Source organism: Crotalus tigris, unplaced genomic scaffold (assembly GCF_016545835.1).
Source record: "Crotalus tigris isolate CLP2741 ecotype Arizona unplaced genomic scaffold, ASM1654583v1 scf7180000017663.5292952, whole genome shotgun sequence".
NCBI lineage: Eukaryota > Metazoa > Chordata > Lepidosauria > Squamata > Viperidae > Crotalus > Crotalus tigris.
Window position 1 is genome coordinate 2,137,726 of NW_024096550.1, and position 120,540 is coordinate 2,258,265.

Consider the following 120,540-nt stretch of genomic DNA (forward strand, 5'->3'; position numbering starts at 1 on the left):
TTAAGATCAGAATGCTTTCACTGTTAGATGTGTTATAGATGGATATAATTTTTTTGTACTTTGATTCAAATTTTGCAGGCTGAGGTTGAGCAAAGTAAGAAAAGTGTCATCAAAGTGTTTGTAAATGTAGAGAAATATTTTTTGCCCTTCCTAATTTGAAGACAGTCAACATCTAAATGTAAGACTGTCCATTTTTCCGGCCCAGCCAACCCATTTAGCAATAGATATAGCAATAGCACTTAGACTTATGAACCACCCTGTAGTGTTTTGCAGACTCTCTGGGTGGTTTACAGTGTAGACGTCTTATTTGCATATGACCCCCAATCATCTTCGTCTTTGTTTTATCAACCTCAGAAGGATGAAAGGCTGAGTCAACTTTGAACCCCATCAGAATCAAACTCCAGGCAGTGGGCAGAGTTTCTGCAGTACTGCACTGTAGCTACTTCGCCACTAGGGCTCCTTTACATCAGCAATTGCATCAAACGATTAATTTAAGCTGACATGTTCTCTTTTGGACCAGTGGCAGAAGGTCATTGAGCTCTGGGCTCTGAGCTGATCAGCTATGTATTGAAGGTAAACAGAGTTAAAAAAACACATCTAATACACACACACACACACACACACACACGAGAGAGAGAGAGAGAGAGAGAGAGAGAGAGAGAGAGAGAGAGAGAGAGAGAGGGAGAGAGATTCATCACATTTTTGGTGTTTGCACTGAGTTCTGGGAAGTCCTATTTGCTTGCTCAACAACGAATTTAAAAGGGGTAATTTGCAATTTGACTAATTATTCAGGTGTGTTGCTTTTCTTCCCAGACAACTCCTCCTGTATACAAGATAGAAGATGTAAAAATACCCATTGCCCTCTGGGCTGGTGGAAATGACTTATTTACAGATGTAAAAGATATTGAGGCATTAATAAAGCAGCTTAGTAACCTCATTTATCCACCAACATGTTCCTGAATGGCAACATCTAGATTTCATTTGGGGATTTGATGCACCTGAGCTTATGTACATGCATATCATTGAGATAATGAAAAGATATCCATGACTCCTCAGCAGTGATGTAAGAGAAATCATGTTGTATGATGACAATTTAAAAACACACCTTAAGGCTATGACGACAATTTAAAAACACACTTTAAAGCTATGATGACAATTTAAAAACACACCTTGAAGTCTTAATGCAGCCGAGCCGATTAATTAGTTGAAGAAATATTTGCAATCTGACTTAACACTGTTTCTCTAAGTGGTATTTACATTAATAAATCTCTTCTTCAAACTGCTCCCATTTCCTCTGAATTCTTTACCTTATTCCTCTGTAATTGAGAAACAAATTAAATTCTCATAGATAATCAAGAGATTTCCTTTTTTATTTGAATGCCCATTATAGCAGCAATGCTATGTTTGCTAAACATGTTGATATGCCTTCTGCTGGATGCAAACTTGCTGGATAAATTCTGGGGAGAAGCAGCACTTACGAAGCCAGCCTGCAAAATGAAAGGAAAATTCCATATGGAAGGGGAGCAAGTCTACTCTGTCACAGCTAAAGGCATTTGGTGGCTAGTATTATGCACATAACTCTAAAGAAAAGGAAAAGAAATTAAATGGCACATTTGGAGCAAAGGCTTACCAGGTTTTAGATTCAAAGTAAAAAAGTAAACACAACTAGTATTGTTCATTTTAATGAAGAAATAATACTGAAAAGGTAACCCAAGATGAGTTGTGGGATTCGGTTGCTGGTCCAAACCAGCCTAGGTTTACTAGTAGCACCCAGATGTATGATTCAGAAGGGGCTGCTGCCATACTGTAAGAAAAGGAACCAGAATTAAAATCTAAAAGATCCCTAAGATCTAATAAAGGAATCCCACTAGACTTTAATGTGCAATACTGCTATAAGAAGGACGTGCCCAATCCCACAGAAGTACCAAAAGGCCAGAAAGCCGTAGGCTACATCATGGTACTCATGGTTATATGCTACTCCACAAAACTCAGTTAACAAAATGCTAAATACAAAGTCATGAAGAGGATTATGATCATTTTTTGTGTATGCAGTTAAACATGCAAACACCCAATTATTGTAGGATTATTTAGAACACTACAAGTGGAGCATTTAAGATAGACTTTTTTTTTCATGTGATCTGAGAAAATAAATTTATATATACTAGATACCAGGTTTGGAAGAACCAGGGAAAGAAAACCGGTGTATAAATTGCAAAACAGCAGCAATATGTATGGGTTAAAGCAAGCATCCCAAGCTCTGATATATTAAATCAAATGTTATAAAACATGGACTTTGAACGGGGAAATGCTGTTCCATGCTTACCACAATTGTATGTGGGGATGGCCTTGGGAAACGGGTGGAAAAGCCACAAACTAAAGAATGAACTACTTCAAAGGCTGATACTTATATACAAGAGTTAAAAATGGAAGCTACATTTGGTTTGTTTGCAGAGAAAGAAAGAGATAAGTGGGCAATTTAAATAAAGAAATGGATGAAGGCCAATATACCTGTCCCAGGATAATGTTACAGGATCCAATTTTTGGATCTGGTTTTGTCTTCCAAGCTTCTCTAGCAGTTTCTAGAGAGAATTTCCCTGAGGATGAGCTCCAGCACAAGTCCAAAAGCTCAGAAGAGCTTGGTCCCAGTGACTGACTCAGACTGGATCCTGCAGCAATAAAACATCTTGAAGATAGTAGTCACTATCTTGGAAATGAAATAATAAAAAGCAAATATGGTACGTTCTTTTCCACTCAATACCTAAAGATAATAGAGGGGAAAAGTTTCTCAATGAGGCAAAGGAGTAAAGTTGCAAAAGAAAGCAGATCAAGCTGGCAATGAACAGTACCCAACAGGTGTGGGAAAGCTACTATGCATCACAACTGTGAGTGGGCCTGACACAATGAATTGCAATTGAACTCCTAAGTGGAAAGATCAGTGGGCCAACACAAGACAGCTGGACAGAAGTAAAAAGATTGGGCACATACTTATTAGGAATTACATAATTTAATGTACTAATAACTAATATAACTATAACTAATAATCTCAAACTATAGGATTCTATTCTTCTATCCGAGCACAGCTATCATCTTGTGCAGCAAGAAACAAAGCATTGTATTCCTGTCATTTTCTAAGGTAGAATACTGCACTGGCAAACAAGCATGCCAGGAATTTGGTTTTGTGAGATGAACTGATGCAGGCCTCATTAGTTTAGTTATGATGGCACATTTTTTGGTTTTAATATTTTAATATTTGTATTGTAGCTAGATGTGTTTTATCTACCCGTTGTGAGCCACCCAGATAAATGGCTATATAATTTGTTTTAAATAAACACATTGCATGTTTGCATGAACAACTAGCCTTCAAACTAAAAGAACTCATCCAATCAGATGTTCTAAAACCAATATGCAATGAATCCATACTGCAAGCCAAAGCAGCCCAAACTTGATGTAACTTGGTTAGACCAGTTCAAACATATAATACAAATCTTGGACTGTTCAGTTAATTCAAGATGCAGCAGCTAGATTGGTGTCTTGATCTGTTAAGAGAGACCATGTTATGTTTGTTCTTAAGCTGATATGCTTAAGAACATATTAGAGTTGGCTGAAATGCTTCCGTGTGAAATATAAAATACTGAGATGATACTTTTATTTGTGCTACCTCTATGTACACTAAAAGAGTCAGAAGAATTCCCAGGTATCTGTCAACAACTTTGGAACAAGTCTTCTAATTTTGTTGCCCTAAATTCAAGAATGGTTTTCTTGTAGCTTTCATCAATTGACTAATGAGAATTAGAAGCTGTTAGAGAATTTTAATTTCTCTATTGGTGAAAAATAAATCAGAAGCTCTCAAAGTTGACTGCATTTAGCTGATTCAAAATAACTTCTTTATATTCATATAAAAATATTTACAATACCATACATTCTTCTTTACAGCAACATAGCTCAATTGAAGACTTCTTACAGAGAGATACAGAGAAAAGCCTGAGACTGGAAATCCAGCTCCTAACTCAATACTCTTTTTGCACAGACTCAGTAGCATTTTCTTTACATTTGCTGACTGAGTTACCACATGACTCTTCCTGCTCATGAATATTCCAACACTCCTCCCTTCATGACAGGAAGAGACAGCAGACCTATTGACTTAACGCATTCTTTAATTGTGAAAAACCTTGTGCCACGAACCTGGCCTTATACTGTACATCATTATTTGGCAATACCTTTTTTCTTATATACCCACTTACAACCCACAGCTTTGGTTCCCTGTGGCAAAGTCACTAATTTAAATACTTCATGGTCTCCCATGGATTTCATCTCTTTATCCATGGCCTCCTTCCATCTTTCTTGTTCAGCTTTTGGTAATGCCAACACTTCTTTATAACTTCTTGGCTCATACCACACATTGCAAACCTTTACCTTGCTGGCAGAATACCTGTCAGGTGGAATTCCTTTGTTACATTGCTCTGACCTACGTGGTAATAACTGCTCCTGTGTCTCAAGTCTTTCTGGCTTCATGTCTCGTTCAGCCTCTCCTCCCTGAACATTGACATCTTCGATAATCAATTTTTTATCATTAGATGAGTTATTGTCATTAAATACATCACCGTCATTAAGTGAGACATACCCAGAATTTGCATTAATTCTGTCCCAATTTTGTTCTGCAAAATTAGCAGACCTTGAAATTACAATTCTTTTACTTCCATCGCTAAAGCAATATCCTTTTAACCCTGGATCATAGTCCACAAACCTGAGCTTTCTTGCCTTTTGCTGTCCCTTTCTTCTGATTGCTTTTGGAATATGTACCCATGCAGTACTTCCAAAAATTCTCAAATGTGCCAGTGATGGCTTTCTCCCATATAGAATGGCATATGGAGTATTATTAATGGAGGAACTCCACAGCCTGTTACCTATATAATTGGCAGTCAATATGGCTTCTCCCCAATATGACCAGCTCATACCAGAATCCTCTAATAATGAATCTTTCATTGTTTGCAAAACACCATTCCTTCTTTCAGCTACACTGTTCTCTGCTGCTGTGCAAGGATTTGTACGTCTGTGTCTTATCCCCAACTGCCCCAACCATTGTTGGAATTTAGTTGACATAAATTCAGTACCTCTGTCAGTTTGCAACTGACACACTGTTGTCTGTACCTTCTCTCTACAAAACTTACCCACTGTTTGAATTGTTGTAGCACCTCTGTCTTTGCTGTAAGCAAGTAGCAAAAGCTATACCTGCTATAATCATCAACAATTACCAGTACATATTTTGCTCCTCCCAAACTGGCTTACATAGGTCCCACCAGATCTGCATGGACCAGCTCTAGAACTCTTTTTGTTTGTCTTGTGCTACATTTACTAACTGGGAATGCCTTTGTCTTCGATGCTTTGCATACTGCACAGTCCAAATACATTTTGCATCCCTTCAAATTTAGCCCTTCTGCAAAATCTTGCATTTGCTGCAAAACTTTAAAGCTTGCATTGCCAAGTCTTCTATGTAGAAGATGAATGCATGAATCATGCTCTGCAACATTCTTAAATATATGGGAACATTGAACCTTTTGTCCCTGCAATACATATAGATTATCTTCCTTTATGCCTTCTGCACAAATATTCCCATTCCTTTTGATGAGACACTTCCCATTTACAAAAATGATCTCAAAACCTTGTTTGTCTAAATTAGACACACTTAACAAATTATGTTCCATTTCAGGTACACAAAGCACATTGGTAAACTTTGATTCCAAATATAGAATTTTTACATCGCCTTTTCCGATGACTTTTGCTTTCTGGCCATTTACCAAAGCCACAGCTTCTTGTGCTACTGGAACAAACCTGCAAAATAATTCAGGGTCATTAACAATTGTTTGACTTGCCCCACTATCTATTAGCCACTTGTCTCTGTTGTTGCTATAGCAAACCTTTGCAACACCAAAATGTTCCTTTTGCAAATCAGTCCTTTTTGGTTGCACAAATGTCCTTTGCTGCAAATTGTTCCTTTGCAAACAGTTCCTTTTCAGATTGTTGTTTGCTCCACAAATTTAGCAATTCTTTCTTGCTTAGCTCTCTGCCTGCAAAATGTTTCTTCTTCGGAGACTTGCAGTCTGGACCCCCTCCTTAGGAATTTCACTTCCTCGTGGCTGTTTCTAAAATGGCGATTTTCTTGTTCATTAAGCAAGCATGCCTTTAAAGCCTCAAAAATTTAATTCTTGCTCTTCTTTACACTCAAATATGGCAGAAACTGTGTCCCAGGTTTTATCTAAACTGTTCAACACCAATAAAACCTTCTGGGACTCAGGAAATTTAATCCCACGTTGTTCTAAGTCTAAAAATAAACTTTGCATTTTATTTAAATGCTGTTCCACAGATTCACCTGGTTGCAAACAGGCCCTGTAAAGTTTTCTTGACAATTGCACTATATTGCATGCAGAAACATTCATGTGCACAGCTCTCAACTTCAACCAAATCTCCTTTGCAGTCTTTAAATTTGCAACATTTAGAAATTGTTCATCATCTAAATTCAAGATGAGATAAGCCATTGCTTGATCATGACTCTTCTGATCAGCAGCTACAAACACTTGTGGTGGATTTTCTACAATATACCACAGCTCTTTTGCTTTCAGCAAACATTCCATTTTTGCAGCCCACACAATGTAATTCTTCTGGCCCAAACGAGGCACACAGCTTTCCTTAAATTTCATTGCAGCCATTCTGCTAATTCTGCCTTGTTCTTATACTTTCTAAACACAGGCAATTTCTTCCAGCTTTAAATTACAATGCAGTCCTTAGTAAGTTCTGGGCCCATAACCTGTTAGAGAATTTTAATTTCTCTATTGGTGAAAAATAAATCAGAAGCTCTCAAAGTTGACTGCATTTAGCTGATTCAAAATAACTTCTTTATATTCATATAAAAATATTTACAATACCATACATTCTTCTTTACAGCAACATAGCTCAATTGAAGACTTCTTACAGAGAGATACAGAGACAAGCCTGAGACTGGAAATCCAGTTCCTAACTCAATACTCTTTTTGCACAGACTCAGTAGCATTTTCTTCACATTTGCTGACTGAGTTACCACATGACTCTTCCTGCTCATGAATATTCCAACAGAAGCCCCCAGTTCCAATATTACTCTGGGCAAGCTACATTAGAAACAGAAAACACAAGAAAATAAAAGTCTAACTTCTTTAGAGATCTTTGAAAGAATGGAAAAGGCTCATATTTTTAATATTTTTAGTAATTGTATTTATTAGTTTTGAATGGTTTTAATGATAAAACATATAAGGAACAGTTGCTGGAATTGGGTATGTCTAGTTTAATGAAGAGAAGAACAAGGGGGGACATGATAGCAGTGTTCCAATATCTAAAGGGTTGCCACAAAGAAGAGGGAGTCATGCTATTCTCCAAAGCACCTGAAGGTAGGACAAGAAGCAACAGATGGAAACTAACCAAAGAGAGAAGCAACCTAGAACTAAGGGAAAACTTCTTGACAGTTAGAACAATTAACCAGTGGAACAACCTGCCTGCAAAAGTTGTGAATGCTCCATCACTGGAAGTTTTTAAGAAGAGACTGGACAGCCATTTGTCTGAAATGGTATAGGGTTTCCTGCCTGAGCAGGGGGTTGGAGTAGAAGACCTCCAAGGTCCCTTCCAACTTTTATTATTATTATTATTATTATTATTATTATTATTATTATTATTATTATTATTATATAATGTAAGTTTTATTATTATTTTAACTGCTTTCTTTAACACTTAAAGGCTTTCAATTTTTAATGCAAGCCATCCTGTGCAGAAATGAAGATGGAGATGGAAATGGAGACAGAGATAGTGATATATCTGCAAAAAAAATTGAATACTTCTAACATGAATACATCTTGAGATCTCCCCCTGTCTTAATATAATGAGTCAATTTCTTTATTATGGTCTTCAACTAGAAAGTCTTAGAAAAGCAGTCTGTAAAATGGAAAAATCAAAAACTAACAATGAGGAAATGAAATAGGAGATAAACTAGCAATAAAGGAGTAGAACTAAGACAAAACAATAAAATCTCAACTATATTCCTTTGTATGCCTTAGAGTATTCTGCAACATTTAAAGAGATTGTGTTATTCTACTCAAATTATAAATAACAAAGATAAAAAAAAATTGGTGGGGTGTGGATGTGCTGTCTCCATTCCCATATGAAGTTGGCAACTTCCAGGAGATAAAGCACATTATCTCTTGTTCTATCATTATGCTATGCATTGAAAACAAAATAGACACACACTTTTTGACAGATTAAAAGTAAATTTGCAACAGATCTTTATTGCTAAATCCGTTTTGATTACAACACATATAAATTGCACAATTTAATACCAATGAAATAAATACCGTACCAATGGTTTTCAAATTGACAAACTCTGTGTGGACTTCAACTAGCTGGGGAATTCTGGAAATTGAAGTCCACACATCTTATTTGGACAAGTTTGAAAAACATTGACTTTGTACTTTATTAAGAAAACAATCATGAAAATAAAAATAATGTTTTGATGCTCACAAAATTGACCACATCATTTTGATTTTATCACCCATGAAACCTCAGCAACAGGATTTAGTGCAGTCTATTCTTTTGCATAAGCTTATTGGCTGATGTAAGCTTGATGTTACTTGAAATTGTAAATGGAATTGCATTTATCACAATGAATTGGCCCCATGGGTTGGGGCTTTTCTAACAATTTCAGATGTAATGAGCTAGGAATCCTTCTTTAATATGTGTTCTATGTTGAGGAACTTTAATCTTCTTACTATGTCTAATGGAGTCTCTCCATCCTGAAATAAAGAGATAAAATGAACAAAAGTGAAAATAAAGAATGAAGAAAGCATGAACATATGTAAAATCTAACTTAACCAATTTTAGACATTTGAAAGAATACTATGCCCAGAAGCTTTTTTTCTCTCTTTCTTTCCCTTTCTTTCTTTCTTTCTTTCTTTCTTTCTTTCTTTCTTTCTTTCTTTCTTTCTTTCTTTCTTTCTTTCTTTCTTCTCCCATCTAACCACAAAGTAGCTTACAATCATGAATGGTAAATATAAATATAATAAAACATAAATAATTTAAAACAAGCTAAACTATGATCCAATTAAAGATGGGGAAGACTGGGGCACGTGGGGGGAAGTGGCACCTGTTGTTAATCGAATATCCACCTCCATTGTGGTTACATAATTGTGTTAATCATTGGAACTTTCCTCTATTTGCTTCAAAGTTTTGATGAATCTTTCTGGTGTAAATTTCAGAAGGTCATGGAAGGCTTTATTTGAGAAATGTTGGAATAGTCCAGATAGTCTGAAACTAGTGGCAAATAACAATTCATATAGGATTATTACTTGAAGCTAATCTCTTCAATGTTAGGTCAAAATAAAAGAAATTTGATTAAAAGGTGAGTGATGATCTCTACAAAAAATGACTGCGTCTTATCGGTAAGAAATAAAATTCCTTGCCTAATGATTGACTTTCACACAGAGGAAACATCTGAATATTTTATGATATTATTTTATTTTTTCCTGTGCATATATATGCGTTTCTAAAACACCACTTACTTCTGCTAAGCTACCGCTAAACCATGTTATTCTCCTTATGGGAAACTTAAAATGATCTATGACCAGCATTGGTAGCTAGGATTGCTAACTTTAACCTTCATGGCAAATGACTTTGAGTGTTCTAGTCAAAAAGCTTCAGGGAAAATACTAGATTGCCTATGCTTTATTTATAGTAAGTAGATAAATCTAATTTTTAAAATATTTATGGATGTTGTATAGCTAATTTTAATTCCTTTTTACCATTTCTTTCCACCTTTTTGCTTGTTTTTCTTGCTACTCTCCATGTTGACTTTTTTCATGTGTCTTTAAACATCAGCCATTTCTGGACAATATAACTTGGATCAAAATCTCCAAATGTAATTACTTACAATACATCATTACATATATTCACAATGCCCATCTCCAATTCTCAGCATAGGGCTTCTGCATTGTCTAAGAGATGCTTCTGTCATCATGTGGCCCACATGAAAGTATAGAACACAGAAACCTTTCTCATCAAAATGGTACCTATTTATCTATTTGCATTTGCATGCTTTTGAACTGTTAAGTTGGCCTGAGCTGGGGTGAATAAGTCTTGATCCCTGGCTGTCAGCTTTCCAGCTGACAAGCCCAAGCAACCATCTTAACTGTTCTTCCTCTGGTAGAAAAGAAACCCACACATTTTTTTTTCTTTTCTAAAATAAAAATAGATTCCTCTTTCTTAGTAGAGGAATAGTCCAAATCACAGGATGAGCTAGAAATCAAAATTAAAACAAGATTAGTTTTCCATACCTTGTCCTTTATGGAAATGTCAGCACCTGCTTCAATTAATAATGGAATGATGGACTGGTTTTTCATTTCACAAGCGTAGTGTAGGGCAGTCCGTCCTAACTAGAGAAAAATCATAGTACATATTCTTCAGGAATAAATTGCACTCTTACCCTAATATACTTCTCAGTAAATATAAAATTTAAAAAAGGACTGTACAAGTTCTTACATGCAAGCTCTTGAATTATGATATACTTAAACATGTGTCTATTGTTTCATCCACTGTAGATTGGCTATTGATGTATAGCTGGCATCTCTATGCTATTTTACTGCAAAATGGTTCCATAAATAAAATGTTAAATTAAAACATAAATTAAGAACATCAAAACAAAAGAGTCAAAATATATGTTATATAATTTAAACAGTCTACATTGGGTTGCCACAGTGAAAATAGAATTTACCATCTTTTTCAAATTACACATTAAATTGTAAACAAGGATGAATTCACATGACATCCGAACTGTTTTTGAATAAGTTAGTTCACTTTGTATTATTTTCTGCAAGACTTTCCTTAACTGCCTTGAGATTTGTACAAACATCTTATTCCATCACAGCCCTGAAGCAGAGTACAATATTGTACCAGAACAGCACACTAAAAGGTCCAATCCTATATTATTTCCAACATACAGACTGAAATAAAAATAAGGTTTGACCCTGATCTGAACAATTCCTCTTTTCATTATTGTATGGTTTTAATTAGAAAATTGGAGTAGATAAAGCCACAAAGTTTTAGCAGAAGTAAATCATACTTGTTCAGGAGACACGATTGTTTGCTAAAGGGCTGAATTCTTCATGGCCTCTTCTGTATGTTTTGTTTGGGGTTTTAATGATGAACAAGCTATTACAATTTTTTTCAAGAATAGTACCTGCAACCTAATTATATGGCTAGGTAGTAGATTTCTGCAATATTTGGAACACATCCTCATTCTGCCTGATTGAGAAAACATGTTAAAGTATCCTACTGCCTATGAAACTGTTAAAATATAAATCTAATAGCACTTTCCACACAACTACCATCCTCATACCCCAAACCTTCTGCAGTAATTTTGTAATGCTGCACTAGTAACCTGATTGATATGCTTCTCTGACACTGAATCCCTCAGTTGATAAGTGGAATGGCACAACTGGCAGCCAGCCATCTGGATCCCTTGTTGCTTTGTTTTTGTTGGTGAGGAAAAGCAACCAAAAATAACAGCTGAACAATGGGCCTCGGAAATGGCGAAGTTGGAGAGAGTCTGAAAGGCTGGCAAAGTGCAATATTTCAGTCTAATTGACCCTGATTGATCTCATCTAAGTTGGCTGGCTTGGGTCCCAGACAGAAGGAATCAATTGCCACCACTTTTTCTCCTTATAGGGGAAAGAGTGCATTTCTCAATACCATGGGGGGGAGGAACAGTCATGTTCTTCCTCATCCTTAGGAAAATGATTTTTATGCATCACATCCAGCTACCACCCAAACTGTAATCCAGATACAGTTAAAGGATATGAATAGATGCACTTACATCATCTTGAGCATTAACATATGCACCAGCTCTAAGTAGCATCTTGATGAGGTGTTCGTTCTGCTTACTTTTAGAAATCTGTTTAGCAGATTTTATGGGTGAGAAAGGAAAAAATGGAACATTATTGGAAAATGGATAATATTGTCATATTAGGCAGTCAGCTAATAAAGACTTTCTCTTATACATTCATCCAAATCCTTCTAAGAATATATATGTGCTCTTAAATTTCCCAATACCAAACATTCTCAAAAACTAATTAGGAAATCTGATTAGCTGCCTCTCAGGGTCTGGATTATGGATTATGCTAAGTGTGTTTTGATTTTTCATAATGTTTGCAGGATCACAGGGTGAGTGATGGAATAGCTCACTCTGACTATGAATTGGGAAACTGCAGTTGAGTGCATGTTGAGTAACCATATTGAGCATAATCATTGTAGAAAACTTATGTGCCACTTACCCAAGAGATGTACTTTAATACTTAGACAATTGAACAGTGGCCAGGAAGCAGCATTTAAGTCTTGGCTAACTCCATTTTTAGGAACTCAGAAATTATTAGAGGAAGAAAAGGATCATAGGAATGATACAGATGAGTTGCTAAATGACTGTTTCTAGCTTGGTGTCTTCTAGATATTGTAATTTCCCACATAGCTAGAAAGTCACTGTCATAGCACATCTAGAACACATCAAGTTGAAAGATAATGGTAATTAATCATCTCTTTAAATACTAATGCAGGAAAAACTCTTTAAGGCAGTGGTGGTGAACCTATGGCACGGGTGCCAGAGGCGGCACTCAGAGTGCTCTCTGTGGGCACGCACACCATCGCCCCAGTCCTAGGCCTTCAGCTGGGTTTTATAAAACCTTTTCTCTTTAGACCTCCGCTGCCATGTACAAAAAAAAAAAGGTTCAATCAATCAGTCAATTTCAACTTCTCCTGGGGAAAAAAAAGATCTTGCAAAGTTGGAATTGATTGATTGAACTTTTTAGTCCCACCCAGTCTGCCGTTACCACCGCAGCCACACCCAGCCAATTGGCCATGCCCAGCCAATGAGCCACACCCAGCCAATGGGCCACACCCACCCGGCACCCAACAATGCATAAGTAGGTTTGGGGTTGCAGTTTGGGCACTCAGTCTCTAAAAGGTTCACCATTACTGCTTTAAGGGATACATGACCCTTACGGACAAAAATTAAAAGTGTTCCGTACAAATTAGAATTAAAAGTGCTCCTGTAATCAGAAAATATTAGAATGTGTAAACCTTTGATGGGGTTTTTTTGCTTCAAAGAAGATCTGAGCAAAACATCTTCCTGAATCTGCTATGTGGCAATATGACCCGTCACTTGCTTTGCTTTGCCCTTCCAGTTGGAGGACAGTTTCTGTGCACAGAGCATAGAACATAGAATCATAGGATTGGAAGAGTCCTCGGCGGCTTCTAGTCCAGCCTCCTACATGTAGCAGGAAATATACCTTTCTGGACAAATGGCTGTCCTGTCTCCTGTGATGGAGGACAGCTTTCAGAGGCAAGCTGTTTCATTGATTAATTGTTCTCACTCTTAGAAAACCTCTTAGTACTAGGTTGGTCTGCCCTTGATTAATTTTCATCCATTGCTTCTTGTTCTGCCCTCAAGTGCTTTGGTGAATAAGTTGACTCCTTCTTGTTTGTGATAGCCCCTCAAGTATTGGAAAACTGCATCATATCACCCCTAGTCCTTCTCATTAGACTAGAGGCCAGGGGTAGGCAACCTTGGCTCTTTTATAACTCATGGACTTCAACTCACAGAATTCTTGAGCCAGCATGGGAGTTGAAGTCCACAAGTCATAAAAGAGCCAAGGTTGCCTACCCTGTCACTAGACACATCTAGTTCCCTCAATCATTCATTGTATGGCTTATCCTTCAGACCCTTATCATCTTTGTTGGTCTTCTCTGCATGCCCAGGAGCCTCTTCTGCTTTTAGAGAGAGCTGGCTAATGCTAAGAAGATGTTCTGAGGAAGTTCTAAATTTTCTGGCACTTAAAAAGGCCTGTGGAAATATGCAGCTCCTACAAAAGCCTTTTTCAGGTTTTGCTAGAGACGGAAGTAAGAGACAAGAGACCTTAGGGAGGGTTGCATGGCAGATTTTACCAAGCAGAGAAGATTGTAACCAGTAGGGCAAGATCACTAGAATCCAATATCTTACAATAAGAAAAATTAGAAAGTCATTATCAAGAATCCCTGCAACTATTGGGTTTCAAAAGGAAGCTATATAAAGAAAAAAAACCAACCTCCTAGAAAAACCTCTTACTCATTTTCGTCCTACGTATCAGATTATTTAGCCCTGTCTTTTGAGTGGACTGGCTTGTTCTTTGCTTTTTCAATGGTCAGATATGTTGTCATATAATTTTTCAGTACAGGTAGTCCTCAACTTTCATCAGTTTGTTTAGTGACCATTTGAAGTTACAACAGTGCTGAAAAAAAGTAACATGCCCATTTTTCACACTTATGATCTTTGCAACATCTCCATGGTCATGTGAATGAAATTCAGATGCTTTGCAACTGACTCGTATTTATGACAGTTGCAGTGTCCCAGGATCATGTGATCCCCTTGTGCGAACTTCTGACAAGCAAAGTCAATGGGGAAGTCAGATTAATTTAATTAATTTAATAACTGTGTTACTAACTTAAGAACAATAATGTCAAGAAAGGTTGTAAAATGGGGCAAAATTCACTTAACAACTGTCTCACTTAGCAACAGAAATGTTGGGCTCAGTTGTCGTGGTAAGTTGAGGACTACCTGTATTGGGTAAGGACTATTTTTCACATGGAAATGATATGAAGTGTTTCATTGAAACAAATCACAACTACCTCTTTGCATCAGGAAAGAGAATTATAGTTTCCCTAGAGCCCAGAACTCCTTGCTGAGTTAATTCTAAACCTAAAACATGTAACTACAACAACTATGATTAGATGGTTGAAAGAACAGGGGATAAGGATATAATCATAGGCATCATTTGATACTTGCTTGACCTGGAACTTACCATTAGAAGATATCCCAGTAGCATAACAGGCATTAAAAGTATGATGAGCAAGTAATCAAGGAAACCAAATCGTTTTTTGACAGCATAGTGCAAACAGGTTCTTTTTTTCTAGAGAGAGAAAGGGGAGAGTTTTAGGCAGTTTCTCATTCCATCTACCATAACAATTATTTGTGAATTGTTTGATATCAGTTTGGAAAGGTTTTTTATGCTTTCCCATTGCAGAAATTATCTTGGGGATATTCTCAGTTCCAGGAGAGTTACCCACAGTTAAAAGGAAAGAAAGAAGTGCCTCGTTGAGAAAGTAATAATGAATAATGAGTCAAGGAAAGACTAGAACCTACCTAAATTGTTATCAACCTGCAGCCTTCTTTTTTTCCTAATTTACACATGAATAATGTATAAATTATAATTTGTATGTATTTGAGGACCTGGATAGTTTATTCAGAGAAGTGCAATCTATCATGTGTCCTATTGATCCTTACCCAACATGGCTTGTATCTATTTATCAGAAAGCTTTGGGAGTTGGCCTAATAAACTTTATTAATAACTCCCTAAGGGAGGGGAAGTTTCATCTTTTTTAAAACTATCTTCAAGAAGTCCTCACTTAATCTCTTAAATAATGTACGGTAATTAAGGTCTGCTTCTAAAGTTTCATGCTTTTCAAAGCAATCAAAGGTGGTGGCTCCTTAGTTTCAGGCAGTGCTAGATGAAATCAATTGTGTCATGTGTCTGACTAATGAAACACTTCAAAGAACTTTCAGGCATGGTTTAACCTAAAAAAGCCTTTATTAGTGTAGAGGCGTGTCAGCACAGCATGATGGATGCCAAGATCTGAATTTCCCTTCCTTTGAACATAACATTCCAGGCATTTCCCCTCCCCTATTTTGGGGTCATGATTCACATCTTCCAATTAACCTGGAGGGCAAAGATTCACTTCCGTTCCCTTTTGCGGGCTTTTCTCTCCTCCCTCATTCTCATCTGAATTAACTCTAAAAGTACCAGACAGTTCTGCATATTTGTCAAAGCAAGAATATTCAATATTAGTAGCGTTGACAAATTGTATTTCAAATTAGTTTTAGGGAAGGCAGTGGGATTCAGTGTCAACTGTCCAGTTAGTGGATCCAGAAAAAGAAACTCCTGGGACATTATTTTACCAAGAGTATAAATTTTAGTAAATAAACCATATTGGCACAGACGAAGTAAAACCAGCTCTGGGTTTCCCATGCAAAAGCTAGCATAGTTAATTCCACCCTTTCCCTATGGGCTACCTACAGTCAATTACATCCACCAATCACTTCTGTTCATTTTGTCATGGGAACTGCCCAGCCCTGCTAGAACACCTGGTTGATGTGTCCTTAGGTTGGAGCACTGTCTCACAGGAACTGGTGATGCTCAGATGCAATCCCCCCACCCTTTCATTCCATCTCACCTCTTCCCCTTTTCTTTGTCAAGCTGTGAGTGAAGTAGAATATAGGTGAAAGGGCGAGTCAATCCTGACATTCAGGTTGTCTTAATCATCTTGGAGGGAGAGAGAAAGAAAGATTGTGACTATGTTGACCCTCCTAGCAATACCACTGACTATGATATCCACTTGGCACTTTTTGAAACTAGGGGCATTATTCTGCAATGGTTTTACTTCTATCTTTCAGGAAGGATCTACATGGCGTCACTTGGGAAGTTAAGGCTATTGTCAGATCAAACCGCTTCACCCTGCTTTGCTTCACTTTGATGGCAGCCTATAAAATGTGGTGAGGGGGAATAGGAAGGTAGGGAGGAGGGAATGACAGAATCCAGAGATGCCATCCAGAGACAATATTTGAAAGATCCAAGGACACAAGCCTGGGAATGGAATATGAAATTCCCATTCAAAGAGGTGCCAAAATGTGGAACTCTTACCCAGACATCTAACTGGAACTTAAGAGCACAATGGTTAGAATACAGTATTGCAAGCTACTTCTGCCAACTGCCGACAGTTCAATTCTCACCAGCTCAAGGTTGACTCAGCCTTCCATCTTTCCAAAGTAGGTAAAATGGGGACCCAGATTGTTGGGGGCCATTTATGCTGACTCTGTAAAGTGCTTAGACAAGGCTATAAAGCACTGTGAAGTGATATATAAGTCTAAGTGCTATTGCTATTGGATACAAGCAAGGTGACCAAGGGGAGAGGGCCTGGGAGAAGGGAAAATTACCAGGTTTACAAGGGAAATCCTCAGAGCTGGCTTTGCTATGTTGTAACCACTTGGCTTCAGTAAAAAAAAACATCCCTTTCACTACAAATGGAGTCGAGGGTCTTTCTTTACTGAATATCCAAGCTGGGACAAGCCTGACAACTATTTTCTTCCTGATATTTTGAAACATACAGTATATATGAAACTGCTGGAGACAACATCAGAGATTTGAGCCAAGTGCTATGATAACATTCAAAACAACGTCTCTTTCCCAGCACCATCAGGCAGTAATGTGACTCGGAAACTATTACACAAACAGTTTTTATAACAGACTGGATGAGGGGCAATAAAATGGATCTAGAAAGGATGAAGGTTTTATTTATTTATATTTATTTATTTATATTTCATATTTCTTAACCGCCCATCTCCCTCAGACATCTATTTACTTATTTATTTTTATCCCACCTTTATCACTTTTATTAGTCCTAATTCTGTGTTTGCCATATATTTGCCCTTTCTCAATGGGATCACACTCTCTTAAAAGATCATATATACACTTGGGCAGTAATTCTGAATCTAGATCTCTCCTAATCCCCCAGGAGGCAAAAGACTCATTGACTGATAGCTGCATCCATTCCTAGATACAACTGGCTTTAAAAAAAGTAGTGCATTGACAGATAATTCCCAAGCTTTAATTCTCTAAAATGTGCTACATATGGCTGCCCTTACGTGTGCTTGGAACGTCAGCTGATACATAGTGTTTGCATAGATTGGTCTCCATGTTGCAGCAATTTTGATTACTTTATGTAGTAATGCCTTTTAATTTGTTTCCCGGAGCAGGACAAAGAGTTCTTATCTGTAAAGCCTCAAATGATTTGAGCCCAGAACCTCTGAAAAATCCCTTCTCCTTGCAGATTAGATCCCACCCACTTAGATCCCACAAAGCTTATTTCCAACACGTCACCAGAACCACAGTTTTCCCGTGGTTACTCCACATTCATGGAGTATACAAATATTACCTCAACCTTTAAGGGGGCTTTATAAATGCATCTCTTATAAATTTTAAATCATTTCCTATCTTTGTGATCTGTCTTAATGCATAACTTTAAATAATTCTTAGAAGCAAAAGCCCTCTGCCAATTCCTGGAATTTTACTAAAACATTTTGATGGCATAACTAAAGGGAGTTCTGTAGGATAAAAATTTATGTATTTATTTATAAAATGTATTGGCCATCCATCTAACTATAGAATAACTCTGGATGGCTTACAGTCCTAAAAATATGTCTATACATATACATTAAAACATAAGTCAATTAAAATCAAACATTAAAATCTAAGGACACATGGGGAGAGCAGGGAGTAGAGTGGGAAGAGATGGAATCTATTGTTACTTAATCAACCACCTCCATTGCACTGTTCCCTTACTGGAGCTCCAGGCCAACTGGCAGAGCCTGGTCTTTAGGCCCTTATGTAAGGATAAGAGGGCTGGGGCCAACCTCACATGGAGGGCCCAAGATATTCTATTGGGCAGGAGCAACAGCAAAGAAGGCCCTCCTTCTGAGCCCATCAGTCAGAATAATTGGACTGACAGGACCCACAGCATGCCTCCTCTGGCAGAACAAGTGGTTTAGGCCAATTCCAGTGGGGTGAGAAGGTCCCTCAAGTAAACTGGCCCCATGCTGTCAGAGGAAAAACTTGTTCAAATGAGACAAGAGACAACACACAATAGAAGTCTCACTTTAGGATCCAGAGTTTGTTTAAATTTAACATAGAAATTCAGTACTTACATTTCAACAACTCATTGCAATGAGGACCAGCTTTGGACTAGCAGTCACAACAGTGACGGTTAGTGGCCAAGTGGCCTCGAACCCCTGTCAGGCCAATCTTTTATACCTGAACTTTTCTTAAAACCACAAAGAGATGGCTGAAAATCTTGCAATATCAAGGAATCAATTCCTTGTACTTTTCTGCTGGCCACTGCTTTCCATATACCAACTTTCCACATGCATCTGAAACTCGCATCTGCTCGCATCACTTCCCTATTTCCCACAAATTCAGCCTGTATGTTCTAAATATACACATAACACAGGCAATGCTGCAATATTGATTAAAAAAAAGCTATAGCTTAAGCTGCAAATATTTCCCTTGAACTGTGAAATTGGCTACAGCACAAATTTTGGTTCAGTTACTTTTTCATGAGGCCTGATTTGGCTCACCTAGGCCTAACCTTGCATAGAAGGACTATAGCATAAAATTTCTCCTTTCACAATGCCATGAAGGGCTTTAAAGATGATCACCAGCACCTTGAATTGCACCTGGGAGCAGACTGGCAACCAGTGGAGCAATGGTGTTATAAGGGCCCATTCTTGGGGCGCCAAAAATTGCTTCCACTGCCACACTCTGCACCAGCTATAACATCTGAATGTTCTTCATGGTAGCCCCACATAGAGCGCATTACAACAGTCCAACAAATAAGGTACTATGGATTCTATCTAGTGCACAAAACCATTCATATCCAAAAGACAGGTAATGTACGAAATAAAATAAATAAAATGAAAATAAATAGTTTCAGGCGCCACTTCCAGACAAGACATCATGATAACCTGCATGTAAGTACAACATTTAGTAGCACTGGTTGTGACATTTTAGCCCCATTTCCCAGAAACATTCATAAGAAAGGAATAATAAAGGTGACTTCCAGTTTGGCAATGCAGCCGCGGCAGATGCTGAAAAGCAAGCTCCATCTTCCATGTCTATTTTCGCACCACTGGGGAACCCTGGAAAGGGTCAAAAGTCACCCTGTAGGGGTGACGAACAATGAGGGGAGCCCTGCTTGATCGTGGGAGGGCAGTAACCCTTCTGCTCAATCCAGGGCAGCCCTCCAAACCGGTGGACAAAAGACCGGCCATAGAAATATGGCCTGTCACTAGGCTGGAGATAGCCAAAGTCAAACCTACCAACAGGCACCTATAAAGCAGCGCAGATGAGACTGGGTGAGATCTCTTCAATACTAACTATTTTTTCTACCTGTATAAACTGCCCAAAGTATTTTACCTCCTGTGGAGAGAGGGAAGGGAAATTCTATCCACCCTCTAAAAAGAGTGGCGACTGACTATCCAGGGGAGCTTAAAACACTGAAAGAATAACCTGATTCTAGTTGGATTTCTATCTTTCTAAAATTTGAGGACTAAAAGATTTCTCATTTTTATTAAATATTTGGGTTTTTACTTACAAAAAAGAAGTAAAATTGGAAAAAGGATTATAAAAATTTTGGACTTAAAAAAATCTTAAACAGGATGGGCGACATCTTGTGGCTAAATCTGATATTACAACTTGTTATTTTCTAAAAGTGACTTGGCTTGAAGCACAGACTATAAATGAGACTTTTGCAACCTATGCAGATATCAGCAGTGAGAAGCCCAGCTGTGTTCTGTACTCAGTGACAAAATTATTTTCACTCTCTGATTGTCAAGCTTTTAATTTAACACGAAACTATTCTTACAGCTTCTGATGAAATAAGAAGCTACAGAAAAGAACAAGATGTCAGCCCAGATATACAAACCCAACTTTGATTACAACTAAAGAATCAGCTACACAGAATATAATAGAAGAAGTGGAACAATCAAATACTATGATAGAAGATTCAACTGATCAACAAGCACAGTTAATCGAAAACCTAGAAAAGGGACTGATAACACTGAAAATGGAAAAGATTTTCTATATAAACCATAAGAAACCTGAGGATCAAGAAGAACAGACCGAAGGGAAGATAAACATTTCAAGACAACTACGTCGAGATGGAAAAACAGAGAGACGATTTGTTAGCCCTTCCAAAAAAAACGGCGATTGGATGGCCTCTTTTATCCCCAAACAATACATATAATAACAGAGGGAGATCTATTTGATGACTTAAAAGCACACATATGGAAGGCGAGTTGGCAAAGAAAGAAAGCTAGAATAAGGCTGAAGAAAATTGGGGGTTTGATTTATTAGTGAGGATTAAAACAGAATATACTCAAATAGACAAGATGTGTACTTTGAATACTAGATTTTGTTATGAACTGAGATAAAGAAAACTTTGATCATTTAAAACTTGGAAGTTAAATTTGAATATTGATTTGTTTATAAAGGTTGAATGTAAAAGTAATTAAGATATATATAAGCTAAAAATCTATTGATAAATGTAATAAACATGTTTTACTTAGTTGATATAATAAGAACTGTACTAGCTTAAATATGAGATAGTAGACATTAAGAGAAAAAGAGAGGAAGAATTTGATGTTGAAATGAGAATTTTTGGTTACTAAATTTGGAAATTAATAGAAAATAAGAATGGCATACTGTATTATTAATTAGATGATGTAAGATGGTGAGAAATAGAATATATTCAAATAGATAAGAAATGTATCCTGAATATTAGACTTTGTGATGAATTGTGATAAAGGAAACTTTGGTTACTTAAAACTTGGAAATTATAAATATTAAATGTTAAATTTAAATACTAATGGAAAACTAAAAATTGGGAAAAACTAATTAGGACATTGATTGTCTATAAAGACTGAATGTTAAAATAACCAGAATATGTATAAGCTAAAAATTAATGATAAATATAAGAATGTTATTTTTATTTAATTGATATAATAATAATTGTATTAGTTTAAACATGAGACAGTAAATACTAAGGGGGAAAGAGAGGAAATATTTAATGTGGTAGTTTGAGACTTGTACTAAAGATACTTGTATGTCATTGAATTATCTTGTCAACGCTGCAAATATTGTATATTCTTGCTTTTGACAATATGCAGAACTGTCTGGTATTTATGGGGTTAATACAGAGCAGAAGGGGGTGGGGGTAAAGCCTGGGAAAGAAAGAGGAAGAAAACCTTTGACCTTCACACTAATTGGATAATGTGATATATGACGGCTAATTTAGGGAGGGAACATGCTGATAATTTAACTGCTCAGAGGAAGAGAACTTAGATCCTAGCATCCCTCCGTTGTACCTGTGCCGACATTTTGTAACAATAAAAGACTTTTTGGAAAATAAATGCCTGGAAGTTCTTTGAAATGTTTCATTAGCCAGAACCATAACAACATGCTAAGATCTCACATTCTTTTCAAACGACCTGGGGTCCCGAACTCCATCCACTGCTTCTAGGCTTGAGAGGAGCTGGTAAAGATTCAGGGGAGATCTCATTATGGAGAAAGAAAGATTGCCTGAGGCCAGCCCTGTGGCTGCAACAGTTTCCCCGGGGGGGGGGGGAATGACAGCCGGCAAGCCAGAGGAGAGAGGAATTTGGCAGATTTCCCAGCTGAGAGCAAAGACTTCAAAAGCAGAATGGACAGAAAACACAGTTGTGGGTGAGTCACTGGAAAGATTTCAAAACTCAGAAATGAAAATCAGAAATCAATTCCTACAAAGTAAAACCTACAGCCCTTCCATTGCAGATGTCCCTGCCAGGGACTCCACCCCTGAAGAGAGAGAGAATCCCAGTCTGAGACCTCTGCAGCAATGGGGAGATTGGGTTTCCCAGCAGATGGCTGATCCATGTCCTCTGAACTTGCCACAGCTAATAGAGGCCTTGCAATGCCTTCAGGTGGTACAGAAGCCAGGAGATCAGCAGCTGGTGGGAGAACAGCCACAGCAAAGAGATTGCCCACAGCCCCCAAACGTGCAACCCCTGGGCATAAATCTGCAGCCAGGATGGGGCCAACAGCAACTGGAGGCACCACGTCAACTGCAGAGGGTCCAGCAGCCATTGGACCAGCAACCAGGGTGGAGCCAGCCGCAACAGCTCCAGTGGGGGCCACAGCAGCCTGTGTTCGCACCACCCTTCAAAGCAACCTTTGATGGGGACCCAGAGAAGCTGATTTTTTTTTTCCTCAACCAAGTGTGTTCTCATTTGAATCACTGGGCCTATCTCTATCCGGAACCAGGGGCCAGGGTCGATGTCATTGCATCCAACCTGGAGGGAGAATCATCTGAATGGCTGAGCAATCTATATAGTGAGCAAAGACTGAGAGAACTATTTGAGGACCCATCCATTGGCCTCAAAGCAGCAGGACAAATTCACAAAATAAAACAAGCCAGGAGGCCTGACCTGGAGTATGTGCAAGAAGTCCACAAGATAGCAGGTCGAATAGAGGGGTGGCCTGAGCAGTCCCTCATCCATTATTTCATTGAGGGATTAGACGATCACCTCTCTCAGGCCTGCATCTATCAAGAAGTACCTGATCGGCTGCAGGAGTGGTACCAGACAGCCGTGAAGCTAGATGTTAAGCTCTCTCGCTATAAGAAGTCTCCCCCACATGAACCCAAGCAGCAACCAGAGCTACCCTGTCAGCAATCACCCCCAGGAAAGACTTCAACTACTGCAAGGGCTGAGAGACCCAGGCCACCTACATGCCCTTCCTTCAAGTGTTTCTGGTGTGGACAAGGAAGACATCAAGCGGCCACCTGTCCAGTCCCCTACCCCCAACTGCAGAGCAGACCAGAACCAGCAATGTGAAAGAAACCTGCTCAGTGGCTAACGGGAGAAAAATCCAACCGACTCACGCAGGAACCTGTTGCCCGGGTTACACCCCCCACACAGGAGGACGCCGGGACTCTAGGTGGACCCACCCCTGCTCTACCCTTCTTTGACAGCAACGATGAAGAACGACCCGATGGTGAGTCAACAAATTCCACCTTTTTCACTGGCCGCCAAACTTATAATCCCTAAGTCTGGAGCACAAATGGACTTAAAAGTACTAATTGATTCGGGATGCACCCACTGCATTATTAGTTTGGCATTTGCCATGAAAATGGGCATATGGGCCATTTCCAAACTGGTGAGGTTTGAGCAAGCCGATGGCTCCCTGATGGGAGGGACTCTTGTCACACAATTAACCGAGCTTTTATGCCTAGAAATAGGTGCACACTGGGAGTTTATTCGCTTCCTGGTGGCTCCGAAAATGACTGAGGTGGTGATCCTAGGACTAGCCTGGTTAGACAAATGGAAGCCGTTTATCTGGTGGGAGAAAGGAATGAAAACTGTGAGACTACCTATAGGGCCTGATCCCCCCATTGATTCAACAGATGTTGAAGGGCATCTTAGGTCACCCAATGAGCGAGCACACATGGCCGCCTCACTGTCTCCAGGTGAACCAGTCATCCCCAAGGAATACTGTGACCTGGCGGAGGCATTTAGTGAAAAGGAATGTGACGCCCTACCCCCTCACAGACCCAATGACTGCTCCATCGAACTGGTGCCCGGAGCCAAACTCCCACGACCGAGAATGTATGCCATGTCCCCCCTTGAAGTGGAGGAGATGCAGTGATACATGAACAAAAACCTAGCGAGGGGGTTTATCGAACGGGCCAAATCTTCCGTGGGAGCCCCTGTGTTGTTCAAAGAGAAAAAAGATGGGTCTCTTCGTCTCTGCATTGACTATAAGGGTCTCAACACTGTGAGTGTGGAAAATAAATACTCCTCCCCCTCGAAAAGGATTTATTAACCCATCTGGCTAAGGGGAGTGTCTTCACTAAATTAGACCTGAGAGAGGCATATTACCGAGTGAGGATAAAAGAGGGGGACGAGTGGAAAACTGCCTTCAACTGTCCTATGGGGAGCTATCAGTTCAAAGTCATGCCATTTGGACTACAGGGGCCCCCAGTGGTATTTATGCAGTTGATTAATGAGGTCCTACAAGATCACTTGTACAAAGGGGTTTTGGTGTATCTTGTTCATATCCTGATATACAGCACGAATATGACTGATCACATAAAACTGGTGAGAGAAGTGTTAAAGAAACTATTGAACGCCAACTTTATGCCAAATTGTCAAAATGTGAATTTCACCAAACCCAATTAGATTATCTTGGCTACCAAATTTCCAACGAGGGTATTGAAATGGATCCAGCCAAGGTGAAAACTATAATCGAATGGCAGCCCCACAAACAGCTCCAGAGCTTTCTGGGTTTTGCCAACTTTTATTGCCAATTTATCCCCTCTTTTGCCGAGATTGCCCTACCTCTCACAGAACTACTAAAAACAGGCAAAGGAGGAGGGAAGCCATGACTGGGCCAACCACTAGCATGGACAATGGGCTGTCAAACAGCTTTTGAGAATTTAAAGAGACTATTTGCTGCTGAACCGGTCCTAAAGCACCCCTGCCCAGGGGAACCCTTTGTGATTCAAGTCGATGCCAGCGATGTGGCAGTTGGAGCTGTGTTACTGCAAAGGAACAAAAATGGGATCCTGCAACCCTGCGCCTACACCTCTAAGAAATTTACTGAGAGCGAGCGGAGATGGGCAATCTGGGAGAAAGAGGCCTTTGCAATTAGATGGGCGCTATTAAACTGGCGACACTATCTAGAAGGGAGCAAGGTGCCATTTGAGGTATGGACAGATCACAAAAATCTAGAAGCACTGAAAACTCCCCACAAATTGTCCCCAAAGCAAGTACGGTGGGCACAGTACTTTAACCGCTTCAACTTCACTCTAAAGTACATACCAGGAGGAAAGAACTTCCTAGCTGATGTGTTATCCTGGTTACCCCAGTACAAAAGCGAATGAGAGGAGGTTAACAAAGCAATTATTCCCAATCCACAAATGGCCGCTCAATTTACACCTCGCAGGGTCCCCAATCCTGATAACCCTGGGGCAAAGATAATAAAACGAGAGCTCCTCAACGACCAATGGTTCAAAGATAATCAAGCCTCCCTAACATGCAGGGATGGCTTGGCTTACAAAGGGGGAAAGCTATATTTACCAGAAGCGCTCTGTCTTACTGCTCTCGAACACAGCCATGATGTAAAACAGGCTGGACACTTTGGATATTTGAAAACCCTACACCTCACCCGCCAGCAATTTTGGTGGCCGGGGCTAAAAAAGGATGAGGAAAAATATGTAAAAAGTTGTACAGTATGTGCCACAATGAAAAGAATCCTGGGGAAAACCCCTGGGTTACTGCAACCTGTGGCAGATCCTTCTCAACCATGGGAAGAAATAGCTATGGACTTCATAGTAGACCTACTGAAAGTAGTGGAAATACTGTCATCTGGACTGTAATAGAGCTGTTCTCGAAGCAGGCTCATTTCATCACCTGCAAAGGACTCCCATCTGCCCAACAACTGACCAAATTGTTCCTGAAACATATCTACTGGCTGCATGGTACCCCTAAGCAAATAATTTTGGACAGGGGGGTGCAGTTCACAGCGAAGTTTTGGAGAAGTTTTCTTAAATTAATTGGATCATCTCAAGGTTTATCATCTGCTTTTCATCCGGCCACCAATGGGGCCGCAGAAGCCGCTAACAAAATGGTGAAGCAATATCTTAGATGCTACGTTTCTTACCAACAGATGAACTGGACTGGTCTCCTCCCTTTTGCGGAGGTGGCGTACAATAATTCTGTGCACAGCAGCACTGGCTACATGCCTTTCAGAGTGGCCACAAGAAAAGAGTTCAGCCCAATACCTGAATATCCTCAGTTGCCGTCCGCTTCCCAGACACTTGATCAGTGGGTGAGGAGATGGGAAGAAGTTTGGAAAAACACAAAAACTGCTTTAAAAAAGACTTTTGAAACCTGTAAAAAGCAGGCTGATAGGAAAAGGGCTCCCCAAAGAACATTCCAAGTTGGGGAGATGGTTTACTTATCAACTAAGTATTTACGACTCAAATTACCCAGCAAGAAATTGGGACCAAAATTCTTGGGGCCTTTCCCCATAGTAAGGATCATCAACCCGGTCACAGTAGAACTAAAACTCCCTAGACTTTTAGGGAAAATTCACCCAGTCTTCCATTGTAGCTTGTTGAAGCCTTATCGGGGCTCCACTTTAAGACCTCCTCTGAAGAAGGCACCTGGGCCCCTCGTAGTCACGGGATAGACTCACTATGAAGTGAAACATATTCTTGACTCTAGAATCTTCAGAGGGAAATTGCAGTACCTAGTGCAATGGAAGGGATACCCGTTGTCTGAAGCCACCTGGGTGAAATCGAGTGAAGTGAAAGCTGACAGATTGGTCAAAAGGTTTCATGTGAAACACCCCAACAAACTGAAAGATAACCCTTAACATATGCTTTTGTTTACTTTACAGGATCTGTCCTTTTTGTAAGGGGGGGCAGATGTCAACGTTGCAAATATTGTATATTCTTGCTTTTGACAATATGCAGAACTGTCTGGTATTTATGGGGTTAATACAGAGCAGAAGGGAGTGGGGGTAAAGCCCGGGAAAGAAAGAGGAAGAAAACCTTTGACCTTCACACTAATTGGATAATGTGATATATGACGGCTAATTTAGGGAGGGAACATGCTGATAATTTAACTGCTCAAAGGAAGAGAACTTAGATCCTAGCATCCCTCCGTTGTGCCTGTGCCGACATTTTGTAACAATAAAAGACTTTTTGGAAAATAAATGCCTGGAAGTTCTTTGAAATGTTTCATTAGCCGGAACCATAACATAAGGTGCTACTGCCAGTAGGGACAAGAAGGGTATTTCTAAAATAATCAAGAATGGCAGCAAGGACTGTGATGTGGAGGCTATTGTACATCTTGATACTAACGATCTGTCCCAAAAAGATGTACTCTCTGTGCAGAATGATTTCCAGAGCTCGGGGAAGGAACTTAGCAGAATAGGCTGTAGGCTTACTTTCTCAGAGGTTTTACCAGTGTATAAGGAGCAAAATGGAAAAGGCCAGAGTATAGCAGAATTCAATATGTGGCTAAAGGAGTGGTGTAAAGGGGAAAGCTCTGGTTATATTAGTCACAATGTCTGTAGCTGGTCCAATGAAAAAATGTACAAAAGAGACAGTTTGCATCCATCAAAGAAAGGGACTGAGTTACTCGGCAATAAATTCACAGATTTTCTAGAGCAATATTTTAACTAAACAGTGGGGACAGTGAGTTAATTGATACAGAACATCCCTGTCCCCACCAATCTAAAAATTATAGGGCTATCAGTGGATATAACATAGATATGTGTGTGGACAAGAATATCAACCTTGCTGTCAAGCAAAATCAAGCTTTTAATAGCGAGTGCCACACATAGATTATGTAGAAAATAAACACAGGGTCAATCATAAAGGACTCAAATGTCTATACACCAATGCACAGAGTATGAACAGCAAACAGGGTGAACTAGAAATTCAGGTTAATGAGGGCAGATACGAGATTGTTGCCATTACGGAAACATGGTGGGATGAAACCCACACATGGAACACACAGCTAGAGGGATTTAAATTATTTAAAAGAAACAGACCAAATAAAAGAGGAGGTGGAGTTGCTCTCTATATAAGAAATAACTACATCTCTACAGAAATAGAGCACAACAATGATAAAAACTGTCTTGAATGCATTTGGGTCAATATAAAAGGGGGGGGGGAAATGACATTGCCATAGGTATATACTACAAACCACCCAACCAAACAGAGGAAATAGATGAACTTTTTGCTAGTCAGCTAACTAAGGTATGTAGGAAACACATCACAATAGTAATGGGAGACTTTAACTACCCTGACATCAACTGGGAGACAAACTCCACACCAAGTGGAAGATCAAACAGGTTCCTGGCAAACCTAGCAGACAACTTTGTCTCCCAAAAAGTAGAGAAGGGAACTAGGGGATTAGCCATTTTGGATCTAATTCTCACTAACAGAGATGAAATGATAGACGGTGTTGAAGCCATAGGAACCCTGGGAGGAAGTGATCATGCAATATTAGAATTCAACATTATAGAAGCACAACCAATAGAACACAGTCAAACTAGAGTCTTGGACTTCAAGAGAGCTAATTTCAATAAACTTAGAGAGGGCTTGGGAAGGATTCCATGGATGAGAATCCTCAAGGGGAAAACAACTCAAGAAGCTTGGGAAATTTTGAAAAATGAGATAATAAAAGCACAGTCTAGCACAATACCAACAAAGAGGAAAAAAACAGCTCTCAAAAGAAAACCAGCATGGCTGCATAAAGAACTCTCTGACAAATTGAAAGATAAAAAGGACAAGTATAGAAAGTGGAAAGAGGGGAACATAACTAAGTCAGAATATCAGCAAATAGCCCGAGCCTGCAAAGATGAAGTGAAGAAAGCCAAGGCTCAAAATGAACTAAGGCTTGCGACCAAAGTCAAAAATAACAAAAAAAGCTTCTTTCAACTTCTAAAAAACAAGAAAAAAGTGAAGGAAATGATTGGTCCATTAGTGGGTGGAAGTGGCAAGAAGGTGACAAGCAACAGGGAGAAAGCTTCTGGAGCACCTCTTGAACACCACTGACATTAACAAAATCACCATCAGTTAATAGCAAAAGTCAGATTTAATTGAAACAGTTTATATTCTACAATAAAACTGTATCTTTAACACCATCAAACAATATCTGCCTATCTTAGATCCCTGGGGAAAACCCAATAGGTGGATGAAAATGTCACATCCAAAATCACCATCAGTCATTTGGAAAAGGCAGCTTTACTCAGAACTGCTTATATCCTACAAGGATATCTTTAATATCGTTAAAAAACAGCATCTGCGATCCCAGGTTCTTGGGAAAGACTCAGTAGATGGACAAAAATGCCAAATCAATGCTGAACCTCTGGTTGATTATGCATCCAACCATAATAACAAATCAAGCTGGCAGCTACAGTTGGATAATTGAAGTACTACTCTTTTTTGCAAAGTTCATATCCATTATATGTACAAATATTGACATTTTTAATAGTAATTGCAATTAGAAATTATAATTATAATAGAAATTAATTACAAACTAAAAAAATGAAAAGGAAAAATAGAAGGTGTAGAAAAGAAAAGGAAGGAAAAAATAAAAATACAGTAAAGAAAAATAAAAGAGACTTCCGGTTGCGGATCACGGCATGTGCAGCCATGCAAAGAACTCCATCTCTTTGCCGGCTGCTTTCCCTCCACCTTAATTGGGTTGACAAGTTGCCCTGGAGAGCTGACCACCATCGAGGAGGCCCTCGTTGACTGCGGAAGGGCAGCAGCTCCTTCCACGGCCCGAGCCAGCTCCTTAGCGCCATTGGAGAAAAGATCGGCCAGTAAAATGGCCGATCACCTAGCTACACCAGCCGAAAGTCAGAACAGCTAAGCGTGAAGAACCACCATGGAGAAATCCGGGTGAGACCTTTCCTTCCCTCTCTTAGCCCCAACTATTTTCCTGTAAAAAGCCTCTGAATGATTTCCCTGCCTAAAGAGAGCAGCATCTGTCTACTTGGGAAAAAAGCTTTGAACAAAAGTATAAAACAGTAATTTTTTATTGGATATTTATTTTTTGGGATATTTTGGGCCCCTGAAAAAATCCTTATCATAGAACATTATTATTATTTTATCTACTATGCTGAAGATATTTGCTTTTCCCCCCTCTATTCTCCTAATGAGATAAAATCTTTTTAATTTGGAAAAAAAGATTTTACAGCCTACTGAGGACATCCTGTGGTGAAAAGTGTTACTGCAATTGTACATTCTCTTGGTGTTTGAAGATGGAGTTGATCTTCAAATGATAATAAAAGAGAAAAGATAAAGGACTTGAAACAGCTGTGGGCTGAATTTGCTTACTAGAAATTGTGGAGGTGGATATTTGTTGACTTGTAATAAATATAGCTTCTACTAAAAGACTATTTTAGTATGGAAATGGAGGAATCTTACCCACAGCTTGATTATGAGCTTATATTGGAAAAAATCCTGGAAGCTACAGAGTACATGAAATCTTGGAGAAAAATTAAAGATCATATTGCAGAACCACAAACTGAATTTCAAATCTTAATGGACCAACCTATAGGCCAAGGAACAATAAAGGAGGAACAGATTAGCTTTAAAGAGGCCTATATGCAACAGTGCACACAATTTAAATAGATGGAGGAAGAAGCTACTGATCAATTGAGCTCTAGAAAAACACTTGACTTAAAACCTCAAATTGAGACTCTAATTGATCATTCCACAAGTCAACTAATCACTACAGAAGAGGATATTTCACAAGCCTACGTACAAATTATGGGGAACTCTGATAATCAAAGAATGATTTCAACTGAAATATTTGCAGTCTTAAAAGCAACAGGAACTGACTTTCAGATGCGATTTATTGAAAGCTGTGAGAACCTGGATAACCAACTAGTAACTACAACACAGAACAAAATTGACTATACTATCCAGATGATACTGGAAGAAGGGGAAGAGAACTTAGACCAGATTGATGTGTCGATAAATACCCGTACTCAAATACTAAGATTTGATGATACAGATGATACAGATGGAAACTGGCCTGGCACAGAAAGAAAGCTAGAGTTAGATTCAAAAATGTGATTTAAAATTTTACTTAATGGGTTAAAAAGGCGTTAGAGATCTGGACTGATTTAACAATTAATTGAGTATGTGAAGTTAGCAAGATGATATTTTGTGTAACAATATGCTTGTGTAAGGACCCACCCCACTTTGCATCTTAAGAAGACAGAACTCTTGGAATAATTCTTCCAACAGAATCCTTTATTAAGAGAAAATGGTTGCAGGCGTTCTAGACAGGACTTGGGGTCTAAGCTCTCCCATTCAAGGTTTTAAGGGGTTTCCCAGTAGCCCCACCCAATCACCCCCTACTTCCAGCGACAGTCTCAGGCATTACATTCCCACCCCATTTTTCCTTACTGCCGGCTGGATGGAGACTTCAGAGAAAACTACATGAAAGGTAATAGCCCCCTTTGTTATGATTAGGCCTTTTTGGTGCTATCCACATTCAATCCCTTTGAAGTTGTACCAAAGTGAAAGCCATAAAGCTCCTTTGTTCACCCCCTTTCCTTCATTGTATGACAGAATCCAGAGAAGGCAGAAATGGGGTTTTCTATAATTGATAACTAGAGATGAAATATAATTGGATTCTGACAGCTTGTTTTAGATATGATAATTATTTAGACAAGATTTAAATTTTATCTAATGGGTTTAAATGATTTTTATAGAAATAGACTGATTGATAGATTATATATTTAAAATATAGTAGAATAATATTTTTATTTTAAGTAGGATAACTATTTTGTAATGGAAGAAGAATAAGAGAGATTTGTGATAAGAGAAGAAATGGTACTAATTAATGACTTATTAGACTAAGAAATAGAATATATGTGGAAATAGTAGAATGTTACTGTCAGAATATTATGTGTATTTTAGAAGGGATACCCGAAGTGCTAATAATATGTTTATTCAAGATTAAATTGGAATATGGTAACTGTAAATTAGCAAAGCTTAAAAACAGGATTTGGATTTACATAGACGTAATGTTATTGATGATTGTTTTGACTGATTGAATTTCATGTAGAAATGGATTAACCTAAATATGTTATACTATTTGAGGGAAATAGAGAGGGAACTTTTAATGAATTAATTTGAGTTATATATGTATGACTTTGTCTTTGGATGATTGATTACCCCATCACCATGGTGTTTCGTGAGCACTCTGATGTAAAAATTAAAAAAAAAACAATAAAACTTGTTTATAAAAAAAAGAAAAGAAAAAGAAAAGAAATACAATATATAAAGAGATGACTTTCCCCCTTCATCAAAACAAGTATAAAGAATTTTAGTAACTTATCACCTTCTCTTAAAATATAATAGATGATCTCTTCTCTTCCTATCTTATCTATAAACAAAGATACAGGTAACCATAAATGTTGTGTATTAACTCAATTTCATAAGGTCTGTTATTAAAACAGTTAACTAAGTGGTTCAATTTAAATCCTTAACTGTCTGTCTGTATATATTGCAAGCCTGTGTTTAGGCAGGAATGTATGCTTTAAAATCATTGGCTGCCGCCTAGTGGCGGCCCGTATAAATATGAGTCAAGCAGCTACTAGAGCTGCTTCTGTGTGGATTGAATAAATGAGCTGTTATTTTCACTCCTGTATCTTCAATGCCTCACCGTTCTCACTACACAACAATAAACATTAGTGGTATCTCCTAATTTTTCCTCTATGTCTGGATTTCCTGCCTAACCCTGCAGAACTCAGAAAGTAATCCAATATGTCTTAAAGCTTTGAAGTGACTTTAAAGTATTGTTTTTTAAACCTATCAACTAAGATAACTGGGGTTCAACTTCCAGAATTCTTCAGCCAGCATATGTCTTCTCTATGTTCAATCTACATCAGTCCTGGTTTTAGCAACCTAAGAAAAGTTTCTATTTGTAATTACTGCTCTTACCTTATTTTTTATGTTCACATCAGCATCCATTTTCAGAAGGTAACTGACAATTCTATTGTGCCCTTTCTTGCATGCACAGATTAATGGTGTGTCTCCACCAAAATGGTCCTGAGCATTCAGATTACTGATGTCTTCTTCCAATAGGAGCTGAAGTTCGTTGAAGTCATTATTGTAAGCAGCCTGGCAAATGGGCTGAGGGAAGGAAAGAGAGAAAGGCCGGAGAACCTGATTAAGTATTTTCAACAGCTTTTGATTTAAGACATAAAATGACAAATGTATTGGGGGTTGTTACTTCATCATATTCATCCAGGCTTTTGAATTGTAGTCCGTAAACTTTTTAAAACATACAGTAGGCTTCGACTTCAAATCATTTGTTTAGTGACAGTGTTCAAAGTTAAAATGGTCCTGAAAAAAATGACTTAATGACCATTTTTCATACTTACGACCAGTGCTTCATTCCTATGGATCAAAATTCAGACTCTTGGCAAGTGGTGTGTATTTATGCACTGAAGTCCATACACCCTTCCCCTCCCCAAGTCTATAATACTTAGGTTTTAGAAATTGCATAATTTCAGTCCAAAATGCGTGAAGAAAAGAGGAACTACACAAAAGCAACTATAGAAACCGTATTTGACTCTATGAGTTATTTCAATTCAAGTCAATTGTTATAATAACTTTCAGTCCAGCCATTGCATAGGAAATTATAGGATCACACCAAATAATAATAATAATAATAATAATAATAATAATAATAATAATAATAATAATAATAATATAATGACAATGAATCATGCCCTTCATCCACGCAGTGACATTGTCAGACTTTATCTACCAAGGCAAATAGGTGGGCATGGAATGCTGCAAGTACATCAGAGTAAAGTGGAAAGAAATAAAATAACATAGAATAAAAATGAATAAGTATAATAATAATAATGATAATGAAAGAAATCACTAAAAGCAAAATGATGTGTCTGCATAATTCCTGGGAGAAAGCTGTTAGCAATAGCTGTATTGACCTAATGCATATCGAGAAACATTATATAAAAGTAAAACCTTCTATTCATTGTATGCCTGTGAGAAACTAACTGAAAATTATACAGTGTAAGACTCCATCTATGCCCCTTTGTTCCTTAGAAAGAGAAAGCTATAAAGATTGTAGTTTGGACCCTCCCCCCTTGCTCAGAAATTTGTTGATTGTTAATCGCTTCTGAACCTTTGCGCAAAAATAAACCTCTCTGTTTATTTTGGAATTCGTAAAAATCCTTTATTTTTTTAAGTTCTTTTACTTTTTCCACAAGAAGATGGCTGAAGAAAAAAAAATGGCTTTGGAAGAATATCTGAAGGACAATGACGAAGATGCACTGAAATTAGTATATCAGGAAGGCTTACTGACTACTGGAGAGACCAAACTGGCCTACAAGAAAGACCAAATGAAGAACAGAATAGAGGCATGAGAAGACAAAGCACTACATGGCCAGTATATTAAAAAAATCTCTGGGAAAGCAGATAATAAAAAGACCTGGCAATGGCTAAGAGCAGGAAAATTGAAGAAAGAGACTGAGGGACTAATTCTGGCTGCACAAGACCAAGCCTTAAGGACAAATGCATATAAAGTCAAAATTGAGAAGACAGCAACAGACAGTAAGTGCCGCCTATGCAAAGAAGCTGAAGAAACAGTAGACCACCTGGTAAGCTGCTGCAAGAAGATCGCACAGACTGACTACAAGCAGCGGCATGACAAAGTAGCAACAATGGTGCATTGGAAGATCTGCAAGAAATATCATTTGCCTGTAAGCAAAAACTGGTGGGATCATAAAATAGAGAAAGTCATAGAAAATGATAAAATTAAACTGCTCTGGGACTTCAGAATTCAAACAGACAAGCACCTGCAACATAACACCCCAGACTTAACAATTGTCGATAAGAAAGACAAAAAAGTCTGGATAGTGGACGTGGCAGTGCCTGGAGACAGCAGAATAGACGAGAAAGAACTGGAGAAGATAACAAAATACAAAAACCTACAAATAGAAATAGAAAGACTGTGACAAAAGCAAGCAAGGGTAGTACCAATAGTCATAGACGCCTTGGGTGCAATCCCAAAACAACTGGAGCACCACTTGAACATCATTGGCATTGACAAATTCACTATTAGTCAATTGCAAAAGGCGGCCTTACTAGGAACTGCTTCCATCCTGCGACGATATCTGTAATACCATCAAACATCCACATCTGCCTATCCCAGGTCCTTGGTAAGGACTCAACAGGTAGACAAAATGCCAAATCCAGTCTAAACATCTGGCTGACTGTGCGATGATCCATAATAATAATAAAGTTGGGAGGGACCTTGGAGGTCATCAAGTCCAACCCCCTGCTCAGGCAGGAAACCCTAAACCATTTCAGAAAAATGGCTGTCCAGTCTCTTCTTAAAAACTTCCAGTGATGGAGCATTTACCACTTTTGGAGGCAGATTGTTCCATTGGTTAATTATTCTAACTGTCAGGAAATTTCTCCTTAGTTCTAGGTTGCTTCTCTCCTTGATTAGTTTCCATCCGTTGCTTCTTGTTCTGCCTTCAGGTGCTTTGGAGAATAGCTTGACTCCATCTTCTTTGTGGCAGCCCCTGAGATATTGGAACACTGCTATCATGTCCCCCCTCGTCCTTCTCTTCGTTAAACTAGACATACCCAATTCCAACAACAGTTCCTTATATGTTTTAGCCTCTAGTCCCCTAATAATCTTTGTTGCTCTTCTCTGTACTGTTTCTAGAGGAGCGGTTCTCAACCTATGGGTCGCGTTGTTGGGGTCGAACGACCATTTCACGGGGGTCGCCAAACAGCACGTCCGCCATTTTTTTTTCCTTTTCCCTAGCTGTGCTCTTTATTCCCTCCTCTTTGCACATGCGCAGCTTTTTCCAATATAAAGTTAGGAAGTTTCGGTTTCAGAGCACGTGGCAGAAAGCAAGAGAGAGAACAAGCAAAAGTGGTAAGTTTCGAGCACCTTGAATCTTCGCCCTGCTTTAATTATTATTTTTTAAAAGGGGAAACGGGGAGAGAAGGGCGGGGGAGGGAAGGGGGAGAAAGAGAGAGATCTGGTTTTACAGAAGCGAAAGGAAAAGAAGGGGTGAAAGAAAAACCTTGGCTCGATTGGAGCAGGCTCGGTCCATTTCTCAGGCTGCCCTGGCTGGGGCAGAGTGGGGGGGAAGAAGGGATCGGCGCAGTTTCCGCTCGGAGCCAGCCGAAGTTGGGCTGGGGTTGGGCAAAGGAAGAGGGCCGAGGGCCGATGCGGAGGGTCAGAAGCAAAGGGGGTGCGCTGGGTCTAACCCTGAGGGCTGCGGAGGGAAGTGGGGCGGAAAGTGGAAGGAAGAGAGGGGACAGGTTGCTCCTGCCTGGCGGAGCTCTTTCTGGAAGGAAACCCGTGTAGAGGGCTGTCTCCGAAGTGGTGCGGGGTTACGTTCTTGTGGTGAGTGGCGGCGAAGGGCGGGCGGCGAATCCGGGAGGACCCTCGAGCGGAGCGGGTGGGTTTTTTTACCTCCGGTGGGTTCAGAGACCCCTGCGCCCCTTCCTCCCTTGCTTGCTTGGAACGAGGGGGCAGCAGCCACCCCGAGTCGCTCATCCCAGCCCTGTCCTGCTTGTAGATGGTTGGCTAGACCCCCGCCCCACCCGCCCGCCTGGCGGGTCTGTCTGAAAGCAGCAAAAAACTTTGCCGCAACTCAGTGGCTGTGCCCGGCTTGCTGAGCGCCCACGTGAACTTCCGAGTCTCTGAGGAGGAGAAGGAGGCAGCGGTGGACTGAAGAGACGTGGTCACCATCCTTGCCGCCTTGGTCCTCCGCTTCTTCCTCTCAGAACTGGTTCTTCCCGGCGGCCCCTCTCGCCGTGGGAAAGCCAAGCCTGGCCCGGTCATCTCTCAGGGTGCTGCCTCGTCGGCACTCGGGAGCCCCATCCCCCCTCCCTCCCGTGACAGCTGGGATGGTGCTGGCGGCTTCCTTGCTCCGATGTGGCGACCAGCATTGGAACGGCGGTCGGCAGCTGCAGGCTCCGTTGTGTGTCACCTCCCCCCGTGAATGGCAAGCCCCATGGGGCTTGACAGTGGTGTTGCTTTAAGGAAAAAAAATTATTTCCCCCCCATCCCATTCCCCCTTTTGCATAGCAATAAACACCACAATAAACATTCTCATGCTTTGTCCCCCTCCCATTTACTCGATAAATATTAAACATACACTTCCTGCCTCATGCTGGCTGAAAGACAATGTTTGAATAAGGCTGTGGAAGATGACTATAATCAAAAATCAGAAAGAAAAGGAACTCAGGGAATATTTCCAGTCCGTGTACACTAAGGGAAGCAGTTGCTAAGTGAAACAGTGATTATACTTATGATCATACTTCAGCTTTCCTTTGCATATCTGTGAAAATTGTAAATGCAATGATTGGTCATAAAGTTACTTTTTTATCACAATCTTAATTGCAAATGGTCACTAAATGAGGCACTCACTAAATGAGGACTACCTGTACCTAAAAAAGTCAAAAGGGACACTTTAAAAAATAAAGATTTTACAGGCAACAGCAGTACCTGAGCAATCTTGCCTAGGGACCACAAAAAAACCCCTGGCCTAGTTAGGATGGAATTCTACCAGAGTCCAGACAATGTGGTACAAAACCAAACCAAAGCACAAACGCATCCTTGCTGGGATTCAGTTTAAGTCTATTTCTCCCCATCCAGAACTGGGCCTTCAGGATCTGGGTCAGGTCTCCACCTCATTTTCTGCTTGGGCCAGGTTGAAGATCTATAATAGAGTAACATTGGCATCATGATGACTTTTTCATGCTGGCAGATGAGCTCTCCCAATCCCTTCATGTATAGTTGTATTTTTCAGTCTCTGCAACTTTAAATGTGTGCATTTCAATTCCCAGAATTCCCCAGCCAGCATGTAGATTGGGGAGACATCCTATAGCAGAGCTCCCAAGAACCCAACTTCTCCTTTCTCCACCTGCTTAGGACAGAGAAGAAACACTACAAAAGACAGTGTCTCCCATTTCCAGGCCTTCCAACTATCCCAGAGGGATAGTCTCCAAGATCCCTTGTACAGGAAAGAAAAAAAAAAAAACCACAAGAGTTTTCTGGCAGCTGAACACAAGGGATTATAAAATGGACCATAAAACAAATTGCATGGATATGGTAATTAATGTCACTGGCTTACATGTTCTCATAACAAGTAGCATATCTCTGAAATTATTACACACTGAGAAACTGAGAAACATATCCCTTCGCCTGAGAAACATATCCACATGTGTTTTTCTGAGAGCTATTTTGGTTGTGGTCACTTGGTGGCCATGCCCACTTGGTGGCCATGCCCACTTGGCCACACCCACTTGGTGGCCACACCTACTTGGCCACTCCCCTGGGGGTCACCACAACATGGGCAACTGTATTATGGGGTCACGGCATTAGAAAGGTTGAGAACCACTGTTCTAGAGTCTCAGCATCTTTTTTACATTGTGGTGACCAAAACTGGATGCAGTATTCCACGTGTGGCTTACCAAGGCTTTCTAAAGTGGTATTAATACTTCACGTGATCTTGATTCTATCCCTCTGTTAATGCAGCCCAGCACTGTGTTGGCTTTTTTGGCAGCTGCAGCACACTGCTGGCTCACATTTAAGTGATTGTTCACTAGGATGCCAAGATCCCTCTCACAGTTACTACTGTTGAGCAAGGTACCCCCTATACTATACCTGTACATTTGGTTTTTCTTGCCTAAATGTAGAACCTTACTTTTTTCACCACTGAATTTCATTTCGTTAGATAGCGCCCAGTGTTTAAGTCTGTCCAGGTCCTCCTGTACCTTAACCCTGTCTTCTGGAGTGTTGGCTATTCCTGCCAGCTTGGTGTTATCCGCAAATTTGATGAGTTCCCCATATATCCCCTCGTCCAAATCATTGATGAAGATGTTGAGGAGCACTGGGCCCAGAACAGAGCCCTGGGGCACCCCACTACACACTTCCCTCCATATGTAGATCCAGTTCCATTGAGGACCACATGCTGAATACGGCCGATCAACCACCCTGAATCCATCTGGTGATGATGCTGTCTCACCCACATTTTTCTATCTTATCGAGTAATAGGTTGTGATCTACTTTATCAAATGCCTTACTGAAGTCCAAGTAAATTATATCCACAGCATTCCTCTGATCCACTAATTTTGTCACTTGGTCAAAGAATGCAATAAGATTTGTCTGGCATGGTCTGTTTTTGACAAACCCATGTTGGCTTTTAGTAATGACTTTGTTTGCCTCTAGGTATTTGCTGATTCGTTGTTTGATTATCTTTTCCAGAATCTTCCCAGGTATTGAGGTCAGGCTGATAGGTCTGTAATTTCCTGGATCCATTTTGTTTCCTTTTTTGAAGATGGGAACTACATCAGCTCTTTTCCAGTCTGGTAGTTCCCCAGTGCTCCAAGTATTAAGAACCTGTCTCATTTTTCTTGTTTTCCTTCTCCATCCTCTTAGTGTAGGGTTATCTCAGTTTGCACTATACAGGTAGTCCTTGACTTACAACAGTTCATTTAGTGACAGTTCAAAATTATAACAGTATTGAAAACAGTGACTTGTGATCATTTTTCACACTTACAACCATCACAGAATCCCCATGATCACGTGATCAAAATTCAGACCCTTGGCAACTGACTCATATTTATGATGGTTGCAGGGTCCCAGGTCATGTGACCAGCTTTTGTGACTTTCTGACAAGCAAAGTCAATGGGGAAGCCAGATTCACTTAACAATTGTTTTATTAACTTAACTGTAGTGATTCACTTAACAACTGTGGCAAGAAAAGTCATAAAATGGGGCAAAGCTCACTTAACAAGTGCCTTGTTTAATAACAGAAATTTTGGGCTCAACTATGGTCATAAGCTGAGGACTACCTGTACTTCTAATGGAGGCCAGGTATATGAACTTTCACTGGCAGATGATTACTATAAGTTAAAAGGTAGCTTCTTACATGAATCAAAAAACAAATTGGCATCTCCAATTCTATTAACTAATTACACTTGGGTTTTATCATGCTCTTCTAAAATCTTTCTACTTTCAAAACCCCGATACCAACATTTTCCCTCTAAGGTGCTTCCTTCCTAGGGCTGAGAGAAAGTGACTGGCCCAAGGTCACCCAGCAAACTTCGTGCCTAAGGTGGGACTATAAATCACAGTCACTCAATTTTTATCCTGATGCCTTAACTACTACCTACAAACTGACTTTCACAGAGCAGAACCCAGGATGATTCTAAAGTTTTGGAAGTAGACAAAGAAACCAAGGAGAAAAGGGATTGCAGCTTTGACCAAACTCTTGATGAAAAACAAGAATGCATTTAAAATAATAATAATGAGGAGGAGGAGGAGGAGGAGGAGGAGGAAGAAGAAGAAAGGAGAAAGAAAGAAAGAAAGAAAGAAAGAAAGAAGAAGAAGACATCCCTGATTTTTATTTGCAAAAAATGGCTCTGGGAACTTTCTGGTATCTTGGAATCAAGATAATGTGCTATCAACATGCCATTTTCCATTTCATTGTTTTGTTTTATTTAAAATTAAAATAAATCAGGTGGAGCACAGGACCTGGCAAGCACTCTTGGAAACATCACAGGAGAATTAACATATATAGGCATCACACTGGACACAAATTTGTAATAAATAAATTCATATACATGTTAAAACAAAGTAAAATAGTTCTTTTTTTTAAAAAAGTGTGCAATTTAGGGACAACCTGATAGATTATATGGACAACCCATATCTGTCTGATTTCATACTTCCCTTGCTCTTCTTTCTCTGACCCAAATTCCATTCTCTTCTCTCCCTGGGTTCTGCCATAGAGGGGAGAGGGGATGATCATGGGTTTATTGCCTTAACTTCCTCTATTGCTAAAATGTAACACTTTGCTCTCCTGCATTATCTCTCAGCTTCCTCTATTGCTACAATGTAACACTTTGCTTTCCTGCACTATTTCTCTCTGTAAACTCCTCTCCTTAAACTGTCAACTAGAAAAGGGAGAGGTAGAAAGGAATGAAACATCTGGCAAACGGCTTAACTCTCAGCTCTCAAGAGAAGGTGCGAAGAATTGCCTAACCATCACAGTTCCAACCAGAACCAGCCTGATGTTATCTTCCCTTTCCCACGATGGACTTAACACCTGGAGATTGGCCGGTTTGAACTGTCCAGATGAACTATGGGATGGGGTTTGCTTGAAGACACTTTAAATTACCGATCTAAGCAGGAAAACCTCAGATCCTGTCTAGTATGCCTGTTATCAGCCTCTCTTAATAAAAGTTCCTTTTGGGAGAGCTTGCTTCCATGAGTTCTGCTTTTTTGGGATGAGGTATTGAAGCGGGTCCTGACAATAAGTGTTACATTAAGACTGCAGTTTCAGATTCAATCCACAAAGGGGTGCTAATAGATTGAAGTTATGTTCATCTGAAACTACTGGTGTGACAGCTTCAAGGAGTGCTGAGTTGTGAATCACTCTTGTTTTTCCCTGAAGCGTTTTCCCATATGCAGGATATAGTGAGATCTCCGTGCTTTAGCATCCATTCTCCGAATAAAAATTCTTTTTTTTTTACAAAATTTTATTGAATATACAATTAAAAAACACAAAAGACACATTAAACATAATACAATTAAAGACAAAAAAGACACATTGGACATGATACAACTTCCCTGTTTAAACGATACTATTAATATTACTTTACATTAAGTTATTACATTGTTACACAGTGCACATTCTTTCAATAAAGTACTTCCTAGTTGAATAACTTTTTGTTCTATCTGATATAACAAATATTAAAATAAGAATTTATAGGTTATCTACTTAATCATCACCCTTTGTCCAGGCATACCTCTTTAAATCCAACCAATTATATACTTTATTCCAAATTTCAAAGTACTCTGTTTCTGTTTTATTTTTGAGTTCTAATGTCAGTCTGTCCATTTCCGCACAGGATAGAATTTTGTTTAGTATTTAGTATGCCAGCAGAACAGGTAAAAGATACAATGTTAATTTGGAATAAAAACTTTGGCTATAATATCGAGTTAGATTATTGGCAACTACTATGGGACAGGAATAGAAGATTAACATTAGCTACTACTTACAAAGAAAATTTATACAAGATGTTTTATAGATGGCACCTTCCCCCTATAAAGCTAGCAAAAATAGACAAAAAATCTTCACCATTATGTTGGAAATGTAGGAAAATACCAGGGATTATCATATGTGGTGGGAATGCTCAGAAGCTAAAAATTTTTGGCACTTGATAAAGAATTGGTTAGAAGAGATACTATCATTAAAAATTGAAGTAAAACCAGAACTCTTTTTATTAGGGATCATTATGGATAAATTCAGCAAAGGAGCTTTATATTTAATTCTGCACATTTTAACCGCAGCAAGATGCTCAAAATTGGAAAAGAAAAGAAAACCCCCTGAAGAAGAAATATTAAATGAATAAGAATTCTTGAGTCATTTGGTGAATAATTGCTATTGCAAACTGTAAAATTGATCATGATGTGAAGTCCATCACAGTTAACTAATGCAAATGGCAACACTTAGATGACTTTGAAAAAAATATATCTAAGCAGGGTTACATCTGGTTAGTGTTTGGAAGAGTGACCATCAAGAAATCACCAAGAATATACACTTGATTGGAAGGAGAAAGATACTGTATATCCTGAAATAAACAATGGCAAGTCATTTCTGTAACTCAGGCATGTAGTTATTATCTGGAATCAACTTAAGGGTGATTTCAATTGAAGTCAATTGTCATAATTTTCAGTCCAGCCATTGTGTAGGCAATTATAAGATTCCAACAAATATTAAGAACCTGTGTCTCGTTTGTCTTGTTTTCCTTGTTCATCCTCTTAGAGTAGGGTTATCTCATTTTGCACTGTATAGGTAGTCTTCAACTTACAACAGTTTATTTAGTGAGCATTCCAAGTTACAACATCACTGAAAAAAGTGACTTATGACCATTTTTCACACTTACAACCATTGTAGCAGCCTCATGGTCACATGATCAAAATTCAGACCTTTCGCAACTGACTCATATTTATAACAGTTGCAGTGCCCTGTAGTCATGTGATCATTTTTTGCAAACTTTTGACAAGCAAAGTCAATGGGAAAACCAGATTCAACCACATTACTAACTTAACAACTGCAATGATTTACTTAACAATTCTGGCAATAAAGGTCATAAAATGGGGCACTTATCAATTGTCTCCCTTAGAGACTATAAAAAGGGGAATTGCCCAAAGATACTATGAAAAACTATATAAGAGAAATGAGGGGGGAAATGCAGAAAGGATAATAGAATACTTAGAGAAGGCAGACATACCGAAGATTCCGGAGGAAATAAAATCTATGTTAAATGAGGAAATAAGAATGGCTGAAATAATCTGGGCTATAAATAAACAAAAGATCAATAAGGCAACTGGCCCAGATGGAATACCAGTGAAACTATATAAAGAACAACAAGGCAGATGGAATACCAGTGAAACTATATAAAGAACAACAAGGTGCACTCAATCAATACCTACTAGAAGTTTTCAACGCCGTATTAACTGATGCTAAAATACCTAAGTCCTGGTCAAAGGCAAATATAATATTGATTCCAAAAGAAGAAGTGGAAAAAACACAGATACAAAATTATAGACCTATATCATTACTGAATTCTGACTATAAAATGTTTGCCTCAGTAATGTCAGAGAGATTCAAAAAGTACCTAATTGATTTCATACATTCGGATCAAAATGGGTTTTTACCAAACAGACAGACTAAGCGGAATATAAGAACAATTTTAAACATTCTCGAATTTTATGAATCGCATAGTGATCATCAAGTGGCACTTCTGTTCCTTGATGCACAGAAGGCTTTTGACAATGTCAATTGGCAATTTATGATCCAACAACTAAAATTAATGGATGTTGGGGGAAAATTTTTAAAAGTGATAACCGCAATATATTCTGAACAAAGGGCCCAGATCATAATAAATGGAGAGGCCACTGATAAATTCAACATACAGAAAGGTACAAGACAAGGATGTCCTCTCTCGCCATTGTTATTTATATGTACATTAGAAATTCTTGCTAGAATAGTAAGACAAGAAGAGCAGATTAAAGGACTTAAGATTAAGAAAGAAACATACAAACTTCAAGCTTATGCAGATGACTTAGCATTTATATTAGAAGACCCAGAACAATCAGGGCAGAAACTATTCGAAATATTGGAAGAGAATGGGGATCTGGCAGGTTTGAAAATAAATAGAAACAAAACAAAGATTATAACAAAAAACATGACTAACATACAAAAGAAACCTCGAGGCAAAATTAGGTATACAAGTAGTTTCCAAATTAAAATATCTAGGGATAGTTATTTCAGCACGCTGCTCATCAATTAAAGAAGACAATTATGGCAAATTGGTAAAGAATATAAAAGTAGATTTAGACCGTTGGACAAATTTGCATCTTTCATTACTTGGGAGAATTGCTGCAGTGAAAATGAACATCTTACCTAAAATGATATTCCTGTTTCAGAATATCTCAATTCAATTAGACAAGAAATTTTTCAAGGAGCTGAATAAATTAACCTTAGAATTTGTGTGGTCCGGTAAGAAGGCAAGAATAAAATTAAAGGCATTACAGGATGCCAAAGAAAGGGGAGGTTTAGGTTTCCCAGATTGGGAGCTTTATTACCAAGCAGCAGCCCTAACATGGATTAGAGACTGGATAACCTTAGAAAATAAAAGATGTTTACATTTAGAGGATTATGACCTCCAGCAGGGTTGGCATGCTCACATATGGATGGGGCAAAGCAGAAACCACCAATATTTTTTAAGACATAACGTTCGGCAAGAATTAATAAAAAGCTGGAATATAGTTAAACGTCAATATTACACAAAGATTCTGGCTTGGCTATCGCCATTGGAGGCAGTCACATATCCCAATCTGTATAGGAAAGACAAGGCTATTATACTGTATATAAAGACATCTTGACAGAAGAAGGTTATTTAAAACAAAAACAAGAGCTAAAACAACAAGGAATAGACATGGAGTGGTGGTCTTATCTCCAGATACAAGCAAGATACATGAAGGATAAGCAAGAATGGGGTATTAACAGACAAGATACGGGGTTAGATAAAATACTGCTAGGCCTGGAGAAAAAACAAATAAAGAATATTTATAAACACCTGTTGGAACATAAGCTATATGAGGAGCAGGTTAAAGAAACAATGGTGACATGGGCAATAGATCTAGGATATAATATAAATATGGATCAATGGCAGCAAGTATGGGAGCGAAATAACAAAATCACATTGGCGACATCATATAAAGAAAACCTGTATAAGATGGTTTACAGATGGCATCTCCCTCCGGCCAGATTAGCCAAAATGTATAATGGATATGGATCTATGTGCTGGAAATGTAAAAAAGAAAAGGGCACCTTTTTCATGTATGGTGGACATGTAGAGAAGCACAAGTGTACTGGCATATGGTCTGGGAATGGGCAATAGAAATGACTAGGCAAAACATTCAATACAAACCTGAGGCATTACTATTAGGAATACTAGAGAAAAATGTAAATAAAGAGGACACATATTTAATTATTCACGTGGTTACGGCGGCAAGGATACTATTTGCTCAAAAGTGGAAAGCAATGGAAGTACCGAGTGGGGAAGTACTAATAAAGAAAGCTATGTATTGCGCAGAACTAGATAGGATAACTGAAAGATTAAAAAATCAGGAAGAAACAGAATTTTATCGAATATGGAATAAATTTTATAGATGGAGGGGAAAAAATGGAGGTCACAAATAAAGAGATAAGTTAAGATAGAGACCAGAAATGTATAGTTTGTATATAGATATATTATATGTAATTAATGTACAAAATGGACTGAGATGTCAGTCAAAGACAATTTACCATGTTCAATGTTTTTAATCCTTTTTTTTCTTTGTACTCAATAAAAACGTAAAAAAAACAACTGTCTCCCTTAGTAACAGAAATTTTGGGCTTAACTGTAGTCGTAAGTCAAGTAGCTAATTTTTCTGAAGGATCAGCTGTAAATAACTAAATGAATGGGTGACACTGCTTAGGGGCAGCATTTTTCAGTGGTGTGTTCTTACAGAAAGAAAAAGAAAGGTACCATTTATCCTGGGTATTTTTTATACCATTGTATAAAGATATATTGGTGGCGTGGGCTTCAGGAGAGTGGGAGGGAATGGCAAAGCCCTAAAGAAACAAAATATATATCCTAATGTTGCAAAATAAATTCCACTCCTTATGTATTAGTGTGCCTTGTCATGACACTAATATGAAATGGTGGAGCTTGCACTATGTTGACACAAGCCATGTTTCATCATTCTGCCATCTTCATGGCAAGGTGTGGGCCCCTCTAATTTATAGGGCACATAAATAATAATAATAATAATAATAATAATAATAATAATAATAACAACAATAACAATAACAATAATAACAACAATAATAGTAGTAGCAATAATAATAACAATAATAGTAGCAACAATAATAATAGTAGCAATAATAATAGTAATAATAATAATAGTAGTAGTAATAATAGTAATAATAGTAATAGTAATAATAAAAAGTTGGAAGGGACCTTGGAGGTCATCTAGTCCAACCCCCTGTTCAGGCAGGAAACCCTATACCATTTCAGACAAATGTCTCCATTTTGCATTTCAAGACAGTGGATGAACAAAAGCCACAATAACCCAGATGAAGGCTTCAGAAATCCAAATCATTTCCAAAACGGAATGCAGTTCAACTGGATATACTTATACTATAAACCCATGTGTGTTTATAGATAAGTGGGTTTGGAATCCAAGTTGCAAATTCTCTATTTACTTTTTAAAAATAGTGACATTCTCTCCCTAGTGATAGAGTTTTGATAAGAAGTTTTTAAATGTAAAATTCATTTTTCTTGAGCAATGACAGAGAATTGTATCTGTTAGCCTTGTGAGATAATCCACGCAAGAAACACAGCCAGAAATTTTAGCTTTACCTTTCTTTTGTAAGGTTGCATTACCAGAATCCTGCAAGTTTGAAAGTACCTCTTCCATCCCTCACTTTCACTCTCCTAAAAACTATGGATGGTTCCTTCTGAGATTATTTTACTATCTCTCCTCTTTTAGATTAAAAATTAATTTATCAGACTACTTTATAAACTCTAGCTCTTCCTCCTTTCTCCCAAGATCATTGCCACATACCATTACAAAATCCCAAAATATGCATACCAGTTTACTATTCTTTAAGCTTAGAACTGCAGTCCAGTGTAATATAATCAGTAAAGGCTCTGTGAAAGTGAAGGTTGGATTTTGACAAGGAAGGATCCTTTGCACTGTATTATTGGAGAGGACTCCTGGGAATATCAGGGATAGACAAATATAGCTATTGCAAATATGTCATGAATAGCCAGAGTCCTCACTTGAAGCACAAATGACTGGGCCACAGATTATGCAGATATATGTTAATATGCAAACATTATGCAAAGACATTGCTTTGAATAAGTCTATAATTCTGGGAAAGGTAGAAAGAAAGAGGACAACTAGTCAGAAGGGGATAAGGAAAGACTCAGTTATAGCAATAATGGATGCATCATTGGAAGACTTGAAGGATTAGGAATAGATCATTGCAGTTGATAAGAATGGACACCTACTTGATGGCACATGATCAAGTTTGGAATTAAATATAGACATAGAAACTTAGAAGAGGTTTTGGCACTATACCTATAATTCACCAAGGAAAGTTTCTGTTTCAGATACTGCTCATACTTTCTTATGTAAACTGGAAACTTCAATTAGTGTGTTGAAGCAAGATATTTCATTATTATGTTTACACATTTTTCTTTGCTAACTCAAGTTCAACATGCTGTTCCTGGTAGAGTGCTTTGCACGTTTTCTGTCCTGATTGGCCTATTTTAGGGCCTGGCATAAGTTTTAAATATCTAGCTCTATTTTAATTCCCATTCTTGTACTCAAAAAGACTAGATTTGTTTTTAGAACTAATTTATAATTCTAATTCACTAATTTAAACAGATACTGAGGAGGTAAATCTGCTTTTTTTTTTAGTAGTAGCAAGCAAGCACTTGACAAAACATTCATTGCTGTATCTTCAACCACCAACTTTAACCAAAAGCTCCAAACTCCCAGGCCACACTTTCTGATTTCCATAAGCCACACAACCCTGTTTCAAATATTTTTCTCTCATAACTTCAATTCAATTCCTATTTTAATGGACAATTGTTCATTATTCCACTAACAACTGATTCCCCATAAAGATGCAATTTCTCAAACTTGATAGAGTTGCTTGAATTTTGTAAAGGCAAAAGCAACCCCTTTGAAAACGTATCAACCTGGCTGCAGTGCATAACAGCTGCTATTGGAGCCCATTTACATAGGAATAAATGGCTACAGAGTACTTACCTGTGAATATAGTATCCCCATGTTTTTCCTTTTAATGCCACTTGAAGTCCTTTTATTACATTTCTTTAAAATGGGATCCACAAAGCCTCTTAGCTGAACATGGTGAAGAGCAAAGTAGACCCAAAACTCTGCATTTTCTTTAGGTTCCCTGTGTTCTTCCTATGCTTGCTGTAAGTGTTTTCTTAATCAGGCACAGAACAAGAGGCTCTGCCCAGTTAAATAGAGGTGTGTATTCACTTCCTGCAAGTTCTCACAATGTTGTACAAGTTACAACAGAGCAGTTATTGGCACACTTTGTCAGTGAAGTAATAAAAAGTGGTTATCTTAAGGAAGTTTGGAAATACTAGCAAAGATATGATGATCCATACAGTTTAACTGTATTTTTAAGGAGAGTGGAATGAAACCTCAGAAATGCCGAAATACAAGAATGTGCAGGTAGGGAAGTTTAGAAAGTTTACAGTGATTTGTTTGGAAGTGTTCCTAGGAGCCAGTGCATCAGTAAACCAGAAGCAATTTGTTCTTAGCCCACTTGTATTCAGTAGACAATGTAAATAAGTAATCCTTATTTTTGGTGCTGGAGAAGACTCCTGCCAGTCCCTTGGACTGCAAGGCGTTCAAACCGGTCAGTCCTAGAGGAGATCAACCCCGACTGCTCTTTAGAAGGCCAGATCTTGAAGTTGAAACTCAAATACTTTGGCCACCTAATGAGAAGGAAGGACTCACTGGAGAAGGGCCTAATGCTGGGAAAGATTGAGGGCAATAGAAGAATGGGACGACAGAGAATGAGATGGCTGGATGAAGTCACTGAAGCAGTAGGTGTGAACTTAAATGGACTCCAGAAGATGGTAGAGGACAGGAAGACCTGGAGGAACATTGTCTATGGGGTTGCGATGGGTCGGACATGACTTCACAATTAACAACAACAACAACAACTCCTTATTTATATGAATCCCAAGTTTTATCTGCTTAGTTTAATGGAGGGATGAAAATGAAGTCATAAATATTAGCAACAGGTCAAGGGTTTGATGGCAGTTGAAGAATCAAAAGGATGTTGAATCAAACATCTGGAAACATTGCTTTTTGCTGAGAGAGAGAGAGAGAGAGAGAGAGAGAGAGAGAGTTCAACAGTACAAAAAATCAAGTCATGGAAACCAATATATTATGTAAAAGTTCCAACCTTAAGAGATGTCAGTGACAGATCTGAACTATAGGTCCATCCAAAGCATTATTTCTACAAGTCTACCTTTGTCAGGAAAAAGCAATGTCTGTATTGCTGCTTTAAAAAAAAAAGGAACACAGTAATCAGAAGTTGAGCTTAACTCAAAGATCTTACTCCTTGATGTTAATTAACTGCACATCTGAGCTTTTAGGGCCAATTGGAGAATGTATTTAAGCAATGTCTGGGGAAACAAACATAGACTGTTCACTTGCTACAAGAACCTCTGAGTAATAGGAGAGACACTATATAAAATATTACAATGTGCAGAAATGGACAGGCTCACAATTGTATTGAAAGACAAATGTAGATCAGTTTATTTCAAAACCTGGGATAAATTTTACTGCTGGAAGGATTCGAGGATGGTTGGGATTATAGGCTAGTATTAAGATAGAAATATATGTAATTTTAGAATAAGTATTGTATATAAAATTTAGATGTATATTCAGAGATGGAGAACCGATTGTAAAATGTGGAATAATTTGATAAGAATGTATATACTGGAATGTCATGTTATATCCAATGTTTTTTTGTATTGTATTATAAATAAAATTTTGAAAAAAAAGAACCTCTGAGTAATATTATATAGTCAGTGATAAGTACTGAATGTAGAAGTAAATGAGGAAGTGCTGGGCACAATTTGCTTTAAGAGCACATTAGGATTAGCTATAGCCATAAATCAAAAATAGACGCAATGCTTCTGATGAGTCAAGTGGCCTACACTCATAACCGGTTGATGCAGATTAAATACCTAAACATAGGTGGAGTTGTGGATTTAGTCTAAGATTTAACAGTTTCCCAGATAGTTCCATCTAATGCAGTTTCAACAATCACATTTATTATAGCAGAAGCTAGTTGTTGTTTTTTACAGAGTTGTACCACACACACATAGGAAAAACATCTTTGTTTTGGTTCCTTGACCTCTAAGTTAAATGCTGAAGAAGGAAAATTATTAGATGAAGACGCAAACAAGTTTCTGTAAGGTGGTGGGAGAAATCATGATTTTGGTGTTTTTTTTAAAAAAAGCATGCTATTTATGAGAATCCATCTCTCTTATTAGCTTCTTTAGTTAATTAATACAACTGAATGCCATCAGGCTTCCATAGCACTGACACAAATCATTCCACACAGCTATATGGAATATTTTCTCTTACCATATGCAATTATGGCCACCTTATAAAACTAAAATCCTGAGTTTGCTTGATTTATAATATGAAATTAAGAGGACCCAAAGTCCTGTGGGAAATGAAAAGTGTTTTGATAGAGAAGACTGCAGGGAGAAAATCAAAGATAACCCAACATTATTTTCTCATTTCTGGTTGCCTTTTCCCAAAAACGTAGCAGAGAGAATTATTTTGTTTCATTCGGGTTCTGACTGGTTATAATGTTTGATTAATTTTCTTTCTAACTTGTTTAAAATATGCACTTAATTTGTTCTGATGGCATTAGTCTGCTTTAAAATTGTGATTTGGAGGTACGCTTTTCAATGGAAAGAGGCTCAGTGACATGCTTAATGAATAAATACAACTAAAATCTCTCTCTCTCTCTCTCTCTCTCTCTCTCTCTCTCTCTCTCTCTCTCTCTCTCTCTCTCTCCTCTCTCCCTCTCTCTCTCTCTGTCTCTCTCCCCCTCCCTCTCTCTCTCTCTCTCTCCCCCCCCCCCGTGTGTGTGTGTGTGTGTGTGTGTGTGTCTCTGTGTATACACTAACTAGAGCATTTAATTCAAATTTCAATACTTTGGAAATTCCATCATTTAATTTGGGGAACTTAACAGAAGAATGTAATTGTCTAACAACTGCTGATAGTCCAATTCTGCCAAGTATGATCCTTTAGGAAAAGTTCTGGCTTATCTTGCTAACAATGTTCATTTTCAGAAGAAGCCTGAAATTGTTTTATTGTTGGCCTTTGGCAATTTTTTTTTAAAATTTGATTTCAAAGGGCACAATAAACTTTGCTATCCTTGATTGAACATTAACCAAGAGGAAAATGAGCATAAGATGACTAGGAGTTCCTAAAAAGAAGATTCTGAAAGCATAATTGCAAACAATTCCACTGAGAGGAAGAAACAGAAGATTGCTCTTGTGTGATTGCCAAAAAGCTTCATGACTATCCAAAAAATCAAAATAAAAAACAAACAAGGACACAGACAGCAAATGGAGAGAGAGTAAATCAGAGGTCTTCAAACTTGGCCTTTTTATGATTTGTGGACTTCAACTCCCAGAATTCTTCAGCCAGGCACACTGGCTAGATCTTCAAGGAAGAATGTAAGGAGGTAATTTAGAACTATAGAGAGATTGTCAGGAAAGCTCAAAATGAGCTGAGATTGGCAAGGATATTAAGAATAACAAAGGAGTCTTCTTTAGCTAAATAGGAAGAGGATCAGTATAACATCTGCTTGGGTAATAATGCTAATAAGTAACAAAGAAAAAACAAAATCATTTATCTTTTGTTTTCTTTCAGTCTTCTCCGACAAGAAAGTAAATGTTTCTCCAGAAAATTGGGAAGTGAAGCAGGACATTGATAGAATATGATCAGGCAGTATCCTCTAACTTTGAATAAATTTAAATTCCAGGTTTAGGCTTGAAGGCTTAGCCTTCATTTTATTATCCCATTCTTCAAATAACTGAAATAATGCCACTTAGAAAGTCATACCATAAAATAATGGATTTAAGTCACAGGTGGAAAGTTTCTACTTCACTGTTAGGGGAAAGAAAAGCCTTTCTGACCAGCAGGACAGTTTCACAATGGAACCAATTATCCAGGGAAGAGGTAATCATTGGATGTATTCATGCAAAGACCAAAAAGTTATATAGCAATAGCATTTAGACTTATGTACCACTTCACAGTGCTTTACTGTGTCTCTAAGTGATTTACAGAGTCAGCCTATTGCCCCAACAATCTGGGTCCTCATTTTACTGACCTTGGAAGGATGGAAGCAGTGGTAGGATTCAGATATGTGAACAACCAGTTCTCTGTGTGGATGCTGCTTCAAGAAGTCCATTCTGGGCCTGGGCAACAAAAATTTAGTTGCTGGTTCTGCCGAAGTGGTGCGAATTGGCTAAATCCCACCTTTGGATGGAAGGCTAAGTCAACCTTGAGCCAGTGAAAATCAAAGTGCCAAACTGCAGGCACAGCCGGCAGTTAGCAAAAGTAGCCTACAGTACTGCATTCTCCATATATCAGAATGCTTTAATTTAGATTCCTGTCCAGACCAAGGGGGTAAACTCAGTGTTTCTTCCTCTTTCCACTGATCTGATTTTGATGAATTTTCTTTAATTGCTATTAATCAATTAGCCCTTACAAGTCTTTCTAACAGAACTGGATAAAAATTTCGGGCATAAAACTCCTTCTGAGGGAATGATATACTGTATGACATACTTCAGACCAATAAGTGCAGGCCACTTCTACTCAAGTGACTTTTATTATCAGATTTTGCTGTGAATGGACTGATGTTTTTTTTTTTTTCAACTTGTCAGCAGAAGTGGATGTATAGTAACAGACATAGTGGCTGTTTTTCATAAATCTGCTTATGGGGCAAAACTCTTTAAAAGGAAATGTTGGGATTTTATGTATAGAGAGAGGTTAAAAGGGATTTACCTCCTTCTGTTACTGTGGATATTTCTATCTAGATATAGAAATATCCAGTTACTGTGGATATTTCTATGTAGATATCATAGACCTGCTCTACAGATAATATTACATACCCGCTCAAAAGAGTAAGTGCAGGAGACAAGGATTAGCAATGGTTTGGGGATCAAGAATTCTCAGCCTAACTTAGCTGACAACATAAGGTAAGAGGCAACTGGACTCAGATGGCTGAGATGGCTGAGAATCTCCATAGACATAAGATAAGTTCAGATGCACTGTTATTTACTTGAAGATGTGCTAAAATAATAAAATATTTTGTTTCTCCAGCTTTCTCCTCATTCCTTCTCAAAACCTCTGTGGGGAAGGATCTCAGGAAACAAGAAAAAAGAAAAATGTCCAAGAATCTATACAGTTGAGTTCCTCCTTCCTTACCTCTAGGGTCAATCCTACCCATGTGACTGTAGAATGTTTCTTTTTACATTATATTTATTGTTTTTCTTTATTTCAAATATTTTTTATACTGGGAGGAGCTGCTTTAAAGACTATTCATCCATCTAAATGATAGTGAATATGTAAATATACCTTATGGAGGACTTTTCACATTTGAGATGTTTAAATTAAAGTCCCTGGTTTTAACAGACCTACAGAGTTGGAAGGGACCTTGGAGATCTTCTAGTATACCATTTCAGACAAATGGTTGTCCATCTCTTCTTAGAAACCTCCAGTGTTGAAGCAGTCACAAGTCTGAAGGCAAGTCATTGCACTGATTTATTGTTCTCACTGTCAGGAAATTTCTCCTTAATTCTAGGTTGTTTCTGTCATTAGTTTCCATCCATTGTTTCTTGTCCTGCTTTCTGGTGCTTTGGAGAATAGGTTGAACCCCTTTTTTTTGTGACAGCCCCTTAGATATTGGTACACTGCTGTCATGTCACCACTAGTCCTTTTTTTCATTAAACTAGACATACCCAGTTCCTGCAGCCATTCTTCATGTTTTAGCCTCCAGTCTCCTAATCATCTTTATTGATTTTGTCTGTACTCTTTCTAGAGTCTCAATAACTTTTTTATATTGCAGTGACCAAAACTGGATGCAATATTCCAAGTGAGGTCTTACCAATGCATTATATTATATTTATGGCTGATTGCTGTGCTCCTTGGCATGTGTGTATAGGTGCATATGCAATAAATACATTGCTTGTGTTTGATATAGCCATAAAACCTATCTTGACCAGAAAGCCCTCAGATCGCCCACCCAAGCACCACTATTATTTTAGGTAGAGAGAGTGTGTGTGTTCTTGCTCATAATTTCAGAATTAATTCATTATTGGGTTTTGCATTCAACAGTGAGGTGCAAAAAGGCAACTATAATAAATCACTAACATTAACAGAATGTGTTTCAGTTACGTTGTATAGATTGCTACAGGAGTATCAGTGCAAACTTGCATATAATGATATACATTGTCGCTATTCAACTGATAGTAATTCCACACTATAAATGTGTGGGATAACTAGTCTAAAACACAGTGGAGTTACTGTTCTTCAGATATATAGGTGTGAAGTGCAAACATTTTTAATAATAATAATAATAATAATAATAATAATAATATAGTTGGAAGGTTTTTACATTGGTACATCAAATAATATATATAGCTGATATAACTAGATAGATAAGTATGTATATATGTGTGTGTATATGTATATGTACACACACATGCAGTACACACATACCTGTATGTATGGTGTCATAAAAAGGTACTTTGGAAGGAGATGAAAGGGTAAACATACAATTGAATGGGATTGTAGTTTGGTGACTATTAAGTTGAATGCAAAAGAGAACAGTCGGCCAAAAAAACTCACCCCACATTAAAGTGGAATTTTTTTAAAGTGCAGAAAAGTTAAATATCACCACCTGGTGTGAAGCTGTGAAACAACAAGCTATCATTTGAGAATCATTTGTATCAGATATTGAAGAACAGAAGGTCCATGAATTCAAATAAAGTCAATATTTGAACTCAAATAGAGGAGAAGTGAATTACAAAACAAGGATTTGAAGCAAGAGAAAATGGTTTGAGGAAGAAGAGAGGAAGAGAGAAACTTGTGGCTGGATGGAGCTGAGAAGTTCTTCAAAAAGAGGTGAGAGGCTTATAGAAAAAGGATGATGCATGGAGTTGGTAGAACGGTATATAAGTCTCATAAATAAATAAATAAATAAATAAATAAGCAGTAATGGATTGCAAGGACAGAAAAGTTTGGACAGATACATTGAATGGTGTTTGGTATAATCTAGATTCATCTGGGTTTCCTTACCTTATTTACTGCTTTCTTTTCTGCCCTTTGCCACTACTTATTTCAAAAAAGGTATATATAATTTTAAAAAGTCTCTTTTCTGCATGATAATCACTCAGGCTCAACTTCAGCAAGTCTTTATTTTTTCTTTATTCATTTAGCATTGCAAAACTGCAATGAATTGATGCACATCATATAAGTAGAACTATTATAACTTGCTTTTTGCTAAATCTATGTACTGGTGGCACCCAATATATGGTATATGCTTTGGCATTATTAAGTTAACTAATCGATTATAGACCCTAGAAATGTATGTAAGATTACTTTTAAAAAAATTATATTCTAAAGAAGTTTGGAAGAAAAAAAATCAAAATAGGCAGTTTGGGCATGAATGGTGTGTGTATACGAGTGAGAATTTAGCAAAGATCTAATTAACAAATGGAACAGCAAATAAGTACTTTCTTACATCTGCTGCTTCCAGCCAAAAAACTGTACTGGAGGTAACAAGGGAAAAAACATATATTCTTCCCTCCTTCTCCACTCCCTGCCCTGCCCAAGGTGATGAATGGTTTCCTCCAATATGAAAAAGAAAAGAAGTGGGTGGAGAGCCTGCATTCATTACACAGTAGGGAGGAAACCTCAGCAGCAGATAGCATTTAATGATTTCAGAGTCCAACCCTTATGGGCAGGGAAACAGGTATTGCAAGAAAGAGTAGAAGGAGAAAGGAGATTCTTTACAAAAATAGCAGGTAGGAATGCCACATAATCCAATGTGTGCAGGTGACAAATAAAAATAATCTCTTACTGCCTGGGGAATAAAGTCCCCAAGGAATTAAGCTAATGCTTGGTTTCATAACATTTGTTGCAGATTTTGAAATGGGTGCTGACAGTGGCAAACAAGCCAGACACTCATTCTTCCAAAACCAGTAAGCTATATCATTCGTGGCAAATCTGATCACTTGAACTAATCTGAACCAAGGCTGAAAGCTGGAAAAGATGCCTAGCTGGTCCTGGGAGAGATACAGGTCTGGCACTGTGCATTTGTCTTTTCAAAAATCACTTGGTTTTTCTCAGGTTTCTGAGAAATGGTCTACAATGAATTAAATAGCTTCCCAGTTTGCTTCAGCTACTTTGGACCAAGCCGCTCAACATATGAATTATACCCATATCATGTTAAAAGTGTTGCTCTCCATGTCATTTGGGTTATCAACTCTCATATTTTAACATTGATATTAATATAAGGAAACCTGTGTGCATACACGAAGACATAAAATAAGAGGAAGGTCAAAATAAACAGGTGTGTCACATAACAGCATAGACTGACAGAAATATTTCTTGGCCTGGAAAAGAGAATGAGATGGGCCCATTATTCAGATATAATGGACTGTGAGAATAACCTTGGGAGGCAGGAGGAAGAGCTGCAGCCAGGGCAAGATTAGATAAGAGACATCTCAGCCCACAGAAGGAACAGGGACATGAAGAGCATCTCAGGAGGAACTCTTAGTTCTTTGGAAAGTAAAGGGACAGAAATGTGTTTTCAGACTTACATGATCTTAATTATATTATTATTATTGTTGTTGTTGTTGTTGTTATTATTATTATTATTATTATTATTATTATTATGGATCATCGCACAGTCAGCCAGATGTTCAGACTGGATTTGGCATTTTGTCTACCTATCGAGTCCTTACCCAGGACCTGGGATAGGCAGATGTGGATGTTTGATGGTATTACAGGTATCGTCGCAGGATGGAAGCAGTTCCTAGTAAGGCCGCCTTTTGCAATTGACTAATAGCGAATTTGTCAATGCCAATGGTGTTCAAGTGGTGCTCCAGTTGTTTTGGGATTGCACTCAAGGAGCCTATCACTATTGGTACTACCCTTGCTTGCTTTTGCCACAGTCTTTCTATTTCTATTTGTAGGTCTTTGTATTTTGTTATCTTCTCCAGTTCTTTCTCTTCTATTCTGCTGTCTCCAGGCACTGCCACGTCCACTATCCAGCCTTTTTTGTCTTTCTTATCGACAATTGTTAAGTCTGGGATGTTATGTTGCAGGTGCTTGTCTGTTTGAATTCTGAAGTCCCAGAGCAGTTTAATTTTATCATTTTCTATGACTTTCTCTATTTTATGATCCCACCAGTTTTTGCTTACAGGCAAATGATATTTTTTGCAGATCTTCCAATGCACCATTGTTGCTACTTTGTCATGCCGCTGCTTGTAGTCAGTCTGTGCAATCTTCTTGCAACAGCTTACCAGGTGGTCCACTGTTTCTTCAGCTTCTTTGCATAGGCGGCACTTACTGTCTGTTGCTGTCTTCTCAATTTTGACTTTATATGCATTTGTCCTTAAGGCTTGGTCTTGTGCAGCCAGAATTAGTCCCTCGGTCTCTTTCTTCAATTTTCCTGCTCTTAGCCATTGCCAGGTCTTGTTATTATCTGCTTTCCCAGCTATTTTTTTAACGTATTGGCCATGTAGTGCTTTGTCTTCCCATGCCTCTATTCTGTTCTTCATTTGGTCTTTCTTGTAGGCCAGTTTGGTCTCTCCAGTAGTCAGTAAGCCTTCCTGATATACTAATTTCAGTGCATCTTCATCACTGTTCTTCAGATATTCTTCCAAAGCCATTTTTTCTTCTTCAACCATCTGATGTACTTGTAGCATTCCACGCCCACCTATTTGCCTTGGTAGATAAAGTCTGTCAATGTCACTGCGTGGATGAAGGGCATGATTCATTGTCATTATTTTTCTGGTCTTCCTATCCATTGCTTTTAGTTCTGCTTGAGTCCAGTCCACTATTCCAGCTGTGTACCTAATGACTGGAATTGCCCAGGTGTTGATTGCCTTTATGGTATTTCCTCCATTGAGTTTGGACTTTAAGATCTTCTTCACTCTCTTGATGTATTCACCTCTAATCTTTTTCTTGACTTCAGTGTGCTTGATGTTGTCAGCTTGAAGGATACCCAAGTATTTGTAGTACTCTTCCTCATCCAGACTCTTAATGTTATTTTCGTGGGGCATCTTGATTCCTTCAGTTTTCACTACTCGTGGGGCATCTTGATTCATTATTATTATTATTATTATTATTATTATTATTATTATTATTATTATTATTTCTATATCAGATTTAGAGACCACCCATCTCACTAACTCTGCGCAGAGTACAATCAAAAGCATATATAAAAACTATACAAATATTGTATTTCAATAAAAGGCAGTTAAAACAGTATCGGAATAATTAAAGCTAAAAAGGTGGGGAGCAAAATGATAACATCCTCAAAGTTGGCTGAGCCCAAACAAGCTAGCAGAGACGAGTCTTCAACTGTCCATTCCCTTCCAATAAAGGTTTCCATGTTTTTGGTGTCCTCTCTGGTTTACACTGAAGGGCTGACATCATCCTGCTTCTGGTCCTCCTTTGGGACTGCTGCTTCTCCTCTCATCCACCTGATAACCTTATTTTGGGCTACAATAGTCCAACGCCAGCCTGGGTTCCCTAAGGCTGGAGGGGGAAAAACAAAAAACAAACAAACAAACAAACAAAAGCAGAAGAGGCATGCGACAGTTGGATCCCTTTCCTCTGAGGTGTCCGCCTTCTGCCCCACCCCATCCCCGTTAGCTCGGTGTAATGATAAGCCCGCGCGCGGCGCCACCACCCCCTCGCCTCTCCAGACGGGAGGTATGGGGGCTCCTTCCGCGGCGCGACCCTGCCGGGACGGGCGGCCTCTCGCGTAATTAGCGCGCGTCGTCCCTGGCGGCTTGGCACTGCTCAGGGGAGGAAGCGAGGAAGCCGGGCGAGCGGGTGCAGCTGTTGGGCCGGCCTCGGCCTCTCATTGTTAAGTATTGTGGAACGGCGGCAGCAGCAGCTGCGGCTTCATGCGAAGGAGGAGGCGAGCGCCTGGCGAGCCAAGCATCCCAGGTTGAAGAGAATCTGGGCATCCAGCGCAACGGCGGCGGCGAAATGGTAAGCGAGCCTGAGGGCGCCGCCCGCCTCCCTTTGTGTATCTTTCTTGAGCGCGTGGGGTGGGGTGGCGGCGTAAGGAGACGGGAAGGCAGGGCTGGCTTTGCCGCCGGGAAGCGAAGGGAAAGGAGGAGCGGGCGCTGCGGGGAAAAGTATGGGCGCTTGGCAGCGGCGGTGGTCTCCATTGCTCGTCGCCTCGCTTGGAGCTTCCGGCGCCTTTAGGTTGGCTGTGGCTGGAGGCAAGGTGTTCGTCTCACCTAGCAAGCAGAGAGGACCGGCTTCCTATGTTTTATAGCACTGCACTGGCAGGGTCTATGAGTGTGGCGTTTGGGAAGGGGTGGGGTGGGGGATAGAGTAGGCATGGTTCTGCCGGCAAAACTGCTCCCCCCCCCAGTTGCGGAAAATTGGTGCAGCCAGATCATAGCGACAAGGGCATGGAGAGACCCGCCAGTTGTAGTTGTCTAGCATCTCTCTCTCTCTCCTGTCAGCCTACAACGGAACCGACGCTGGCCTTAGTTGTGCCACGGGGCACATCCAACCCCCTGGGAATAGCAATTGCTATGATTTCTTGTTCTAGCAGATGGTGCCTGCAACTCAAGTGTTACCGCATCTCTTCTTGAGCTCATTCTTCACTTCAGGACTGCGGCTTTCTCTTTGCTTACCCTCAGCAGTTTAGCATGTATTGATTGCGAGGAGTGTGTGGTTTTTAACCATGGTGCGTTTGAATTGCAATCTGATGCCTGACAGAGAAAAAGGAAATCGGGGTACTGTGTAAAGCAGCATTGAGAAGATCCAGGACTAATAATTGACTGGAAGAACACATTGGAAGCAGATAATCATAAATTGCATAAATATATATGAAGGAGAACACTTCACAATTCAAGGTGACTTAACACTTTGGCAGAACTAAAGCTATATTCTATTAATATATATGAAGGAGAACACTTCACAATTCAAGGTGACTTAACACTTTGGCAGAACTAAAGCTATATTCTATTTCCAATCAGATTTAACAGACTAAAGAGTAACTTCTGGCTTAGCAACTATTCTTGCCCTGTTTTATCATTTATCAAAACGATACATAGAAATCATATTGCTAGAATGGAAAGAAAACAGAAGTTTCATGCAGTTACTTATGTTGTCTTGAACAGTATCCTCCTTTCTTGTAAATCCTCCAGATGTATTGGAAATTAAGCTGCTGGAATGCCTTGAAATACATCTGGATTGTTCCTGGTTGGAAAATAATGGTCTGCAATGCTGGCCTCTCGTTTGTCCTCCTAAGATTTTGAACCAACCATATTTTCTCTTGAAATAATATATTTTAAAAGCAATGAAAAAGAAATATTATTATATCATATTACATAAAGAAATGTTTACCATTTCTATACTGTATTCACAAAAAAGATGCATTATTTCTTATAATCGCTGACATGACTGATATCACTAGGACTGGATTAAATCTGAAAGGAGATAATCATCTTGAACAATTCAGCAATTCAGGATCATAAGATCACAGTACAGAGGACTGTGAGTACAGGCAGATGCTTTTAATAAAAAAGCAAAACTCAGTTTTAATAATAAAAGCTGTACATTTTAGATATATATGTTTTCATATGTTATATTAGATGTGTGAAGCCAAATTTTACCTTGTGCATTACTTTTGGCTTTTACTTTTTAAAATAAACTGACTGGTTTCTCTCTAAATTTGTTTTCCATCTTACACAGGATGGAGGTGAAATCCTGGTGACATCAGGGTGTTACATTAAGAGGCTGGCTTATCATGTGTTTGGTTCATCATCAAACAGCCTTATAGCCATTTTTACTTACTGTAGCAATTTCCACTGATGTGGACCGCAATGGCTGTGCCAATTGTGGAGTATAGTGAATTGGAAGTCTTGCTATCTGAAATTTGCCAGGTTGAGAACCACTGCTTTAGAGCAGGGGTCTTCAAACTTGGCTCTCTTATGACTTGTGGACTTCAACTCCCAGAATTCCTCAGCCAGGCATGCTGGCTGAGGAATTCTGGCAGTTGAAGTCCACAAGTCATAAAAGACCCCTGCTCTAAAGCAGCGGTTCTCAACCTGTGGTCCATAGACCCCTTGGGGTCAGCAATGTCGTCACGGGGTCTGCAAAGCCTTGAAGAAATGTTATGATTTAAATCTTGAGTTAAGTCTTGGGGATCCGTGGCCATGGTCCATGGCCACAAAAGGTATTTAAAGGGGGTCTGTGGTAAAGAAAAGATTGAGAACCACTTATCCAAAGGAAGTCTGGTTTGTTTATAATTTTATCTCTTAATTTTTGGGGACTTATAAACTATTTCAGTCATGAATGACTTCAGTGGTATACATCCCAACCTTTCTAAATCAGGCAAAAAAAATATACAGTAAACATACTTTAGAAATAAAGTAACATCCATCTGAAGAGCCAGTATAGTATAATGATTAAGGCATCTTGACTAGAAACCTGGAAATTCTAGGTAGTTCCTCCTCTAAGAAGATGACCTTGGAGCAGTCCTCATTAGGAAGGAGTAAATGGCAAATCACTTCCAAGAAAACTGCAGGGACTGGTCAGGAATCAAAACTGCCAGGAATAAAAACTGACTCAAAGGAACAAAAATGAAAAGAAAACCTGGAGATAAAGTGGAGATAAAAGATGAAAAATATAAATTACAAACATTTGTAGATGACTTGGTTTTTATACTGGAAGATCCATTGGAAACAAGCACTAAACATCTGGAGAAAATAGAAAAAATTGGAGAAGTGGCAGGCCTGACAATAAGTAGAGAAAAGACTAAAGTGTTGACAAAGAACTTAACAGAAAAACAAAAAAACCAACTAACAAAAAAGCAAATCTTCAAATAGTTAAAAAAGTTAAGTACTTGGGAATTTATCTAACAGCAAGATGTGTAACAGTAAAAGAAGATAATTATGTAAGACTGCTAAAACAAAATTGGATTTGGAAAAGTGGAAGAACCTCCAACTTTCAATGTTGGGTAGAATAGCAACAGTGAAAATGAATATCTTACCAAAAATACTCTTTTTATTTCAAACGATCCCTGTAAGGCTGAGAAAAGCCTTTTTTGATGAACTGAACACAATAATATTGAAATTTATCTGGCAAGGAAAAAAAGCTAGAATCAAAGTAAAAATGCTACAAGAAGCAAAAGACAGTGGAGTATTTGGACTGCTGGACTGGAGGTTATATTACCAAGCAACCATTCTAACATGGCTTAAAGAATGGATAATACTTAGAGATAAAAGACTACTGTACCTAGAGGGGCATGACCTGCAAATCGGTTGGCATGCCTTTCTGTGGTATGGAAAGAATAAAATACATAGATACTTTGAAAACCATTTTATAAGGAATGCACTTCTTTCAGAATGGGAAAGAATAAAAGAAAAAAAAATATATTAAGATACCTGAATGGCTTTCAGCAATGGAAGCTTTTGCTTACCCAAATTTAATTAACTCCAATAAAGTTGTGACTTATAAAGATATTTTGGACAATGAAGGAAAATTGAAAGACAGACAAGAATTACAAGAACAAGTGGCCATATCTGCAAATTCAAACGAGATATGAAAAAGATGTTAAAACAATGGGATTTTTATAAAGAACAGACTTTGATCAGATACTGTTAAAACAGATGAAAAGTTGATCAAGAAACTCTATAGATTCCTGTTAAATTTAAAGATGAAGGAAGAACAAGTAAAAGAAACAATGATAATATGGGCAAAGAATTTTGGATATACTATAGAATTAGAAGAGTGGCAAAAATTATGAGAAAGAAATATTAAATTAACTAAAGCAGTGCCATATAAAGAAAACTTATACAAAATGTTTTACAGATCGCACATGACACCAGTGAGACTAGGGAAAATGTTTAAAAATACTTCAAACAATTGTTGGAAATGCAAACAAAGGACAGGTACTTATTATCACATCTGGTGGACATGCTCTAAAGCAAAAAGGTATTGGGCTAAAATATATCTATGGTTGGAGAAGATGACTAAAAAGCAAATAGACTTCAAACCAGAATTGTTTTTGTTAGGAATAATAGGAGCCAAGTACGAGAAAGATAGCAGCTATCTAATACTACATGTATTAACAGCAGCAAGAATTGTATTTGTGCAATATTGGAAAAATGAAAACTTAACAACTGAAGAAGTACTAATTAAGAAAATTCTAGAGTGTGCAGAAATGGATAGATTGACTTAAGAGATTAAAGAGAAAGAAGACTCAGTCTACTTTAGAACATGGAATAACTTTTACCAATGGCTAGAAAAACGAGTCAGAGAGAAAGAAATGTGATACGTAATTTGAATATATATTAGTAAGAAGAAGGCTACTGAGTGAGTAATTAATACTGTTTATGATAATTAACTATATCTATTATTGTTAGTTAAATGTACCCAGACAATATGTACCCAAACAATATGCTGTTTGCTAACTATTGAAAATGTTACCTGGGAAAGCCCCAATCCCAACCCTAACCCAAACCTCAATCCTAATTCTGACCCCATTTTATCCCTAACCCTATAAAAACTAATAAAAATTATATATTAAAAAAATGAAAAGAAAACCCCCCAATCAATCATACTGCTTTTATTGATTATGTGCCATCAAGTTAATGTAGAATCTTAGTAACTACACAGATATATTTTCTCCAATAGGATTTTTTTTCCCAGTTTGGTCTTTCAGTCTTCCAGTGGTGCACCTCTTGCAGCTATAACTGAGTCCATCTTCTCTTTCCTACCACCATTATAGACTTCTCCAGAGAGCTAGGTCTGCAATAATAGGTCTGAAACAAGAATATGTGGGCCTGATGAGCCTCAAATGAGAATTCTGCTTGGTTAAATGATCCATTGAAATTCAAAAAACTCAATACAGGGTGTGCTTGACTTAACAGTTATTTGTTTAATGATCATTCAAAGTTACAACAGCACTGAAAAAAGTGACTTATGACCTTATTTTCACACTTCCAACCATTGTGACAGCCCCACACTCATGTGATCATCAAAATTCTGAGGCTTGGCAACTAGCATGTATGACAATTGCATTGCCCTGGAATCATGTATTTGTCATTTGTAACCTTCCCAACTGGCTTCTGACAAGCAAAGCAGTGGGGGAAGCCAGATTTACTTAACAACTGCAGTAATTTCTTTAACTATGATAAAAAAAATGTTGCAAAATGGGGCACAACTCACTTAACAACTGTCTTGCTTAGCAATGGAAATTTGGTCTCGATTGTGCTCATAAGTCAAGGACTACCTGTAATCTTTCTATCCCACTTCTTCAAAGTCCAGCATTATTTTCCATAGAGTGTTACAGAGAAAACTACTGCTGTTATAGATACATCCTGGCATCTGAATATCTTCCTAATATCTTCATTCCAAGTATGTAGTGTATTTATTTTACTGTTGATAGTTAATCTTAAAAGGCAGGAGGTATACATTACTTCATTATCTTTATTGTCAATTCTAAGACTCCTTGCTGGACCTGTTGTCATTACCTTGGCCTCCTTTATATTTAATCTGACTCCCCTGTTTGTTTGTTTTTACTATTCTCCTTAATTTTCCTTACTGGAGCTTGTGGATCACTTGCATGCTATCAGAGTCACTTCATCACTATAGCACAAGTTATTGATATGTCTTCCAGTTTTAAAGCCACAATCATCTTTCAATCTAGCTTTTATCAAAATATATTCTGCATGTAGGTTGAATAAGGCAGAGGTCTCCAACCTTTTGGGCACCAGGGACCAGTTCCGTGGAGAAAAGTTTTTCTGTGGACTAAGGAATGTGAGGTTTTGTGTGCTGCCTGCATCCCAAGGATGGGGCTTTGCTTGTTTGTGCAGACCGTTGTTGGCATGCTGCAGCTCGATACCGGTCCACGGACCAGGGGTTGGGAACCCCGGGAATAAGGGGAGCTGATAGAGCCTTATCTTACTTCTATGGCAACTTGGAGTAATTTATATTATCTCCATACTGTGGCTTCCTGAGGTATGTAGAAGGTTTATGTGAGGACAGAAAGATGTTCTGAGATACCCATTTTTCTAACCACAGTCCGCATCTTGGCATGATGAACACAACTGAGGCTTTTCTGCAATCAATGACGCACATGCTAACATTTTTTGGGGGGTATTCTTTAATTTTCGCCTACATCAAGATAATGCATTATGTTCCTTGGCCTTTTCTAAAGCCAGCTTGAACATTTGGCATCTCTCCATATAGGGCTTAATCTGTGTTGCATGATACTAAATGTTATTTTGTTAGCATGTGAAATTAAAGATATAATACAATAATTCATCCATTTTGTTTGGTATTGTTGTGTAAATTGATCTTTTCCAATTTTTTGACCATCGTATCATTTTCTAGGTTTGATGACATATCTTAGACATGCCTCGGTCATTTTACTGATTCTTCTTCTGTTGCTACCCATATTTCTGTTGCTATTCCATCAGTTCCTGTAGCTGCCAACATGGCAATGATCAGAGTGCTGATCTAACTTTATTTTTAACTTTAAAGGTTCTCTTAAGTAGGAAATACTTTTAAAAATATCTTAGATGTTGACATCTTTACTGTACAAAATTTCAGTATCATCCTTCCATCTTTGTTTGATTTTTGAATCAACTGTTATCAATCAATTGGCATTATTTAGCTTACCAATTTGAGATTGGAACCTTCTGAGTTCAGATATTGTTCTGAAAGAATTTCCTTGTTTTTCCATGTCTGTTTCCATCTTTAGTGTTTTCCAGATATTGCTGTAATATTGCTTCTTGTATCTTCTAATACTCTTTGAAATTCTTTATTGTATGTTTGTTCCTGAGATCTTTCTCTTTCTTGGCTTTGACTTTTCTTCTTAGCAATAACCATGGTTTATTCTGACTTCCAGTTTATTTTCTTCTGATTCTTGATTATTTGCATATGAGCAATATTTAGTCTTCTTCTTTTGTGCAGGAACCTGACCATGCCTGGACTTTTTGACTTCAGCACCATGAATAGTATTTTTTTTCTTTTGCTGTTTTTCTCTTCTTCCTGGAAATTTATCTGGAAGTTTTGAAAACATGCACATTTTTAGTGATTTTTGAGGGTTTTTTTTTATAAAATACATTCCTCAATACAGATTTATAATATATAAAATGCTGTTGAAGCTTTCTAACATTCTTGTCTGTAGTCATATTCCAGTTCTTTTACTAAAATAAATAAACAAAGACATCCAAGATTTATTGCTAGGCAGACAATATGTTTTAGTTCTAATTTATTTTTTAATGTGGAATTAGGGATTAATTTGTAAAAAAATGGAAGAATGTGAAGTGTGTTTGAAGATTGCTTATAAAGCCTTATTGCACTCAATGAAATAGCCGGCATGTAATAAACTGGCTGGGGAAAGGCATATGGAACTTATATTTCTATGTGCTAAGTTCAGAGCTGATACTCATGGATGTTACTAGCAGTTGAAGCAGTTCCTGATAGTTGTAATATCACTAATAATATTTACAAACTGGTGACAATCACACACTATCTTCCTCTACTCTTTGTGGCATGAAGAGTTGCATCTTAAATTATCTTTTCCTATATTGAGTCCATTTTCTAATTGAAAGTAGAAATTAATCCCTCCAGGGCTTCATACAACTGTACAAAATACTAATTGTTCCTTTGGGGGAGTAAAAGTCTTATCTTCTACTTTCTGTTTTTCACTGCTCAGAGGAAGTGGGATTATGCTTCTCAGCCTGTTTATAACAAACAGTTATAAAACCAACTGTGATTGGTTAATTCTAAGCAGAAATGAACAGCAATGCACGAATAGCTTGTTGCTGTACATCCTGTGCCTGCTCTATATTAGGACACTTCCACATTTTAAGTGTGGCTCATCAAATTGCATGCAGTGTCAGAAACAAATCAAGTCTAATTGATTCATAAAAGCAATTTTTAATTGAAAAAGAAAGTAATAATAACTTTTGGGCAGAAAATATTTCCTGGGAGTCATAAAGGTAAGTTAAAAACAGCATTGAATTTTGGATAAAATTAGTTTTTGATCAGGCCATTCAGTGTTCATATTCTTGTTCTGCCATGACATATACTCTTTGCTATTAGATTAGTTGCTTATTCACTAATTTAATTCACAAGATTGCAACTGTGAAAACAGGATAATTTTCATATGTCACCTGATAGTAGAATATGTATGCTCCTTGCATATGGAATAAAAGTCAGATAGGTTATATGGGCTTTTAATATGTTGTGTCATGTGTTGGAAATGCTGTGATTAAGCATTGTGCATTTAAAAATGGGAAATGTTTTATCTAGAAACTTTTGTTTTAAACAGAAGTTATGTTGGTTTTGAGTTGGGAGGGATAAGGACCCTAACCATGTTATATTGGTTTTAAGTTGGGATGGATAAGGTCCTTACCCCTCCCAACTCAAAACCAAAAGTTTCTAGAATCTAGATAATACATTTCCCATTTTAAAATGCACAGGGCTTAAACATAGCATTTCCAGCACATGACATAACACATTAAAAACCTATTTAACTTATGTGCAATTCTTTGAGGTTTGATGCTGGACTCAAAGTTGGAGCCTGCTATGATGTCATTGGAAACCAGGTGAATCCCAACCCTATTTAAAAAAACACACACCGTTTCTTGTTTTCTGTAATGATGGAGTAAATACTGAATTTTTCATGAGAGATATGCAAGTCAAATTTGGTCAGCTTTTTTCCTCCCATCTTCAATTATTTGGTTTCTGTATGTTTCATACTTGTACTTTTTTTGGAGGAAGATGGTACATAGTGACAGTATTGAAAAAAATGTCAGCTTTGTGAGAGCAGAATGACTTTAATTGTTACTTGTTTTTTGTAAAAAAATGTGATGATTTATAGACACAGATGTCTTATGATTAAGAGAAATATTATGTAAATAGATAGCACTGGAACTATTGGGAGGAAGGATGGTAAAAAAATAAGTAAATTATATTGGTGCAGAAGTGGCCCATACCTTGCCTTAGTTTTTAAAAACTAAGTGTTCATTGTCAGTTTAATAAAATTAAAAGGGCTTGGTTGCCAGATTAAATGAAATACAATACTTAGATTCTGTGGAAAATGATAAAAATACATCTTCCACTATAATGTTTCTTCCAAAATGTTGTGGATTTTATTAGTGCCAAATACTGTTAGCTAATATGTGCCATGTAGTTAAGGTTCTGAATTAGGATTGAGGTCACCATCACCAATGGAAGTTCATTGAGTGACTAGGTTGATCATTCTTGACAGTCCAAATCTCACAGGGCTGTGAAGAGGAGAATGTGACATATGCCATCTTGAATGTCTGGAGAAAAGGGTGGAATATAAATCTAATGAGTCCATAAAATAAATCATCTCCAATGTCTCCCCAGTAAAGTAAAAAAGTAAAAAAAAGTAAAGTAAAAAACAACAACAAAAAATAAAGCATAGAGACACTGCATTAAAACATTATTTCAGATGAAAATATGTGACTTACTGTTGTATAGCAGGGATCTTCAAACATGGCCCTTTTATGACTTGTGTACTTCAACTCCCAGAATTCTGGGAGTTGAAGTCCACAAGTCATAAAAGGGCCACATTTGAATACCCCTGCTGTATATTAATACCAGTGCAATAGTATTTTTATTTTAACCCCTCCTACCCATCCCCAGTTCTCTCCAAAAAACCTTGGAAAGCCATTAAGGCAGTGGTTCTCAACCTTTCTAATGCCGCGACCCTATAATACAGTTCCCCATGTTGTGGTGACCCCCAACCACTTATACATCACAGGGTGCCAGGGGCGTGGCCAAAGAAAAGGGGGAAAAATGGTGGACAGCCTTGTTTGGCGACCCCTGTGAAATGGTCATTCGACCCCAAATGGGGTCCCGACCCACAGGTTGAAAACCACTGCATTAAGGTAATTAAGTGTTCAGCTTGAATCTACCATTAAGAGTCTTTCTTTGGGAGAGATAGGTGGTCTAGAAAATAAATAAGTAAGTAAGTAAGTAAATAAATAAATAAATAAATAAATAAATATTCCAATACTGGTGAATATTATTATAAACCAGAATGGGAAGTTTTAATAGAAGCTAAGTTCTAGCTTCTGTTGAGAAAATGTTTGTTGATGTGTATCTGAAGAAACAAAAAAGAATTTTTAAATAACAACTTACAACAATTGGGACCAGAATTTATGTTGCTAAGCGAAGCAGTTGTTGTGTGGATCATGCCCAATTTTATTACTTTTTCTTCCATAGTTGTTAAGCGAATCTCTGTGGTTGTTAGGTGAATTATGCAGTTTTTAAGGGAATCTGGCTTCCCCTATTGACTTTGCTTGTCAGAAGCCAGCTTGTTAGAAGGTTGTAAATGGTAACCACATGACCCAATCTATTGCGACTGTTTTAAATACATGCCAGTTGCCAACATGCAAATTTTGATCATGCAACCATGGGGATGCTATGATGGTTGTGTGAGAACCAGTCCTAAGTCATTTTTTTCAGTGCTGTCGTAACTTCAAACAATTGCTAAATGAATGGCTGTAAATTGAGGACTACCAATGGTAGTCAGAGAAAGTTGAGTTTCTGACTCAGGTTTTCTCCTGCTGAAAATCTTATTTAGTGAAACAGCTGTTTTCTTGCAAGTGAATATTGCATGGTGTACTTTTTACTTTCTTATTTATTTCTAAACAAAAATACACATCACTATTGCAAAAATGTCTCCAAAGGAAGAAAAATATGGTTGGCATCACTAAGCTAATATTGGAAAATGGGAATAATGGATGGGGAAAATGTTCTTGTCACAGAGATTAGCTGTTGTTTTACAGAATGTAGGTTTATTCATTTTTATTTTCCCATAGTTGAGTTCTGCAATCATCCTGGTTTACATGAAAATCCAATGAGTTTAAATAGTGAATATTAAGTAAGAATTTTGTACTCCAGTATTATTCTGCAAATGATATCTACTTGTGAGATCCTATGGCCCTCCACATATTGCTAAATTGCAATTTCCAGCATCACTCCCCAGACCAAATTCAGCAACATCTGAAGAGCCACAGCTTCCCCGTCTGTACACTGGAAATTGAAACACTGACAGCTTTGAAGACATTAGAGGCTACACCTAAATAGAAAAGTTTTAAATATTGGGAGCCACTGACCACAATAGGCAAGTTACTGGTAGTGGCTTCACCAAATATCCTAGAGGCTTGATTTCTAGTTTGCTTTCCCATTATGGGAACAAAGAGTGGCAGTAGATCTGGAATACACTATGACCCATACATCATTATATTAGCTTTCTCCCCCCTACTATAAAGCATACAGCAGTAAAAAATTGCATCGCTGACATTTCTTGGAGTGTTCTGCCAAAATACAGCCATGTGATTTTTGCAGGTTCAGAGAGACACAAAAGAATCATATGGGAACAGATGTGATCTCTGAAGAACTTACCTTACTTTGTATGATAAAGCAGGTTTGGCTGCAAATGGGAGACTACAATGAAACCAAAAGATATGAGATCTTGAGAACATTCAACAAGACTGTGAGGTACTTTGGTTTCATCTCCAAAAAGAGCAACGGAGAAGGCAGGAGGAGAAGGTAGCTGTGCTTTTGGGGAAAAGCATGGAAACTGGAGCTGTGTGCTCTGTAGCACTTTTGGGAGGTTGAACCCAGAGCTCTGTCAATTCTTAATGTTCAGTGTTGCAAGGTGGCTAGCACTGATAAAGGTTTATCTTGTATTCCCTGCCTATCAAAACAGCAAAAACGTATCCCGTTTCATTAATATTTTACATGACACTATCTATTATAAAATCTTCCCCTCTTTAGTTAGCAGTATAATAGTAAATAATGTAGGGAGATAGGCAGGAAATTGAACATATTTATTTAATAAGTTCATTATTAAACCCTGGCAAATTGTCAGCAATATAATCAGTTTAAATACATTAAACTACCATGTTGCATGTTCCTTTGCCATGTAAATTGAGTCCTTTAAAAATAATGGTATTGATTTTGTAATGTTGATGGACAGTACTTTGGTTTTCTGTCTTAGGAACCAAAATACATTAGATTACTTATGAACATCAGTCTGTGAAGATGCTACATATTGCTAAAGACAAATATTGCTTTGTCAGACTTGATGACAAAATGGTTATTGCTAGTGACTGCTTTTACCTCTTATATTCAAGATGTTCCCATCTGAATAATTGCCACTAATTCCCAATGTACCACTAGCTGCCTGCAGCATTGTAGCATGGTGCTCTAAATGGACAAAATTCACATTAATGGCTTTTTATATCAATTAGAAATCCTTTTCTTCATGAGACTTGGTCCTTAGGACCTTTAGATCTTAGAAGTTATCTCTTATTTCCTTACACTGAGACCCAGTCTGAAAAAGGGTTGTGCTCTAGGGATATAAACATCTTAATGTGTACAAAAATTTCACACAGACATCACACTAGCTTTGTTATGGACTGCGATTATAGCTCGGCCTGTGGTTATAGCTTCCACTTTTCTACTAAAACCTCACATTTCAAACCTTGGTTTGATAAAAATTATGTTCAAACCAAGACTATGGTAATTTCAGCCTGTAAAACACCCAGTGTGTCATGATTCTCCCTCTTGTAAAATTGTTCATTTACTTTTAAGAAAAAAAAGGAATATAAAAGCTTCTGGGGAGAAAAAAAGAGCAAAATGACCAACTAGTGAAATGACAGGGCTCCAAGAAGCAGTAACAAATTAGGATGGTCATCTTATTTCTTGCATTCAGATAAACCTAGCTCCAGTGTCAATGATTTAATCTGTTTGGAGTCCTGGATGAGATATTTTGGCAACTTAGTGTTCCTTTGGTGGTGATTCTCTTGGGTCTTCTTTATCTGATTCCTATCCCACTTGGCCTTTGGTTTGACAATCAGAAATCCCAAAACCAATTTGTCAGTTGAAAAGTGGCAAAGCTCCAGATAAAGATACAATTTTGCCAGTATTGTTGGAAATAAATCCTGACCAATTGGCATCTGGGTTAGTCCCCATGTTTATTGCTCTTAAATAACTCTTTATTAGTTTCCAAACACTGATTTAATTCTGTCACTCTTCCAATATACCAGAAAGGCAATAGAGAAGGCAAAATCTTGCTAATTATTGCCCAGTTGTAATACTGTCAATAATTACATTATCCTTGATTTTTATACCATAAATGTTTAGATTAGAATATTTTAGTTTAAGAACAAGCAGGTCTTAGTTCAGAATATTCTACCATGGATCAATGTGCGATTTTGCACATTTTAATTGAAAAATACTTCAACCCTTTATTGATTAAAGGACAGCCTTCAATTTAATTGCCTATGAGATACTGTGGAGGAAATTAGCTACAACCTCAAATAATTGTTGCTTTCTCAGGCTGATAATTTTGTAACATGACAATATTACAATATAGATTAGAGGCAAATGTATCAATGTGTCTGCTCAGATACAGCGGTTAAGTCAGTATCTGTGTATTATTACAGTGCCCGTTGTACCACCTGTGACGTCTGGCATTCAGGAACCTGATTATCAAAAATATGTTATCTCTCTGATCAAGGAATTACAGTCTTCCCTCAGCAAGACGTAATCTAGATAAGCACTATAAAGGTTGCCAAGTTCTAGCAATAGCTATAGCTTGCAAAAGCAAGTTAATACTCATTATTAATGGTTTCAGGGCTTTTTTTCATGTATTTTAAATTTTATGTGCTATATTGTTGTTGTACCATGAATAAATGATATGATTTGATTTCCTTTGCTTGTATTTCTTTGGAACTTCTCCATTGGCTACTACTTTGTGCAGCTTAGTATTTCTCCTGAATGCTATACAGTTTCCCATTCTCTTTTGTGACTAGATGGCATGATTGGAAAGAAAAAAAAAAAATAAGCTGGGTTGCTGACACAACATGGAAGAACCATTCACTGTGAGTTCCTTGGTAAGGATTAATGCTTTATAATATAGGAAAACTGCTGATCAGACAGCACATCCACTGAGCTTTTTGTAGAACAAGCCTTCTATTCAAATTCAAATATGTCGTAGGATGCACTGATTCCCCAAATCTAGTAAAGATGCATCTAGGTTAGTGTCAGTTTATGGTTCATAAAGTTGTCCTTAAGTGCTATTGCTATGAAGATGCTGTTTTCAATAACTTTATGCTTTTCAGCATGAATCATGTTTTTTTAAAATCTTTCATGGTCATCTCCATTAGAGAATAATAGAGCAGTTCACATTAATTTTAAAAATAGAGACCCAAAGGTTCATGGTTAAAATGCATTTGCATAAGTGTATATGAGAGAAAAGAAAAGAAAAATGGAAATGCAACACAATAGGCCTTACTTTGGTTGCATATTAGTTGCAATTAGTGTCAAGGTAATTATGCTTTTGATGTGTGTGTGTGTGTGTGTGTGTGTGCGCGTGCAGTGGAAATGTTTGTTTTAGGACAATCATTTATTTTGCAGGGATTTTGTGGAAACATAATGAAAGCTTCCTTTTAAAAGCATGGGGTGTACCTAGCTCATAATTTCATTTGCTTTTCAGAAATATTGAACATACATGAATCAAAGTCACATGTCAAAATAAAATGCAATTTGTGACCTCTGTTTTAACAGAAAAAGCTAGCAGCTATTCCTGACCACACAGATATTTCCTTGAGCCCAGAGGAGCGTGTCCGTGCCTTAAGCAAGCTTGGCTGTAATATCACAATAAATGAAGACATTACACCCCGACGCTACTTTAGATCTGGAGTGGAGATGGAGCGCATGGCTTCTGTCTATCTGCAAGAGGGAAATCTTGAAAATGCCTTTGTTCTCTACAATAAATTTATAACGTAAGGAACAATTTGTAAATAAATACTGTAATTTAATCTTTAGAAATTACCTTGTATTTCATTACTTTGGTACAGTATTAGCAGACCAAACTGATAGGCCTATGCAGTCCTTTAGATTCAATTTCAGAAAGGTTTTGGAGGTCAAGAGAGAAGCACTGATTTACAACTGTCTAGAAGCAATCACTTCTTTTCCCATTAGTGCTTGGTTGCTGCAGAGAGCAGTAGAGTAACCCCATGAAAAAATGCAACCGCTTGCCTAAGGTGCAAACAGGTGCTGCATTTTGTATACTCTGAAAAATTTTTCAGAAACTGAATGTGAAACTTCGCATAGTCTTAATAATAACTGCTCTAAATATGGAAACTGCTAAATGATCATGAGTTAAATATTAAATAAACTGGAGATCATCATTAAAATTGTGCCTACAATCATACATACAAACATACATACATGCATGCATGCATACATACATACATAATCCCTGGAAAAAATTCTTTGTTCCAATGCAGTTTTATTAATTGACCATTCAGAAGGTGTGGAAAGTCAAGCATGCTACTACGCTGTGCATCTAATATTGTTGGTATTTTAGGAAAAAAATATTAGGGTGTCAACTAATGCTTGCTATATTTGAAAAAGGGAGAGGATTATGATGAAAAGAAAGGATATTTTTTGGTAAATGTAGACATGCAAAAATATATTCTGAAAGTGGCATTAGTATAATATACAAGCCATTTCTTTCAGAAGAATTGCACTAAAAATAGCAACACTGCACCATGATAAATATGATTCCAGACAATTATAAAAAGTAAAGGTTTCCTTTGTCCAGTGGTGTCCAATTCCAGGGGGCAGTGCTCATCTCCATTTCCTAGCCAAGGGAGCCAGCATTGTCCAAAGACCTTTTCTGCAGTCATGTGGCCAGCATGATTATATGCTGAGGGGCACTGAACACTATTACCATCCCACTAAAATGGTACTTATTTATCTACTTGCATTTGCATGCTTTCGAACTGCTAGGTTGGTAGGAGCTGAGGCAAAAACGGAAGCCCACCCTGTTATGTGGTGCTTGGATCTTGAACTACCAATCTTCTGGTCACCATCACAAGACTCTTGGCTTATGCCTTCAAGGGAGCAGTTCTTTGCATTGATGAAGCACTTCACAACTTGTATCATTAGATACAGGGGTAACACAGTGTAGCATCTCACATGGAAATGAATCTCCCATTCATTCAAGGCCTCTTTTGGTACTTCCAGTTACTGTCAGGTCAAGGTGGAAGAGGCTTCCAACCCATTCATCTCTTCCAACTGTTCAGATGGCCAAGTGAAGCTTTGGTGTGGCCATTTTGCTTTTAGAAGGAGGTGGGGGTGGGGAGATAATAGTTTCAGAGGGACATGTGATATGAAATTTTGTAGTAGCAAAGTATCCCTTCAAAGGTCTGAATATTCTCTTTTGGTCTTTAGCAGTGCTACTAATTTGAACTTCAAAGATACAGAAAGCTTCTGTGAATGAAAGAAGAAACAAATGTTCCTTCTAACGTCCTATGATTTATCTACTTTACAGTTGTCTCAGTGGAAAAGCATTAGTATTGTTCATCAGACTTGCAAAGGGATAAATGTGTGTGTATTTTCTAGTTTATTTGTAGAAAAGCTGCCATGTCATCGGGACTACCAGCAATGTGCAGTTCCAGAGAAACAGGATATTATGAAGGTAGAGTGTCTTTTTTAAAAGAAATGGTCCTCTAAGGCAGGGGTCCCCAACCTCCGGTCCGTGGACCAATACCGGGCCACGGCATGTCAGTAACCAGTCCGCACAAACAAGGAAAGCCCCATCCACAGGATGCAGGCAGCACACAAAACCCCGCCCCCTCCAATCTGCGGAAAAACCTCTCTCCATGTAACTGGTCCCTGGTGCCCAAAAGGTTGAGAACCTCTGCTCTAGGGGATTTCTCCTGTCTTTTCTAAGAATGGTTAATGAAAGAAAAACCCTGACAGTGGCCTGAGGGTGTTGAATGCTCTTATTGAGTCAGTTAAGGTTCAAATTTACAAATCATAATCAGTATTTGATTTTTTTGATGCTAGGCTCTAGCTTGAGCAGGGGTCTTCAAACTTGGCCCTTTTATGACTTGTGGATTTCAACTCCCAGAATTCCTCAGCCAAGCATGCTGGCTGAGGAATTCTGGGAGCTGCAGCCCACAGGTCTTAAAGTTGTCAAGGTAGCATTCCCCTGCACTAGACTAAACTAGGATTAAGCTGACTATTTGGCACATGAAGCAGCAAAAGTATTTATGGGTTTATTTGTGTATTTATGGGTTTATTTGTTTGTACATAGATGTGTATAATTGCATTTTATTTCTCTTATTTTCTCTCTAACAAAGAAATTAAAGGATATAGCATTTCCAAGGACTGATGAATTGAAGAAAGAGTTGTTAAAGAAATACAGTGCAGAATACCAGGAATATATGCAAGATAAGGTACCTTTTACTTCTTAGCTATATAGACAAGTCTAAACTCTCTAATACAGGGGTGTCAAACTGCCGACCCATGGGCCAGATGCATCATGGCAAAACTGTGCCCACCCCATTGCCGGCAATGGGGGAAAAAAGTCACAATATATTGCAACGCATCACATGATGTTGCGAGTTTGACATCCCTGCTCTAATACATTCTCTGAATAGCAGTGCCAAAGCAAAATTATAATTTATGTGGTGAAAGCTACTATAAATTAGATTGCAGTTTTAAAACTATCATCATTCATTTTGGTGTAGACAAAGTGACTGCTTTTGTCTTTAAATTGCCAGGTGATAAAGTTGATGTGGTTTTATAATCACCTTGCTGGAAAGTGTTATTAGATCTTAAAGCACAAACATCTTTCATTGAGTGTTGCTATATCAGGCCAAGCTCCTAGACAAAACAGTGCAATCCAATTGAATCCAATTCTTTATTTGCTTAACCTAAGAGACAGAATCTTGCTAGACTAAAGCCATATCTTCCAACCTAATAGATATATATTAAGATTCTAGGGGGGATATCCCAACCTCTTCCTACCTCCCACATGCACAGTCTCTTAATTAGGTTTCTCTCCTGAATGTACTGCCTCCTCCCTGGGAAACCATGGTGTAAGCAATCCTCATTTTAGCCATGCTGGCTGGGGCTGCTGGAGTTATCAATATCTGGAGAGTGATATTGCAACATCACTCTTCAGATGCTGATAACATCTGGAGATGTTCTTGGTAGATGCAGCAGATATTAAAGTATTCCGATCTATTATGCTTCATGTTATTTAAATGCATTGTACCTTATTAATTTGGATTAACAACATGTTCTTTTAATGTATTCTATTTTCCAGAACAAATGCACAGCTGAGTTACTGAAGAAACTAGAGCAACAGAAATTGATTGAGGCAGAAAAGAAGCGAATTGCACAGATCCGTCAACAGCAGCTGGAAACAGAGCAGTTTCATTTCTTTGAAGATCAGTTAAAAAAACAAGAATTAGCTCGTGGTCAGAAAACTAAGAATAATTCAGTTACATCAGAGCCAGCTGAGGGGAACATGTTGTCATCTGTTGCACATCTGAACAATTCTTTCCCCAAAATAATAGCAAACAAGAGTGATGCTTCTGCTAGTCAATCTCCTCCAATCAGTCGGGCCTTAAAGCCAGCTGCTACCTTAAGTGCCGTTCAGAGTAAGAAAGCACACTTTTTTGTTATTGTTTACTTTCTAAGTTATTGCATGGATACATTTTATAAACAGTTTTTGGACATATTTACAACTATAGCAATAGCACTTAGACTTTTATACCACTTCATAGTGCTTTACAGCCCTCTCTAAGCGGTTTACAGAGTCAGCATATTGTCCCCAACAATCTGGGTCCTCATTTTACCAATCTTGGAAGGAGTCAATCCAGTCAGAATCAAAGTTCTTGGCAGTGGGCAGAGTTAGCCTGCAATACTGTGTCACCACAGCTCTTATAATTTCTTAGTATGTTTGGCTTGCAATAAAGCAACAGAACTGCATCAGGCACAGAAAGTCTGTTTTGATCAGGATAAGTCAGATGTAAAGTCTTTAGATCGGCTGTAGTGCTGAACACTTGAATACCCACTCGTAAGCAGTGTGCACTGCTGAGTGATTTTCAGATTATGTTGTATGAGAACAGTTCATACTGTAGATTTCTGTGTAAGTGTCACTCTCACTTCTCTTTGTTAGATGCTGCTGCTGAAGGACTGCGAAATGTGGTTCTACCCAGTGATCTTTGTCACAGGTTTTTGCTGCTCGCAGATGCAAATACAGCAAGAGGAATAGAGACGTGTGGCATTCTCTGTGGAAAACTGGTACAATAAAACCTTCACATTTGTATGGCAGAGGCACTTTTAATGGTACTTTGGAATGAGTTTTTGTTATGACAACCTAGCAAGTAGATATGAAGCATCAGTGTACTATGTAATAAGTGATTTTTTTTCTCTGTGAGGGTCTTTTCAAGAAATCTTACTGTGCTGCTTGCTAGGTTTGTGGCAATATTGTTGATCTTAAAGACTGAAAAGCCTGTAACTATTAAGTTATTTTCCTGCTTTGTGCACAGCTTCCTTTTTGTGATTGCATTTCTCTAGTTTTTGTGAAATTTTATTAGAAACAAAGTGATATTAAATACAGTGGTTGGTATGTTATACCAGATTCTTAGGAGGGAAGTAAGAAAATATAACTTGGATATTAGCACACAGATTTTTTTTTCTTTTTCTTTTTCTGTTGAATAATTTTTGTATCATTAGCAGTGAAGATGTTTCTAAACCATAACTTTCATATGAAATGCTGAGCTCAAAACCTAAGGACATATATGTATCTGTATTAAAATAATTATAATCAAACTAAAGCTAAAAAGAGTTTTAAAATCCAGTCTGTAGCAACTCCATCCTATATATGTTAATATGGAGTAGAGTTCTCTAATAAGATTTCTCAAGTAAAACATTTGAAAAATATTTTTTTTATTTATATTGATAATTATAAACTAGCCTCAAACAATTTTAAGATAGCCAAGGAAAGAAATCAGCCATGTATGATAAAATTACTATAAAGCTAAGCTTTTAGAAACTTCTGAATTCTAGAAAAAAATGCCAATAATCAATGTGCTGTATCTGAGACCTTCCTGATATTTTTTCCCAAGATCAGATCAGCACCAAACCTTCTGGCATTCAGGAAGGCCACTAAAAACCTGATCAGAAAGTCTGTGAACATCTGTAACATGATGGGGTCCTCCCCATAGGAAGTGATTTTTGCTATGAAGAATGATTTTCCATGGTGTGATGGGGAATGGGAAGATTTTATTATTGTTCTTGGCTATCTGGTTTGTATTATGCTTTTTGTGTTACTGGGGAAGTTGGGATGATGGTTTTGGTACTATATAAGCCTTCTGGGTAATTGTGGACTATGTACATTCAGTAGGAAAATGTATAATAAAATTTCAGGTTGTAGGGATTTATTTAGGAGTTCTACAGAACATGCAAAACTAAACCATTTGACTCATCATTTTTATTTGGAAATATTAGTCAATATCTCAGTGAATCTTTGCCACTTAGCAAAGAGAACAATTATCTGTTATTCTTAGTAATGATTTTGTAAAAAAAACTTTCATGCTAGGGTAAACAAATTCTTCCCAGGAATGATGTAAAAGGAAGAACAACTTCAGCAATTCAATATCTTCGACCTGTTGGTTAAAGAATCATTTGGGTCTCTAAAACTTTGGGTTATTGGGCTGCAGTGATTTAGAATATAATGTAATAATTTCCCCCTGAAACCTCAAACTATCTTGGAGATCCTGTCATAAGCCCTGAAATTCATTTAAATCAATAGTTGACATGGTGCATTGAGTTTGAGCTTTAGTTGATGCCATGCCCAATACCACATGTGACACTGAATTGGGGACATACCTGGGCACTAGAAAAATATCCCAGTAGGAATCAATCTGTTTGTTTTAAAATTAATTTTATTTTCAGTATTTTTAACACCATTACATATCCCTAGAAGATAATGGAAACCATTAAAGCTACAAACATAAACATAATAACTCTCAAAAAATAGTCCACTGTAAACTGGGTAGGAAGAAAAGCATAGCTGTTAATCTGTTGAAAAAGACATGTTTCTATCAGTTTATGTCCAAAGTAAAGGCTAGTTGGATCTTGGGAATAGGGAGAATGTTCCGAAGGATAAAAATTGAATAGCCTCTAGTAGTCCAAAATCCATACAGACACATTCATAAGAAGCTGTATTGCAGGCAAACTCTGTCCACAGTCTGGAGTTCAATCCTGTTGGGCTTAAGGTTGACTCAGGCTTCCATCCTTCCCAGGTCAGTAAAATGAAGTCCCAGACTGCTGGTGGCAATATGCTGACATTGTAAACCACCCAGAGAATACTGTGAACCACTATGGAGTGGTATATAAGTCTAAGTGCTATTGCTATTGGTAACTGTAATGCAAATCATGGCCTCAATTTTGATATTGTCAAAGATTTAATTGCCTTCCCCCAAGATGGATTCATTTGAAACCTCCAAGATTTTGAGTCATGAAAAAATTTGCACATCTCTAAACTTGTTTAATTATTCCCATTCTTTGTCATATATCTTTGTGTTGAGCTGCTTTCATAAAGATCATAAATTTGGCTTTTATATACAGTCAATAACCTTATCCTTATCTGAACAGAAGGAGGCAGCAGTTCTAAATTATTCCTTAGTCCAGGAAGAGATTGAGAATTTTGCTGCTGCTTCAGATTATAGCAATACTAAAACAGCCCTACCGTATGTCCAAAGATCAATTTTGTAATTTATAAAAAAACTAAATGGTAGCACAGACCAAATACCGAGTTTTGCACAACTTTAAATTTTGGGGTAGCTGCTTTACATAAGGTATTCTGAATTCAAAAGTGTTCACCTGAAAACACTTTGTGCATTTGTAGTTTGAACTATTCAGCAGCTTTTATGAGACTTATATATTCTGGGCAAGAAACTGAAATTTAAATAATTATAATAAGAAAATAATAGTGTTTATTTTTTAAAAAAATCTCCCATCTCTACAAGAGAATAGATGCATATCCTTTAAGAGACTTCAGCAATTTACAGTATGTTATAACTATATAAATAAGTAAGAAAGAAAGTTCTATGTTAGGCCATAAGATTTATTCTTGGAATTTCCAGATCTAGGGACGGTAAACTTTTGTGGTATCAATCCGTACTGAACTAGGGAATCCAATGACTGATTTTTTCTCTCTCTGAACATTTCTGTATGTAATACAAAGAGCCTCCCTAGTACAGGAACTTCCAGGTTCCCTGTTTTGCCTGTTGTTTGATGATTCTTTGGTATTGATTGGTATAAATGAGCACAGCTCCTGCAAAATAAATGATTAAAAATTTGGTTGCTGCCACTGGTGGTCTTGGGATTGAAGTCCTTAAGCTATTTTCTTGGGCTTATGTTTTACAGACTCATAATGAATTCACTATCACTCATGTAATCGTACCAAAACAGTCTGCAGGACCAGACTATTGTGACATGGAGAATGTGGAAGAGCTATTCGGTGTTCAAGACCAACATGATCTTCTCACCCTGGGATGGATCCATGTAGGTAGAGATAAGTATGCTGGGATAGACAGTGGACATTCCTTGCAGCCAGAGGAAATTCCAGTATAAGATTGCGTTCTCTTTAAGTTAATGTTCAGAGCTGCATGCCATCTGGTAGTAGTCTAAATCAGCTTTCTTTCTCTCACACAGACATATTTTTTACATTTTACATACATACATGCATATGTACATTCTAACACACGACATAGATTGGATTTGGGGGAATATATAAACCTTTCTTCACTCTGAAGTGTCTCCCTTGATCCAAGTAGGCTTGAGAAAGTTTTATATTGAAAAGTGTTGTTCAAATAAGTTCATTCCAGAAAGAAGAGATGAGTTGTGGGATGAGTGACAGGAGGTCAGGTTAGGAGGACGTAGTGCTTTAGATCAGGGGTCTTCAAATTTGGTCCTTTTATGACTTGTGGACTTCAACTCCCAGAATTCCTCAGTCAGTCATAAAAGAGCCAAGTTTGAAGACCCTTCTCTAGGTCAAAGATTTTCCATTCCACTGCTAAAGAAACAATATTCCTAAGGCCTATTTAAATATTTTATTTAAATAAGTTCAAATTTGGTGATTGCTTTACTCCCTCCTTTTCCTTAAATCCCAGCCAGTTATTTTAAAGTGAGATAACTGTCTTGGAACGTAGCTTTGAGACTTGCTGATTTAGATACATCTCTATTAGTTACAACAATAATGTTGTATGGCATCTGGAGTCACTGTGTACAAGTGGGATGGCTGCTTAAATTTGTTTAATAAATAAACTTGGAAAGCTGTCCTGGGTCAATAGTAAAGAAAACATTTTCTGTTATGGTGCTGGCTATTTGGAAAATTATCCTCATGGAGATTAGATTGTCCCAGCTCTATTGGCCTTTCTTAAGGCCTTGAAGACATGTTTATATCCCCATGGATGGTGGTTGGGCTATGTGGCAGACCCTGTGAGATGGTTATGCAGACATTGATGGTGTTTTGGTTTTATCTCATCTGCCAATTATGTATTATGTGTGTCATTTTAAACTTTCGATAGCTACCCAGAGACTTGTTTTGATATTATGAGAGGACAGGATGCCTACAAAATGGCCACCACCTGTGACTACTGTCTCTTTAAGACCTCTTTGTAGACAGCACAGCAACTGCTGGCTATAAAAGTTGAGCAGAGAGACAGCTGAGTGTGGTGGTGTTTCTGAATGGGAGAGAGAGAAGGAGGTAGGTGTGTGAAGCTGATAGAGATACTGTCCTTAAGCAGTAAGACTTACAAGGAATAATAGTTGGAGGAGCAGTCAGAGGAGGTACAGTAGCAATGGGGAAGAGCAAGAAGTACTAGCCTGCATGTGTTTGTGAGTGGACTGCCTAAGGACCTGTGGTGTTGTGTTAGCTATCTTGTATTTTGGATCTCACTGACTTGGGTATACTTAAAAGAACCTGTGACAGATGATGAAATAAATAACATTTCTTTGTTATTTAGTAAAAGATGGGTGCAACTAATTCTGACTTCTTTCTTTTGTATTTGTAAAATAGAACAAAAAGTCATATGCTATATAAAGTGTTGCCTTTCTCTGCAGTCCCATCCAACCCAGACTGCATTCTTATCCAGTGTTGATCTTCATACACATTGTTCTTATCAGCTGATGCTGCCAGAAGCCATTGCAATTGTTTGTTCACCAAAACATAATGAGTGAGTCTGAGCTTCCTTTTCCGTCCTCAGATAACTACATTCAGATAATTGGTTTATTGTGTTATATGCTATGTTACCTGTAAAATATTCAAGAAGGCAAGGGAAAAAATATGTCAAAATACTTATTGTATGAGTTTCAATCTTTATAGATACGGTATATTTTTTAGAATCAAATTTAATTCCTGAATGTTCTTCCTTTGTTACTTCTGTGCCCTTCCCATGCTGCTCTCTGTTTTGTTAAATCTTAACAGAGTTTTATTTTTGACCCTCAGGTTCTCAAATTACTTATCTCACATTTTTAGTCTTTCAAAAAAAAAAATAGTAGTAGTAGTTGCATAGACATAGAGGTTTAATAGAAGTCTTTCTTCTCTTCCATGGAACCCTTTATGAATCCTGCTGTGTGCTCCAACCTGTGTTGTTATAGTCCAGAAACGTTTTATTAAATGGTAGTGACTCTTTTATGTTTGTGGTCTTTTCTAGTATTTTTTTATATTTATCAACATCCTTTACATTAAAAATCCCAGGGATTTACTTTTTTCATGTAACATGCAATGTGTTTAGCCTTTATTAATTAAACTAAAATTCATGTAATTATAATTATTTTAGCTGGTTTTTAAATTGTGGATTTTTCAAAAGTGGGGATTTTACCTGTCATTTTAACATTTTTATGGAAGCAATCAAAATACTGTAGACCTCTGGCCCAATATTTCAGAAATTATTTAAATCAAGTGTGATGCAATAGCGCTGTAGAAATAACTCTCTGCATTCAGAAAAAGATTATCTTTGCAAGGAAGCCTCTCAGCATAAGAAGGAATCTTATTCTGAGCATTAGGCAGTGCTTGTGTCAGGGTTTAAATTTGGTTTAATGTCAGGGTTACAACAGACAGAGACAAAGAAAGCAGAATTCCAAAGCTTACAAATTCCTTAAAGAACATGTTTATTGATACAAAGTATCGGCACTTCAAAAGTAAAACCATGTCTGAAGAGATGCATAATAATTCCCCAATACAAAGTTAAGAAATCCCACCCCTAAGGCTATGCAAGCAACTATGTTTCCCCCTACAGCTTGTTGGCGGGCTTTTCATGAAACGCCCCGCCCGCAGTCTCGGGAGCAGCTGATGACCTTAGTTCCCATGAGAGAAAGTCTGAGACAGAAAGTCTGTTTTGTCTAGTGAAACACCTGGCAACCCCCCTTCATCTGTGCTATGTGTCATCTAGAAATGAGAAGGAAAAAATAGCTGCAGCCATGCTCATTCTAAAGTTGACAGCTTGGCTGTCATAATATTGTAGGAACAGCTTTATCAACAAGGTGATTCTTTATTAATGTAATTTTCAAAAAATGACTTGAATTGTTGAATAAATGAGTTCTCTCAGTACTGTATGTTTTTTCTCCATTAGCAGCCAGTTGCAAGTTCAGTTTGCAGGCAGATTCTGTGAAGCTCTTGTATTCTTTGTGCAACTGAGATCAACCTTATCTGCTACAGACAATTGTTGGGTTAGAGCTGCTTTCTTAGATGTAATATTTCTTTTGTTTTCTAGGATGGGAATCTTCAGACTTACTAATGCTGGCATGTTGGAAGTTTCTGCTTGTAAGAAGAAGGGCTTTCACCCTCATACCAAGGATCCTAGGCTATTTAATGTAAGGATAGCATGTTAATTTTTAACATTCTGTACATTCACTGCACCACTATTCAAATATGCAGGAATATGAATGTAGTGTAAGTTAAAATCTGTCTTCTCCAATCTAGTGCATCCAGATGGTCCAATTCACGTCATCAGACAGCTTGGAGAAATATCAAATTTATATTTTGGCAGGAAGATTGAAAAGAATGGCACCAGGACTGAGATTAGTCCAACAATATTTAGATATGTGTTGAAGGTTGTTCATTTCATACATTAATATATTTGATCATTTGAGTAGAAAGGGGAAATTACAAACTGGGGCAAAGTGAAACATTCCGGCAGGGAAGAGTTTAGAAATTCTGCAAAACTGTTAAAAGGCAAATATTACCTCATAGACGGGGTAAAAGACCCTTCCAGAGGGCCAGATACAGGATGCGGAAATTAAAGTGGGACCTGCTAATTTTCTATAGCTGTAGTTCCCAACCCATCACCTTCCAGATGTTTTGCACTGTTGTCTGTAGAATTCAGAGTTTGTTAACAAGATAGTCTGAGAGCCTTTTCTTCACTATTCATGTCTTGTTCATATTCTACATTTCCATAAAAGTTAAAGATATACCACTCAATGTCACTCTGAGTGAGATGGATGTTCTCTAAATTTTTTAGATAAATGTCAAATCATTTGTTTAGAATTAAAATGTAAACATGTCTCTGGAAAGAGATAAACTGTATTAAAAACTAACATAATTCCCCAGATTGTTGGAATGTGAGTGGGGAGAGGGATTGTCTATTTCCATATAATAAAGATATAGATTTAATAGATACTTATCCATTTTCAAAGTGAAATTACTCCTCTTTCTACCATAGAAACCAAGATTGGATGATAGCCATTTGTCCCATGAAACTGTTTATATTAGCCTACAAAAAAAAGTAAATTACCTTTCTTATAGATGATAAACCTTCCTACCTCCCAGCATCCTCAGGGGTTTTTATGGAGAAAGATAATCAGAAGAATTAGGTCTGTTAAATCATGGATACCACCAAACCAGATGAGCAATATAGTTAGGTTTACACTGATCAGAAATCTTGGAAGTAGGTAGCAGTACCTAAATAATGTTGTTGTTAATTGTTGTTGTTAATTGCGAAGTCGTGTCCGACCCATCGCGACCCCATGGACAACATTCCTCCAGGTCTTCCTGTCCTCTACCATCTTCTGGAGTCCATTTAAATTCACACCTACTGCTTCAGTGACTCCATCCAGCCATCTCATTCTCTGTCGTCCCCTTCTTCTATTGCCCTCAATCTTTCCCAGCATTAGGCTCTTCTCCAGTGAATCCTTCCTTCTCATTAGGTGGCCAAAGTACTTGAGTTTCAACTTCAGGATCTGGCCTTCTAAAGAGCAGTCGGGGTTGATCTCTTCTAGGACCGACCGGTTTGAACGCCTTGCAGTCCAAGGGACTCGCAGGAGTCTTCTCCAGCACCACAGTTCAAAGGCCTCAATTCTTTTGCGCTCAGCCTTTCTTATGGTCCAACTTTCACAGCCATACATTGCAACTGGGAAAATCATGGCCTGGACTATGCGCACTTTTGTTGGCAGGGTGATGTCTCTGCTTTTTAGAATGCTGTCTAGATTTGCCATAGCTTTCCTCCCCAGGAGCAAGCGTCTTTTAATTTCTTGGCTGCAATCCCCATCTGAGGTGATCTTTGAGCCCAGAAAAATAAAATCTGTCACTACCTCCATTTCTTCCCCATCTATTTGCCAGGAATTAAGAGGGCCGGATGCCATGATTTTGGTTTTCTTAATGTTGAGTTTCAAGCCAACTTTTGCACTCTCCTTCTTCACCCGCATCAAGAGGCTCTTTAGTTTCTCTTCACTTTCTGCCATTAGAGTGGTATCATCTGCATATCTTAGGTTGTTGATATTTCTCCCGGCAATCTTAATTCCAACTTTTGATTCATCTAGCCCTGCCTTTCTCATGATGTGCTCTGCATATAAGTTAAATAGGCAGGGCGACAGTATACAGCCTTGCCGGACTCCTTTTCCAATTTTGAACCAATCAGTGGTTCCGTGTTCGGTTCTCACTGTTGCTTCTTGACCCGCATATAGGTTTCTCAAGAGACAAATGAGATGGTCTGGTACTCCCATCTCTTTAAGAACTTGCCACAATTTGTTGTGATCCACACAATCAAAGGCTTTTGCATAGTCAATGAAGCAGAAGTAGATGTTTTTCTGGAACTCCCTAGCTTTCTCCATGATCCAGCGTATGTTGGCAATTTGATCTCTAGTTCCTCTGCCTCTTCGAAATCCTGCCTGTACTTCTGGTAGTTCTCGATCCACATACTGCTGGAGTCTAGCTTGTAGGATTTTAAGCATAACTTTACTAGCATGTGAAATGAGTGCAATGGTGCGATAGTTTGAACATTCTTTGGCATTGCCTTTCTTTGGAATTGGAATGTAAACTGACCTTTTCCAATCCTGTGGCCACTGTTGAGTTTTCCAAATTTGCTGGCAAATTGAGTGTAGCACTTTTACTGCATCGTCTTTTAAGATTTTGAATAGCTCAGCTGGAATACTGTCACCTCCACTAGCTTTGTTGTTGCTCAGATTTTCTAAGGCCCATTTCACTTCACATTCTAGGATGTCTGGTTCGAGGTCAGTGACCATCTCATTGTGGTTATCTGGGATGTTAAGCTCATTCTTGTATAGTTCTTCTGTGTAGTTTTGCCATCTCTTCTTAATCTCTTCTGCCTCTGTTAGGTCTCTGCCATTTTGGTCCTTTATCATGCCCATCTTTGCATGAAACGTTCCCTTCATATCTCCAATTTTCTTGAAGAGATCTCTGGTCCTCCCTATTCTGTTGTTTTCTTCTATTTCTTTGCACTGTTCATTTAAGAAGGCATTCTTATCTCTTCTAGCTACTCTCTGGAATTCTGCATTCAATTGGGTGTATCTTTCTCTTTCTCCTTTGCCTTTCGCTTCCCTTCTTTCCTCAGCTATTTGCAAAGCTTCCTGAGACAGCCATTTTGCTTTCTTGCATTTCTTTTTCTTTGGGATGGTTTTAGTTGCTACCTCTTGTACAATGTTGCGAACTTCCATCCATAGTTCTTCAGGCACTCTGTCTATCAGATCCAGTTCCTTAAATCTATTTGTCACCTCTACTGTATATTCATCAGGAATATGATTTAGTTCATACCTGAGTGGCCTAGTGCTTTTCCCTACTTTTTTCAATTTAAGCCTAAATTTTGCAACGAGAAGCTCATGATCTGAGCCACAGTCAGCTCCTGGTCTTGTTTTTACTGACTGTATAGAGCTTCTCCATCTTTGGCTGCAGAGCACATAGTCAATCTGATTTCTATGTTGACCGTCTGGTGATGTCCATGTGTAGAGCCGTCTCTTGGGTTGTTGGAAAAGAGTGTTTGTTATGACCATCGTATTCTCTTGACAAAATTCTATTAGCCTGTGCCCTGCTTCATTTTGTTCTCCAAGGCCAAACTTGCCTGTTATTCCGGTTATCTTTTGGCTTCCTACCTTAGCATTCCAATCCCCCATGATGATAAGGACATCATTTTTTGGTGTTAATTCTATAAGGTGCTGTAGGGCTTCATAGAACCGGTCAATTTCATCCTCTTCAGCACCAGTGGTTGGGGCATAGATTTGGACTACTGTGATATTGAATGGTTTGCCTTGGATTCGAATTGAGATCATTCTGTCATTTTGGGGATTGTATCCCAGTATTGCTTTTCCTATTCTTTTATTGACTATGAAGGCTACTCCATTTCTTCTGAGGGATTCTTGCCCACAGTAGTATACCTGATGGTCATCTGAGTTAAATTCACCCATTCCTGTCCATTTTAGTTCGCTGATTCCTAAGATGTCGATGTTCATTCTTGTCATCTCTTTTTTGACTACGTCTAGCTTGCCTTGATTCATGGATCTTACATTCCAGGTTCCTATGGAGAAAAAATCTTTACAGCATCGGACTTTCCTTTCACCACCAGATATATCCACAGCTGAGCGTCCTTTCGGCTTTGGCCCAGTCGCTTCATTCTTTCTGGCGCTACTAGTACTAGCCCTCTGCTCTTCCCCAGTAGCATATTGGACACCTTCCGACCTGAGGGGCTCATCTTCCAGCGTCATATCTTTTTTCCTTTTAGTACTGTCCATGGGGTTTTCATGGCAAAGATACTGGAGTGGTTTGCCATTTCCTTCTCCAGTGGATCACCTAAATAATGTTGGCTTTTAATATCTCAAGAAATAAACCAAGTTAGACCTTGAACAGAAAGTTTCCAGGATATTTCAGTTTATCAAGTTGCATTAAAAAAAATCCCAGAAGCCAATAAGAAAATTATATAGATGTGTGAATGAAATCACTAGGAGTCCACCTTAATTCAACGAAATCTTTATCTTCTCCAAAGGAAGGAATAACAGAGCATGATTGTTTGAGAATGTGTTGCAGTTGGATAGCAGCCTTAGATGAATATCCCAGTAAAATAAATCCACATTTCCCTTAAATTGTTGCAGATTTAAATTATTTAATTTTGCAGCAGCTGCTTAATGACAGATAATCTAAGATTAATCTGCTGTTTCCTTTTGCAGATCTGCAAACATGTCACTGAAAAAGAGATAAAAATAACTGTGCTGGATCTAAGGTGATAAAGATAGAAGAATACCTTCGGTAAAACATAAGGCCAAAGGAAAACAAGGCTGCCAGGTTTTCCTAGTGTTTTCCAACTTACTGACATTTTATATTTGTATGTTTTGAATTTAACAATTTGATATTTATTGCCCTTTTCTCATTCTGAAGTTATTTCGTTGTACGGTCAAAATGAAGCTCACAGTGGCATTCAATCCGGGTATGTTATTTTATTGGAATAATATGACAATAAAGTGAACTTGACATAATGACAGTCTTTGACCCCTTTGCAAAATTTTTATCTTCCCTCCCCCATCTGGAGTATATATTATTGTTTTCCTGCCCTACAGGTATTCAGAGTGTCTAAGTGGGACATGTGAATGTTTACAGCATGTTTAAAAATACAGTAGCTATAAAATAGAATAGGAAATATGAAAGAAAGAACAGAATAGCCAACAGGAGCAAGCAGATTCTTCTGAGAAACACACAGAAAGACTGTGCTCAAATAATAAAGTGAACTATGAATGTGTGAACTCACAAACACTAATTCCTTCTATTCAATTAGCTTCAGTTCCAAACAGCTGCTACTGCATTATTAAACAGTCAGTGTTGCCTCCCTATAAATTCACTGTAGAAGAAAGAATCTTAAAATAATTCCGATTTTTCTGAGTAACAAGTAGAAGTCAGAGGGCATGGAGGACTGAAAACTAGAAATAACCAGAGGATTAGAGAGGAATGGCAAACAATTCTACTCATGCATAAATTACAATGTGTCCATCTAAGTCTTAAATGTAAAAATGGCTGCTATCTTTGTGTGTTCTCCAGTGGATGATTAAAATAAGCACAAACTTCCTTTAATCATCAAGGTTCACTTTTTCCACTATCCGTAGAACTTTAATGCAAATATTGACTAGTATAATGTTGATCTGCCATGTCTCACTCTTCTTCCAGAGGAGAAGGAATACTATTTACTCCAAGTAGAGTATGAAAAAGTTGAGGTTTATTAATAAAAATTCAAAGCACCTGACAAGCATGTTTACAATTCTTTCCTCCTCTGCCCCCTGAAAACTTCAAATACATCTTATTGGAAATCCAGCTAATTGAAAGAAAGGAATTTGGGGTAGGCTAATAAGAATATTTTTCACAGAAGGGGAAGCAACTCAGAAGCATTTGCGGTGAACAATGGATGGGCCAGCTTCATCATACTCTGGTTTGCTGATCCACATCTGTTGGAAGGTAGAAAGAGAAGCAAGAATAGATCCTCCAATCCAGACCGAATACTTGCGCTCAGGTGGAGCAATAATCTGAAGAAAAAAGGATTGAACAGATCTAATTAAACCACTTCGAACAGTGATATTACAAATCATGTAGATAATGTTTTTCACAGAAAGCAACCGGTAACAGAGACTTCATATCTGTATATAGTTATGTACCTAACCCAAGCAAGTGTGTTTATTCTTGATGTTGTTCCCCATCTGAGGGTGAGATTACACAAATCATTTTGGACAGAAAAATGGTCTGTATATTCAATTACTTTCGATTCTTGCAGAAGCTATCTACTCTGGTTGAATTTTTAACAGCAAAGCAATTCTATGAAAATTCTGTGTGAAAATAGGAACCTTTTTCATGAGATTCACTGTGATAAAGAAACATGATAGGTACTTAAAAATGATACTGGCAAGTAAAATCCAGTCACTACTGATGTGATGAATCTCCTTATGGGAACTTTCTTTCAATATCTTCAACTCTTCAACTAAGGAATTCGGATTAGGATTTAATTTATCCCAAAGAAATGATTAAAAACAAAATCCCATTGATGCTTACTTTTGATTTTTAAAATATTAAGTTAAATCCAAATTTATTTCAATGTATTATTCCTTCACATTTATTTTCATTCAGATTCCTTTTGCTGGAGTGTTAGTGCTTTGCACTGCATTTTTTTAGTGTTTTCATTGTCTTGTATTTGATTGCCTGTTGCTGCATATGGCTACTGTGAGATAAAGTCCATCTCATGCTGAAGATCCAATTTTCCCAAGGCAAAGTAAGATGAAAGTATCCCAGCCAAAGAAAAGTAAAAATAATTTTAAATTATCAAATCAAATCAAACAAAAAATACATTTCCTATAGGCATTCCTAATTCAGGTGCAGAATTAAGAAAATGATTGGTTTAGGATTTTTTTTGTGCCTTCAACTCAGTAATGACTCCCAAATATTGCTGAACTGCAATTCTCAGCAATCCTATCAGCATGGCTAGTAGTGAAAATGCTCAGAGCTGCAGCTCACCAACATCTGGTACATAGCAGATTGCTCATCTCTAGGAGTCGTGACATATCATGTAAACAAAGCCATCTCTGGCACTGTGAATTATGCAGTGATCAATAAAACAATACCTTTATTTTCATAGTGCTGGGAGCCAGGGCAGTGATTTCCTTTTGCATACGATCTGCAATGCCAGGATACATGGTGGTCCCACCAGATAGGACATTGTTTGCATAAAGGTCTTTTCTGATGTCTATGTCACACTTCATGATGCTGTTGTAGGTAGTTTCATGAATGCCGGCAGATTCCATGCCTGATGAGGATTTCATAAGGAACACTTGTTACAATATTTTTAAATAAGGAATTAAACCTGTTAAATGTTTTGATTTACCACCTTCAAATGTTGAAAGTATTTATAACCTTTTACAAATATAGCAAACAGAATCAGAAATAAAATTGCATGAAAACTACAGGTAGATTTATACATTTAAGAATGCTGAGTACCAGAAATTGGCTTTTTTATAGATGTCAAAAGGCAATCCAGTAAAATGACACGGCATGATAATGGATGGATGGATGAGTGGATGGATGGATGGATGGACGGACGGACAGACGGACGGACGGACAGACAGACACAGACACAGAGAGACACAGATGATAGATATAGATATTGTGTAGATCTATATGGTGTAGTGGGTTGAGATGCGAGGCTAGAAACAAACAGATTGTGAGTTCTAGTCCTGCCTTATTCCCAGGAGCCAACTGGGTGATGTTGGGCCATTTTCTCTCAGTAGTAGAAACCACTTCCAAAAAACCTTGGCAAGAAAACTTCAGGGACTAGTCTAGGCAGTCACCAGGGAACCAAAACTAACTCAAAGCATAACATTATGTATATATTTCAACTTACCAATGAAAGATGGTTGAAAGAGGGTCTCTGGGCAGCGGAAACGCTCATTCCCTATAGTAATCACCTGACCATCAGGCAACTCATAGCTTTTCTCTAGGGATGATGAAGAAGCAGCAGTGGCCATCTCGTTTTCAAAATCCAAGGCAACATAACAGAGTTTCTCCTTGATGTCGCGGACAATTTCACGCTCAGCTGTGGATGAAATTTCATTTGTCTACATGAACTATTGGTCCATCAGATACAAGGAGAAATGCAGACTTGTGGCGTTTGTTGACTGAAATTGATATTTATGCTGACTGAAACTAAGCAAACTAAATCAACATTCAGCATTTTTATCATAAATATATTACCCAGCAAATGTTCTGAATTTGCCAAACATTTTTAATTTTGTTTTCCTTTAATTTGTCAAAATTAATCATTATAAATGAGCTTGTCTAACTTCAGAAACTGGTGATTTGAAAAACCAAACTTGTGCTACTATTTGTTTGCTATCATACTGCAATCACAGAGTCAGGACTGAAAGACCAGGTCCATAAGTGAAGGTACAATTCAACTGATTTATTGTTAAACAACCTATGCACAGGAATCTTCTCAACTAAAGGTTAGCACCTGCTTGGAGTTAAATAAGGGTTCACAGAATTCAAGGAGGGTTGAACTTGTGGCTACATAGGGATTCTAGGCTGATCCTTCTTTTATCTCTGCCCCTAGGTTCTACCACTCCTTCTCCTACCCAGGGTTTCAATTTCAATATTTAAAAGGAAAACAATCCCATCAAATTTTAAATATTTGAATTTAAATTTAAGCAGTATTTTCATTGAGCTTTTGGGGGGTGGGAAGCTTATATAATTGCATATACTACCCTATGCACTAAAGACTTCCTAATTGCAGGGCTAATGGGAGCAACATCCTGTGTGATGGAATTCTCCTTCTTCTTTTTCCTTCTCCAGTCCCTTGAAGCACCAGATTGCTCTATGAGGTTCTCCAAAGCTCTGAAACTGGTATGCAGAAATGCAAGGATAATAAGGAATCCATCTTACTAGGATAGACACTATTGATTACAGTCCTCAATAAACAAGGATCCCTAGTTCAGAGCCTATAAGATGCAACAGGGATTGTCTATAGCAGAGGTCCCCAACCCCTGGTCCATGTACCAGTATCGGGCCTCAGCATGCCACCAACCAGTCTGCACAAACAAGCAAAGCCCCATCCATAGAATGCAGGCAGCACACAAAACCATGCACCCTCTAGTCCGTGGAAAAACCTCTCTCCATGGAACCGGTCCTTGGTGCCCAAAAGGTTGGGGACCTCTAGTCTATAGTATAAAATAGCAGACAATGATTCAGATGTAAGGAAACTTAGCAACGCAATGCAATTTCTCATGCAGTGCCAAACTATAATTTGAATTGCTCTTTGCACAAAATAAGTTATTGCATCTGGATAGGTGCCAATTTCTGCTCCACTTTTTTCAAACTGTAAGTAGGAGTTTTTCCTGAGGTTTCTGAGAAACTAGCTATGGCCTTGTCAGGAAAACATTATAAAAGACAACACATTTTCATCTAAGAGAATTTGGCATCAAATATAGATGCTCTATATGCAATGAACCAGTTTAGTAATCTGTATTCTTTCAACAACAGTCCATTTGAACATAGTCTCTACTTTAGATTGGTCTTTTGAAATATTGACAATGTATACCAAATTTTACATCCCAAAAATATGAAAATTGGATTCCTTGTGAGAATATTTGAAAGTAATGTGTTTTATACATAAGCTAGGAGCATATAAAGCTCTGAGTCAGTGAAGGTCATATGGAATTTCCTTACCAGTAGTAACAAATGAGTAGCCACGTTCTGTCAAGATTTTCATGAGGTAGTCAGTAAGATCACGGCCAGCCAGGTCCAGGCGCATGATGGCATGGGGCAGAGCATAGCCTTCATAGATTGGCACATTGTGGGTGACACCATCACCAGAGTCGAGCACAATCCCTTGAAGTAACACAAAACAGGTTTTGATTGCCTTCAAGTTAACTCACTCTCATTCGTGTTCTGAAAATCCAGTGCAGTTTCTCATTCTTACCTGTTGTACGTCCAGAGGCATAGAGAGACAGAACAGCCTGAATAGCAACATACATGGCTGGGACATTGAATGTCTCAAACATAATCTGAAAATAATAGAAAAATAAATAAATCCCTCCCTTGACTTATTTTAATTTGAATATCTGTAGGCCATTTTTCTAAACTAGACATTGGCTTACAATGTTATAAAATATTTTTGTGACTGCATTTAATAGGTAGGTCACTGACAATCGATGCTTATTACAGGTATAGAACTACACCTCCCATAATTCCACAGTTCTATACAATTACTGAGATGTACCAATAAGGCCATTCTCAATCTCTGAGGGAGATGGGCAGTTTAGAAATAGGAAATATACAGTAAACAATTAGATGAAAATAAAAAATAAATATATTCATACATGTTTGACTATTTCACTTTTAAAGGAGTGTTAGGCCTTCTTAAATTTTCCGCTGGATAATCACACCACCAATTATCTTGAAAGCTTTGTGGGCTACATGGAGCCAATTGATTGTCCATCTCTGATTGATGAGGCTGGGGGTCATTCTTTGACTTACTGGGTCAGAATTGTGCAGACTGATAAAATTACAGTAAAAGAAATATGTGAAGCTTATTCACAAGCAACAAGGATGCCCAGATGACATCCGAACTATGCATACTGATTAAGACCCAAACATAGCATCTGAATTGCACCCAAATCTAGTTTGTGAGAAATTAATTTGCCTGAGCAAAAATAAAAAATTATGAATGGAAGAAATGATCTCTTGTTTGATCTGCTTCATAAACAAATAATTGAAAACTGAAAGAGAATTTCAGGAGGAGTACAGGGTTGTGTAAATACTGAGGGAGGGAGGGAGAGGGAGGGAGGGAGGGAGGGAGGGAGGAAGGCTCCATTCTTCTCTTCAAAAATATAAACAGGGATCACATTTCACAGACATACAGGGTGGAACTACCACTCTGACATAAGGGCCATACTGTACACCAGTCACCTGTGTCATTTTTTCTCGATTAGCCTTTGGATTCAAAGGTGCCTCTGTAAGCAAGGTTGGATGTTCTTCAGGAGCCACACGAAGCTCATTATAGAATGAATGATGCCAAATCTGGAATAAATGACAAATGAATTATTAGCATTATGAGAAACATCTCTAACTCAATCCCACACCTTGGACAATTAATCAGAAATCCAAGGACAAGATAATGCATTTTGAATTTCCAGAAAATGAAAAAAAAGAACCCATCATCAAATATAAATAAATGGGGCTCCAAAATTAAAAAAAACATTTTTGCCATTGATGATATATAATAAAATAGTAAAAGTTAAGACATAATATGAAGCTATCTCTGATATATAACATTAAATCTCACACACTATCAAATACCTTCTCCATATCGTCCCAGTTTGTGATGATGCCATGTTCTATGGGGTATTTCAGTGTCAGGATTCCTCTCTTGCTTTGAGCTTCATCTCCTACATAGCTGTCTTTTTGTCCCATGCCTACCATCACACCCTAAAAATTAAAAATGGGAAACGATTCATGATTCCATCTGGCTTAGAAGCAAACCAAAATTATCATCATTTCATAGCGTTGCTTTTCTCCAGAGTGTAGTTATGATCCAGTTCTCACTCACATTAAGCCATGGCTTTTTAATTCCTTGAGTGACATAATTGTTTAGGTGCACATAACACCCAAACCAAAACCAAGGATGCCTCACTAGCACAATAGCCAAACACAGCATATAGGAACATAATATTTTTTTCAAGGATCCTACACAAGCTTAGCATGTTAAGTTGCACTGCAATGGATCACAACAGCACTAATCGTTTAGCCTAATGTAATCTGAGATATCTTCAATAATAGCTTTCTTGAATAAATGCTTTCCCCACTCCATTTACTAGAAGCTAGAAGTGCTCTTTAGATTCTTGTGGGCCTTGCAATCTGAAATCCAATATGGATTACTCACTACTATTTTAGCAATCAATTCAGTTTACATTCAGCCCATCAGGGTCCTCCTTGAACTGTCACTAGACAGCAAATATAGAGAAAAAGAGAACCATTCAATTGGGCCAGTTAAATAAGTAGCTGCATAGGGGTTCTCTACTGAACTGCATCCAGCAAATTATTTTGTAATACTTAGAATTAAACTCAAGATTTGATCTTGCTTTCCTCTTTCCTCTCTTCTTTTCATTTCTCCTGTAACGTGTCATTAAAATAGTCAGTCCTGCAGAGGGTTATCAATCTTCTCCTCAAGTGCAACATAAGTTACTCTGGAACTCCCTTTTGGCTGAAGAAGGCAATAAAAACAATTCACTGAAGTAAAATAAGCAGAGAGCCATCTAGTGATAGAGAGCGCCCATGATTTCTGAAGGCAAGCTGTTCCACTAGTTACTTCTCCTCACTGTTAGGAAATTTCTCCTTAGTTCTAGGTAATTTGGTGGATAGGGATGATGTATCCAACATGTGTCTCATGTAGTTTGTTAAGAAGTTCAGCAGCTTCAGAGTCTTCACCAACAATGACATTGAAATATAACATCTGACACATGTTTAGAAATGGGAATTATGTACTTTTATCAGATTTGCTGATATTTTATATTTCATTTCCTGGCAATCCTAAAACCCGTCTTTACCACCATTTGTGTGTATTTCCCTGTAATGTATTGTGTTAAACTTATGGAAAAGCTGCAGAGATCTGTGCAAGGACCATTAGCAGACCACGTGCATTCATTGGCTGACAGCACCCAAAGCTGAATGTATAAATAGAGGCGGAGCCAGGCTTGTTAGTTTCTGTTTTGACCTTCCATAAAGAAGTACCTGTTTATTACTGCTGCTTCTTCAATGCTGAACCAAGCAGAAAACAGAATATTCATCTCCCTTTATACTACTTAAAATATATTTGTTATTTGTAATCAAAAGCAACAACGATCTTTTCTGAAGAAGAAGTTAAAAGAGATTGCCAATTTCCTGTGAAAAATGATTGATTTCTAAGACATCTGTTCAAGGATCTGAGTGAAAAGTCCTCTTTATATCAACTGCACTAATCTAAGATAAATCACATGAGGACTATGTCATGGAGTTGAGTGTGTTTACAAGTTTTCCATAGTTTCACTTCAAGTAAATCTTTTTATTTCTTTGCTAAGCAACTGAATTGTTCATTCACCTGATGCCTTGGACGTCCTACGATGGATGGGAAGACAGCCCTGGGAGCATCATCACCAGCAAAGCCTGCCTTACATAGGCCAGAGCCATTATCGCAAACCAGTGCCGTACTGTCCTCTTCCTCACACATCTTCTGCAGTCACTTTCTGAGACTTTCCACACAGGTATTGTCCTAAAAAGAGAAGGGAGCAGATCCAATGCAAATATCCAACATTACCAGTCAATAAAGGACAGCAGAAGGTGAGTTAAAACATGTAGCGTGACTTCACTTACTGTTTGAATAGACATAGGGAAAGCAAAGAGCAATGAAGGAATTGTTTAAACTTCCTCTTTTTAACTGTCAGAAAACCATCATTTCCTAGCTTAAAGCAGAGGTAAAGCACTTGGGACAGTATCAATATTCCTAAATGCAATCTGATTAATTCTAGCTGGAAAAGCTAGATGTTAGGAGATGTAGTTCAGAAAACTTTGGAAGTTTCACCTGCCTAACTTAAAATTAGTTCTACTCTTTACTCAGTGAATGAATCTGAGTTCAAGCATAAACAAGCCTTTATACCTAGTCTGCAGAAATCCAGATGACCACAAGATGGCAGCAAAGAGATTTAGACCACTTTAGATCTTTGGTTAATCTTGATTTTTGCAACCTAAATAAGGTAACCTCAGCAATGAAAAACCAATTACCCTGATGCTAAAGCTGCACGTTTTGGACAGTTTGGTCTAGTGCAGAAGTCCCCAACTTTTGGGGCACCACAGACCAGTTCCGTGAAGAGAGGTTTTTCCGTGGACCAGAAGGGGAGTGGTTTTGTGTGCTGCCTGCATCTTGCGGATGGGGCTTTGCTTGTTTGTAGTAGACCGGTTGTTGGCATGCCGTGGCCCGGTACTGGTCCACAGACCGGAGGTTGGAGACCCCTGGTCTGGTGGTTAAGGCACCAGGCTAGAAACCATGAGACTCTGAGCTCTAGTTCCATCTTAGGCAAGAAAGCCAGCACGGTGACTTTAGGCCAGCCCCTCTCTCGGCTTAACCCACCTCATAAGATTGCTGTTGTGGAGAAAATAGAAGGAGAAAGGAATATTAGGTATATTCATTGCTTTCTTTATAAAAATAGTAAAGGCAATGTTTAAAAAAATGAAATGGTGATGGTTCCAATGTAAAGGCCAGGTGTGGGGATTCAAAAATGGACAGCATATTAAAAAGAATTAAAACTTCCCCTGCAGTTTGTTAGCACCTTAATCTAAACCAAGCCTCCCTTATTTTAAGAAGCAGAATAAATAAAGTGCATCTTTAAGGTCTGGTTTTCAAAACTTGCAGAAAAAAGAACAGAACGTGGTTTCTAAGTGCAGAAAATTATCTTTCCTGATCATTTCAACTTTTGTTCTACAATATATACATTTCTCATTGTTGCATTTTGATGAGAAAGACAGAGATATAATTTCTTCCAGGTAACTGATGGTATTACATTTCATTCTTCTCTCTCTCCCTTTCATCCTTTTTAAAAAAAACCACTAATAATGCCATGGTTGCTTCTAATTTCATCAGCTTACTACTTATTACATGTTTCCTGCATTATCCCAAAAAAAGAATAATGGATGGGCACGTAATTAAAAATACTGTGAGAAAAGTAGATTGTCAGATCATAGCCAACATAATGAGACTGTCGCTGAAATAAAATCTCTGGCCTTCTCCATAATCACAGGCAGGATATCACACAATCATTTAGTTGTGATTTATAATACGTGGATAACACATCTCAAAAGTCAGAGATCTAGGCAGTTAAGATTTTTGGCTTTATTTTTCTTGAGTTTTTCATGTTTAGCATTTAAAAGAAATAACTAAAAAAAAAAAAAAACCAAAAGTGGGATAGGCTGATCACCATAATCGACTAAAAAGATAATTGGCTATCAAATGCACATACATTGATTTTAATGGTTGGATTTCCCACATTAGATGTGATGTGAAAATTCGAAGGTGGGAGGATTTCACTGAATTGCATCTGAAGGAAAGGACACAGATTGGAATGCAGAAAACGGGGGCACATGGACAGGTTTGTGATACCTTATTTTTACTGCTTTTTCTTCCCTCAAAGATTCACGGACAAGTGATGAGATTCCAATGTGTTTCCCAACAAAACAAAATTTCTATATTATAACACTCAGTTCTCATACTGCTTAGGATCCTGAAATGTGTTGAATATGTTACTTTAATTGTGCGAGAGAACCAGATATAAATGTTTTCTCAGCCAGGAGGTAAGAAATACACATTTATGAATGGAATATAAACATTGAATATAAACAATGGGACAAGTGAATCAGTATGAGCTCAGTTTATGGACATGTTAGCAAAAATCTAACATTTGCAAGTAATTATTTGTCATATTTGCAGGGGACACACTTCTCAAAAGTAATGTGTAAAGAAATCCCGTGTTGAATATTCTGTAGTAAAATTGCTTTTTATTCACCATTACTTTTTTGAGAGGATGAAATAGAATAAGAATGTATACTGTAGTTCAGGATAAATTCTTGGACAAAATAAGAAAGAAAGAAAAAGAAAGAAAGAAAGAAAGAAAGAAAGAAAGAAAGAAAGAAAGAAAGAAAGAAAGAAAGAAAGAGAAAAAAGAGAATTTTTCAAAGGAATGCTGCAAAAATGCATTTTATAAAGATTATTCATTTATAGATAAACATTTGCTAAAAACACAGAATCTGCACCTATGCTGAAAATGTCTGACTGATTGGGAACAAACTATTTCCTAATTAGGAAACAAAGCCTTTTAAAAGCCTGTTTTTGGAACAGAGCAGGAAAGGTCAAGGGTTCCTTGCCTCAAACTTTACTCAACTGAGCCAAAAAGGGAAATAATATCCTTAAAGGGAGGGGGAAGAAGGGAATGCTGAATTTCTACTTGAGCATGGGGAACTCTAAATAAAAACCATATTTAGTAACTACGCGAGCTCAGGGAAAATCAGGGAAACCAAACATTTAAGGCAAGATTTTAAAGCCAGACAAGCAGTCATTTAAAGCTCTAGGAGGCTCACAGTAACTTGCAGAGCCCAGAACTCAGCACTAAACCTGAAAACATGTATGTGTGCCCTGCATAAGCTCTGCAAATAATTATTTTATTTATAAACAAAGTTAAGCACAATTTCAGCACACCAGCAGTCATGGTATACAACAACAAAGACAAATTATTATAAATTCATTGATTGTCATCAATAGGATTACCACAGCTGAGCTGCAAACATCTGAATAGCTACTAAAAGCCAGAAAATAATTAGACTTTTCTGGGGAGGGTTCCCCTCTCTCATGATCTTCTGCTTTTTGGAACCCAAATCTGATCATTCTAAGGCATTTCTTACTGGGACTAATAACAACAATAATAATAGCAACAATGGCACTTTCCAGCAAACAAGTTGCATCAGAACGAAACATATAATAGAGCAATATAACTGAAAATCTACACTGAAACAGTTAAAAAACACACCAAAAAAGCAATTCTAGAATAAGAGGAATAATATGAATTCAGGTTTAATATCTGAAGTGTTGTCCATTGGACAATAATTGTGCAAAAATCATGGGGAAGGTTCTGTGTTTTGTGTTATCCTGACATAAATGGTGTTCATACAGTTTGCTTGGCAATCAATCAATCAGCCAATCAATCAATCTTTATTCAGTCATAGACCAACAGACTGCTAGACAATAAAACAATTTGTTTGCAGTGACTGTAAATCCAGGGTTATTATGTGGAAGCTATGGCTCATTACTAATAATCCATTATTATCAAAAGTATAACTTATCATGGCTTGCAGATCTCAGTAATGGAGTTCACATAACATGTTAGACAAACCTAAAGCTTACAAGCCACGTTATAGCTTTACATTTTACCACGTGTGAAGCCAATCTTTAAGATATCAAATGAAGCCAGACAATGAAGAAAGAATAACATCTAAACGAACATAAACAAAGATAAATACCACTACCTCTTGCTTCACTGAACCGCAACTCCTATACTATTCCTAGTATTATTAATTATTATTTATAATAATTTTGTTATAGTTAAATAATGCTGCAAATAAAAATATCAAGTATGTTACAGATATGCCCAATTTACCAAAAGCATGTAAATTAAAACAATAGGAAGTTTAATGAAATACATATCAAATATTGTATCACTGAGACAAATGACATTTCTCTTCTTCATATATTTCTGTATTTGGATTAATAGGATAGAAAGCAGTGGTTCCCAACCTTTTCTATACCCCGCACCCGTAGAATGTTTCTGATATATTCTCGCACCCCTTACAAAAGTTCAAAATAACAGCAACGAATTATGCATATATACTATAATTTTGAAAACCCAAATTTTCTCATCCCCTGGAATATCTTCTCGCACCCCCGGGGGGGGGGCGAAAACCCCTGGTTGGGAACCTGATATAGAGGAACAATGCTCCATATACATCCATTGCAAATTCCTTCTCTCTCTTTCTGTCTCTGTCTCTGTCTCTTCTGTGTGTCTCTCTACCCCCCCCCTCTCTCCATCTCCCCCTCTCTCTCCCCCTCCCCCCCTCTCTCTCCAGTTTGAGGGAGATTACTTTTGAATCTACTAAAAGCAAATAGGAAAAGTGTCTGTCCTGGATCATGCCAGACTTTTGCATTTGGTAGATAGCTACCGGTATAAGCATCCTAATTTAATTTAATTTTTGCAGCATTTACTGCTCAGAATTAATCTTAGCTGTCTTGAAACAGTAATAGGGTGATGGTATGTTTACTTCTGGTGAACTCTCACCTTAGGATAGTAAACATGGCTTCTATTCTCATACTTAAATAGTACAGCAGGCATGTCCATAGAAAATAAACATCAAGCCAAACACAGGTTGTTACTTACACAGGCCCTTGAAGCAAGTGAAATCAAAGTTAGCCCATGCCTTCTTCGTAATGCAACTGCCAACTGCTATATATGCTTAGATCCTGAGCTTCTGGTTTGTTTGAGATGTAGGAATGCAAATGAAGGTTTGAAAAAGAAGCTACCAAAAATAGATAGCACCATTATAAATTATACCTCTGCAATAAACTGAATTCATGATTCGTAGTTACAGCTTGAACTGCAACAAGTCATGAGCAGGGAGCTGTCCATTAGGATGACACACACAAAGAGCAATGTAAAACAAAAGATCATATTACAGAAACAGATGGAAAGCTGTACAGAAAATTCAGTTAACCTGTTAACCCTATAGCTATTTTATCTCTGCAATTTTATCTGGAAGTAAAGGATGGAAATAAGACAGATGCAGAATCAAATCTAGTAAATCTTCTTTCAACCTCACTGGTTTCAGCAGAAGAAAACAATTTGGAGAGTACTTAAATCTTAAAAAATAGTTATTCAAGTGGTGCCAATCCACACAATCTTATGTACCTTGCATATTTACTCAGACATGAGTTTCCCTGGATTAGATATCTAATGCAGGGAATCATCTCTATGGAGTTCAGTCAGAGTTACTTCCAGGTAAATCTGCAGAGCCTGGGGCTGTGGAGGAATTGTGCTTCTTTCTTCTGAACCAAGAGCAAAACCTATTAACTGTATTATGCAGCTGAGACAGATTCTGTTCTATATGGAGACACCTCTGAAGAGCTTCCCCAATTCTTAACAGTTTCCATGTTCTTCACTCTATTCTGGATTTAATGCCACTTACCCTTCTCAGCTCAGGGCGTGCCGTCCTGGGATGGTGCACTGAGAAATGGCATATTCTCTGACTATATAGCCTGTCTCCTCCCACCAGCTCACCAAACAAGGAGCAAACCCAGTCTCCATCTCCATCTCTCTGTCAAACAGAACCATATAGGGGCTTCTCCACAAATCCTTCAGTTCTGGGTGGCTGCTGGTTGCCGGGTCTGCTCCACTCTGCATTCCTTTCTGCTGTTCACAAAGTCAGGAGAAGCTTTGGCTGCCTGCTATATAAACACAAAGAGAATTTGGGCTAGCTGCTACTGAGAGATTCCTGGGCTAGTTGGTGCATCAGGGACAGTTTCTGGCATGGAACAGATGCTTTGGCAAAATCCATGTGTACTATTATGTATGTAGCTGTCAATGGCACACAAGAGGAGTCATTAATCCTGCCTTGGCTCCATCCTGGAAAGATCTCATTCACAGACTAGAGGGGGTGGAACCAAATGTTAGAACTGCCAGAGAGATTAATACCTCATACACAACAGGAAAGTGAAGCTGTGGTTTGATTTTTAGAACTATGTGGCACCAAGAAGAGTGGAAATGCAGAGCAGATGCCTTATCAAACATAGGACTAAGAGATATTTTGAGTTATAATAGTCAGAAGGAAAGGAAATCAATGCTCATGATGTACTGTACCATATTACAAAAACATGGATTAATGCCATGCCAAAGGTGCTTTTTCCAAAAGGCAACTTGACTTTCTTGGTTTTTTTTTTTTCTTTGAAAACATTTCATTTCTCATCCAAGAAGCTTCTTCAGTTCAAAAGCACCTTTAGGAGAACCATAACGTGGATGATTTGAGAATCTCCATATGCATGGGAGAGTTTTAGATTTACTCTGAAGTAAATCTCAGCATTTGCCCCTAAATTTAGTTGAAGTAAGCAACACAGCATCTCCATCAATGGCATCTACAGGATCATGAGATGTAAAAACTCTGTCCCTTTTTGGGTTGTGAGCAGTGTGACTGCTTCTATCTTAAGATCTTAAAGTCCAAGGGCCTCTTAAAAAGTTTACTAAACATTTGTAGCCAAATTTGCTGAACTGTGTGGAGTTTCCCAGGCTGTCATATTAATTGTAAGCTTATTGTGTTCTTTACTTCAGCTTATACATTGATATAGAAATAAACAGACTTGGATATGAAATCCATGCTAGTAGTAGCTCGAGTTACTAAAATTAATATTGTCAGGATTCAGGGATACATATATAGACTGTCTGCAGTTCTTTGTGTAGTTATCCAGGAACAACAAATGTGTTCCTTCATACACAACAGGTTTTTTCCACGAGTGGTTGTTGACTACAATTCCCATTAGCATGACTTATGGTCAGGATGAGGGGAGTAGTAATCCAAACTATCTGGAAGAAACCAAATAAACTGAAAAATGTGTAAAATTCTGAATTATTCAGCTCATTTCCTCAAAATTATAAGTTATTAAAGAGCACATTTTGCATGGATCTTATTAGAATAAAAAACCTTTTCAATAAATTTGAAATACTGCCTGATTTAGCTTCCTTACAAAGCTGGATCCAAAACATTCCACTAGAAAAAGGCGGGAGTGGGGAAACCTAATACATGCCTTTGCTTTATAAGGCAAAGCAGTTGAGTCAGGGCCTCTTGAGAGAACCACCTCTTAAAACTGAGTGATCCTGCTAAAAACCTTTATCCTTTTTATTTAAAAATCATGTTTCTCTCTACAGGCACACCAGTTTCTGAGCCTGCAGGTACCATTCTTAAAAATCAGCAGGAACCAGGAGAGAATTCCTGTTCACCGGAGAAAAAGAAAGAAAATTACGAGAGAAAAAGAGATATTTGAATTTGCTGCAGCAGTCATATTTTTTAAGGCAGGGATCCCCAACTCTGAGGTCCAATTGATAAGGGGAATTTTGAGACTCTGTGAGGACCTCTCTCAAGAAAAGGCCCCATAGTAGATGTTACCAATATAATCAATATATTGGTAACATCAATACACTCAACTGAACACTTGTTCCTTTTTTTTAACACAGGTTGTACATATAGTATAAAAGTAGGTGAGAATTTAATTGCATGAGTGCAGCCACTATTTTGATTATTTGGACATCCTCTGGAGAAGTCCCTGAAGCCATCACTTGAAGACATGCAAAACACTAGACTGGGCTATCCCCCACTTTATTAAGGAGGCCTTGGAAGTCTGGGGGGGGGGGGCAGAAGCATATTTAGAAGTACAGATTCCTTGAAATGGGTCTCTTGCCTGACTGCCTGCTGGTTTCCCATTTATTTCATTTTTGTAATTAGATAGGACAAGGAGCTTGGCGCACTCCAAGGAAGGGTCAATCGGCACATTATTGAGGACAAGAGTTGTAGTTTGTAAATGACAAAAGATCTTCTAATATAGCCCCCCTGACTGAACGAAGGAGAGGGAGAAAGTGGGAAGTGGAAATAAATGGATTCACAGCAGCCAATCAGAAGCAGTAGTACAGCTGAATAAATATCAAACTGAACAGAATTTTGGTCTTTCATTAGAACAAGGGATGGTCTCTGGTAAGCAAATGTTTCTAGTTTATAATGCTGTGCCCTTTGAGAAAGGAACTGATGGGGCTGGCACACCCCATCCACACCAGCACAGAGGTCATATTGCGGATCCATCAATCAAGGAATTTAGGCTGGCAGGGTCTAGGACAGGGGTAGGCAACTTTGGCTCTTTTATGATTTGAGGACTTCAACTCCCAGAATTCCTGAGCCAGCCATACTGGGGGGAAAGGGAGAGATTTCCAAGCTGAGCTGTGCTGGCTCAGGACTTCTGGGAGTTGAAGTCCATGAGTCATAAAAGAGCCAAGGTTGCCTACCCCTGGTCTAGGACAATGGCCTTCTCTGCTGTGGCTCCTGACTTTTGGAATATACCCCCTGAGGTAAGATCGGCTTTTACCTTTTGACCTTCTGTAAGGGCCTAAAGACCTGGCTCTGCCAGACAGCTTGGGAACCCAGCAGGGCAGTATCGCAATAGAAGTGGATGATTAATTGTTAATTCCTCCTCCCCCTCCCTCCTGCATCTGGCTTCCTCTGTCCCCATCTTGTGGGGAATTTGTAAATTGTTATTTTATTGGCTTAGGAATATTTATTTCAGATTATTTTAATGTTTTTATACTATAAACTGCCCAGAGTCGCTTAGAAATGAGATGGGCAGCAAATAAATTAATAAAACAATTAATTAAAATGTAGTTTTGCCAGCTGGCTTGGAGCCTAGAAGGAGGCACTCACTGCTGGAGGTGGTTGACCGGGTAAGAAGACCTCCCCATACCATCCATATCCTGATTTTTTTGCATAGTTTTAAGTTTTTAATTTGTATAGTGTCAAAATTGTAATTGCTTCTTTATTTATCTTTTTATAATCTGTAAACTACCCAGATTTGCCTTATCAGGGAGATTGCCAGCAGATCGATTTAATAAATCAATGAAATTTCAATATCACAATTTCTTGTGCTTATGTGAAATAGAGAGAAAGCTAGGAGAAGATACAATGCCTTAATAAGCAGGAAATGGGAAATGCTTCCTGTTGGTACAATTCATAGTCTCAAAATATATATGGGTAGTTACTTGGTTCGTACTCATAAGTATGATTATATGCAATTCTAGTTTACACTTCCATATATTCCACACCATAATTCTAATCCTATAAATAAATCTTAATTCTGGAACTATGGGAAATAAGACTTAATTTTTTTTAAGGAAAAAAATCAAATTACCAGTTTTAGAGTGAGTCTCCAAAGTGATCTTAAACTATTTTTATTGCATCAGATGTTTCATCTGATTATGTAATACACAATGGTGTTTCTCACAGGAATCATCTGTGTCATTATATTGATATTTTTAATACGTTGCATTTGTTCTTGTTCTTTTCATACTGTTGCTTCCACATGAACTTGTGGGATGGATGGACAGACAGAAGGGAAGACATTTTGTCCAGATACTACAATACCTGCCAGAGCTACTCCATCTTTATTTGACCGTGCCTCTTGCTCGGTAAGAAACAGTAGATTTGCCTGGTGATCAAAGGCTGTGAATGGTATTTTGTGTATCAGGCCCCAAGTCAACTAATGAGCTTCTAATAACTTGAACCCATATCTTCCCTCACCCATCATGACTTCCAGATGAACTGCTGAAAATGATAAGACTTAGAGGAGGTTTTTGTTGAAATTTGAATCTTCCTTGTAGAAATAAATAAAAGGATGGTCACTAGTGCAGTACTGTATGTGTGCTGGGTTTGGAAAATTATCCCCCTGCACTCTTATTTATACGAATAAAGCATTTCCATTGTCTCTTTTAGTGTGCTTTTTGGCTCTTGCATTCCATGATCAGCAAGCTCATTTTTTCTTGGGACAACAATACTTCTAGGTAGGTTTTAAATATATTTGAAACTTATTTCCTATACAATGTCCTTTCAGTTGTTTTTCTCAATATCCTAATGAATTCTCTGTAAGGCACTACAGCTTTGCTACAAAAAGAATACTTTTTTGTCCAATTATATTTTTTTTTATATAATTTACCCCCTAGATATAAAATAGAAGGCATAGGAGAAGGTGAGGAAGGAATATAGACAACCATTAATGAAAGAGAAAAAAGTGTTTGTTTCACAGCCATTATCCCTTGTATTGTGCAATCATATTAATACTTGCACAGTTTTATGACTCTATAATTAATCACGTTTAATCTCACATCTAGAGTTTTAAAATGTAATATAAATGTTTGATTTCAGTTCCTTTCAACTATATTTGACTCCCCACCTAGGGCTTTAAAATATAGCATAAAGGGACCAAAGTAAAGGAACATTTTATACATGTTCGTATTTATTTTTATATATGTGGGACCAATGTCAAGGCTCAGAGGTGCTGACATCAAAGCCATTTGAAAGGCTTAATCTGGGTAGGAGTTCCAGAAGATCAGATAAAGGCACTCTATTTTTGCTGATCACTGAAAATAAGGAAATGAAACTTTTTGTAGGGTCACAAATACTCACCAGCTGTAAAATAACTGCTAAGCCAGTTGCAGTTCCTTAATGTAGTTAAACTGTATACATCATGTTAATGAGCAGAAAGAAATACATTCAGAAGAAATCATCCATCTGTGTTTTAAACAATGAAAGAAGGCATATATTTTAAATGTCTTATTTTTAGTATTTTTGTGCCAGGCTTCTTTCAAAAGTCTAGAAAAAATTGAATCAGAATGAATAAATCATAGACCCTAGACTATGATGTGGCATTTGAGAAACAGCACTCCAGCTTTGATTGTGCAAAATGGTTTAGAACGCTCTGTGGTGTAAAAGGACCAACTTTTTGTTTTCTCTCTCCACCCTGTCATGAGTCCTATAATGACTTAGAAGATCAAACTGCAGTTGAAATCCAAACCCCACTGAGTCATTTCTAGAATGGCAGCTGATTTTTTTTTCAATGAAAAGCTGCTAGCAAGGACCTTTTTTCACAAAGCAAATTGGGGCAGAGATCTCTGCTGAGGCTAGAAATATGTTCATTTATGCCATCAACATCAGGAACAGCCTCCCCTGAAATGAGTTAGCAAAGAGCAGAGGTCTCCAAACTTGGCAACCTGAAGATTTGTGGACTGGCTGAGGAATTCTGGGAGTTGAAGTCCACAAGTCTTCAAGTTGCCAAGTTTGGCAACCCCTGGCAAAGAGAGTCATTGTCACCAGTGGGTTAACCATTTCTGGTTCTGTCCTTTTAAGAAAATTATTTAAGCTGATTTTGCCTCCTTTGACTGTTTGGGGTAGTTGGGTTGCTGCGTGTTTATTATAATGATGGGCATTTTAATTATCTACTGTGTCTTTTTATTGCTGTAAACAGTTGGGAGTCTGTAGGGATTTGGCAGCATACCAGTTCAATGAATAAAACATGCCATCTTGTAAGTACCTGGTTATCATTTTCCAAAAATGGTCAGGGGGCCAAATTCATAGAAGGGATAAAAAGCTGCATCTTAAAAGCTGGCTGGGTTTCATTGGGCCTGTCTCCCTCTGTCTCTCAGCACACCACACCCATAGGATTGTAGTTGTGGGGGGGGGGAAGAGGAGGAAGAAAAACTAGTATTCATCACCTTGTGTAATTTATAAAAATAGAGATAGACAGACAGATACCAGTAGATAGATAGATACCGGTAGATGGACGGATAGATGATAGATAGATAGATAGATAGATAGATAGATAGATAGATAGATAGATAGATAGATAGATAGAAAGCCTTTATTTGAGCTTTACCAGTGGAGATTGGTGAATACCTAAAAGATTTCCTTCTCCTATACAGGAGCCCTTTCTTCCTTTCTTCCCTTCCTTCCTCCCTATTCTTCCTTTATCTCTTCTTCCTTGCTCCTTCCTTTCCTCCTTCCTTCCTTCCTTCCTTCCTGCCTGCCTGCCTACCTGCCTGCCTGCCTGCCTGGATAAAAGCAAAGTCTTACACTTAGGCAGGAACAAATACAGATTGGGCGAGACCAGGCTTGAAGGCAGTAACTGTGAGAGGGAACTTGGAGTCCTGGTGGACAATCACTTAACTATGAGCCAGCAGTATGCAGCAGCAACCAAAAAAGCTAATACAATCCTGGGTTGTATAAACAGAGGCATAGAATCAAGATCATGTGAAGTACCACTTTATAAAGCCCTAGTAAGACCACATCTCGAATATTGCAGCCAATTTTGGTCACCATATCACAAAAAAGATGTTGAGAGTCTGGAAAAAATTCAGAGAAGAACAACTAAGATGATCAAAGGCCTGGAGACCAAAACGTACAAAGAACAGCTGCAGAACTTGGGTTTGGCCAGTCTAAAGAAAAGAAGAAATAGGGGAGTCATGATAGCAGTATTCCAGCATCTGGGGGGCTGTCACAAAGAAGAGGGGGTTAGGTTGTTCACCAGAGCACCAGAGGGAAGGACGAGAAACAATGGTTGGAAGCTAATCAAAGAGAGAAGCAACCTGGAATTAGGGAGAAACTTTCTGACAGTGAGGACAATCAACCAGTGGAACAGCTTACCCCCAGAAATTGTGGGTACTCCATCACTGGAAGTTTTTAAAAAGAGAATGGACAATCACCTGTCTGAGATGGTATAGGTCCTCCTGCTTGAGCAGGAGGCTGGACTAGAAGACCTCCAAGGTCCCTTCCAGCTCTATTCTATTCTAGATTCTAGATTTGTAATGGGGGGAGGGGGGGAGAGATCATATTTCTACTAAGAGATTAACAAAAGTGTTGTGGTGCACTGTAAAGCTCATACCAAGTGGAAAAGCACCAAGAATGAAATATGTGGCTTCAGCTAAAAATACAGGTGGCTCTTCTTTAAATGGCTGGCTAGGAATTGGAGAAAAGACCAGACTGAGGGAAGTTGCTCTACTCAGTCATTCTGCATTAGAAATGCATTTACATTTATGGTTAACACTGCGGTGATTGGCTGTGAGTATATTCAGGCATCAAGCCAAATTACTATTCCGTTTGGAACGGAGTTCTTAAGCTATGTGTGGGGAAAAGATGGTTCTCCTGTAGATATTCAGGCTGATTTTAATATATGGTTATAAATGAAAGGGGGTAGGGAGAGGTTTAAATATTAAGCTGTACAAGAGGCAGCCCTTGCAAATTTTCTCCAGCAGGACAGTGGAAAGTAACTTGCTTTGAATCCAAGCACCTCACTTGACCCAAAAACACCAAATAAGGACAAAATTGTTCTTCAAGGTTTTTTTTAACTGCATTGATTTTATGCAACATTGGATAAATGGATTTATGGATCCACAAGATATGGTTGTAGATTACCAGGACAGACGGAAACAGTTGTAGGCATAAGCTTAATGTATAGGTAGTCCTTGACTTATCACCACAATTGAGCCCAACATTTCTGTTCCTAAGTGAGACATTTGTTAAGTGAATTTTGCCCCATTTTATGACTGCTTCTTCCACAATTGTTAAGTGAATCATTGCAATTGTTAAATTAGTAACACAGTTGTAAAGTGAATCTGGCTTCTCCATTGTCAGAAGGTCGCAAAAGGTGATCACGTGACCCTGGGACACTGAAACCATCATAAATGCATGCCAGTTGCTAAGCATCCGAATTTTGATCACATGACTATGGGATGCTGCAATGGCTGTACATGTGAAGAATGGTCATAAGTCACTTTTTCCAGTGCTGTTGTAACTTTGAATGGTCACTAAACAAATGGTTGTAAGTCAAGGATAATACCTGTATTTTAAACACCTCAGTCTGCTCAGGCATGAATAATCATATGAGATTGAAAGAGGCTATACCCTCACTGTGGCCAGGTCATTCCTTCTGCTATTCACATAGTAGAGGGAAGCACCAGGACTGCTCCATCACATTAAATCTCGACCCTCAGGGGTTTAGTCCTATGGGTTTTTTCAAGTCTTCCCTCTTCAGATTTATCCCCGTTTGTATAAACACTGAAGTCATGAAATGAAGGAATTGAGATCATTAGAGCTGCCTGATTCCTGGAAATGCACACCATAAAACAAGAGTTAGCAGCTTATCCTTAGCATCCCTGTAAGGTCCCCAAATCCTTATCAGGGAGACAGTTACAGAAAAACAAAACTGGAGAAGACCTTGAGATGCACGCCAACTGTGCCAGTTACCCACTCATCAGACCACCTGTGGATTGGCTGGATTTCAAATGGACATTATGACTTTGGTGGGAGGAGGAATATTGCTGATTTAATTATACCGTTTAAGCGGGATTTTCCCCAGATCTCTCCTTCACTTCTCTACTGTCCCTAACCCCTAATAAAAGTTTCCTTCTGCGCAATGAAATTATACAAGCTTTTTATAATAAGAGATTCCAGATTGCTGCCCAAGATGTTATCATTTTAAAGGAAATCCCATCAAAAATCTTAAGAAACAGGAAAGATTTTGCTTTCTTAGCTAATGAACTTAAAGCAAGACTGATGCCATTCAGATGGGAGATCCCGATGGGCATCGCTTTGAGCCATGCGGGGATGCGTTACAGGTTGAATATGGTTGTTAAAGCTAAAGAGTTTTATAATACGGTCCTGGGTGCAGGCTCAGCTTCATCTGTTCAGAAACCCTTGAGTGGTAAAGAGCTGGAACAGCAATCTGAAGCATTAGGTCTGATCTCTGCTGGGAAGTGGCAAGCTGAAGGGCAACGTCAAACAGAGGTCAAAGAGCAGAGGATGACCCGTGCAGCACATAGACGCAAGGAAAAGGAGCAACAAAAGAAAGAGACTAAAGAATCTTCTTCGGAAAGTGTTTCACTGCCGGTGGGAGGAGCAAGACCCAAGAGTTCTGCAACACATACAGCAATGGCAGACCTCCAGGTAGTTTTCTCCAGGCTCTTGGCCAAGGGAGATGGCAAAGTTCCTGACCTGGAATGTTAACGGTCTAAATTCCCCTCAGAAAAGAAAGAAAATCTTTTACTACTTAAAGCAACATAATAATGATATTATTTGCCTACAGGAAACTCATATTCTACTTAAAGATCAAAAATATTTAGTTAACGCCCGTCTGGGATCTCATTTTGTATCTTCTGCTCCTGGGAAAAAGGGGGGAGTGGTTATCTATGTGAAGCAAAATTTACCAGCTTGTCTGGTAGAATCAGATCCCCAAGGAAGATACGTGATGATTGAACTTGGCTTATATGGTAAGAAAATACTTATAGTGGGACTTTATGCACCAAATCAGCAACAGGAACAATTTTATAGATTGCTACATCAAAAAATAACTTTGCTGGACTACAGATCCGTGGTATTAATGGGTGATTGGAATGGTGTCTTAGATATACAAAGGGACAAGAAAAGTTCTTCTCCTCTTTTTAAACAGGCAAAACTACCTAAAGCCTTTTTTGACATGAAAGAGGACTGGGAATTAAGGGATTATTGGCGGGAATGTAATCAAGAAGAGAGAGACTTTACCTTCTTTTCAGATAGACACCAATCCTTTTCAAGAATTGACTTTTTTTTTATCACAAAGGATTTATATAATAGAGTAAAGAATGTTAAGATTTTTCCTAGGTCGCTGACGGATCATAGTCCAGTTTGGATGGAGCTGATTCAAGAAAAAGAGGAGAGAAGATCTTGGAGGGTGAATGAGAACTTATTCAGACAAGAAAAGAATGTTCAAAAGTTAAAGGAGTGTTTAAAGGATTATTTTGCTTTAAATATGTATAAGGGGACTTCAATGTCAATGGTATGGGATGCAGGTAAAGCATTCATGTGTGGGATCCTGATAAAAATGAATAACTTTCATAGACAAAAGCAGACTCAGAAACGTAAAGAATTGGAAGATGAAATTAAATTAAAAGAAAAGTCTTTGATTTTAAATCCTTCAGATGAAAGGATTAAAGAATCTATAAAGTTGTTAAGAACACAATTTAATATGTTGATGGCAGATCAATCCGCAACTAATTTATTGTTTATGAAACAAAATACATTTTGTAATGCTAATAAACCAGGGAGATGGTTGGCCTATCAATTAAGAAAGAAACAGAGACAGAGAATAATAGACAAAATAAACTATAAGGGCAAATTAGTGTTTCAGAAGGAATTGATTAAGAAATCTTTTTTAGATTACTATCAGAAATTATATAAATCTACGAATGTGCAAATCTTAGATATAAATAAATATTTAAGCGAGGCCAGCCTTCCCAAACTGACAGAGGACCAGAAACAGGAAATTAATGGTTTAATTACTAATGAGGAAATTCCGACAGCAATTAAACAATTGAAACCAGGGAAAGCACCGGGTACGGATGGGTTGACATCTGTTTATTATAAAGCTTTAATGGAAGAGATGATCCAACCATTAGGTGATCTTTTTAATGACATCTTACAGGGTTCAGAGATTCCTCCCTCATGGCGTAGTGCTTTTATATCTTTGATTCCAAAAGAGGATCAAGATCTTACTTTACCAAAGAATTATAGACCTATATCTCTTTTAAATGTTGATTATAAGATATTTGCAAAAATTTTAGTAAATAGCCTTATGAGGGTTGTGCATTATCTTGTGCATAAAGACCAATCTGGGTTTATAACTGGTAGGTATATGAAAAATAATGCTAGACAAATCATTAATTTATTAGAATATCTAGACAAGAATAACCAAGTTTCTGCAGGGCTGATATTTTTAGATGCTGAAAAAGCCTTTGATCAATTGAATTGGCATTTTATGTTAAGAGTAATTGAAGAGATGAATTTTGGTGAAAAGATATTACAAGCTCTTACGGTAATATACCAAAAACAAACGGCACAACTTATTGTTAATGGAGGTTTGTCAGAGGTTTTTACAATAGAGAAAGGTACTAGACAGGGATGTCCATTATCACCGTTGTTGTTTGTTTTAACACTGGAAATATTGTTGATTAAAATTCGAGAGTCGCAGGAAATAAAAGGAATAGAAGTTAACAAAAAAGAATATAAGTTAAGAGCTTTTGCGGACGACTTGGTGGTTACTTTGTCGCAACCTACTTATTCTGTAGTAAAGTTATTGCAGTTGATTTATCATTATGGCTCGGTTTCGGGTTTTAAGATTAATGTTAATAAGACTAAAATCCTACCTAAAAATATGACTATTCGGGAGAAGCAGACTTTGGCTAATCTGACGGGTTTTGAAATTGTCAACAAGGTAAAATATTTGGGGGTGATGTTAACTGTTTCTAATGCAAAATTGTTTAAAAATAATTATGAAAGGTTGTGGGTTAGTGTACAGAAAGACTTGAGAAATTGGGAGAAGTTGCAATTATCTCTCATGGGAAGAATTGCAGTGATAAAAATGAATATTCTACCCAAGTTTCTTTTTTTTGTTTCAAATGTTACCGATTTTGAAGAACGAGATTAACTTAAGTGAATGGCAGAAAGGAATCAATAAATTCATTTGGGCAGGGAAAAAGCCAAGGGTTAAGTTTAAAATCATGCAAGACTTCCGTGAGAGAGATGGACTCAAGGTACCGAATTTGAAATTATACTATGATGCGGTGGTTTTAACATCAATCAGTGATTGGGTAAATTTAACAAACCTTGAGATACTCCATTTGGAGGGATGGGACTTACTTTTTGGCTGGCATGTCTATTTAATATTTAATAAAAAAGTGGATCGGGCTTTTAAATCTCATATTATAAGAATTTCTTTACTTAGGGTTTGGAGAAAATATTATAAAAGTGATTTTAAAGTACCACTATGGGCTATACCTTGGCATGTGATAGAAGGAATAAAAAGAGGTGTTAAAATGGACATGGTGTCTTATACACAGTTACTTAGATGGGATGGTCAAAATTGGCAGTTAAAATTACTGGAAGAGTTAGTACATGAAAACATTACTTATTCTTGGTTTCAATATAGGCAATTAGTAGACAGATGGAAGATGGATCGTAAGGTGGGTTTTCTCAGAGAAGATGAAAATCTTATTAAGCAAGTGAAGGACCAAAGACTAACTCATATTAAGAGAATTTATGGGGTTCTAGTGGAATTGGATTCAGAAACAGAATTAATTAAAGATTGTATGATCAGATGGGCGCAAAATTTTGGTGAACCAGTCCTACTGGATACCTGGGAAACCATTTGGGTGAGAAATGTTAAATTTACACAAGCACAGAATTTAAGGGAGAATTTTTACAAAATGTTTTATAGATGGCACCTTGACCCACAAAAAATGTCTTTTATGTACCCTGACCTACAGCCTAAATGTTGGAGATGTGGTTGTTTGGATGCCACCTACTATCACATCTGGTGGTCGTGTAGAAATATAAAAGCCTTTTGGATTAAGATATGGTGGAATATTCAGAGAATTTTTAGAAGGAGGGTAAAATTTACTCCACAATTATTTTTGTTAGGTATAGTTACTGATTGTGATACAAAGGAGGTTATATTGATGTTAAATTTGATTACAGCTGCAAGGCTGTTAGTAGGACAATATTGGAAGAAGGAATCTTTGCCTACTTTGCAGGAATGGTTTCTTAAAGTGTCTTATTTGGCAGAAATGGCAAAGATTTCGGCTTTCTTAAAAGAACAATCGCAAGAGAAATTTTTTGCTGTTTGGGATAAATGGATAAAGTTTATACAATTTAAATTGGATATAAAAATATTATTTAGCTTTTTTATAACTTTTATTTTTATATACATACATATATCTTAGTTATACTCTCTTTTTTCATATAACTTTTTTATTTTTTTTAATTAAGCCTATATTCTGCTCTGGGAAGCTCCGGGGGGGGGGAGGGAGTGGGTGTTCTGGGGGGGAGTAGGGGAAGGGTTGTTTTGTTTTGTTTTGTTTAATTTCTTGTCTATGTTGTTGTTGTATTGTTATTCTTTTGTTTTTTTGTTAAAATTTATAAAAATTTTCAATAAAAAAAAAGTTTCCTTTTGTGACAATGTCTGCTTCTGTTTTCTTGGGTGGTTAGCTGAGGTGGGTCCTTATAATCCCTCTAATAGCAACACAAAGATGCATCACAAGCCATTTTGAAAAGGTATGTCTCCTTCACCTCATACTCAGTCCTTCATGGAGGCAACTTAAATTTTATGTCAGTTGTTCCACTTTTGATCTAGTGTTTTCCTTCTTCTCCTGATGTGAGTCTTCTCACGCACACAATCCGCACCCTTTCATAGAAGATGCTAATGAAGAAGTGGTCAGGCCACCTGTCCAATTCCTATTGGTCATTCTTGTAAAGGTAAAGGTGTCCGACTCTAGGGGGAGGTGCTCATCTTCATTTCTTCACTGAGGGGGGGGGGCAGCACTGTCTAAAGACGTTTCTGTGGTCATGTGGCCAGAATGCCTATACACTGAGCCTCAGGCAGGGCTGTTAGCTTCCCACCAAAGTGGTACATGTTTATCTACTCACATTTGCGTGCTTTCAAACTGCTAGGTGAACGGGAGCCGGGACATGAATGGGAGCTTGCCACAGTCACATGGTGCTCAGGTCCCAAACCCAGGCTGTCAGCTTTCCAGCTAACAAGCTCAGTGTCTTTAACCACCATTCTAAGCTGCAGCAATTATGCTTCTTTCCTTTCCATTGGTGAGTACCAGGATTTCAAGGGAAATCAAACACCTGGCGGCACCTCCATGAACCCTGAAATTCAGTGTTTCTGAAATTGGACTCTCCCAGAAAATATTAGGCTCATGTTCCAGTGGAGGGATTCAGCTGGTTCACACCACTTTGGCAGAACCGGTAGCTAATTTTTTGTTGCCCCGGTCCAGAATGGACTTCCGGAAACAGCATCCACACAGAGAACCAGTTGTTCACTCATCTGAATCCCACCACTGCCTGATTCACATATTGGGGGCATGGAGAATAAGAGTGCAAGCATTCTTCTCCTGTATCATTCCTCCATGCATGTTACTTGTCACTAGGCTCTTATCTACAGGGGCTTTATCAGTCAGGCAGCATAGCCCAAGACAGGTTTCCAGCATGAAAAAATTCTGCACTGCCAGCCTATCCTGTCAGTTTGAAAGACAACCAAACCCTCTTTCTAGGCACCCAATCACAATCACCCAATCATAACTAACCATACATTAAGGAGAATGATTAATAGTTTTTTCCCCCACTGGTAGGTGAAACTGGGTAGGAGGGGAAAATGTTATCAAGAACTTCAATTACTGTCCTTAGATTGAATTAAAACTGTCAGCAGAGAATCATTTGCCAGCCCTGTCAATGAGGTAGAACAGAGCTTGGCATAAGGAAGAGTTCTTGGCCCTTCTTTCTCATCTGTATTACAGTGTGTGTGTGTGTCTTTTTAAAAAAATGTTGGCTTACAATACATCCCCAATGCAATTTTTAAAAAATGCCTGGCAAATAAAGACTGAACGATAAAATCAAGATATGCCATTTACAATCTAATAAAAAGAACATTTATGTAACTATAAAATCCTGAACCTACACACTACTTAACTTCACTAATTTGATTCCACAATATAGCCTTGTAGGAGAGGACCAGGCTGAGCCCAAGGAAGGGACAAGAGATCTAAGTCCAGCCCTCCTTGAATTCCATTGATCTTATCTGCTGCCAATTTGCTTTGACTGTTAGTAGTTTTGATTCTTTATACTTATTTGAACTGCCTGGATTTTCTGATTTCCTTGGCACTTGACACCCCTTCTGCTTTTCTCAGCATCTGCTCACAAACAATCTCATCAATTAGTCTATTTTATTAAATACATTTTCAAACTCTTCTTAAAATGCATCTGAATATGTTTTCAGTCAGAGCAGGCGCCAATAGATCCATTCGAAGAAGACAGAGTCAGAGCCCTTCTTAACTTTAACAGAGCCTTATCAGATGCCTTGTCCTGATTCAGATTACTCTTGTTTGTGATCCAGCATGAGCTTCCTGGTGAATTTACAAAAATGTCCTAGAAAGTAAATCTCAATGGGGAGAATGAAGTTTTAGCTATATGTCACAGTTTTGTCCCTATTTGAGAGACACATCTTGAGCCGTTTAAATGCATACTGTGTCTCTTTGCTGACAGAGGCAAAGGAGAAGTATGTTTTGTAAGAAGACTAAAGTCCATCCTCTCTGGCATAATCTGGATGAGATCACTGATCATGACCTTTGTCACAGTTTAACAAACTGAAAATATGGTGAGCCTGATTTAATAATATTATTTCTATGTCATAGTCAGCAAAGTGATGTTTCTGAAACATGCCAGTGTCAGTCTCTCTCTCTCTCTGTCCTTCCTTCCTTCCTTCCTTCCTTCCTTCCTTCCTTCCTTCCTTCCTTCCTTCCTTCCTTCCTTCCTTCCTTCCTTCCTTCCCTCCTTTCTTTTTTCTTTCTTGTTTTCCTTCCTTCCTACCCTTTCTTTCTTTCTTTCCTTTCTTTCTTTCCCTTCAAGCCTGTTTTTGACTCTTGGGGACTGATCGGACCAATCCCTGCAGTTTTCTTGGCAATATTTTTCAGAAGTGGTTTGTGGTTGCCCCCTTCCCAGAGCTGAGAGAGAGTGACTGGGCCAAGGTCACCCAGCTGGCTTTGTGCTCATGGGCTCTGTGTTTTCAGCCTGGTACCTTAACCAATCCACCAAACTGTCTCTCTTTCTATGGAGTGTTTAAAATATATCTGCCCATTGGATGCTAACAATGACAAGTTGAGAATGATTCTTCACATCAAAGGTAGAATGTCATATTTGTCCCATTCTTAAGATATTTTTAGTGAAATGGAGGCTGTCAAGCCTCTCTTATTCCTGTGAAAATTGGAAAAACGTGCCCTTGCTCAATTATAAATAAGTCCCCAAAAGACAAAGTCTGTTAACAACAACTAAGACTGGATCCAAATCTAGCTTTAAGTCATGAAACCATAACCACTGGGATTGTGTTCACAAAAGTTGTTAAACCAAAACTAAGTCAATAATAGTTTGGAGAATGGATTCTAAATCGGCTTGTTTTCTGTCAAACCATTCAATTTAAAAGGCCATAATT

At 38.0% G+C, this 120,540-nt stretch overlaps 3 protein-coding genes and 1 long non-coding RNA gene across 10 annotated transcripts; 1 reads left to right on the plus strand and 3 right to left on the minus strand.

Moving 5' to 3' along the window:
* Window positions 1–8,265: 8,265 nt before the first annotated feature.
* On the minus strand, window positions 8,266–48,896 carry ANKRD22 (ankyrin repeat domain 22). Its single transcript, XM_039335940.1, has 6 exons — window positions 48,683–48,896; window positions 33,223–33,414; window positions 14,895–15,002; window positions 11,882–11,959; window positions 10,344–10,442; window positions 8,266–8,807 (listed from the first exon to the last, which is right to left on the minus strand). Exons 1-6 carry the CDS (start codon window positions 48,701–48,703, stop codon window positions 8,730–8,732), a joined length of 576 nt encoding a protein of 191 aa, XP_039191874.1. The 5' UTR covers window positions 48,704–48,896; the 3' UTR covers window positions 8,266–8,729.
* A 6,645-nt stretch (window positions 48,897–55,541) lies between these two features.
* Window positions 55,542–90,555, plus strand: STAMBPL1 (STAM binding protein like 1). 7 transcript variants are annotated; one of them, XM_039335946.1, is made up of 11 exons: window positions 55,542–55,615; window positions 73,567–73,635; window positions 74,321–74,538; window positions 76,166–76,241; window positions 76,909–77,004; window positions 77,880–78,216; window positions 78,738–78,862; window positions 81,995–82,132; window positions 83,693–83,805; window positions 85,345–85,444; window positions 85,554–86,588. In XM_039335946.1, exons 2-11 carry the CDS (start codon window positions 73,618–73,620, stop codon window positions 85,680–85,682), a joined length of 1,350 nt encoding a protein of 449 aa, XP_039191880.1. In that variant the 5' UTR covers window positions 55,542–55,615; window positions 73,567–73,617; the 3' UTR covers window positions 85,683–86,588. The 7 variants fall into 7 exon arrangements, with proteins under 7 accessions (XP_039191880.1, XP_039191877.1, XP_039191881.1 ...); XM_039335943.1 differs by having other exon boundaries at window positions 55,545–55,615; window positions 73,567–73,647; window positions 85,554–86,587; XM_039335947.1 differs by lacking the exons at window positions 55,542–55,615; window positions 85,554–86,588 and adding exons at window positions 59,378–59,722; window positions 90,023–90,555 and having other exon boundaries at window positions 73,567–73,647.
* LOC120304892 lies at window positions 64,615–71,463 on the minus strand. Its single transcript, XR_005555872.1, has 2 exons — window positions 71,150–71,463; window positions 64,615–66,763 (listed from the first exon to the last, which is right to left on the minus strand). It is a non-coding gene; the product is annotated as an uncharacterized LOC120304892 (long non-coding RNA).
* Window positions 90,556–91,037: 482 nt separating the features above from the next.
* Window positions 91,038–104,246, minus strand: ACTA2 (actin alpha 2, smooth muscle). The gene is made up of 9 exons (XM_039335948.1): window positions 104,133–104,246; window positions 98,455–98,625; window positions 96,678–96,806; window positions 96,288–96,398; window positions 95,299–95,383; window positions 95,046–95,207; window positions 93,226–93,417; window positions 92,450–92,631; window positions 91,038–91,363 (listed from the first exon to the last, which is right to left on the minus strand). Exons 2-9 carry the CDS (start codon window positions 98,581–98,583, stop codon window positions 91,220–91,222), a joined length of 1,134 nt encoding a protein of 377 aa, XP_039191882.1. The 5' UTR covers window positions 98,584–98,625; window positions 104,133–104,246; the 3' UTR covers window positions 91,038–91,219.
* Window positions 104,247–120,540: the final 16,294 nt, after the last annotated feature.

Excerpts from the sequence above, each read along its gene's own strand:
- ACTA2 (XM_039335948.1), bottom strand. The coding sequence starts at position 98,583 with ATGTGTGAGGAAGAGGACAGTACGGCACTGGTTTGCGATAATGGCTCT. Across the intron at positions 95,384-96,287 it reads ATCGAGAAAAAATGACACAG|ATTATGTTTGAGACATTCAA; the intron begins GTGACTGGTGTA and ends TATTATTTTCAG. Across the intron at positions 95,208-95,298 it reads TGCCTCTGGACGTACAACAG|GGATTGTGCTCGACTCTGGT; the intron begins GTAAGAATGAGA and ends TGTTACTTCAAG.
- STAMBPL1 (XM_039335943.1), top strand. The coding sequence starts at position 73,618 with ATGGAAGAACCATTCACTGTGAGTTCCTTG. Across the intron at positions 73,648-74,320 it reads CATTCACTGTGAGTTCCTTG|AAAAAGCTAGCAGCTATTCC; the intron begins GTAAGGATTAAT and ends CTGTTTTAACAG. Across the intron at positions 76,242-76,908 it reads AGAAACAGGATATTATGAAG|AAATTAAAGGATATAGCATT; the intron begins GTAGAGTGTCTT and ends TCTCTAACAAAG.
- ANKRD22 (XM_039335940.1), bottom strand. The coding sequence starts at position 48,703 with ATGGGGATACTATATTCACAG. Across the intron at positions 33,415-48,682 it reads TGGGGATACTATATTCACAG|CCCATTTGCCAGGCTGCTTA; the intron begins GTAAGTACTCTG and ends TCCTTCCCTCAG. Across the intron at positions 8,808-10,343 it reads ACATTTCCATAAAGGACAAG|GATGGAGAGACTCCATTAGA; the intron begins GTATGGAAAACT and ends TCTTTATTTCAG.